The sequence below is a fragment of the Bubalus kerabau genome, chromosome 4 (genome assembly GCF_029407905.1).
Source record: "Bubalus kerabau isolate K-KA32 ecotype Philippines breed swamp buffalo chromosome 4, PCC_UOA_SB_1v2, whole genome shotgun sequence".
Taxonomy (NCBI): Eukaryota; Metazoa; Chordata; class Mammalia; order Artiodactyla; family Bovidae; genus Bubalus; species Bubalus kerabau.
This window is the reverse complement of record NC_073627.1, coordinates 163,646,754-163,783,529: the sequence shown is the minus strand read 5'-3', so window position 1 is coordinate 163,783,529 and position 136,776 is coordinate 163,646,754. Positions and strand designations below refer to the sequence as shown.

General features: G+C 47.7%; 3 protein-coding genes and 2 pseudogenes across 3 annotated transcripts; 1 reads left to right on the top strand and 4 right to left on the bottom strand.

Moving 5' to 3' along the window:
- Nucleotides 1–6,568: 6,568 nt before the first annotated feature.
- LOC129651757 (tumor necrosis factor receptor superfamily member 10B-like) lies at nucleotides 6,569–8,246 on the bottom strand. Its single transcript, XM_055580335.1, has 2 exons — nucleotides 7,652–8,246; nucleotides 6,569–7,204 (listed from the first exon to the last, which is right to left on the bottom strand). The coding sequence occupies exons 1-2, from the start codon at nucleotides 7,914–7,916 to the stop codon at nucleotides 7,014–7,016; spliced, it is 456 nt and encodes a 151-aa protein (XP_055436310.1). The 5' UTR covers nucleotides 7,917–8,246; the 3' UTR covers nucleotides 6,569–7,013.
- A 280-nt stretch (nucleotides 8,247–8,526) lies between these two features.
- Nucleotides 8,527–19,498, bottom strand: LOC129651756 (tumor necrosis factor receptor superfamily member 10A-like). The gene is made up of 4 exons (XM_055580333.1): nucleotides 19,254–19,498; nucleotides 10,573–10,672; nucleotides 9,835–9,948; nucleotides 8,527–8,819 (listed from the first exon to the last, which is right to left on the bottom strand). Exons 1-4 carry the CDS (start codon nucleotides 19,434–19,436, stop codon nucleotides 8,704–8,706), a joined length of 513 nt encoding a protein of 170 aa, XP_055436308.1. The 5' UTR covers nucleotides 19,437–19,498; the 3' UTR covers nucleotides 8,527–8,703.
- Nucleotides 19,499–52,517: 33,019 nt separating this feature from the next.
- Nucleotides 52,518–65,952, top strand: LOC129651755 (rho-related BTB domain-containing protein 2-like; annotated as a pseudogene).
- A 16,214-nt stretch (nucleotides 65,953–82,166) lies between these two features.
- On the bottom strand, nucleotides 82,167–120,520 carry LOC129651050 (liprin-alpha-1-like). Its single transcript, XM_055579776.1, is given in 21 exon segments — nucleotides 82,167–82,417; nucleotides 82,420–82,456; nucleotides 82,568–82,608; nucleotides 82,611–82,648; nucleotides 83,923–83,950; nucleotides 85,755–85,805; nucleotides 91,253–91,446; nucleotides 92,297–92,448; nucleotides 96,598–96,829; nucleotides 98,652–98,875; nucleotides 100,615–100,698; nucleotides 101,923–102,057; nucleotides 106,501–106,647; nucleotides 108,557–108,778; nucleotides 108,998–109,099; nucleotides 109,450–109,541; nucleotides 110,193–110,361; nucleotides 110,833–110,934; nucleotides 113,326–113,420; nucleotides 114,249–114,393; nucleotides 120,392–120,520. Coding segments are annotated over 21 exon segments (2,670 nt in total).
- Nucleotides 120,521–125,061: 4,541 nt separating this feature from the next.
- LOC129651754 (2-hydroxyacyl-CoA lyase 2-like) lies at nucleotides 125,062–126,965 on the bottom strand (annotated as a pseudogene).
- Between the last annotated feature and the right edge of the window lie 9,811 nt (nucleotides 126,966–136,776).

The window sequence follows — 136,776 nt, the reverse complement described above, 5'->3', positions numbered from 1 at the left end:
ACATGCCTCTTTTTATATAAAATTACATCTTTAATTTGGTCACAAATTCATAAAATTGTATATTTCATAACAGTTTGATAGTTTTTATACTTTTTATAACATTCCACATTTGTCAAAATGTATAAAACTATATATAAAATTATAATATTTGTATATAACATCACATATTTAATTTAGTCACAGTCATAAAATTGCATATTTATATAAAATTGCAAAATGTTTATGTAACTGCCATGTAATTTGGTCACAAATTCATCCAATTGCTTATTTATATAAAATTATAAAATTTGTATATAACATTGCATATTTAATTTGGCCACAAATTCTTTAAATTGCATGTTTATAGAAAATTGCAAAATTTGTATATAACACTGAATATTCAATTTGGTTCAAAATCATAAAATTGCACATTTACATAAAATTATTTGTATATGACATTGCATGTTTATTGATTTTTTTATATTTAATGAATTTTAATTATCCAATTTTTAGATGAGATATAGTATTATGGTTGTTTTTTTATTTTTTAATTTAAATTTATTTATTTTAATTAGAGGCTAATGACTTTACAATATTGTATTGGTTTTGCCATACATCAACATGAATCCACCACGGGTGTACACGTGGACATAACATATTAAAATTGGTCACAAATTCATTACTGAGGAGAAACCTGAACAGGCATCCAGTCTTCAAGTAAAACTTTAAATTGTCACATTTGCACTGGCATAAAGCAGTAATGCTTCCCGGATGGCTCAGCAGACAAAGAACTCGCCTGCAGTGCCGGAGACACAGGACACGCGGGTTCGATCCCTGGATCGGGAAGATCCCCTGGAGTAGGAAATGGCAACTCACTCCAGTATTCTTGCCTGGAGAATCGCATGGACAGAGGGGTCTGGCAGGCTTAGTTCACGGGGTCGCAAAGAGTCAGACACGACTGAGCGACTAAGCACCCACCGGGAAGCAACAAAGGAGTCAAGTTTCACGTTTCTTGAAGGTTCTCATTAGTAAAACACACAATAAACGGGTACAAATGAATACACATGACAAATACTGACAAGGCTGATACTCTAGATGGGCACTCAAGGAAGTCTTCTGAGAAAGGGACAAGTGACCTGACACTTGACTATGTATTTTCTTAAACTGTTTTACAAATGCACATGCTTTTTGTAACATATAGGTGACAGTTTCAAATTTTATTGTATCTTATTTATTTTAGCTGTGCAGACTCTTCACTGCAGCACACAGGCTCCTCTAGCTGTGATGTGCAGGCTCTACAGCACATGGGCTCAGTTGTGGAGCACATGCTTAGTTGTGGTATGTGGGATCTCAGTTCCCCAACCAGAGACTGAACCCGGGCTCCTTGCATTGGGAGTGCAGAGTCTTAACCACTGAACCACCAGGGAAGTCCCAAGAATTCATTTCTATCTCCTTCTGGGGATGAAGGCAGAGTGTCCTGCACAGAAGGGACAGCAAAGACAGGAAACACCTGACTTCCAGGAAAGGGAGGGACATCAGGGCCAGAGGGATGTAGCACCAAGACCACGGGGGTCAGCCCTTCTCAAAACACAAGTGAACTCCACACACTGTATCCATTTGTACCTACATTTTAGGCAATTCCAGTTTTGACCACACCAGTCACATCAACCTTAGGGAAGACAACATACAAGCCTTGAGATGGACTAGACCAAAAACCTCCCTGAGAATTGCTTCTGCCATTAAATTATCCTGCAGTGATTGGAATACTACAGAGAAGGGTTTAGCAGAAGGTAAAAAAAAAAAAATTTTTAATTAAAAAAAAAAAAAAACCTAATATAGCAGGCATTTTAGGTCAGTTCTCACAGTATTTAAGAATCAGCATTTCTGTGTCTTTTCTGCAGAACATCAAAGCTTACAGAGGGGCTGAGATCCTTAATCAGCCAATTCAAACACAAAAAGGCAATTCTGGGCTCAGAGCACCAGTATCAAGGGGGGCCCATCTAGTGCGGAGCAAGCCAACACTGAACATAACCTAGGAGCCCGTCCATTCTTCCTCCCAAAAACTATGGCAGATCCCTGTCCTCTCTTCCTTGAGCCCAGATGCAATGAAGGTCACTGATAAGAGCAGACATGACACAGAAACTATCTGACACTCATATCTAACCCACGTCCCATCCTAACCTCCCAGATGAGCAGGAGGAAGCCCGGGGAATGACAGCCCAGTTCACGGTCACCAGACACAGCACGGGGGTGCCACTTCCCCTCCCTCTCTGCTCACTTGTTAACATCTCCCTAGGAAAAATACAAATATTCACCCAACTATAAAGTTGACATGTTTAAAGCCTGGATCCTAAAGAAGTCGCCAGGCAATCCCAAAGTGGTCAAATTCCCCCAGCAGTGGGCTTGCTCTCCTTTATTGTTGTTGTTGTTTTGTAGGTTTTTGTTTGTTTGTTTTTGCCTCATGGCTCGTGGGATCTTACTTTTCTTTTTGGCCTCATGGCTTGTGGGATCTTACTTTCTGACCAGGGATTGAACTCAGGGCTCTCAGCACAGAGTCCTAACCACTGAACAGCTAGGGAATGCCCTCCTTTTGTATTTCTAATTGCTTTGGATTGCCAGTACTCAACCAGGTAGCCCACATAAACCTAGAAATTATATTTGCAAAATGTTTTTCTACACATATAAATATATGCACAAACATAAAAGTACCAAGACATACAAGATGTTTGCACTTTAATCATGTATATTACAAGTTACAGGGCCTCCCTGGTGGCTCAGTCGGTAAGGAGTCTGCCTGCAGTGCAGGAGACCTAGGTTCCATCCCTGGGTAGGGAAGATCCCCTGGAGAAGGAAACGGCAACCCACTGCAGTACTCTTGCCTGGAGAAACCCCATGGACAGAAGAGCCTGGTGGGCGACAGTCCATAGGGTCACAAAGAGTTGGACATGACTCAGTGACTAACACCTTCATTATAAGTTACATCATTAAATGCATACATACTAACATGAATGACAAATTTCAAACAAATACAAATAAAAATTAGAAGTCTATTAGGAGTGTGTCCTGAAATGAAAGATTGACATCCTCAAACAGTCAGGGCACAGCAGAGCCTGTCTCCCTTTCTTCATAAACATGTTAATACTTTCCTGAGTTCAGCAGGCGCTCTTGAATTGTCTCTTTTGTCAACCTTTGCCCCAGCATTTCCAAGGCATCCATAAGGGTGTTGACTGAGGTCCCCTGTCCCTTCTTGGTGACTGGCAGCATTTCACACAAGGCATCCGGAGAGACCCAGGCCTATTCTCTGGTCACAAGGATCTCATTTCATGTGAGGCCCAACTGCATCAAGAGCGAATCACAGAAATCACAAGGAAAAGATAGCTGCAAAGTCACTGAAGAATAGCTTCAGGCCTAGGTTGGGGGAAAGTCACAGAGACAGAGTTGGAACAGGCTTCCACAAAGGCCAAGGACCCTCAATTCGGGCCTAGACTTCAGGATGGGAACCTGAGGAGCTCCCCCTGCTGGTAAGCCTGCTGCTCTGCGCCCCTGACCTGCTTCCCAGCAGCAAACAAGCCACACAGGCACTGGGCATTGGACTTCGCCAGCACCCAGAGCAGTTGGGGACAGTCCAGGTCAGCAGAGAGTCCTGCCCCAAGCAGGGGATGAGGGCGCATCTGGAAGAGGAGACTGCTGTCACAGAGGGAGAAGGCATCTGTGAGAGGAGACAGAGGGTGGGACAGTGAGGGGCAACAGACCTCAGAGGAGGGCACCTGTCTTTCTCAGGAGGGTGGGGCACCTGCCTTTCTCAGGAGGGTGAGGCCCCCTGGCTGCCACCTCTGCACTGGGGACAAAGCAAAGGTCTGGAGGGAGGAAGGTCTCCGGCCTCACACCCCGCTCGGCCTCACTGCCTGACACTGCGGTACAGCTGGATGGGGACAGACTCTGAGCAAGAATTTAACCCTAAAATGGAGCAAACACCACCTGCCTCATGGACTGTGCTGCAGATTCAACGCTGTGTGTGTGAAATGCTGTGCACACCACCATCCACAGTACATAAGGAGGGCACCCGACACAAGTTTATATTCTCTAACAGTTACACTGAAAACATGAAACATAACAATACTACTTTTCATGAAATATGGTACTAACTCAAAGTATTCTAAAAAATTTCATTTCAATATGTAATATAGATAGCTAATGGGAAGTGGCTTTATAACACAGAGAGCTCAATCCGGTGCTCTGTGATAACCTAAGGGAGGTGGGATGGGGGCGTTGGAAGGAGGCTCAAGAGGGAGGGGATATATGTGTACCTATGGCTGGTTCATGTTGCTGTACAGCAGAAACAAGCACAACATTGTGAAGCAATTATCCTCCAATTAAAAGTAAGTTAAGAATTTTTTTCACTGCAATATGTAGTGTTAGCTGCTCAGTTGTGTGTCTGACTCTTTGTGACTTCATGGACTGTAGCCTCTCAGGCTCCTCTGTCCATGAGATCCTCCAGGCAAGAATACTGGAGTGGGTTGCCATTCCCTTCTCCAGGGGATCTTCCTGACCCAGGGACTGAACCCTGTTCTCTTGCATTACAGGCGAATTCTTCACCATCTGAGCCACCAGGGAAGCCCCTCAACATGTAATCAATATACAAAAAAAAACTGTTAACGAGACAAATTACAGTCCTTTTTTCTACCAACTCCTTGAACTACAGTATCGAGTTATATACTACAGTTCATCAGATTTAGCCACAGTTCAGGTGCTCCTCAGGGCTTCCCAGGTGGCACCAGTGGTAAAGAACCTGCTTGCTAATGCAGGAGATGTAAGATATGGGTTCGATACCTGGGTTGGAATGATCCCTGGAGGAGGGCATGGTAACCCACTCTAGTATTCTTGCCTGTAGAATCCCATGGACTAAGGAGCCTGACAGGCTACAGTCCATGGGGTTGCAAAGAGCCAGACATGATTAAAGAGACTTACATGCATGGACAGGGGCTCCACAGCCTCCCTGGGCCAGGAGGTGCCCTGCTGGACAGCACAACCTATCAGATGTCTCAGAGTGGGTCAACCTGGCCCTGAGCAACCAGGGAGGAGAGAGGATGGTGGAGGAGGGAAGGACAGGGAGGTGTTAGGGGCCACTGTTAGAGGACAGAGGGGTGCAGGGTGGGAAAAAGAGGAGGGGGCAGGGAGGGAATTAGAGTCCCGATGGTTCAGGGACAAGCCATCCCCTCTCTGAGTTGCCCTAACCGCTATGGAGACAGAAATTAGGACACTGTCCCTCCTCCCTCTACTCCTGATCCCCTGCCCAGGAAAAAAACACTCACTTGCAGTGGCATCTGTTGGAACCAGCAGCCATCTTCTCCTCTGAGATCCTTCAGGTGCTGCTGGTTTCTGTAAAACACAATGGAGAGCAGCCTTGGTCTTAACCGGGGGTCCTAGGTTACAGAACTGAGCCTAGTAAACCTTGTTCTGAAATTCTGGCAGATGCAGCCGTAAGCAAAACAAAACCAATGCAGGATCTTTGAAGGGAGCGGACAGAAGAGTCATTATTTTATATACGATTGTATTCTTATAAAACTCTAATGGTTCAACAATAATACGTAAATGTGAGTGTGTGGATGGTGAATGTTAAAAATTATGACAATAAATTCTATAATGAATTATGAGTTGGATAAACTCATAAGGTTATAGAACATTGTAATACAAAGATACAGCCTCAACAAGAAATGAGCAATTTACCAAAGGAAAACACACATGGAGTTGAGGTATTATAAAACTCTTAACTTAAAATGCTAACTCTTTTCATAAGAAAAATATAGAATAGCTAAAAGATCTCAATTCCTCCTAGATTAATTTATAAATTAAGGTAAAACTCAAAAACCTCAAAACTATTGAAATGATATGACCCCAAATTGTAAACGTCTCTGTATGTGTGTGTGTGTGTGTGTGTGTGTGTGTGTATGTATACATATATAATATACGTATGTTTAGTCACTCAGTCATGTCTGACTCTTTGCGACCCCATGGGCTGTAGCCTGCTGGGCTCCTCTGTCCATGGGGATTCTCCAGGCAAGAATACTGGAGTGGGTTGCCATGCCCTCCTCATACATATATATATATGTACACACACATACACATAGTGAAAATACTTCTATATGTTGACAAAGAAATTTTACTTCAAGTAGATTCAACTTAACAATACTTTTGAAATAAATGTGAAATTCCCACTATGATGAGGAATGGCTTAAAAGTATGTAACAGTCACATAGAAAATTATTATGTAGCTCTGACTCCATCACTGAGTCAGTCATGGGAGGAGTGATTACCCTTCGCCTGCCCTGTTCTAGACGAGGGATGTGGTGACAAGACAGATGAGAAGTAGCATCAGAGCTGCCAGTGGACCAGAACAGGGGTTGGGACTCCCTTCCCCTCCATGCCCTGGTCTCTTTCCAGAGCACGGGGTGGGCTCCCTTCTCTCCATGCCGCGGTCTCCCTCCATCACCACCTCCCCAGAGAAGAGGAGACCTGACCCACTGCCTCTCCCTGTCTCTACCACAGTCCCAAGCAAGCAGAAGGGCCAGAGCCCCACACTCACCAACAGGCAGTCTGCTTGCTGCATCTCGGGACTGGGCGTTGTTTCCTGCAGCTTCTTTTTCTGCCAAGGGACCAGAATGGAAAGTCAATCTCCATTGGTCAGCCTGTTGTTGTGTGCATGGTCCAGAGCCCCAGACCTTCCTGGGGGACATAAGTGCCAGAAAAGGGCCTCGAAAAAGCAAGGCACTGACCCAGGAGTCACAAACCCACAAACCCCTACAGCTTCTGAGGGGACACAGTAGGTTCTGCCTTCCCACCTACACCTGTGCTATGCCCAAGTGGGCATAGACTCAGCACATCTGGGCTCTGCTGATGGCACCCAGACTCTGGTGTGATGCTAAGGGGAACTGAGCACCCCTGCCTGACACCCCCCACACCCCAGGGCTACAGAGTGAGGGTGTCTCAAACAGTAAGGACAGGGCCAGCGCTGCCAACCAGCCTTAGGACAGCTCTCAGCAGGCCAGTCTCCCTCCTACATTCAGCCTAGAGCCCCCAGGCCAGTTGAGAGACTCAGGGACAACAGCATAGGACACACCGGGGACCGTGTCCACCCTGGGCTTTGTTGTGATGCAGTTACTGAGGGTCTGAGGCCACCAGATGCTGGAGAAACCGATCACCTTGTGCCAGCACTCATTAAAGAGACCTAGAAGAGAAGAGACATCCACTGAGTGGTGGGGAGGGCGCTCTTGCCACACCTCCCTTCCTAGGGACAGGGTGCAGGGTGGGGGCTCAGACACTGAACAAACAACCCCGGGCCTGTGACTGCAAGCGGGATATTCTGAATCTGGAGAACCCTCAGGGAGGAGAAGAGAAGGGAGAAAATGAAGTAAAATGAAACCCATGTAAAATCTCTGTGCAGTGCTACTGAACCACCCTCTTCTCCTGCCTCCTCCCACCAGACTCAGCCAGGGGGAAGAGGGGACCGTCAGCTGAGTTGGGGGCCCAATGTGATCAGTTTTGTAGGACCAGGTGAGGTGGGAGGAGGAGGGGTTTCCTGGGGAACAAGATCAGAGACAAGCCAGGAGGAACAGGAGGATTGGGGAGATGGAGGAGGGAGCCAGCACCTCCTCCTTCCCTTCTAGAACCTCACCTGTAAAGTAGCACCATACACATCCGATTAGGACAGCGGCAATTACAGATACAAGTTTAATCACCAGCCTTGAAGGGCCTGATGAGGGAGAGGGAGTGATGGTTGGTCTCTGGCTCATGGTTGCTAGCTCTCCAGGAACTGGGGCCTCCCCATGGGGCAGAGTACTTGATTCTTGGTCCACACACTTGATGTTGCTCCAGGGGGTACATTTCATGACCATGACCTTCCCATCAGGGCACCTGGGTACAGACACAGGGGGACCCATCAGGGACAGCTGGCTGGATGAGGAGAAAGAGGGGGCAGCCTCCCGTCCTGGGTCCCCTGACAAGACAGTGGAGGGGAGACAGGCTCTTGCTGTCTGCAGGGGAGGGTCCCCTCACTCCCCATCCCTGGGCGGGAGAACGATCCAGGATTGTGTACTGCGGCTCCCGGGCTCCTACTGAGTGTTCAGAGCTGCCCTTCAGGAGCTGGGCTTCCTCTGCAAGGCCTGCCTGGCTTCCCTGGGCTGCATGGGAAGCTCTGTGGGGGGTGGGGAGGGGGGGGCCTCATCCAGGTCAAGGGTCACAAGTTTGACTCATCCTCCAGTTAAATTGGAATATAAGGCCCTCTCATCCACCTGTTGACTCTTCCTACCAATCTCAGCCAATACTGGAGCATCAGAGGATAGTGAATTACTATTGGCCACCGAGTCCCCAAATAGGAAAGATTCAGGTGCTACTGGGGAACAAGGGGCTGGGTGTGAGGCCTGTCGAGTTGGCTCCGGTTTTATAGGAACCTTGAAGGAACACACACGTGGCCTCCTCATGACTTCTGTCTGCTGTCAGCACTTCGGTCTTTCTAGGCCCCTCCCGAGGAGACGTGGGAAGGGGCCACTGGGAAAGCCGTGCAGGACAAACAGTGGTGGTAGGGAGCACTGCTGCAGGCTCAGGAGACCCCACAGGCACAAGGGAGCTCTGGGAGGTGGGAGGGGCTTCACGGAAGCAGGAGAGAGAAATGGGTACAAGGAAACTCGGGTCTCCTGTGGGTTGGAAGCCCCCCTAGGCTCCTGTGTCTCACCCGGTGCTGCATTTTTGACAGAATTCAGGTGCATCTTCTCCACGGAAAGTGCCAGGTTTGCACTGACACTCAGTGTCCTTGGTCGGGGTGCAGCCATTTTTTTCTTCTTCTCCTAGAGACCAAAGATAAGGTTTTGAGGGTGTGTTTCCCTCGTATGTCTCTCAACCCTTCTTCACCACCCAGATGTCCATCCACTCAGTTGAAGAAGTAATTCGGAGGGCTTGCTGGGTGGTCCAGTGGCTAAGAATCCGCCTGTTAAATTAAAGCAGGGGACACAGGTTCCATCCCTGGTCTGGGAAGACCCCACATGTTGCGGGGCAGCTAAGCCCGTGTGCCACAACTACTGATCCTGTGCTCTAGGGCCTGTGCACCACGATGAGAAGCAACAAGGAGCAGCCCCCTCACCACAGCTAGAGAAAGCCCTTGTTCCGCAACAAAGACCCAGAACAGCCAAAAATAAATGAGTTAATCTTTTTTTTTTCTTAAATAATTTTGGGGTCATTTTCTGTGGCAACACACATACACCATCCATAGAACAGCCACTCTTCACGTGTCACCAACAGAGGCATACAAAAGGCACTGTGCATCATTACAGATTGCATCAGGGTTGGGAAGAAAAATGTTTTAGATCACAAATGAGGAGCAAGAAGTGGGCTGGGGTGAGGTGTAATCTGAGACGCTGTGGATGGAGAGGAACCCTTGGGTGATGTCCCAACGGGTGATGCCTGCTGGAGAGGCAGAGGGACCTCAGGTCATGAAGGCTGAGAGAGGCTGAGACCCCAGAGCAGAGGGCATGACGCACTCAGGAGCCTGGCCCAGGATCAGACACATCACACAGCTCAAACCCAGCCCTGCCCCACTCCCCCAGGCCTTCTGCACTCTTACCATCCAGCCCCCTCCACCAGGGGACACGTTATTCTCCTCTTTCCAGCTGATGTTCTGAAAGACTTCCCTACCAGTTGGCATGCGTTATGCAAATAACTTCTGTTTTCATTATTCTACTGACCTAAGACAGGGTGAAGACTTAGCTGGGCTGGAAATCAGGTCTCTGACTCCTCGTCCCATTTAAATCCCATCTCATCACCCAGCACTCTAACTGCAGGCATGCGGGACCACAGGCTCTGTACCTGATTTGCAAGTCGTGCAAGGTAAGCAAGAAGGGAGGGTGTTTGAATGACTGGTGTAGTCTATCCCATCGGTGCATGGGGCACAACCTCCAATGGCTTCTTCCATATAGAATCCTGGGAAGGAAGGGAAAAGCTGGTGAGAAAATCCCCGCAGGATTCCCTGAGGCTGGCAGTGTGGCTGCGGAGGCCTCTTTTGGCCATCTGTGGAATCCACAAGGGGAACTCTCCTCAACCGGGCTCTCATCTTTTGATTCTTCATCTACCACATACCCTAGACCAGCACTGCCAACAGAAATATATTACAAGCCACACATCCAAGTCACACTCATAGCTGGCACATTAAACAGTAAAAAGAAAGGTCAGGGGCTTCCCTGGTGGCTCAGTGGTAAAGAATCTGCCTGCCTATGCAGAATACATGGGCTCGATCCCTGGTCTGGGAAGATCCCACCTGCTGCAGAGCAGCTAAGCCCACGTGTCACAAATACTGAGCCTGCACTCTACAGCTCAGGAGCCACAACTACTGAGCACACAGGCTGCAACTACTGCAGCCCGTGCACCCGAGAGCCTGTGCTCTGCAGCAGGAGAAGCCCCCCAGGGAGAAGCTCAAGTACCGCAACTGGAGAGCAGGCCCCACTCTCCACAACTAGAGAGAGCCCGTGCAGCAACAAAGCCTCCGCACAGCCAAAAATAAATATACAGACATGAAGACAAGGGTTGGAGACCAGTCTTAGAATCTACCTGGTGGACATAACTTCTGCTGGGGGCTCCGTTCCAGTGCGGCTGATGACTGCTGGTGAATTTCATCCTTCCTTACAGACATGGCTGAAGCAGGTTTGACCTATGGAGACAAAGCAGGGACAGGCATGAGTGGCTTCCACACTCTCACCCCTTCTAGGATCCACCCCCCATTTCCTTGACCACTACCTGCAAATGAAACAGAACTGGGACCTTTCTTCCCAGCTCTAAACTCTCATTCATATTTGTTCTTTGGCCTTTTGTGCCAGCAAGTAATGTACATTTAATTTTCCCCTGTATTCCTTCCTCTTAAAATATGTTTATTCCAGAAAGTAGGTGCTCAGATACGTCCAACTCTTTGCAACCCCATGGACTGTAGCCCATCAGGCTCCTCTGTCCATGGGATTCTCCCAGCAGGAATTTTGGAGTGAGCTGCCATTTCCTCCTCCAGGGGATCTTCCCGACCCAGGGATCAAACTTCAGTCTCTTGCATCTCCTGTGTTGGCAGGCTGGTTCTTTACCACTAGCACCACCTGGGAAGCCCAGAAAGTATGGGCAAGGAAAATTTTTTTTATAAGAAGACAGAAACCATAAAGATCCCCTTGATTAGAGAAAGCATCCATTATTTTGTGTCTTGACTTCTATTTGACCATATGTGTGAATATTCTTAGGCTCTCTCTTTCTTTCTCACATGTGCGTGCACACACACACACACATTTTCACAAATGAGGGTTCTGTCATGCATACAATTTTTCATAATCAGGATATAGAATCACATATTGAGTAATGGATTTGTGGCTTTAATCCAACAAGCGGTCCCCAAAAGGAAGCTGTCAGTGTTCCACAAAATACCAGAATCACATGGAGAAAGAAGAAATAGCAATACAGGGCTTTTAGCCAAGTCTCTGTGCTAAAACAGAGAAGGCAATGGCACCCCACTCCAGTACTCTTGCCTGGAAAATCCCATGGATGGAGGAGCCTGGTGGGCTGCAGTCCAGGGGGTCGCTAACAGTCAGACACGACTGAGCGAGTTCACTTTCACTTTTCGCTTTCATGCATTGGAGAAGGAAATGGCAACCCATTCCAGTGTTCTTGCCTGGAGAACCCTAGGGACGGGGGAGCCTGATGGGCTGCCGTCTATGGGGTCGCACAGAGTCGGACACGACTGAAGCGACTTAGCAGCAGCAGTTAGCAGCTGTGCTAAAAATGACACAATGGGGCCAGTCTGAAATCACTGGAGCCTGAGGCTTCCACCAGGATTAATGTGTTGATGATAGTGTTCTGATGTTCAGGATTGTATTGTCATTTGGGGGAAGACTGTCCTCATTTGTGGGAAATATACATTCAAGTGTCCAGTCATGGGATCTGTCATGTCAGCAGCTATGTTTCAGATGATACAGGAAACAAAGGGTTTTGTATAGTTTTGTAACTTAATCTGGGAGTGATTTAAAGTAGAAAGTGACATGAAGAGGAAAAAAAAGAAAGAAAAACAAAGTTGAAGTGGAAACAGCTTATGTTGAGCCCAGTTCAACTGCCTGGATCTAAACAAGATAAAATGCCACCTGTTAAGTATTTGGGGACAGCTAAGCTCATATGTGTCCCCTAATCATCCCTTCCCCAGTCTGGGCCTCCTCCGAGTCACCCCAAATTGGTGGACTCTCCTTTCCCGGCCCTAACAATCCTATGCCTTCCTTTCTTCCCTGGTTCTCCTCTCACAGACTCTCTCCCTCATTGTTTTGTTACGAACAGTTTCAAACATCCAACAAAGTTCTAAGATTCATTCACTAAACTCTTACATGCTCAGCACCTAAGTTCTGTAACTTAGGTGTATCACATATTTCTTTCTCTAACCATCCCCCTCTGGCCATTCTAAGTGTCTTATTTTTATGATGAAATTCATATCTGTAACTCTTAATACATCAACATTATGTCAGTAACTCGAGCTCAATATTTCTTTACAGTTTACTTCAATGTTAAGATTTCCAGATTATTGTACCCAGCAAGGATCTCATTCAAGTATGAAGGAGAAATCAAAAGCGTTTCAGACAAGCAAAAGCTGAGAGAATTCTGCACCACCAAACCAGCTCTCCAACAAATACTAAAGGATATTCTCTAGACAGGAAGCACAAAAATGGTGTATAAATTCGAACCCAAAACAATAAAGGAAATGGCAACGGGGTCATACTTATCAGTAATTATCTTAAATGTAAATGGGTTGAATGCCCCAACCAAAAGACAAAGACTGGCTGAATGGATACAAAAACAAGACCCCTACATATGTTGTCTACAAGAGACCCACCTCAAAACAGGGGACACATACAGACTGAAAGTGAAGGGCTGGAAAAAGATTTTCCATGCAAATAGGGACCAAAAGAAAGCAGGAGTAGCAATACTCATATCAGATAAAATAGACTTTAAAACAAAGACTGTGAAAAGAGACAAAGATGGTCACTACATAATGATCAAAGGATCAATCCAAGAAGAAGATATAACAATTATAAATATATATGCACCCAACACGGGAGCACCGCAGTATGTAAGACAAATGCTAACAAGTATGAAAGAAGAAATTAACAATAACACAATAATAGTGGGAGACTTTAATACCCCACTCACACCAATGGATAGATCAACTAAACAGAAAATTAACAAGGAAACACAAACTTTAAATGATACAACAGACCAGTTAGACCTAATTGATATCTATAGGACATTTCATCCCAAAACAATGAATTTCACCTTCTTCTCAAGCGCACATGGAACCTTCTCCAGGATAGATCACATCCTGGGCCATAAAGCTAGCCTTGGTAAATTCAAAAAAATAGAAATCATTCCAAGCATCTTTTCTGACCACAATGCAGTAAGATTAGATCTCAATTACAGGAGAAAAACTATTAAAAAATCCAACATATGGAGGCTGAACAACACGCTGCTGAATAACCAACAAATCACAGAAGAAATCAAAAAAGAAATCAAAATTTGCATAGAAACGAATGAAAATGAAAACACAACAACCCAAAACCTGTGGGACACGGTAAAAGCAGTCCTAAGGGGAAAGTTCATAGCAATACAGGCACACCTCAAGAAACAAGAAAAAAGTCAAATAAATAACCTAACTCTACACCTAAAGCAACTAGAAAAGGAAGAAATGAAGAACCCCAGGGTTAGTAGATGGAAAGAAATCTTAAAACTTAGAGCAGAAATAAATGCAAAAGAAACAAAAGAGACCATAGCAAAAATCAACAAAACCAAAAGCTGGTTCTTTGAAAGGATAAATAAAATTGACAAACCATTAGCCAGACTCATCAAGAAACAAAGGGAGAAAAATCAAATCAATAAAATTAGAAATGAAAATGGAGAGATCACAACAGACAACACAGAAATACAAAGGATCATAAGAGACTACTATCAACAATTATATGCCAATAAAATAGACAACGAGGAAGAAATGGACAAATTCTTAGAAAAGTACAACTTTCCAAAACTCGACCAGGAAGAAATAGAAAATCTTAACAGACCCATCACAAACACGGAAATTGAAACTGTAATCAAAAATCTTCCAGCAAACAAAAGCCCAGGTCCAGATGGCTTCACAGCTGAATTCTACCAAAAATTTAGAGAAGAGCTAACACCTATCCTGCTCAAACTCTTCCAGAAAATTGCAGAGGATGGTAAACTTCCAAACTCATTCTATGAGGCCACCATCACCCTAATACCAAAACCTGACAAAGATCCCACAAAAAAAGAAAACTACAGGCCAATATCACTGATGAACATAGATGCAAAAATCCTTAACAAAATTCTAGCAATCAGAATCCAACAACACATTAAAAAGATCATACACCATGACCAAGTGGGCTTTATCCCAGGGATGCAAGGATTCTTCAATATCCGCAAATCAATCAATGTGCAAGGATTCTTCAATATCCGCAAATCAATCAATGTAATACACCACATTAACAAATTGAAAAATAAAAACCATATGATTATCTCAATAGATGCAGAGAAAGCCTTTGACAAAATTCAACATTCATTTATGATCAAAACTCTCCAGAAAGCAGGAATAGAAGGAACATACCTCAACATAATCAAAGCTATATATGACAAACCCACAGCAAACATTATCCTCAATGGTGAAAAATTGAAAGCATTTCCTCTAAAGTCAGGAACAAGACAAGGGTGCCCACTTTCACCATTACTATTCAACATAGTTTTGGAAGTTTTAGCCACAGCAATCAGAACAGAAAAAGAAATAAAAGGAATCCAAATTGGAAAAGAAAAAATAAAGCTCTCACTATTTGCAGATGACATGATCCTCTACATAGAAAACCCTAAAGACTCCACCAGAAAATTACTAGAACTAATCAATGACTATAGTAAAGTTGCAGGATATAAAATCAACACACAGAAATCCCTTGCATTCCTATACACTAATAATGAGAAAACAGAAAGAGAAATTAAGGAAACAATTCCATTCACCATTGCAACGGAAAGAATAAAATACTTAGGAATATATCCACCTAAAGAAACTAAAGACCTATATATAGAAAACTATAAAACACTGGTGAAAGAAATCAAAGAGGACACTAACAGATGGAGAAATATACCATGTTCATGGATTGGAAGAATCAATACAGTGAAAATGAGTATACTACCCAAAGCAATCTATAGATTCAATGCAATCCCTATCAAGCTACCAACAGCATTCTTCACAGAGCTAGAACAAATAATTTCACAATTTGTATGGAAAAACAAAAAAGCTCGAATAGCCAAAGCGATCTTGAGAAAGAAGAATGGAACTGGAGGAATCAACCTACCTGACTTCAGGCTCTACTACAAAGCCACAGTTATCAAGACAGTATGGTACTGGCACAAAGACAGAAATATAGATCAATGGAACAAAATAGAAAGCCCAGAGATAAATCCACGCACATATGGACACCTTATCTTTGACAAAGGAGGCAAGAATATACAATGGATTAAAGACAATCTCTTTAACAAGTGGTGCTGGGAACTCTGGTCAACCACTTGTAAAAGAATGAAACTAGAACACTTTCTAACACCATACACAAAAATAAACTCAAAATGGATTAAAGATCTCAACGTAAGACCAGAAACTATAAAACTCCTAGAGGGGAACATAGGCAAAACACTCTCTGACATACATCACAGCAGGATCCTCTATGACCCACCTCCCAGAATATTGGAAATAAAAGCAAAAATAAATAAATGGGACCTAATTAACCTTAAAAGCTTCTGCACATCAAAGGAAACTATTAGCAAGGTGAAAAGACAGCCTTCAGAATGGGAGAAAATAATAGCAAATGAAGCAACTGACAAACAACTCATCTCAAAAATATACAAGCAACTCCTACAGCTCAACTCCAGAAAAATAAATGACCCAATCAAAAAATGGGCCGAAGAACTAAATAGACATTTCTCCAAAGAAGGCATACAGATGGCTAACAAACACATGAAAAGATGCTCCACATCACTCATTATCAGAGAAATGCAAATCAAAACCACTATGAGGTACCATTTCACACCAGTCAGAATGGCTGCGATCCAAAAGTCTACAAGTAATAAATGCTGGAGAGGGTGTGGAGAAAAGGGAACCCTCTTACACTGTTGGTGGGAATGCAAACTAGTACAGCCACTATGGAGAACAGTGTGGAGATTCCTTAAGAAACTGGAAATAGACCTGCCTTATGACACAGCAATCCCACTGCTGGGCATACACACTGAGGAAACCAGAAGGGAAAGAGACACATGTACCCCAATGTTCATCGCAGCACTGTTTATAATAGCCAGGACATGGAAGCAACCTAGATGTCCATCAGCAGATGAATGGATAAGAAAGCTGTGGTACATATACACAATGGAGTATTACTCAGCCATTAAAAAGAATACATTTGAATCAGTTCTAATGAGGTGGATGAAACTGGAGCCTATTATACAGAGTGAAGTAAGCCAGAAAGAAAAACACCAATACAGTATACTAACGCATATATATGGAATTTAGAAAGATGGTAACAATAACCCTGTGTACGAGACAGCAAAAGAGACACTGATATATAGAACAGTCTTATGGACTCTGTGAGAGAGGGAGAGGGTGGGAAGATTTGGGAGAATGGCATTGAAACATGTAAAATATCATGTATGAAACGAGTTGCCAGTCCAGGTTCGATGCACGATACTGGATGCTTGGGGCTGGTGCACTGGGACGACCCAGAGGGATGGAATGGGGAGGGAGGAGGGAGGAGGGTTCAGGACAGGGAACACATGTATACCTGTGGCAGATTCATTTTGATATTTGACAAAACTAATACAGTTATGTAAAGTTTAAAAAGAAAAAAAAAAAAAAAAGATTTCCAAAGAAAGACATGCACAATCTTAAGGGTACCATTCAAAGAGTTTTTTTTTGTTTTTTTTTTAATGCATACACTTGGGAAATCCAAATCGTCTATCTAGATCATGGAAATTAGCTTGCTTCAACACATTCCCTCATGCCCCTTCCTCAGTTATCCTAGTCTCTAATGTGACTCCAAGAGGGAGTGGCCTTCATCATATGGAGGAAGGTCCTTTCTACCCTGATAAAATGAGACTTTTTTCTGACAGTAAAGAATCTGCCTGCAATGCAGGAGACCCAGGTTCAATCCCTGCGTCAGGAAGATGCCCTGGAGAAGGGAATGGCAATCCACTCCAGTATTCTTGCCTAGAGAATTCCATGGACAGAGGAGCCTGGCAGGCTACAGTCCATGGGGTTGCAAATTGTTGGGACACGATTGAGCAACTAACACTTTCCCCTTTTCATTACAGGGGGTTAAGTGTCAGTTCAAATTCTTTTTCTGCATCTGTTAAGCTGTTCATACAGCTTTTCTCCTTTACACTGGTTTGTGTGTGTGTGTTTTAAATTTTTAATTAGAGGATAGTTACTTTATGTGATGGTTTCTGCCATAGTTTTTAAAGATCTAGAATTTAGTTAACTATTTGCTTTGTAAAGGAATTTTGCCTCTGTTTTTAGGAAGGGTATTTAAAAGTATTTTTTCTTCTTTTCAAATGTTTCTGTTAGGTTTAGGTATTAGGGTTATGTTGGCCTTAGAAGAACTAGTGAAGAACTCCTGTTGTCCGAAAGAATTTGTGTAAAGATTTTTGTTAGCTCTTTTATTGTCTGAATTTTTGTGCCCTCCCCTATGTCCTAACCTGGGGTCTCCTGGTTATCCACTCCCAGTCTCAGCAATCTCATGGATCCTTGAAACACTCTACTGGAATGGAAGAATCAAAACCATGACACTATGGTGCCCCATCTTTACTTCTTAGACTGGGAAAGTGTTAAAGTTCAGTGTGCAAGTGCGTGCGTGCGTTAGTCGCTCAGTCGTCTCCGACTCTTTGCGATCCCATGGACAGTAGCCCACCAGGCTTCTCTGTCTGTGGAATTCTCCAGGCAAGAGTACTGGAGTGGATTGCCATTCCCCTCTCAATAGGAACTTCCCAACCCAGGGATTGAACCCTGGTCTCCTGCATCACAGGCAGATCCTTTACTGTTTGAGCTCAGTGTGCAAGGGTGCAGGGAAATAGGGCACCCTTGTGGACTCCTGGTGTGACTTAAAATGGTCCAGTCTTCTTTGGGAGAACAGTTTGTCATTATCTAGGCAAAAGTGTAAAATCATCTAACCCACTGACCCAGCAATTCCACTTCTAAGGAGTTACCCAACAGACAATGCACATGGCTACACTGGATACTTGACAGGCACCCAGACCCATTCATCAAGTAGTGTTCAACATGAGTCCTACCTATTACAAACCGATACTTTAAAAACGAATTCTATACTTCTTGTGAATACAAAATGCTATTTCTTTCCAGATTTTTGGTACTAATTTGTTCAATGAAAGATGCCTATTTTCACGATTTCTGTAACTTTGTTAGACCCTTAATTTTTTTTTTTTCCTTTGACCCTCTAAGCAGCTTTGAAAAGAGCCTCAAATAATGCAAGAAAGCGGTGCCAAGTGTGCACATTTTTCCCCATGGTGAGTTTCTTAAAAATGCACACTCAGGGACGGGAAAGCCTGGTGGGCTGCCGTCTATGGGGTCGCACAGAGTTGGACAGGAGTGAAGCGACTTAGCAGCAGCAGCAGCGCTGAACCACACCCAGAGCCTCCAACTCCCCTCTGAAAGAAAGTGGTGAGACTCTGACCCAAGCTGAGTTGATCGGTGGTTTCTATTCATAAAGTGTAAGGAGCTGGAAGCAATTTTGAAGTTGTTCTCCTTTCAGAGAAAAGGAAATGTTAAGGGTGCTTAAGGCAGTGGAGGGGGGAAGATGGAGCCTACACTTAATGATTTACAAAGGACACGTTTTAGAAGATACATGCAGTGCAAAATAGCAAAAGAGAGAGAAAAGAGTGAGGAGAGTCGGCAGAGGGAAAAGGGAAGAGAAAGGAAAGAAATGACGATCTGATGCTCGCTGGGCCTGGGGCCAATCCAGAGGTCAGGTTCTCCAAGGAGCCAGATCTTCCAGGCAGCAAGTAGACGCCAGGGGTCCTTACTCTAGCGCCCCCCACCAACACGCCGCGTATTGGACTTGGCCGGGCGGGTCCTACCAGGATTTGCCCAGCCAGGCGCGCCCGGGCCTTTTCCGGGCCACCAAGAGCGCCTTTTGGAGCCGGGACTCGCGGCGGGAACTCACCAACAGCAAGACACCGAAGACGGTGAAGATGAGAGCCCAGGGGCCCCGGAGTCCAGGCCTGGGGCCCTGGGTGCACCCTGCCCGGGAGCTCGAGGCGGCCGCTGCCCTCTGTCCCCGCTGCACGGTGCGGTCGGGGAGCGTTCGCTGTCCAGGTTGCCGCGGGGTGACAGCCTCCAGAGCCATCAGAAATGAAAGTGTGTTTCGTGGGGCGCGAGATTAACCCTGCGAGCTGCGCGGAGGGGAGCTCTGCTGTTTAATCTGAGCGTGCCTCTACTTTTATACCACCCCGCCCTGGGATCGCGTCACCCGCGGTAGCGAATGAGCCAGTGCTTGCTGATATAATCATTACCACTTCCAACCAATCACGCGTGGCTCAGGAGAGGAGCCCGGGCTTTACCAAAAGGGGCATTTCCGCCAGCGAACAGCATGTGACCCGGTTTTTCATTCAGCGCCAGGCAGGTCCGTGCCTTTGGGAGGCGGGGGCAGGGCACCTCCCACGTGCCGGAGAGACTCAGAATCTGCGTTCCAGCCAGGTCCTAATGCCCCACGGGTTGAAAAAAGGAATGAACCACCTGTCTTCTAACTACTGCCTTCTGCCCACTCCCAGCTTCTGCTCCTCCCCGCCCCGCCCTTCATTGACCAGGGCCCCAAGGAGGCCAGAGAACATGGACAGCCAAGAAGGAGATCCAAGAGGTGCCCTGTACTGTACTGTAGGGGAGTGATGGGTCAACTAAGAAATCTTGAATTGTTAGAAAAATGAGTAGGTTGCCAGACTCACTTGCACTTTCTGAGATTTAAGTACTTAGGAAATGAGACAAACCTGGTGAACCTTTTTGCCCTGGGCCTATCTCATATAAATAGTGTTAATAATCACTTTACTACAGAATTATAAGTAAGTATTTATTTAAAGGCAAAGAATTGTTGTTTAGTTGCTAAGTCATGGCCAACTCTTTTGCGAGCCCATGGACTGTGGCCCGCCAGGCTCCTCTGTCCATGGGATTTCCCATGTAAGAATACTGGAGTGGGTTGCCATTCTCTTCTCCAGGGGATCTTCCCGACCCAAGGATGGAACTCAAGTCTCCTGCGTTGGCAGGTGGATTCTTTACCACTGAGTCACCAGGGAAGCCCCCAAAGGCAAAGGATACACACCATATTTTCCTGTTGTGAACTCTACTTTTCAAAGATCTGAAGTATCATTAACACGGTTTATAAGTTTACTTTTGTCACTTTTATTTTATAAACCTGAAGTTCTACCCAACAGAACATTTTGGAGTCTGGTGAATAACTCCCGGCCCCAATATAAGTGGCACCCAGGAGAAAGAAGGTGGCCTGGCTGTGACTATGTAGTTGAAACACTTTATTTGCAGATGAATACATCCACCAAGTCCTATTTTATGTTAACAACTCTGAATGTCTCTGATTTCACAAACTGGGCTCACCATTCACATTGAGGCAATGCAGCACTTCTTATCATCAGGCTCAGAGAAGGGTCCAAGTCACCCTGGACTGTCCCATCTCTCTAGTTTGCCAGGATCAACAAGTTACCAAATCAGGATTTCCCTGGTGCTTCAGTGGTTAATAATCTGCCTTCCAATGCAGGGATCTCCAGTTTGATCCCTGATGCTGCTAAGTCGCTTCAGTCGTGTCCAACTCTGTGTGACCCCATAGATGGCAGCCCACTAGGCTCCCCCCGTCCCTTGGATTCTCCAGGCAAGAACACTGGAGTGGGTTGCCATTTCCTTCTCCAATGCATGAAAGTGAAAACTGAAAGTGAAGTCGCTCAGTCGTGTCCAACTCTTTGCGACCCCATGGACTGCAGCCTACCAGGCTCCTCCGTCCATGGGATTTTCTAGGCAAGAGTACTGGAGTGGGGTGCCATCGCCTTCCCCGAAAATCCCACATGCCTCAAGCTACTGAGCTGGCACACCCCCAACTACTGAGTCCTGCCCTCCACAACTAGAGAGTGCATGCACTACAAGGAAAGAAACCCACAGGATGGAAGGAAGATCCCCCCTGCTGAAACAAAGACCCAAGGCAGACAAATCAATACATACTGGCATTTAAATAAAATCTATTTTTAAAAAGGTAGCATACTGCCTTTGATGGTACCTAAAAAGGTAGCATTCACTCCTCAGGGTTCCCAGTATCTTCTTCTACTCTTCCTCTCACCTCCCAGAGGGTCTCTGATATGTGTGAGCTCTTCCCATGGACTCCATACTGCTGTTCCCGAGCCCAAGTCTGTCCCCCATACTTCACTGGTGCTGGGCTCTCTATCCTACGAGGGTGTGAGTACTTACGACAGCAAGGCAAGTACAAATAGTTTGCTTTTTAAAAAAAGGTTCCATCAAAGTCTGTTACAGCACCTTTCAGATTTAGTCATGCAACATAAAAGAGAAAGGAACCCTTATTATGAAAACCTCTCCCACTGAAAGGAATAATCTACTCACAGGTGAGCCTGGTTCCAAAAGGAGTTAAATCCCTCTCTGCCTTTGCTTTCTGGACAGGAAGCACCACAGGCCTGCTTCCTGTCAGAATGTCGCAGACTGGAAACAAGGGTATTTGTCTTGGGCTGCTGGGCAGCCCTGGGAGGTGTTCTCGAAGTTGACCCCCTCAGAAGCCTGGTGGGGGCCCAGGGTGGGGAAGAGCTTTTGTATGTGTTGTTTGTCACAGCAGTGCCCCCCAGCCAGACCCTGTATTGGATTGTTTTTTTCTTTTTTTTAATTGTGGACCAGAATACCAACATATCCACTAAGAGCTCTGAGTTCTGATCATCCAGAGTCAATAAATCCCTGTGTGACTTGAGGAAAGTTTCGGGTTTTGTTTGGAAAAAATTTTTTAATTAATTAATTTATTTCTGGCTGTGCCAGGTCTTCATTGCTGCGCACTGGCTGTTCTCTAGTTGCGGAGAGCAGGGGCTACTCTCCGGTCCTGGTGGGCAGGCTTCTTATTGCCGAGGCTTCTCTGGTTGTGGAGTACAGGCTCTAGAGCGCAGGCTTCAGAAGTTGTGGTGCAGAAGCTTAGTTGCCTCAAATCATATGGAATCTTCTCGGAGCAGGGATCGAATCCCTGTCCCTGCTTTGCCAAGCAGACTCTTAACCCCTGGACCACCAGGGAAGTCAGAGAAAGATTTTTGTTTGTTTCATTTTATTTTTTGGCTGCCTTATGGCATGTGGGAACTTAGCTCCATGAACAGGGAGCAAACTTGTGCCCCTGCAGTGGAAGCACAGAGTCCTAACCACTGGACACCGGGGAATCCCCGTGTTTTGTTTTTAATTTAAAAATTAAAAAAAAAAAATGTACACTTTGTCCCCTGACCCCTGAGGCCTGAGGCAGGTCTTTTGGTAACAGTCCAACTAGGGGAGAGGGGAGTCTAAGCTGGTCCTGGGGAGGGGAGCTGCCAGAGAGAACCCAAGGCAGATTGGATGCAACTGATGACTCGGGCGGGTGGAGGTCCTGTGAACCCCCAGCCTCATCACCTACCATGACACTGAGAACCAAGAGGAAGCAAGAGACATTTTAACCAGCCCCCCAAAACCCTCCCCTGTCCCGGTGCTAAAGCCTGCAGCCATGCACTCTCTTGAGTCTGTTAACTCTCAGTTTACATCCAGTCCTTTTTCCTTTTCTTTTTGCCTTTTGATCCTCTTCACCCATTTCTCCCACCCCACCCTGCTGCCTCCTACTTCTGGCAGCTATCAATTTGTTCCCTGTATCTCTGAGCTTGATTTTTCTTTAAGATTTCACATATAATAGAGATTATATTGTAGTTGCTTTCTCTGTCCTGTTTATTTCACTTAGCATAATGCCCCAAGGCCCATCCATGTTGTCACAGATGTGTCTTCTTCAATGTCCTCTTTTCAATATGCATATCTTTCACCTCCTTGGTTAAATCTATTCCTAGAAATTTTATTCTTTTTGATGCAACTGTAAATGACATTATTTCCTTAATTTCTCTTTCTGCTGGTTTATTATTAACATAAAGAAATACAATAGGTTTTTTCATGCTGATTTTGTATCCTGTAGCTTTATTGAATTCATTTATTCTAAGAGTTTTTGATGGAGTCTTGAGGGTTTTCTATAGATAATATCATGTATCTGAGAATAGTGACAGTTTTACTTCTTGGTTTCCTATTTGGATGCCTCTTTTCCTTGCCTAATTCCTCTGGCTAGGACTTGCAGTACTATGTGGATAAAAGTTGTCAGTGGGGCATCCTTGTCTTTTTCCTGATCTTAGGGGAAAAGTTTTCAGATTTCCTGTGAATTATGCCACTCAGAGCACTTCCAGATAAGGAAGACACCTCTAGATCAGCAAAGGGTACTTCTTATTGCCCTTTTGTTACAATCAAAAAACGTCAAACAAGATTCAAATACCACTAGGCTTCTCTCAGAGCTCTCTTGTGAAGGAGTTATGCTTTCAAAAGCCCAGTCACATGTGGGATCCTCCCCTTTTGAGGAAGGACACAAGAAGACACCAGAATGCATGCGCTTTGCAGGGAGAAGTCATTGTAACCGCCATTACTCTTTCTCCTGGGGAAGTTGAGAATGGTATGGGTGACGTCATGTGTCACCCCATCACCTTTTTGGGGCATCTTTTCATGGGCGATTTCTCCCTGTCCTTAGCTGCAGTCAAGAGCCAAACAGGACAGTGCTGGAGAGAGATTGCTCATAGGAACCTTTATGTATTATCTGAGTGTTGCCATAATGGTATGTTTATTTTCTATAACCGTTAGTGTTAGTTGCAATCTTGCTCAACTCTTTGCGACCCTATGGACTATAGCCTGCAAGGCTCCTCTGTCTATGGGATTTCCCAGTCAAGAATACTGGAGTGGGTTGCCTTTCCCTCCTCCAGGGGATCTTCCTGACGCAGGCATTGAACCCAGGTCTCCTGCATTGCAGACAGATTTTTTTTACCATCTAAGCCACCAGGGAAGCCAGGAAATGCAGGTCCCTGCTTTCCGCTACAGACCAGGGCATACAGGATGGGGGTGAGCTTTGTCTGGACCACTTCCCTTCCACGGGGTCTTCCCTCCCTATGGTGATGACATTCCCCCTCTGAGGATCTCATGCTCCCTCTGAAGGTGTGAACACTCTGCCAGGGTCTGCCCTCATTCACCTGCAGAATTCTGAAGAGCTCTGTACAGACCTGCCCCTGTCCCGGCCCAAACATAAAACCCTCTGACTTCTCAACTCCAGTCCTGGGCCTGACTTTTCTGCATCATGGGGCAGAACAAGTACATGGAATCAAGTGTGAGCAACCCTGACATCATAGCTCCCCCAATCTCCAGACCGAAATGAACAAACTGTTGGTAAGAACCAAAACAGTGCGTGGGTATTTGTGTGTGTGTGTGTGTGTGTGTAGAAAAAAATACCACTCTAGGTTAACCCAGATATTCTATTTCTTCTAGGAAGCCTCATGTTCTAGTAAGAAGATGATCAAGAATCTAATATAATCTATTTTCAAATATATTCACAAGTTCTTGGCTCTCAGGATGCTGGTGATTGAGGTTTTTGGGAGAAAGGGTGGTTGAAGGGCTCCAACATAACAACAGATACATGCCATCTTGGGAATGCACTTCTCTTCTCACGGTTATCTTCCTGTCAGAGACAGCCCCACAGGAGATGTAGTGTCCATGTTGGGGTGGGGAGATTGGGGAAAAAGTGAAATGTCAGGAAAAAAGGTACAGAGCTGGAGGATGGGAGTTTCCTACTGTGAGCTGTCACAGGACATCTGGTGCTGGTTTGGAGGAAAGCGGGGATAAATGAGCAGGAGCAGACTGTGGAGCAGAGGACAGATGGCACTGGAGGACTGTGGGGGATTAAAACAGCAGGTTGTGCTCCCATGGCTTCAGGGTGAGGCAGAGGGGCCAATGGGCAGGGGCAGAAGGGCAGCCCCTGGGAGTGGATACAGCTCTGTACTCAGCACCTTGGCTTTGGGAAGGGGACAGAAACCTGACTGTGGAGCCTCCCAGCAACTCAAAAGGGAGAACAGCTAGGCCCTAAGGTCCACGAGAGGAAAAAAAAAAAAACAAAAAAAACGGGTCTCTGTGAGGTTGCAGGGCTGAGTCACCAGGCCTACTGAGAAGGATACAGAAAGGCCAGTGGGGACAGAAAGAGAAGGTGGCCCCGGAGTGGCAGGAGGCTCACAAGTGAGGGGCCACAGAAGGACCCCAGCAAGCAAGATACCTTCCTGACAGCTGTCACAGCCAGTCTGCACCTCCAGGAGCCTAGCAGGCCCAGGTGCAACCCAGAGACACCACTGGGGCAGGCTGTGGGGAGTCAGGCCCGGCTGGGGCCCCTTTCCCAGGGGAAGGGCAGGGAGGAGATGGACGGAGGAGAGGCTGAATTCCAGCCTCCAAGAAACCTGGTGCCTGGAAATCTTGAGTCAGAGCAGGAGACACACCCATGCAGGCATAAAGAGGGGAAGGAAGGAGTGAATCACCCAGCAAGAACATACACCCCTGCCCCTGTGCCACTCACAGCTTCTCCAGAGGAGACTGCAAGGAGGGGGAGGAAAGTACACACATGCTTCTTTTTATATAAAGTTATGTATTTAGGTCATGGATTCATGAATACATGAGTCTCTTCTAGCTAGTGGATAATTAGCTATTTCTTGTATTGTTTGATAATATCAACAAACTCTTCAAAGGGATCTCCAATTGTTTCCCTTTCTAGGAGAAGAGATAAACCAGGGACTCGGTGCTTTCTTTAGGAAATGCACATGCAGAGGCTATCTGTCCTGTGTTCTTTTCCTTTCTTCTACCGGTCAATTGCACAGTTAAACACGTGTAGTGTGGATTTTTCACTTCAGCTATTTGACTTTTCAGCCCTACAATTTTGTGTTGATTCCTTTTCATAGTTTCTATTTTTACAGACCATTCCCTGCAGTAATCCGCACTCCTTAAGTATCTGCTCCAGCTTTGATAACTGTATGCAGCTGAGTAGCCATCACCCAGTCAAGACACAGAACACTCCCAGCACCCCACACAGTCTCTTCTGCCCCAGTAGTCCTTTCCCACCCACCCCATCAGGACAGGCACTCCATCCCAGGATATATGTGACTCAAATGAGGACTATATATGAGGGCACTTAGGAAAACGGAAGTAATAGTTATTCAACAAGTGCGGAGATGCTTTGCACCGTTATCAGTAGTCTAAATAAGGAAATGAAAGCATGCGATAGTCTCCAGGGAAGGTGAAAAGATAAAATTAAGTACCAATTTTGATTTTTTGAAACCATCTCAAAACAGGAGGCTGCATCCACAATGATAAGAATTTCTACATGAAACTAGGATCCAACCTCATTCTTTTCTTAAAACTTAATTTAGGACTTCCCTGGGAGCACAATGGATAAGAATCTGCCTGCCAATGCAGGGGACACAGGCTCGATCTCTGGTGCAGGAAGATCTCATACGCTGTGGAACGACTAAGCCCATGCACCACAACTACTGAGCCAGAGCTCTAGAGCCCTCGAACTGCAACTAATGAGCCCAAGTGCTGGAACTACTGAGGCTGCGTGCCCGGTGCCCATGCTCCCTAATAAGAGAAGCCACTGCAATGAGAAACCTGGGCACTGCACTGAAGAGCAGCCCCTGCTCACTGCAACTAGAACAAGCCCGCGTGCGGCAATGAAGACCTACCGCAGCCAAAAATATAAATAAATAAATGGATCATATGAAATTTTTTTTCACAGTTAAGAAAATAAAACAAAGAAAGACCCACAGCATCAGATCAAAGCTACTGAATTCTAGGAACCAAAGCTGGATGCACCTGTGCCCAAGTGTGTGTGTAGCTGGGTTACAGTAAAAATACACTTGTATATTTACAAATACAAAATATGCTTCGTGGGTTGACTCAGATTCTACTCTCTAGAAAGTCACCTACTAACGTCATCAGAAAACATATATGGTTTTATTTTCAAATATATTCAATGTAATAATTTTGAAAAAAATCAGAAATGTTTAGTTTTAGGAGGATTATTACTAAATATTATAACCACCACACAGTGGAATACATGCAGCCTTTATTCAATCATTCAACAACCATAGGAGCACCCGCTCTGTGCTGCCTGCTTTAGGTTTCAGGAATATATTGACAGCTAGTGAAAACAAGACAGGTGATAAATAACATAACATCTCTTAGAGCAACCAGTCTACCACAGCTGGCTCCCTTCCCCTCCATGAACCTGATCTCCCTCCTTTACCACTTCCTCTTGGGGCACAAGATGGGACCAGAACGGCCTTTTCCTGTTTCTACTGCAGTCCTGGGCAAGCAGAAGGGCCAGGGCCCCACAAGGTCCACCACACGCTCATCAGCATGGACTCTGTTGCTTTTCTAGCTTTAGTTTCATTACTTTCTGTTCTAATCTGTACTATTTCCTTCCTCTGTTTACTTTACCTTTAGTATGTTCTTCATTTTCTAGTGTGTCACTCAATAGTATTAGGTTATTGATTTGAGATTTTTCTTCTTCCTGAATGCAGTCATTTATAGGCATAAATTTCTTTCTAAGTTTTCAGCTGCTTTAGCTATATCCCATAAGTGTTGGTATACGGTATCTTCAATTTCATTCATCTTAAAAGATTTTACAATTTCTTTTTTGATATCTTCTTTGACTAATTGGTTATTTGAAAGTGTGTTGTTTAAATTTTATCATAGCTGTGAAGTTCCCCAATTCCTTCCTGTTTGTGATTTCTAATTTCATTCCATTGTGGTGGGAGGGTATGTGTTCTATTATGGCTCTCCTTTTAAATATATTGATATTTGTTTTATGAGCTAGTATATGGTTTATTCTGGAGAATGTTCCATGCACACTTGAGAAGAATGTATTTTGTTATTGACTGGAGTATTCAATAGATGTCTGTTGGTCTAATTGTTTTATAATGTTGTTCAAGTCGACTATTTTCCCGTTGATCTTCTTTCGGTTTATTATGAATCCTTACAGATTAAGGAAATTACATTTCTAAGTGTGATTTGTGTTCTGAGTACTTTTTTTCTAGTTTGTTTTTATCTTTGTCATGATTTCTTCCCTTTGGCTTTCTTCTTAATTTTTATATAGCTTTGGGCAAGTTTTATAATTTGTTTTCATCCTGAAGAAGTTCTTCCCCTCTCCAAAGTGGTAAGACATTTTTTCTCATATTTTTGCAGTACTCTTCTGGTTTCATATATTACAATTCATTCATTGATCCACCTACTTTTAATTATCCAATAAGAAGAGCATAAGGAAGAAACATCATTCTTTTTCAGAAGGCATCCTAGTTGCTGTATCATCATTATTGAAGAGTGAATTTTTTATCATTAATAGGAAGTGTCATCACCATAACACATTATTAAGGAAAGGTTTTAAAGGTTGGGTTTTTTTAAGAGCATCTTAATTATTAATAAATATGAATTACATGAGAGAGACAGATCCTGCAAGGAAGACTGAGGTCATCTGAAGGAGGAGAGCCCGGGAGGTGAAGGTCAAGCCTAGGGACATGGGGTCCCGGGTTGTGACAGCTCTTCCACGTCTTCAGCTCAGTTCCAGATCACAGAGCCCCTTCCTGTGGGTCACTGTTTGACTCGCTACAGGTCGGACCCATTTTTCCTCTTGTCTTCCCGCCAGGGCCCAATGGCATGAGCTTTGTTTGAAGGCTCTTCCCTCATCACTGTATTTTTTCTGTGCCTCTTTGTGTCTCTTAATGACTAGGAGCTCCTTGAGAACCAGAATTAGGACTTCCTTCTCTAAGTTCTAGAGGCCCAGGTGGTGCTGTTCAATAGAGTAATCACCAGGTCCTTATGGGAATGGAGCACTTCAAACAGCTTCTCTGAATCAAGATGTGTTGCAAGTGAAAAATACATTCTGAATTTCAAAGACAGTATTTAAGAAAAAAAGCCCAGGAATGTTTTATATTGATTGTTGTTGTTTAGTCACTAAGTCATGTCCAACTGTTTGCGACCCCATGGACTGTAGCCTGCCAGGATCCTCTATCCATGGGATTCTCCAGGCAAGAATACTGGAGTGGGTAGCCACTGCCTTCTCCAGGGGATCAGGGGATCATTCCCTTCTCAGGGGATTTTCCCGACCCAGGGGTGAAACCTGGGTCTCCCGTGTGGCAGACAGATTCTTTACCATCTGAGCCACCAGGGAAACTCCTGAGCTTCCCTGTACCCCATTTTCTCCCCTCTTCCTATAGAGCCCCAACCGCCCCCAGGCTTTCCCATGCTGGTGGGGTCTTCTGGGGCTGCAGAGGCCCCTCCTTATCCGACTGTGTGGCCCCACACTGCCCCTTGCAGTGTCCATCCCCACACCTCTTCAACACATTTCCCCTTAGGCCAAGCTAGCTTCTCCACTGGGCACAGCAGGCTGCAGGTTAGAGCCCATGATCCCATCAGTGGCCCACGAAAAATTTTTCGGTATATTTGTAGAATCTAGAGAAATGGTACAGATGAACCTATTGCAGGGCAGGAGGAGAGACACAAATGTATAGGACACACATCTGGACATGGGATGGGGGTGGAGGTGGGGGAGGGAGGGATGGGATGAACTGGGAGATTGGGATTGACATATATACACCGCCACGTGTAAAATAAATAACTAGTGGGAACCTGCTGCATAGCACAGGGAATTCACCTTCATTCTCTGTGATGACCTAGAGGATTGGGGAGGTCCAAGAGGGAGGGCTATGTGTATACATATAGCTGATTCATTTCATTGTACAGCAGAAAATAATACAATATTGTAAAGCAATTATACTCCAATTTTTAAAAAAAAATCTTGAAATCATACAAAACTATTTGCATAGAGTTCAGTCTCAGTTATATTCATCTTTATACCTATTGAGTCCTAAATATAATCTTTAATTGTTTTTGTAAGCAAGAAGGGGCCTAGAAAGACCAAAGGTGCTGACAGCAGACAGAAGTCATAATGAGGCCACGAGTGTGCTCCTTCAAGGTTCCCATAAAACCCTGAGCCAACTTGACTGGCCTCACACCCAGCCCTGTTCCCCAGTAACACCTGAATCTTTCCTATTTAGGGACTTGAAGGTCAATAGTAATTCGCTGTCCTCTGACACTCCAGTGTTGGCTGAGGTTGGCAGGAAGAGTCAACAGGTGGAGGACGAGAGGGCCTCGTATTTAAAGCTTGACTGAAGCATGAAGCTCAGCTTGTGCCCACACCCTTGTGACCCTTGACCTAGATGAGGCCTCCCCTCACAGGACTCCTCCTGCAGCCCAGGGAGGCCAGGGTGGGCCTTGCAGAGGCCCTGCAAGGACAGCTCTGAACACTCAGCAGGAGCCCGGGGGCTGCAGGGCACAAGCCTGGATCCTTTTCCCGCCCAATGAGGGGGAGTGAAGGGATCATGACCTGCAGACAGCAGGAGCCTGTCCCCTCTCCTCTGTCTTGTCAGAAGACCTGGGACAGGAGGTTGCCCCTTCCTTCTCCTCATCCAGCCAGCTGTCCCTGATGGGTCCTCTACGTCATCCCTGTGTCTGTACCCAGGTGCCCTGAGGAAGCTCATGGCCATGGCCTATACCCCCTGGAGCAATGTCAAGTGTGTGGACCAAGAATCAGGTACCCTGGCCCATGAGGAGACTCCCTCTCCCTCCTCAAGCAGTTCACACACACATACACACACTCACACACACACTTTTACAAATAAGCATTATACATAGTGCAAACAAACAAAAAATCAGATTACAGGATCAAATGTTAAGGAACTATCCTCAGGTTTTAAAAGACATTGATCTTTTGTGTATTAACTATAGGTTTTGTTTTGTGAAGCCCAAGAATACTGAAGTGGGTAGCCTGTCCATTCTCCAGGGGAACCTCCCAACCCAGGAATTGAATCGGAGTCTCCTGCATTGCAGGGGAGTCTTTACCAGCTGAGCTACCCAGGAAGCCCCACATATGACAACTTATATCTATAACAGTCTATTTTAAGTTGATAACAAGTGTGACCCCATTCTAAAGCTCATCATTTTTAGTCTCCTACGCCCAACATTGTACATTTTTGATGTCACTTTTCACATCTTTTCATCTTGAATATTCCTTTGTTAATTATTGTAATCATAGTTATTTTTACTGCTTTTGTCTTTAAGCTTCATATTAGCTTTATAAGTAATCAAACCAGTACTGTTACTAAATATTTACCTTCCAGTGAAATTTATTCTTTCTTATCTGTTCTTGTTATTATTTAATGGCTTTTATTTTCAGCTTAAAAAAATTCTTTTAACATCTGTTTTAAGGCCAGTTTAGTGATTAACTCCTTTAGCTTTTGTTTGGTAACCATAACCATAATGTGCTCAGTCATGTCCGACTTTTTGGAGCCCACCAGGCTCCTCTGCCCGTGGAATTTTCCAGGCGAGAATACTGGAGTGAGTTGCCATGTCCTCCTCCAGAGGATCTTCCCCACCCAGGGATGGAACCTGCATCTCCCGAGTCTCCTGAATTGGCAGGCGAGTTCTTTACCACTCCTGACCATTCTTTAGGGCCAGCTGTCTGGAAAACTGTTTCTCTCTCTTAGATTAATGAATAATCACTTTGCCATGTAGAGTATTACTGGTTAGAGGTTTTTTTCCTTTTAGCATTTTGAATATATTGTGCCACTTCCTTCTGACTTGCAATTTTTGTGCTGAAAAGTCTGTTGATAGCCTTATGGGGGTTCCCTTGTATGTAATAAGTTGTTTTTCTCTTGCTGTTTTTAATATTCTCTCCATTATCTTTAACTTTTGACATTTTAATTATAATGTGTCTTAGTAAGGATCTCTTTAAGGCAGCAGCAGCAGTAGCAGCAATGATCTCTTTAAGGCCCTTATTTGGAACTTTCTGAGCTTCCTGTATCTAGATGTCTGATTCCTTCCCCACATTAGGTAAGTTTTCAGCCATTATTTAATCAAATAAGTTTTCTGCCCCTTTCTAGTTCTCCTTTGGAGCCCTATAATGCAGTATTGCCCTATAATGTCCTTTAATGTTGTCCCATAAGTTCCTGAAGCTATCTTCACTTGATTTCATTCTTTTTCTTCTCTGATGTTCTGATTGGGCAAGTTCCACTGCTTTGTCTTTTTTTAAAACATTTTGAAAAATATATATTTGTCTATTTGGTTGCATCAGGTCTTAGTTTTGTGACGTGGCTCTTTTGTTGCAGTGCATGGACTCTCAGGTTGTGGTGTGTGAGCTCAGTAGTCGCAGCGTGTGCTTAGTTGCACCGTGGCATATGGGACCTCAGTTCCCTGACCAGGGATTGAACCTACATCTTCTGCATTGCTTTCTGGTAGCTCAGCTGGTAAAGAATCCACTTGCAGTGCAGGGGACCTCAGTTCAATTCCTGGGTCGGGAAGATCTGCTAGAGAAGGGATAGGCTACCCACTCCAGTAATCTTGGGCTTTCCTGATGGCTCATCTGGTAAAGGATCCGCCTGCAATGCGGGAGACCTGGTTTGATCCTTGGGTTGAGAGAAACCCCTGGAGAAGGGAACAGCTATCCATTCCAGCATTCTGGCCTGGAGAATTTCATGGACTGTATAGTCCAGTTCAGTTCAGTCACTCAGTTGTGTTCAACTCTTTGCGATCCCATGTATTGCAACACGCCAGGCCTCCCTGTCCATCACCAACTCCCGTTCACTCAAACTCATGTCCATGGAGTCAGTGATGCCATCTCATCCCCTTCTCCTCCTGCCCCCAATACCTCCCAGCATCAGAGTCTTTTCCAATGAGTCAAATCTTCGCATGAGGTGGCCAAAGACCTGGAGATTCAGCTTTAGCATCAGTCCTTCCAAAGAACATCCAGGACTGATCTCCTTCAGAATGGACTGGTTGGATCTCCTTGCAGTCCATGGGACTCTTAAGAGTCTTCTCCGACACCACAGTTCGAAGGCATCAATTCTCTGGCGCTCAACTTTCTTCACAGTCCAACTCTCACATCCGTACATGACCACTGGAAAAACCATAGCCTTGACTAGACGGACTTTGTTGGCTAAGTAATGTCTCCGCTTTTCAATATGCTACCTAGGTTGGTCATAACTTTCCTTCCAAGGAGTGTCTTTTAATTTCATGGCTGCAATCACCATCTGCAGTGATTTTGGAGCCCCAAAAAATAAAGTCTGACACTGTTTCCCCATCTATTTCCCATGAAGTGATGGGACCAGATGCCATGATCTTCGCTTTCTGAATGTTGAGCTTTAAGCCAACTTTTTCACTCTCCTCTTTCACTTTCATCAAGAGGCTTCTTAGTTCCTCTTCACTTTCTGCCATAAGGGTGGTGTCATCTGCATATCTGAGGTTATTGATGTTTCTCCCGGCAATCTTGATTCCAGCTTGTGCTTCTTCCAGCCCAGGGTTTCTCATGATGTACTCTGCATAGAAGTTAAATAAGCAGGGTGACAATATACAGCCGTGACGTACTCCTTTTCCTATTTGGAACCAGTCTGTTGTTCCATGTCCAGTTCTAACTGTTGCTTCCTGACCTGCATACAGTTTCTCAAGAGGCAGGTCAGGTGGTCTGGTAGTCCCAACTCTTTCAGAATTTTCCACAGTTTATCGTGATCCACAGAGTCCAAGGGGTCGCAAATAGTCAGACAGGACTGAGTGAATTTCACTTTCACTTTCCCCTGCACTGTAAGCTGGAGTCTTAACCACTGGGCCACCAGGGAAGTTTCCACTGCTTTGTCTTTGAGATGACTGATCCTTTCTTTACTTTACCTAGTCTGCTGCTGAACCCTTCTATTGTTTTTCAGGTCAGTTATTGTATGTTTCAGCTCTGTGGCTTCTATTTGACAGTTTCTTATATTTCCCATCTCTTTGTTGAAGTTCTCACTGTGTTCATCCATTCTTCTCCCCAGTTCAGCAAGCTTCTTTATGACCATTACTTTGAACTCTTTATCAACTAAATTATTTATCTCCATTTCATTAAGGCTTCTTCCTAAGGCTTTATCTCATTTAGTGACTTGGAACAGGTTTCTCTGTTTCTTCATTTTGCTTGACTCTCTGTGTTTCTTTCTATACAGTAGATGAAACCCCCTCTCTCCCAGTCTTGAAGGAGTTGCCTTGTGTAAGAAATGAATTTTTCATTCAGCCTGCTCTTAGTCATCTCTCAAACTCTTGGGATTGTTGAAGCAGCCTACTATATTTTTTAAGAGTTCCCAGTAGTTGAGCACATGCCAAGACCTGTCCTATTGCAACGGAGCAGGACACTATGGTCCTTGCCCCTCCCCCCACTATGTCCTTTGCCTGCCTCTTGTCTATGGAAAACTTCAGTCCAAGAATAAGTTTCATCAAAGAAGTGAGAAATGCAGAAACTAAAGAAAATAATCAAAGGAGACCAAACAATAATAATGTAGTCATTAAGCTTAGTCAAGGATCTTTCTTTCTTTCTCAAGGGCTACAGATAATATTCTGAGCCATATCCTGTGAGCTGTCTTTTTTTTTTTTTTTAATTAATTTAATTGGAGGCTAACTACAATATTGTAGTGGTTTTTGCCATACATTGACATGAATCAGCCGTGGGTGTACATGTGTTCCTCATCCTGAACCCCCTCTCACCTCCTTCCCCATCCCATCTCTCGGGGTCATCCCAGTGCACCGGCCCTGAGCACCCTGTCTCATGCATCGAACCGAGACTGGAGATCTAGTTAACTATGATAATATACATGTTTCAATGCTATTCTCTCAAATCATCCCACCCTCATCTTCTCCCACAGAGTCCAAAAGTCTGTTCTTTATATCTGTGTCTCTTTTGCTGTCTCCCATACAGGTTATCGTTACCATCTTTCTAAATTCCGTATACATGTATTAGTATACTGTACTGGTGTTTTTCTTTCTGACTTACTTCACTCTGTATAATAGGCTCCAGTTTCATCCACCTCATTAGAACTGATTCAAATGCACTCTTTTTAATAGCTGAGTAAGATTCCATTGTGTATATGTACCACAGCTTTCTTATCCATTCATCTGCTGATGGACATCTAGGTTGCTTCCGTGACCTAGCTATTGTAAACAGTGCTGCGATGAACATTCGAGTACACATGTTTATTTCAATTCTGGTTTCCTTGGTGTGTATGCCCAGCAGTGGGTTGCTGGGTCATATGGCAGTTCGATTTCCAGTTTTTAAAGGAATCTCCACCCTGTTCTCCATAGTGGCTGTACTAGTTTGCATTCCCACCAACAGTGTAAGAGGGTTCCCTTTTCTCCACACCCTCTCCAGCATTTACTGTTTGTGGACTTTTTGATAGCAGCCATTGTGATCCATGTGAGATGGTATCTCACTGTGGTTTTGATTTGCATTTCTCTGATAATGAGTGATGTTGAGCATCTTCATGGTGAGCTGTCTTACAGATACTGAAACCCCAAGTGGGGAAGTTAACTACATGATGACCAGACTGTACCCAGGATATGAGCTGCCACAATTCCAAGAACTGGCCTCAGAGAAATGGAAACAAATGGACCCTGGAACTGGACCTAAAACAATTAAGATGATGTTGGTCAGACCACCGATGATCAATTTGAAGATGACTATCAGAGCTGACTCTGCTGTTTCTGTATGTGGCTCCCTCCTCACTTCTGTCTATAAAAGCTCTTGCCCACAGGTTGCCGGTGGGGGCGGGGAGTCGGCCTTCAGAGAGATGTTCACCACTCTCGCCCCCCAGTTGTCCGCATCTGAAATAAAGCAAACTTTCCTTACCACCAACCTGGACTGTTTATTGGCTTTTGGGCAGAGAGCAGCCAGACCTACACACACACTTGCAGTAACACTATCCCAAAGAGGAAGATCTCAGTGCCTAGATTCAGGTTGACTGGAAGTCAGCCACATACACACACAAAGAAATTTACAGGCCAATATTCTTGATGAACACAAATGCAAAAGTCATCAACAAAATATTAGAAAGCTGAATTCAACAATACATTAAAAGGACCATACAACATAATCAGTGGGATTTATTCTAAGGATGCAAACTATGGTTCAAAATTTACAAATAAAAAAAAAATCACAGTCAATGTGATATACCACATTAGTAAAATGAAGAACAAAAGTCATATGATCATCTCAATGGGTACAAAAAAAGCATTTGACAAATTCAATATTGATTTATGATAAAACTCTCAACAAAGCAGACATAGAGTAAATACACCTCAACAAATAAAACCCTATGTGACAAGGCCACAGCAAACACCATATTCCATAGTGAAAAGCTGAAATTATCTCCTCTAAGATCAGGAACAAGATAAAGACACTCAACAAGATAAAAGACACTTTTGTCATCTTTATTTAACATAGTATTAGAAGTCCCAGCCAGAGCGATTAGGTAAGAAAAAGAAATAAAAAGCATCCAACTTGGAAAGGAGGAACTAAAAGTGTCACATTTTGCAGGTGACATGATATTATGTATAGAAAATGCTAAACACTCCATTGAAAAAAAACCTCTTAAGACTAATAAATGAAGCCAGTATAGTTACAGGATATAAACATCAATATGAAAACATATGGTGCATTTCTTTACATGAATAACAAACCAGCAGAAAGAGAAATAAGAAAACAATCTAATTTACAGTGGCATCAAAAAAATAAAATTCCTATGAAGAAGTTGAATAAATTTAGCCAAGGAGGTCAAAGACCTGTACATTGAAAACTGCACAAATAAATGGAAAAATAGTCCATGCTTATGGATTTGAATAATCAATATTTGTAAATGTCCATATACCCATAGAAATCTATAGATTCGATGCAATTTTTATCAAAATTTCAATGGCACTTTTCACAGAAATAGGGCAAAGAATTAAACTTTTTACAGAACCATAAAAGACTCTGAAGAGCCAAAGTAATTTTTTAGAAAAGATGAGGAAGGCTGGTGGCATCTTGCTTCTTGATTTCAAACTATGCAAGTGAAAGTGTTAGTCGCTCAGTTGTGTCCAGCTTTGCGATCCCATGGACTCTAGCCAGCCAGGCTCCCCTGTCCATGGAATTTTCCAGGCAAGAATAATTGAGTGGGTACCCATTCCCTTCTCCAAGGGATCTTCCCAACCCAGGGATCAACTCTGGGTCTCCCCCACTGCAGGCAGATTCTTTACCATCTGAGTCACCAGGGAAGCCCTGTATTGGAAAGGGAGAGTCTTAACCACTGGACCACCAGGGAAGTTCCTTAATGAAGGATTTTTGCGTGTATAATAGATGTTAGTCAGTATTTTTTTTTTTTTGGTAATGTCATTGTAAGTTTTAGATACCAGGGTTGTGCTGGCTTTATAAAACAGTGAAGAACTGTTGCCTGTTCATATTTTCTGAAAGAATTGGTATAAGACTGATATTATTTTTTCTATGAATATTTATAGAATTCCTCAATGAAACTACATGGGCCTGCAGTTTTCATTGCTGTAAGATTTTAAGTGATGAATTCTAATTCATAAAAAGATATAGGATTAATCAGATTTTCTTTTCATCTTGTATCTGTTTTGCTAAGTAGTATTCTCAAGGAATTTGTCCATTTTATTCAAGTTGTCAAATTTATTTGACATTAAATTATTCCTAAGTTCCCCTTATTGTCCTTTCTATGGCTGCAGAGTTTGTTATAATATCTTATCATTAATTGTTGATACTGGTATTTTTTGTTTTTTTGGCCTTTTTTCTTTTAAAATTTGGTTTGTTAATTTTGTTAATCATTTCAGAGAATCAACACTTGGTTTGTCAATTCCTTTCATTATTTGTATTCTATTTCATTGATTTCTACTCATATTATTATTTTTTCCCTTTTCTTCTGAGTTTAATTTACACTTATTTTATGGTGATTTAAAAATGTGAATCTTCAGGTCGCTTTTTTTTCTTTACTTTAAAAAAATTTTACTCCCCACTTCTCCCAACCCCCTATTCTTTTTAATAGAACATCTTTAATTGGAAGAGCTTCCCAGGTGGCACCAGTGGTAAAGAACCCACCTGCCAATGCAAGAGACTTAAAGAGATGTGGGTTCAGTCCCTGGGTCGGGAAGATTCCCAGGGGGAGGACACAACAACCCACTCCATTCTTGCCTGGAGAATCCCTTGGACAGAGGAGCATGGCGAGCTACAGTCCATAGGGTTACAAAGGCTAGGACACAACTGAAGTGACTTAGCATGCACTCACACTTTAATTCCGAGAAGGTGATGGCACCCCACTCCAGTACTCTTGCCTGGAAAATCCCATGGACTGAGGAGCCTGGTAGGCTGCAGTCCATGGGGTCACTAAAGAGTCGGACACGACTGAGTGACTTCACTTTCACTTTTCACTTTCATGCATTGGAGAAGGAAATGGCAACCCACTCCAGGGTTCTTGCCTGGAGAATCCCAGGGATGGGGGAGCCTGGTGGGCTGCCGTCTATGGGGTCACACAGAGTCGGACATGACTGAAGCGACTTAGCAGCAGCAGCAGCGGTAGCACACTTTAATTGAAAACTGCAGTTTAAGCACTGTGTTAGCAGCTTTTCACAAGTTTCCACTTAGTATGTATTCATTACTATTTGTTTTTAAATTCAAAAAAAATATTCTTTTGATTTCATCTAAGAACCATAATGATTTGAAGGATGTCGCTTAATATTCAAATTTTGGAGTCCTTTTCTAGAGATCATTCTTGACTAGCAATGTAATTTCATTAAAGTCAGAGAATAGAGTTTATATGATTTCATTGCTTTTAAACTTATTTAGACTTTTTAAATTGTCTAGAATGTGGTTTATCTTAGTGGAAGTACCACATTTCATCAAAAAAGAATGAGTCTTCATTAGATGTTGCAAGCGTGCTCTCTGAATGTCAATTAAATCAAGATGGTTGATTTTTCTTTTTCTTTTTTTTTTAATTTGGTCTCTCTGTGCAGTTTTGAGGATGTTAGTTCCTCAACCAATGAACCTGTTGTGCCCTCCATAAGACAGCAGAGTCCTAACCACTGAACGGTCAGGGGAATTCCCGTTATGGTTAACAGCGTTACTTTTGCTGTTGTTTAGTGGCTAAGTTGTGAGAGACTCTAAGACCCCCTGGACTGTAGCCTGCCAGGCTCCTCTATGGGATATTACAGCAAGCATGCTGGAGTGGGTTGCCATTTCCTCCTCCAGAGGATCTTCCCCAGCCTAGGGATCTAACCTGTGTCTCCTGCATTGGCAGACAGATTCTTTACCGCTGAACCACTGGGGAAGCCCGATAATGTTACTACCCTTTTTCATTTTCATTAAAGGGTGATATGATAGTCCTTTGATTTCATCCATTTTTGCTTTATGTATTTTTAAAGCTCTTTTATTAGGCACAATATATTTATGGTTAAGATGTCTTCCTGATGAATTGACACTTGTAACACTACAAATATACGTTTAAAAAATCTTTGGTAACATCAGATGAAAACTTGAAATAGTCTTCTATGGACCTGGGCAATCCTTCAGCATTGACATTCAGTTATCTCTATTCTGTCCCCAGCTTGCCGGTCACATTTCCCACCACCCAGATCAATACCCTCCATGCCCCTCAGAGCAGGACATAACACTAACATTAGTGCAGGCATCTTAGAACCCACACCACCCACGCATTCAGGGGGAGTCCTGTCTGCAGCCTGCTGAGTAGCCCTGTGCAGGGGCTGTGGGGCACTGGGGACAAGGCGAGGTCCTTGCTTTCCTCAGGGCAGTTCTGGCCACAGGAACCTGAGGCAAAGACAGCGATTCCCGTAAAGTCACCAAGGTGAAAAGAGCCTGGAAGGGCTGCAAGGCAGATGGGACAAGACTCCCAGTGGCAGAGAACAGGTGTGGACATGGAGGGAAAAGTCCCACAGTGCCAGGATCACAGACAAGAACGAAGTCAAAGTAACGGGAGTGGGGGTGGGGGGTGGGGCTGGGATGGACGAGGAGCAGGCTTCCTGGTGTGTAATGTCCATTTCGGGCTGTTTGAGAGACAAACACTGGGGTGCACCAGGTGCGGTGGAGATGTGAGACTTTGCCACTCACAGACTTGTGGTGTGTGTGTGTGGAGAGTGGGTTGGGGGTGTGAGAGAGAGAGAGAGAGGAGGGAGACAGGAGGGCTGCGGTGGAGCAGCAGCGTGGGACAAAAGAGAGTGGGAAACGAGAGAACTTCCCTGGCGGTCCAGTGGTTAGGGTGCCGCACTTTCACTGCGGGGGTCAAGGCTGGATCCTAGGTTGGGAACTAAGATTCCTGCAGCCTTTGAGCCTTGGCCAATTGAAAGAAAGGAACTGAGAACGGAGGATGGGTCGTGGAAGTGTCTTCAGTTCGGCTCAGCAATTTGTCCACAGCTACCAAGCTGGTGAAGTTAGAGCTGAGTCCCGAGTGGGGATTTCCTTTCGTGCTTCTTACCACTTACTTCCCGCAAGTGATGCAATACTGTTAGCTGGGTTTGCAGAGTCTAGTTGGACCTTGCTGTGTTCCCATGTGACTTCCCGGAGCTGACGTAACTGTTTTAGGGTCGAGCTTGATTTTCACTATCCCTTGATAGGTCACCCAAAACAACACTACTCTTTCCTCCCTGGGGACAAATGGGCCCTAAAAGCTGCACCGTTTCGTTTTTTTGTTTGTTTTGTTTTGGTTTTTTTTGAACAAAAGATTCTTTAAATTCTATAGTGCTTTACAATTTTCAAGCGATTCACACACAGGATTTCATATAATCTCACAATAACTCTTCTTTTCCCCTCATCCCTATCTTGCCCCTCCCTGCTTCCCTCTCCTCACTGGTAACCACCAGGTTTTCTCTGTATCCCTGAGTCTGCTTCTTTTTTGTGTGTTACTCACTAGTTTGTTGTAATTTTTCTATTGCACGTGCAAGTGTAAGTAACGTGTAAGTAACATCATACAGGGTTTCTCTTTTACTCTAAACCTCATCAGCTGTGACAAAGCCATAGTGTCAGACTTGTTCTCAAGGTCTTCCTGTGCTCTGAGACCTGTTTCTTCTAAGATTGGTGTGGCTGTGGGGTTGTTTTTACAAGTAAAAAGACAGCTAGGTTAACAGTAGACCCTTCCGCCTGGAGTTCAGGGCAGCCATTAAATAGTTTTTTCAGGATGCATGCCACACCTGCTTCAGACTCAAAACAGAAATCAAAAGAACATCTTCAGACCCTTTCCTCCTAAACTAGACAGAGCCCCTGAGGCTAGTCGCCTGATTACTGGGGATTTACCCTGTAAGCCCTGTGGGTTGCTGCGGAAGAAAGTGGAAGGAATTTGCAAAATGACTGACAGCAGCCCAGAAGGGGTGCTGAATGCAAGGGAGGGTGGGAAAGCTACTTTTCTGTACAAATCGAGGGGAAGAATAGATGCGATGAGCATATTCTAGAATCTCAACAAAAAAGGGGAGGGGAGAGGAAAAAGAAGAAGGGACACGGGAGGGAGGAGAGGGGAAGGAAGGGGAGCGGAGAAGCTTGCAAAAGAGTTTTCCATTCTTTTTCCTTTGGAATTTACTTCTGGGACAGCCAGACAAGCCTAGGACCGGGACGGAGAACACAGGCTCTTCTCCCTCTGGGCCCGGGTCGGTCCCGCCAGGCCCTGAACCTGCTCCTTCCCCGCATGCAGCCCACGGTAGATCTCGCTCGGACATGCCCCGGCCGCAGCTGACCCGGGCATGCACACCGCCGGGTCTTTTCCCGCCGCCATTTACCGGCCACCCGGCGCGCGTTCCGGAGTGGTACCCGCGGTGGTACTCACCCACAACACGACACCCATGACGAAGACGAGGTACCCGAACCGAAGTTTGGGGCCACCGGGGCGCCCTGCACCGGCGCTCGAGGAGGCCGGTGCCTTCCGTCCCCGCTGCCGCTTGCGGTCGGGCAGCGTTCGCTGTCGAGGTCCCCGCAGGTTGATGGCAGGCACAGTCATGAGGAATCTTCACGGTCGTCCGTGGAACTTGGAAACCCGCCTCTGATGGCCAGACGTCGGAGCTCCTCTGTATGCCGCCGCGGAGCTCCTCTGTATGCCGCCGCGGAGCTCCTCTGTATACCGCCGCTCCCGCGCACTGTACTCACGCTTTCAGAGAAAGCAGGCAGAGGTGGCCCCGCCTTGTCTTACTCAGGATGTGCAGGAAAAATAAGAATCTCCGTCTCTCTCTCTAGACGGCAAGTTGAACGCAGCCTGTGCGTGCTCAGTCGCTCAGTCGTGTTCCACACTTTGCTGACCCCATGGACTGCGGCCCACCAGCCTTCTCTGTCCATGGGCTTTCCTAGACAAGAATACTGGAGTAGGTTGCCATTTCCTCCTCCAGGGATCTTCCCGATCCAGGGATGGAACTCTCCTGTCCTGCATCTCTTGCATTGGCAGACGGATTCTTTACCAGGGAGCCACCTGGGAAGGCCGAAGCACGCAGAGTTGGCATTAAAGGTTCTTCTTGAACCGGATCCCTTCTCAGGGGCAACGACCCTCCTGAGCTACCTCTGGTCCTCTGACTACCGCTCTCAGCTTCTGCTCCTCCCAGGCTCATTGACAGTGTGGGTGCAAGGGAGGGGTATCACTGTCTCCAGAGTCACATGGCAGCTCTGTCCCAGGGGAAAGTTGTTGAATCAGAGGTTTGCTCTTAGCATCTTAGTAGCCAGGTGCCTGACTGGAGTAGATACTCAATGAACAGGTGGGTGGACAGAATGAAGGTCACAGAGACGGCCATCGGTGGGTCTGAATTCAGGTCACAAATAGGCTTCGGATGTCCTCCATCACTACCTGTGCGTTGCAGTAATGCCAGGGTCAACGTCTGCCTTTCACACGCAGGACTTCATACGATCTCCTCTCGACCCTACTGCTCTTGCAGTCAGGCAAGCTAGAGGAATCCACTCCATTCAGCCTTTCTTGGAAATTTTTCTTCCCCGTAGATTCTTTAAAGCCTTTGGGAAACAGAACTGCTGGACGCTAATTGGCATATGAAACCAAACGGGCCAGGAGGAGGAGGTCCCCACGTGGGTCAGGCGCGTCCAGCTGTCCCGAAACATCTGCGCTCTGCTGGACTTAGGCTGTGGGGAGTCCAGTATTGGGTAAGCGGCTCAAGCCTAGGTCCTACAAGGCTAGGGCGACTGTGGGCTGGGGACTGGGCAGGGGAGACACGAACCGGGAGCCTCCAGCTCCACCCTTTTGTATCCGTTTTGTGAGGCCGGTGTGGTAGGAATTAAAATTCCTTTTTCCTCCATATGTTTATCCAGCGGTTCCAATACCATTTATTGAAAACACTTTCTTTTCCCATTGAATAATATTTCTGCCTTTGTTGAAATTCAATTGACCATCTGTATGTTCCATTTCTGGACTCTATATTGTGTTCCATGGGTCTATTCATTTTCTGTCCTGTGCCAATACCACGTTACTTGATTGTGTGTGTGTGTGTGCTCAGTCGTGGTCCACTCTTAGCGACCCCATGGACTGGAGTCCGCCAGACTCCTCTGGCTGTGGAATTTCCCAGGCAAGAATACGGGAGTGGGTTGCCATTTGCTTCTCTAAAAGATTTTCTGACACAGGGATGGAGCCGCGTCTCCTGCTGCTCCTGCACTGGCAGGCGGATTCTTCACCAGTAAGCCTCCTGGGAAGCCTGTTGCCTTGATTACCATAGCTTTATAGTGAGTGTTGAAATCAGGTAGTTTAAGTCCTCCAATTGTTCTCTTTTTCCTCTGAAATTGTTTGCGTTTCGATATGTTTTATATAAAATAATTTAAAAAGTCCTGCTGGGATTTTAATCCATATTGCATTGAAAGTGATGATTGACAAGAATTAACATTTTAACAATATTGAGTCTTGCAATCAATGAGATGGTTTTATATTAGACCTTTCTTACTTAATCTTGACAACATTTGGAAGCTTTCTGTGTACAGATTGTATACATCTTTTGTAAATGCATTCCCAAATGTTTTTGATGTTACTTTCAGTGCAATGGTTGAGATTATTGGTTTTTCTTTTCAGTCCATGGGTCCCAAAGAGTGGGACGTGACTGACTGAGCATGTTTTAGACAGCTTATAATTTCAGCTTGCTTTTTTCCAGTTGGAGAATCTTAGCCTTATAAATGACATGTTTATTCTAGTTACATTCATTGTTGTAGCTTTATTCGGAATATATGATTTGCCACAATTTTTTCATTTTGCCTTTGTTTTTTTTAACAATATTTTCACTGGGTATAAATGAGTAATGAGTCAACAGGTTTCTTTCACCACTTTAATTCTTAGCTCCATTGTTTACGTCAGGTCATTCATTGGTCTTTTGAATGCAAAAAAAAAATTTTTTATGCACAAAATTTTCTCTTTGTTACTATGATGTGCCCAGGTGGTGTTTTCTTTATATTTATCTTTCTTTGGGGCTTTCTAAGCTTTTTGAATTTGTAAATTGGTGTTTTGTACTACAGTTGAGAAAATTACGGCCATTTTTTTTCTCATTTGTTCAGTTATTTCTTTTCAGTCTTCGATCCCAAACATATTCCATGGTGTTGTCCCGAAGGTCACCAAGACTCTGTTCCTTGTTTTCTTTCAGTTTTTTTTTAACCTCTGCTCTTCAGATTGAATGCTCTTTAGATCTATCAAATCTCTCTTCAAGTTCACTCATTATGTCTTCTGCAGTGTTCAAACTCTGTTAATAACATTCAAGTGAATTTTTAATTTCAGATAATGGGATTTTCAGTTCTAAAATTTCCTTTTGGTTCTTGTTTTATAGTTATCACTTCTGTGCTGAGATATCCTAACTTTGTTCATTTTAATACTTTTCTACAGGCCAAACATATATTTTAAAGCTCCCCAAAAGAGATTCTATTATGAATTAGAGGTGAGAACCAGTAAAAAGATATAAACTTTACCCGGAAGGAAGAGATATGTAATGGGAAGTATCGGTAGCAGAAAATGTTAAAATCCCTCTGTCCATGGGATTCTCCGAACAAACATACTGGAGTGGGTTGCCATTTCCTTCTGTAGGGGATCTTCCCAACCCAGGGACTGAACCTGGGTCTCCTGCATTGCAGGCAGATTCTTTACTGTCTGAACCACCAGGAAAGTCGACAGAGAAGGTATTATACTTTATTGACAAAGAAGTCTAAAGGGAAACCCAAAGACAACAGAGAATAGATAAACAAGCACAACAAGGGAATTTTAGTCTCTGACAGCAACCGCTATCACAAAAATAAATAAAACCTCACCCTAAACACCTACTTAGCTCAGTTCCCTTACCAGTTACATTATGTCTAACTTTAAGCAGAAAATTATATGGCATCCTAAAAGACCAAAGCCAAAAACACTCATTGAGGTTTAAGAGATAGAGCCAGCACCAGAATGAGACACAGATATGGTGGAGATGTTGGAATTATCACATCGGGAATTTAAAACAACTAGGCATAATATGCTAATGATTCTAATAGAAAAGTGGGCAGCATGCAAGAACAGATAGGAAATGTAAGCAGGGAGATGGACACTTCAGGAAAAAAATTAAAAAGAAATTCTAGTAACAAAAACCCCCACAATGTAACAGAAAAAAAGGATGCTTTTCATGCGCTCATGAATAGAATCAGCGGAAGGGGAAGCATCAGTGAGCTTGAATCAATGTCAACAGAAACTTAGAAGCCTAAGTACAAAGGGGAAAACAAGAATTAAAAGAGCAGAACAGAATATTCAAGAACTGTGGGACAATTTAAAAAGGAAGTAACATAAACATAAGGGGAATACCAGAAAGAAAAGGAAAAGAGAAGAAAAAGAAGTATTCGAGGAAATAATGACTTCACATTTTCAAAAATAAATGATAGACATCAAACCACATATGTAGGAAACAAGCAGAACGCCAAGCAGGAAAAATGTTAAAAAAAAATTTATGCATAGGCATCTCATACCCAAGCTACAAAATACCAAAGAAAAAAAAGAGAATCTTAAAAGAGGCCTGAGGCTGAAGAGGGAGGGGATATATGCATATATATAGATAGCTGATTCAAGATGTTGTACAGCAGAAACTAACAACATCGTAAAGCAATTATACTCCAATTAAAATATTTTTTTAATTATATGGTTTCATGATTGATTGTGAATAAACTGAATTTCAATTCTAAAAAAGAAAAATCCTGAAGGAAAAAGCATTTTTCCTGCAGAGGATGAAGAATAAGAATTGTAAAAAAAAAAAAAAAAACCAAGAAGAAAGTGAGGTAAAATACTTAAAGTGTGAAAGGAAAGAAAATCCCACCAACCCAGGGTTCTTTGTGGAAGAAAATTGTTCTTCAGAAGTAAAAGAGAAGTAACAACTTTCTCAGACAAACAAAAATTGAGGAAACTTGGGCCTTGCAAGATATGCTTTTAGGAAGGTGTTTTGTTTTGTTTTTTTCCAGAAAGAAAGGAAATGATAGAGGTCAAACACTAAGATTTGCATAAAGAAAATAGCTTTAGAGAAGGAATAAAATAAGACAAATTTTTTAAAAAGGCAAATTAAAATCTTGTACTTATTTTTTTGAAAGAAGGTCTATATATTCAACAGTTCTTTATTGAACACCGACTATGAACCAGTAACTCTTTAGACTCTGGACAGCCAGAATGTCATCCTGGAGCTTATCCACTAGTAAATATATCCACAAACCACTTTCTGATTCTTCAGTGAAAACTATATTAATTATATTGCTATGAAGTTTGACTATTTAATCCAGATTAGAGACAAATGACATTCTAAGATTACTTATTCTCGTTTGGTCCAACAAAAACTCTGGAGTGAAGTCACTCAGGTGTGTATGACTCTCTGTGACCCCATGGACTGTAGCCCACCAGGCTCCTCTGTCCATGGAATTCTCCAGGCAAGAATACTGGAGTGGGTAGCCGTTCCCGTATCCAGGGAATCTTCCCAACCCAGGAATCAAACCCAGGTCTCCTACATTGCAGGTGTCTTTACCGTCTGAGCCACAGAGAAGCCCATTTGATGCCACAGATAATAATTTGTTCCAAATGATACTAGCCAAAAGGTATGTAGTGATGATAACTTCTTGATAAGTGAAATGAATGAAAGCAGTATTATGAAGGATGGGAGGGAGGGATTGGGATGGCATTGCTGTTGAGTACCTGTACTGCCTGTGAAGTGATAGTGTTATTAGAAAAAGGACTTGGATTAGTTTTATTTTTAAGTTCTTGTCATTTGTGTATGTGGCTGCACTGTCTTAGTTGCAGCAGGTGGGCTCAGTAGTTTTGGTGCACAGGTTTGGTTGCCCTTTGTAAACCAAAGGACAGCTACTTAGAAAGTACAAAAAGAAAAAGAAGAAGTAAAACTTATATGCCAACAGAGGTTAAAAATGAAATCACATAAAGTGTTCAATTAAACCCACAGAAGCCAGAAAAAGTGGAAGTCAATACAAGAAACAAACAACAAGGCAATGAATACAGAACAGTAACAAATATTTTAGATTTATAACTCAACTATATACATAATAATTAAAACATCAGTGGTCGAAATACCCCAACTGAAAGGCAGGGACTGTCAAAGTGGATAAAAACAAACAACACTCAACTGCATGATGTTTGGGGGAAAAAAAGGCAATGGAGATACAGACAAGCAGTAAAAGTGTAGAGAAAAATATGCTAACACTAAAACTAGAAAGGTGGGATGCTTATATTAATTTCAGACAAAGCAGACTTCAGAGTAAGGAAAATTATCAGGATTACAGAGTGGCAACATGCAATGAAAAAAAAAAGTCAATTCTGCATAATTTTTCCAAAGACATAACAATCTTTAATGTGAATGCACCTAACAACAGAGTGTCAAAATATACATGAAGCAAAAATTGATAGAAAGGCAAGGAGAAATAAAAGAATCCTCTATTATAGCTAAAGACTTCGATAGCCTCCATCAGTAACAGATAGATCCATCAAGCAGAAAATCAGTAAGATCCTAGTTGAGCTCAACAACACCATCAGTCAACTGCATCTGTGACATCTATAGTCTACTTCATCCAAAACCAACAGAATACATGTTCTTTTCAAGCTGACATGGAATATTCACCAAGATAGATCACATCTGGGCCATAAAACACTCCTTACCAAGTTTTAAAGAATAAAAATCTTACAATGTCTGCTCTCAAACCACAATGGAATAAAACTATAGAAATCGATAACAGAAACAACTGGAAAATCCTAAAATATTGGAAATTAAATAATAATTTCTCAATCACACATGGTCACATGAAAAAGGATTTAGAGAAATGGAATATTTTGAACTAAATGGAAGTAAAAATAAAATGTATTAAACTTTGTGGGCTGCAGCACAAGCAGTGCATGGAGGCAACTTTGTAGCAATGAATGCACATGTGAGAAAGGAAGGAAGATCTAAAATCAACAGTCTAAGATTTCATCTTAGAAAACTAGCAAAAAGAAGAGCAAGTTAAATTCAAAGGAAGAGAAAGAAAAGAACAAATAAAAACCAGAGCAAAAATCAACACAACTGAAAACAGGAAATCAATAAAGAATATCAACCAGACCAAAGCTGGATGTTTGAAAAGATCAGTAAAAGTGAGAAATCTCCCATGAGGTTCATGGGATAGAGAGAAGTGGGGAGAGGTGGTGGAGAGAGAGAGAGAAATGACAAATTTCAAGGAAGAAGCAGAGACCATAACAACTAATCCCAGGGATGTTGACAGAATAATCAAGTAATATTATGAACTACTACTATGTCTATGAATTTGATAACCCTGATAAAATGGGCCAAATCCGTTTGGTAGAACTTAAGAAAAATAGACAATCTGAATAGGCCTATATCTGTTAAAGAAATCAAATCAGTAATGAATAAAATACCCAAACAGAAAGTACCAGGCCCAGATGGGTTCACTGGTGAGTTCTACCAAACATTTAAAGAAGAAATTTTACCAATTTTCCACAGTCTCTTCCAGAAAATAGAAGCAGAGGGAATACTTCCTAACTCGTTCTATGAGGCCTGCATTACCCTAATATCAAAACGAAAGACATGACAAGAAAAGACAACTACAGACTAATATCTTTCAAATGTCCATGCAAAAATCCTCAACAAAACATTAGCACATCTAATCAAGCATAAGAAGAATTATATACCATGACCAAGTGGGATTTATCCCAGGTATGCAAGACTGGTTTAATATAGGAAAATCATTCAGCGTAATCCACCACATCAACAAGCAAAAGAAGAAAATGGTTTGCTCATATCAAAAGATGCAGAAAAGCATTTTTGAGGAGAGTATGTAGGGACTTCCTTCATACTGTTAAGATGCTGAAACTTTGAAATCCTGATTTTGCCCACATCTTCCTGGATGCTACTTCCCTGTGGCTTTGACGGTAAAATATCTGCCAGCAACGAGGGAAACACAGTTTTGATCCCCAGGTCAGGAAGAACCCCTGGAGGAGGGCATGGCAAACGAATCCAGTATTCTTGCTGGGAAATGCCACGGACAGAGGAGCCTGGTGGGCTACAGACCATGGGGGTCACAAAGTGTCGGATACAACTGAGACTAACACTCCCAGATCCTACTGTACTTGAATGGTTAATAAAACCACACTTCAGTTCAGTTCAGTTGCTCAGTCGTGTCCAACTCTCTGCGACCCCATGAATCACAGCACGCCAGGCCTCCCTGTCCATCACCAACTCCCGGAGTTCACCCAAACTCCCGTCCATCGAGTCGGTGATGCCATCCAGCCATCTCATCCTCTGTTGTCCCCTTCTCCTCCTGCCCCCAATCCCTCCCAGCATCAGAGTCTTTTCCAATGAGTCAACTCTTCGCATGAGGTGGCCAAAGTACTGGAGTTTCAGCTTTAGCATCATTCCTTCCAAAGAACACCAAAAAAAAGTTTCTCCTAAACCCTGTTTCAAATTGCTAGTGTCCCCCTCCTCCCTGTGGGAAGCAACAGGATTTTTTTTAATCTTCACTATGAGAACCTGGCAGAGCTCCTGGAAGTAAAACTCCTCACTTCAAGGGATTCCTTCTAAGACTGGCCTTCTTGGTGTTTTTAATTTTCAGACTTATCCACACATATAGTTTTTTGATACCTTGATGCTGGTTTCAAAGGAGGATTTCTCTTGCAGGTGTCTGCTCTAGCAAGTGTGATTCTCTGTAGCATATCTGTTTCCCCAGTTTTGGTGATAGAAGTTTGCCCTTTGACCTCAGTTCTCTGATGGGTCTAAGAGTTGCTCATTTATTGCTTTTTCAGACCTTTGTTAGGACACAATGATGGCTTCCAAGTTACTTTTATGCTGGACTGAAAATATAGAACAATTTGGATGGAAAGAGTGGAAGCGAAGACAGTGAGATGACAAAGTGATACATTTGGACTTGCCTGGTGATCCAGTGGTTAAGAATCTGCCTTCCAATGCAGGGGATATGGGTTTCATCCCTGATCAAAGAACTAAGATCCCACATGTGACTAAGCCTCAACTACTGAGCCCAGGTGCCACAACAAAAGATCCTGCATGCCACAGCTCAGACCCAACGCTGCCAAATAAGTAAATATTAAAAAAATAAACGGGGATCAATTCTTTGGAGTGAAATTGAACAGAATCACAAATGGTCACTGAGTCATTCTAAAGAGTTGTGGCTGTTAATAGGTAGGGAGCAACAGCCTCTGTGGTCTGGGCGCTTTGAAGAAAGAAAAGGGATTTCCCACACCTGTTCTTTGCTCAAACTCCTCCGTCTGAACATGGAGGCAATTAAATTTAGAGGTATTTCAGCCCCAAACAGCTAAGAAACAAACAGTCATTCGAACAGATCAAAGATTCAACTATTGTATTAATACATTGTATTCAGGTAAATATTGTTATGCAATAAAGGATAACAATTTGATTAAATTGTTTCTTTATTCAGAGTTTGGTCAATTAAATTCATTCATTTATTCATTCAACAAAGTCCTCCGGATATGCCAGGCACTGTGCTAGAAACACACATAATTAACAACACAGTCCGTAACAGGAGGGCACTTCAGCTAGTCAGAGATACAGGCACAAAAACAGAAACTTAGAAAACAACATGGGGGACTTCGCTGGTGGTACAGTGGATAAGAATCCACCTGCCAATGCAGGGGACATGAGTTTGATCCCTGGTCTGGGAAGATCCTAAGTGCCTCTAAGCAACTAAACCCGTGTGCCACAACTACTTAGCGTACACTCTAGAGCCCAGGAGCTGCAACTACTGAAGCCCATGCCCCTAGAGCCTGTGCCCTGCAACAGAGATGCCACCTAACCGCAGTGAGACGCTCATGCACTGCAACGCAGAGTAGCCCCCACTTGCTATAATGACAGAAAACCTCCCACCCGCCCAACAACAGAGATCTAGTGCAGCCAATAATAATAAAGTAAATGAAAGCAAACAATCTGGCACAATAAATGATAGGAACACAAGATTACAGAAGGATAAGGAGCGACACCTAATCCAGCCTAGAGCAGGAAGGAAGGAAGAGGAAAGAAAGAGATTGGGAAAGTCTACCGTAATACAGCAGTGCCTGAACAGAATATTAACAAGCCTGCCTTCTCCCTCTGTAAACCTCACAGTTCAGTTCAGTTCGGTTCAGTTGCTCAGTTGTGTCTGACTCTTTGTGACCCCATGAACTTCAGCACACCAGGCCTCCCTGTCCATCACCAACTGCTGGAGTCCACCCAAACCCATGTCCATTGAGTCGGTGATGCCATCCAACCATCTCATCCTCTGTTGTCCCCTTCTCCTCCTGCCCTCAATCTTTCCAAGCATCAGGGTCTTTTCAGATGAGTCAGTTCTTCACATCAGGTGGCCAAAGTATTGGAGTTTCAGCTTCAATATCAGTCCTTCCAATGAACACCCAGGATTGATCTCCTTTAGGATAGATTGGTTGGATCCCCTTGCAGTTCATGGGACTCTCAAGAGTCTTCTCCAACACCACAGTTCAAAGCATCAATTCTTCGGCGCTCAGCTTTCTTTATAGTCCAACTCACACATCCATACATGACCACTGGAATAACCATAGCCTTGACTAGATGGACCTTTGTTGGCAAAGTAATGTCTCTGCTTTTTAATACACTGTCTAGGTTGGTCATAACTTTCCTTCCAAGGAGTAAGCATCTTTTAGTAAATCTCACAAGCTAAGAATAATGTATTTTCCTTCTCATTACTCTTTTTGCCAAGTCCTAATGGCTGTAAATCATAGGAATGAGAACTAGAAATAAATGGGGAATGCAACAGGGTATGCATATTTATACAACAATGATGAGGCATTGTCAATAAGCAGGAGAAATGACATGGGGCATTGTGCATCATAGAGGCATTGCAGTGTTTGAAATATCTGCAATGTTTGTACTTTATGGCTGAAGTTAGGCTGCTTCAGTATCTGGCCAAAAACATATTGGGGCATCAGTATAGAAATATCACAGCCATGACACACTGCTGTTTAGGTGATACTCTGTTCTTCAGACTCCCCAGAACCAGAGGATTTCTGCAATCACACATTTACAGGAGATACTACATTTAAAATCAGAAAGCAGGAGCTAGGGAAAAAACTCAAGATCATAATGTAGAAACCTTTACTTCACAGAGGAGGAATCTGAGAGGAAACCTGCCTCTCTGAGTGCCTGCAGCTCTTTACCAATAGACATGAAACCAGAATGCAGGTCTAGGTGATTTCTTTCTTTCTTTTTTAATGGAATAATATCTAAGTGTCGAGCTATGTGCTGGGTACAAAATATGAAATTTATACTCACTGATACTTCTCTACTGTCCTCCACCCAACCTCCTGCCACAATATCATACAATCTCATTCATAAATATTTTTTCCACAAAAGAAACACTATGTGTTTTAGGGATACAGAATTTTTCTAAGTTATAAAATACATCACCATATACTGTGGGGAAGGGGTGTAGACATGAGCTGGAATGGGACCTGAAGAAGAAATAAAATTAAGACAAAGCTGGAGAAGGAGAGCAGATGATAAATGAGCTGCCTAGGCAGACACCTCTCTTCCCTGGAGAGTGGGGACCAGCCCCCGAGCAGACTCCGCCTTGGGATCTCTCTCTGGCATTCCCCAACCAGAAGCCCTGCTGCTGGAGGATGGAGACACCAGGAGGAAGACCAGAGATTCACCCAGTGGAGCTGTGCCTCTCAGCCTGAAGGGACTCCGGTTTCCTCGGGCCCATGTGGAGCCTGTGCCCGGAAAGCTACCCACTCATTTGTCCTCCTCTCTGCTCAAATGCTCAGAGAGGGGGCAGCCCCGGCAGAGAAGAGCTGCTGGCCCTGGCCCTCAGGGGCTGGTGTGCGAAGTTGTCTTGACTGCTTCTCTTCTCTCCCTCAGGTCCCAATTAATGGATTCTGACATGGATTATGAAAGGCCAAACGTAGAGACCATCAAGTGTGTGGTGGTGGGGGACAATGCTGTGGGCAAGACCAGGCTTATCTGTGCCTGGGCCTGCAATGCCACCCTCACCCAGTACCAGTTGCTTGCTACCCACGTGCCCACGGTTTGGGCCATTGACCAGTATCAGGTATGCCAAGAGGTAAGGTTGCAAGTCTATGGCCTCACTCATCTGGGCTTCTTCCCCAGGGATCTCTCCAGAGGGGCCTTATGCTGAGCTCACGGAAGCCCTTTAAAGGTTGAGTAGAGGCAGCTGAAGAGCACAGATCCTTGGGAGAGGCCTGAAGGGAGCCCACTCCAGGGGAGGAGTCCCCAGCCTTTTGTGTTTGTCTGAGCAGAAGCCTGGGGCATCTTGTGTAACATAGACCCCAGTAATGGGAAGCCCTGGAGCTGGGAAAGGGGTGGTGCTTTGGAGAGATGAGAGCTGCCAGGAGAAAAGAAACTGCTGGCTAATGATACCCAAAGACCCAAGGCTGGGAAACATCTGATGGCAGGTACAGCTGGGAACAAGGATGGGCTCCTTGGGAGATCGCATCACTCTCGTGACTGTCTGCCCTCTGGAGTCTCTTCTGTCCTGGCCAGCTCTTGTTAGGGGACTCAGGTGTTCTAGGACACACAGAGGGAGACACTAGTTGTCCCTTCAGCCCCCATGCTGTGGGACCCAGGAGTGAGCTAACCCCACCCCAAGTTGGCATGCAGGGTCCCCAGGAACCATTGCCTTCGCTTCCCCCCCTCCTCCCTGTCCCACCCCCCCTCCCACCCCCACCAGATGCTAGAATGTTCCCGAGACGTGGTGGACAATGTGAGCGTGTCTCTCCACCTCTGGGATACCTTCGGAGACCACCACAAAGACCAGCACTTTGCTTATGGGAGGTAGGGAAGGCCCCCGCTGCCTGCAGGGAGCCAAGTGGGTGGGGTTTTTCCCCGAGGTATGAGGACACTCTGTGAAACTGAGTTAAAGGAATTTCACTCTGTGAAACTGGGAGGAAGGAGTGGAGAAAACAGCCTTGGGAGACCCTTGACGGGAAGGCAGCCCGGGCTGGGCAGGGAGCCGGCTTTGCAATCAGGAGGCCAGGTTTCAGTTCTCCCCTGTTAACCAGTAACGCTGGGACTTTGAGCAATTAGGAAGGCTGTTCTGAGATGAGTTTTCTCAGATGAGATGGTAAAAGTGGTCATGTCTAAATCTCAAGAGAGCTGTGAGGTCAACCCAAGAGTCTTTGAAAGCTCTCAAGTGCTAACTTGGGGGTATAGAAATAGGAGGTGCTATGATTAAATGTTTTGGGGAAGATCATGTGAGCCGATCCATATGACATTTGTGGGATTGCAGTGTAGGGGTGCCGTTGGGTATGTGTTCTCCCTTGTTCCAGCAGCAGGGAACCTATCACTAGCTTTTTTTGCCTATAACCTCACTCTCTCCCACCCCCAGATCTGATGTGGTGGTTCTGTGCTTCTCCGTTGCCAACCCCAACTCCCTCCACCATGTCAAGACCACGTGGTACCCAGAAATCAAGAACTTCTGCCCCCGAGCACCTGTCATCTTGGTGGGCTGCCAGCTGGACCTGCGTTACGCTGACCTGGATGCTGTCAATAGGGCCAGGAGACCCTGGCTAGGTAGGGAGTCCTGGTGCCTAGGGAGGGAAAGGTGGCAGATGGGGAAGGGGAAGAGGGGGTGGAGGGAGGTTGTGTGTCTCTCAACTCCCTGCTCAGCCCTGAGAGAATGCACAGAGCCTCACTTCTCTCCCTCCATTTGAAGGAGATTCACATAGGGGGCCAGTTAGAATGATCTTTCTTTCATCCATCCATCCATCCATCCATCCATCTATTACACACTGAGTGGGCAATACTGGGCTAAGCATCATGAGGAGAGAAGGAGAAGGACAGGTAATCTTTGTATGAAAGGAGCTTATAATTTTGCTGGGAGACGAACTGGATAGGTGAATATGTTAAAAACCAGCATGCTAATTGCCAGAGAGGCAGTCAGCCCTCCCACTACTCTGAGCCGGGGAGATCACCCAGGCCTGCCATAGAGGCCTACCTACCATGGAGGGCTTCCTGGAAGAAGAAGGGCTTAGAAGTCAGCCTTGAAAGAATGGTAGGATCTGGCCAAACAGAGGAGAAAGGGAGTGGAAATGAGCAGGGCAGGAACGGGGCTTAGACCCAGATCCTCAGCAGGGACGCCCCCAGTCAGGTGAAAAAGACACAGGATCGGGGGAATGCATCTCCCTGCCCCCCAGCCCTCCACCACCGACATGAATTTGGCTTCCCTTCTTGAACGTGCCAGGCCCATGAAGCCCAATGAGATCCTTCCCCCAGAGAAGGGCTGAGAGATGGCCAAGGAGCTCGGTATCCCCTACTACGAGACAAGTGTGGGCGCAGTTCGGTATCAAGAATGTCTTCGACAACGCCATCCGGGCAGCGCTTATTTCCCGCCGGCACCTGCAGTTCTGGAAGTCCCACCTCCGCAATGTGCAGCAGCCCCTGCTACAGGCACCTTTCCTGCCCCCCAGGCCGCCGCCCCTGCTCATTGTGGTGCCCGACCCCGCCTCCAGCAGCGAGGAGTGCCCCGCCCACCTCCTGGAGGACCCGCTGTGTGCAGATATCATCCTTGTGCTTCAGGAGCGGGTGCGCATCTTCGCCCACAAGATCTACCTCTCCACATCCTCCTCCAAGTTCTACGACCTGTTCCTCATGGACCTGAGTGAGGGGGAGCTGGGGGACCCTCAGAGTCAGGGGGTCCCCGCTCAGAGGACCACCGGGGTCACCCTGATCAACACCACCACCACCACCATGGCCGGGACTTCCTGCTCCGGGCAGCGAGCTTTGACGTGTGTGAGAGCGTGGAGGAGGGCGGGGGCTCTGGGCCTGTTGGGCTCCTGGCATCCACTAGCGACGGGATCTTACGGGGCAATGGGACAGGGTACCTGCCTGGGCGGGGTCGAGTGCTGTCTTCCTGGAGCCGAGCCTTTGTGAGCATCCAGGAAGAGATGACAGAAGACCCACTGACTTATAAATCCCGGCTGATGGTGGTGGTGAAAATGGACAACTCCATCCAGCCAGGGCCGTTCCAGACTGTTCTCAAGTACCTGTACACAGGGGAGCTGGACGAGAATGAGCGAGACCTCATGCACATCGCCCACATCGCTGAGCTGCTTGAGGTCTTTGATCTGCACTTGATGGTGGCCAACATCCTCAACAACGAGGCCTTCATGAACCAGGAGATCACCAAGGCCTTCCATGTCCGCCGGACCAACCGGGTTAAGGAGTGCTTGGCCAAAGGCACCTTCTCAGGTATGAAACAGGCTTAGGAGCTGGTGTCCCAAAGGCAGGGGACTTCCCTCCAGGCTCTTTCTGCAGAATCTGGGTTGGTCCGAATAGCATTCTGAGTCATCTCAGCCACTGATGTCCTGGAGATACTGCGGCTCTGCTCCTGAAACCTAGAGCCCCCAGCTTGAGATTGTGGTCATGTGGTGCTCACAGAGTGTGGCTTCAGGAGGAAGCAGTCATCTTGGAGCAGTGTCGACCCATGGGGCTGGTTGTCCCATATTCTTTCACCCCATCCTCACGTGATGCATCTTCTCTGACTCAACAGATGTGACCTTCATCCTGGATGATGGCACCATCAGCGCCCACAAGCCCCTGTTGATTTCTAGCTGTGACTAGATGGCTGCCATGTTTGGGGGGCCACTTGTGGAGAGTTCCACCAGGGAGGTAAGGCTAGGATGGAAACGGCTGGGAGGGAGAGAGGTTTACTCCCTTTCCAGCTGAGGCATCTGTTACTTCACAGTACTTCCTTCAGCCTTGACTCTGTACAAACCACCAAGTGATGGGCCCAAGAGAAGTTTATGAGATGGCTCCTATAGTCATGGACTTTGCAGTATACCAAGATGGACAATTATGGTCACATCCTAGCTCTATAGTTGAGAAAAAACTTTTTTCTTCAAGCAGTAAGAACAGATTTTTATTCAGAAACTATTGCAATAGGGGAAGAGAGACCTCAGTATAGAAGTGGTTTTAATTCTTAATTGAGCATGATCAAGTGGGGTTTATAGTCAAGGTGTAGGGTGGGAGTCAGAGGGTAGAAAATTACTAAGAGGAAACATCAGGAGTCAGTGGGAGTTCTAGCCAAATCAAGACTGGAGTTCAAGTCTGATCTCCTTTCTGCCCTTCTCTGAACTCTGACACTGACTGTCCATCCCTCAGCCTTGTAGTTAACAGTGTCCTCCTTTGTGAATCTACTTAAAGTTCCAAGGGTCCACACCAAGTTTCTCCAGCTGATCTGAGGTTTCCCTTGAGTATGGGGATGAGGTCTTTTATTTCTGCTGAGTACCCTTCTCAGCTCTGGTCCCTTAGCCAGTGCTCAGCAAGCACTTGAATGAAAAGCTGAACAAAGAATGTTAGAGCATAGCATCCTATAACCCTGAGAAGGGATTTCCTAAGATTTCTGGGTCTGGAAGATCCTTTGGAGGAGGGAAGGGCACCCTTTTCCAGTATTCTTACCTGGAGATTCCCGTGGACAGAGGAGCCTGGCGGGCTACAGTCCATAGGGTCACACAGAGTCGGACATGACTTAAGCGACTTAGCACACACTGGAAAGGGAGTCCTTCTGGGAGGTGAAGAGGAGAGTTCGAGGTTTGAGTTGCCTCTGCTCCCTGAAGCATGAGTGGGTTGAGATGTGCAAAGTGTGAGATGGGAACTCTTCAGAGCCACAGAAGCATCTGTAAAGTTCCAGCCAATTCCCAGTGCAGCCTGGAGAGGCTGGCGGCTGATGAGAAAGCAGTTTTTGTGTTGGTCCCACTCTGGAGAGATCCCAGAGGCCCAGAGCTGTAGCTTTGAGCAGCCCAGAGAGACCAGCTGGTGTTCGCTCCATTCATCCACATCCCATTTGCACTGCTCCCCGAAGGATAGAGTGGGGCTGGGTGCAGGTGACCAGAAGGACTCCTTCATGGTTCCTCCAAACCAGAAAGATGCTAACGCGAGTCCAGGTCCTTTTAAAAGCTGTTGGAGCCCTGCTCACAGGTGCTCAGCAGATGGGTTCATTGCAGGCTGTTGGTGTGGGAGATTAGCCTTTAGGGAAGGAGGGGTTCTGAGCAGGTCCAGGGACCGCAGAGGGGTGGCAGCCTGTCTATGGGAGACCAACTGTCCAGGCCAGAGCCTTCTGAGTTCTTCGGAACTGCTGTTCTTTCCCTAAAGCTGGACCTTGCTGCAGCCTGCTCCATTCCTTCCCATCCACAGGTGGTATTTCCTTAGACAAGCAAAAGCTGCATGCGGGCTGTGCTGGAGTACCTGTACACTGGCATGTTCACCTCCAGCCCTGACCTGGACGACATGAAACTCATCATCCTGGCCAACCGCCTCTGCCTGCCGCACTTGGTCACTCTCACAGGTAGCTAAGCCCAGGGGAAGAGCCTCCAGGGAGGAGGAGGAGGAGTCAGGGGATCCCCTGGGAGTCATGATTTCTTCTCTCACCTGTCTCCTCCTAGGGGACAGGCCACCAGCACCAAGGGGATATGTTAACATAGCGTGAGATACATCAGTGCATATTGGGGTTGCGGTGAGGACGTGGATGTAAAGAGATGTGTGAGAGGGATGCTTGGTGGGGTCACCTTATAGGTCTCTCTAGAGGTTATTGCGGTGCAGCACGTGGGCACCAGTAGATGCCAGGGCTCGAGGTTCTCAGCTTGGCCACACTCAGGCAAGCTTAAGAAGCCAAAAAGAACAGAACACCATTCCTCATTCCTACCCTTGCATCTCCTCCTTCTGCCTTTCGTTTTTCTTCCCCTTTCTCATTTCCTTCTTCTCTTCCACCTTCCCTTTCTCTTTCTTCTTCTAGAAACACAGTAAACATTGACCTTATTGTTGGTCACTCCTAATTCTTTGATTCCTGGAAGATCCTGTGAGCTAGAGCTCAGGTTTCAGGATGGACCAACCCCAGAGGCTTAGGTGGAGCAGGGACTGCGGCAGGAGGGAGACCAAGGAGCAGCGCTTGGGGTGCCAGGGCAGGAGGAGAGATGGTGCAGTGCAGATGAGAAGCCGTCTGGAGCCCTTGGTGCCCGCCGACAGGTGGAGCTCCTGAGCTGGAGTCAGCATGTGCGTTCCATTGATGTTGGTGTTGGTACCTGTACTGGCATTGATGTCCAGGTTAATGTCCTTGGGTGGGTCGGCGGCAGAGAGCAAAGCCTCAGATACTGAGCTGAGGTTCAGGGAAGGACCTGGTGTTAGACCTGCTGTGGCCCTTGGCAGATGATCAAGATTGGGACTTGGCTATGAGGGAAGCAGCGATCCTATGATGATAAATGAGTTGAAAAGTGGCGCCTGGTCCCTGGAAGAGGTGGAAATGATAGACCAGAATCAAATATTAAGAGCTGAGCCTGCAGAGGCAGGGCAGGGGACACCGAGGGCTTTAGGGCAGGGAGTAAGAGGTTTCTAGAGATTTCAACTGCAGAATTCCCTGGTGGTCTGGTGGTTAAGGCTGCACTTCCACTGAAGGGGGCACGGGTTCGATCCCTGGTAAGAGAACTAAGATCCCGCATGCTGAGTGATGCCACCAATAAGTAAATAAAAAATAAATAAGATCACAGCTGCAACAATTTGAAAAAGTGGTACAGCATTCCCAGAACACAGAAAACAGTCTAAACTCTTAGACTAAATAACTTTTGAAAGACTTGCTGCAAAGAAATGGCCCAAATGAAAAAAAAATGTATTCAGGTGTTTCTTTAAGTTTGTTTCATCATAGCAAGCAATCAGAAACAAGTCAAACAGGCACACTGGTTAAGCACACGTGGATGGATTTTGCAAGGTAGCCATTAAAAATGTTACCTCTCACTGCTGCATGGAAAGGCTTATAGAAAATAACATTGAATGGCCTTTCCTTTGAATTGCTTCATAATCGCTAAAAATCATCTTTAAAAAATACGTTTCTATGTACCTTGTCAAGGAACAGTGGAAAATGCCAAATGTTGTATAATAAGTGACATGTTTTGTGATATAAGCTTACTATGAAGTTATTAGTTTAAGCTTAATTTTTAAAATGTTAAATATTGCACAAAACATGTAATATGTGTTCATCTTAATAAATTATTACAAACCAAAGTGGCCCTTGCTCGCCACACCGAAGCCCCAGTCTGTCCCTCTCAACCATAGGCCCTCCCCACCCCAGAGTAACCGTTCTGCCTAATGCGCTAAGATTTGATGAGCGCTTTTCCTTACTCTTCTTCATAGTTATGTCATCCAAGTGTGCATCCTGAAACACTATAGCATGATTTTATTTTTTGTATATCTTTTAAGGTTTTTTTTAATCTGTAAGTACCTTGTCTGTTAAAAACAAAAACAGAAATTTCCCTTGCGATATGTTGGAAAAACCCTCTGATCCAGGGAACCTAGATTTATTTACTGATCGCCTTTCTGTATCCACCATGTTTCCTTCCTATCAACTGGCCTTCAGGTCTAGAGGCTAGATTAGATCCAGTCTTCTTTTGGTGAGACTACATTTTGTAGGCTGTTTCTGCTTTTCATCAAGAAACATAGATCATCTGCTTTTCTCTCTTTTTGTGGTGTTAGCAGCCTTTGAGTTTTATTGCCTGGATCCATTTATTTATTAAGTGTTGTGAAATGGTAATATTCCAGGTCTTTTTTTTTTTCTTTTTTAATCTGTTAGAATACTTTCCAAAGGAGGGAAACTTTCCCTCACCTATAGTTTGATTTCCCAGTAGAATAGTTCATGTAGGAAAGGCAGGTGAATATGTGGCATTTTAATTTACCAGTTGTTTTTCTTTTCTCTCATATTCATGTACTTATTTGGCTGCAGTGGAGTCTTAGTGGTGGCATGAAGGATCTTTAGTTGTGGCATGTGGGATCTAGCTCCCTTACCAGGGGTTGAACCTGGGTCCCCTGCATTGGAAGTGTAGAGTTTTAGCCACTGGGCCATCAGGGAAGTCCCTGTTTACCAGTTTTCAAGACACACATTTGTTTCCTATCATCCTTTGAGAGTGACCAGTTGATTTTTTGTTATTAATATTACATGTGATTATGAATTTTTGGACTTGAACATACTCTATTGGTTTTTAGTTCAGGTCACTTGCTCAGTCGTGTTCGACTCTTTGTGACCCCATGGACTGCAACATGCCAGGCATCCCTGTCCATCACCAACTCCTGAAGCCTACTCAAACTCATGTCCATCACGTCAGTGATGCCATCCACCCATCTCATCCTCTGTCGTCCCCTTCTCCTGCCTTCAATCTTTCCCAGCATCAGGATCTTTTCAAATGAGTGGGTTCTTCACATCAAGTGGCCAAAGTATTGGAGTCTCAGGTTCAGCATCCGTCCTTCCAATGAATATTCAGGACTGATTTCCTTTAAGATTGACTGGTTGGATCTCCTTGCAGTCCAGGGGACTCTCAAGAGTCTTCTCTAACACCACAATTCAAAAGCATCAATTCTTTAGCACTCAGCCTTCTTTATAGTCCAACTCTCACATCCATACATGACTACTGGAAAAACCATAGCTTTGACTAGATGGACTTTTGTTGGTAGAGTAATGTCTCTGCTTTTTAATATGCTGTCTAGGTTGGTCATAGCTTTTCTTTCAAGGAGCAAGCATCTTTTAATTTCACGGCATCAGTCACCATCTGCAGTGATTTTGGAGCCCCCCAAAATAAAGTCTCTCAGTATTTCCATTGTTTCCCCATCTATTTGCCATGAAGTCATGGGACCGGATGCCATGATCTTAGTTTTCTGAATGTTGAGTTTTAAGCCAACTTTTTCACTCTCCTCTTTCACTTTCATCAAGAGGTTCTTTAGTTCTTTGCTTTCTGCCATAAAGATGGTGTCCTCTGCATATCTGAGGTTACTGATGTTTCTCCCGGCAATCTTGATTCCAGCTATCGGTTTTAAATCATTGCAATTAGCTTTATGGAAACTCAGATACTCTGCTGTTCCTTTAACCTGTAGAAGTCTTCTCGAGTTGGCTGCAGAGTCTCTAGAGGAGCTTTCGATGCTCTGGAATGACAAGATGTGCCAGGTTCATTGTGTACATTTCCTGCCCCATACCCGGTATCAGCCATTTCTCTAAGAAGTCTTGGCTTCCTGTAGTTGGAAATGGGATTTCAAGGCTACAGTATTTGCATTAGCAATGCTTTTGCTATTGGGATGGCTGTTGTTTCTAGGTCTTTTTCCATGGACTCAGCTGAGACATATTACTTTTAAAGATAAAATACTTTATCAGTTTATACTGCTACAGTTAAAATTCAGAACTCAAAGTGTTTACTTCTTCCCTAGAAAGGTCTTAACATGAAATGCAAGGTTAGTACACAATTTGTTACAAAATTTAAATTAAAATGAACAACTTGATTTAATCCTTAGTTCTAATCGATAGTTCTCAGCAAATTTGAGATTTAATACCCCCTCCCATCAGTATCAATGGCTGATTCTCAGGGGTGGGGGCTTTCACCCCACCTGTATAACTCCTTGCTGCAACATATGTAGCTTAAAAAACTTCATAGGTTATTCTAGTCTCCGCCTTCACTTCCCACCTCCTCTCCAGTGGGAAAGTCTTGCTCCAATCCTGGTTTTCTCACTGGTAGGAGCCGACTTAAATCTCCTGTGGCCTTTCCTGGCCTGTTGAGACTTGCCCTGGACCTCTCTTTGCCCTGCTGTGGGCCCCTGCTGGGGTCGGGGCGGGGATAAACAAGTGCCTGTCCACTCCTGTGGTTCTTCAGCCCATTCCTGGCTGTGTGTGTGTCACAGAGCAGTACATAGTGACTGGGCTGATGGAAGCAACTCAGATGATGGTGGACATCGACGGGGACGTCCTTGTGTTCCTGGAACTGGCTCAGGTAGGATGGCAGGGAAGGAATCTCTCCAACATTCTCAGCTCTGGGCTCTGCCTGTTGGCAGCAAATGGGGAGGGTTCTGGAGGTGATGGGTAGGAAGGAAACCCATTGACAGACTTGGTTCCCCCAGTGGGCAGACCCATCTTATCTTGCAGGCCAGAGGATTCACCCCAACATGCCAAGAGAAGAGGCTGGCTGTGGCAGGAAGGGACGGAGACTTCAGGCAACCGTTGGGCCGGAGAGGGAAACCAGAGCCCTGTATAGACGTGGTTGCTGCCTGCTGGGGTCATTTAAGGCACACTGGGGACTCTCCATCTAAGATGGACTTCCTTCCTCCATTTTCCCAAGTGATAGTGTCAGTTGCTCAGTCATGTCTGGCTCTCTGCGACCCCGTGCACTTTAGCCTGCCAGGCTCCTCTGTCTATGGGATTCTCCAGGCAAGAATACTGAAGTGGGTTGCCATTTCCTCCTCAAGGGGATCCTGCTGACCCAGGGATTGAACCCAGGTGTCCTGCATTGTGGGCAGATTCTTTACTGTCTGAGCCACCCAAAACAGGCAAGCAAAATCTCCCCTATGAATCCTCAGGGTGCCAAACATTCTAAAGATTAGTTTATGAAGTTAAAATATGGCAGATATGCCTGGGAGGCCAGCTCTCTAAGCCCGGTTGTCAGCACCTTAATGCAGGCTGCTCTGGTCCAGCATGGAGGATGAGGGGTCAGATCTGAGGAGGGCAGACCCAGTAAGAGGCTACCTCATAGGACTGTGGGTTTCTGGGGCTGCTGGGGGCAGGTCACGGGTGAGGTGGTGGTGGTGGTGGGGCCAAGGAGCAAATCCATGTCATTCCGTCATGGTTTTGTGTGGCCTTGCCTCTCGAGGTGGGTTCTTTGTGACTCAGGGCCTTGGCCCACCTGCGCCAAAGCTCTGGCTCTGAAGGCCAAAGTAGACATCTGTGTGCAGACCTTGGCCCAGAGGTCCCAGCACAGACATGCTCCTGTCTGTTCCCAGTTCCACTGTGCGTACCAGTCGGCTGACTGGTGTCTTCACCACATCTGCACCAACTACAACAATGTGTGTCGCAAGTTCCCCCGAGACATGAAGGCCATGTCCCCAGGTGAGCATCCCCAGCGGCATTTGTCATCTCCCTCTCCTTGGGTCCAAGCCTCTGACCCAGGGCGCCCAGAGGCTGCCAAAGACCCCTGTGGGTGGGGAGTAGCCTGCAAACATGCACCCAGCCCAGCGGAGGGGGTCCTGGAAAAAGCACTGGTGTGGAGGGCGGCCCCCCCACCCCAGCCCACCAGAGACCTTGGGCAATTCACTCTGCCCCTCTGAGCTCCTGCTTTTCACAGGTACAGTCAGACTAGAGGTGGTATTTTTAGATGTTTGTGGACCAAACTCCACATTAAGAAAAACATTTTTGTTTGTTTGTTAATTTTTACAATGTTGGTTGGTTTCTGCCAAACAACAATGCAAATCAGCCATAATTATACATATATCCCCTGCCTCTTGAGCCTCCCTCCCATCCCCACATCCCACCCCTCTAGGTTATCAAGAATTACATTGTATCTTGTGACCTAGTACACATATTGAAAAATTTATCAGTTGTTTTTAATACTGTTCACGACTCATGACATTAATTTCATAACCTAGGAATGGGCACAAGTCACAGCTTGGACAACACAGATCTGGGCATCCTCTGGGGTCCCTGCAGCTTGGTCTCTGCTTAATTGATGTCTCAGGTCCTGGGGCCTGACAGGAATCCAGGGGTCCAGGATTCATGGGATCCAGGGAGAGGTGTGGCTGGCCTCCCCCAGTTTCTTCACTGGGCACCGTCTGCTCTGCTGTGACCCTACTCCCCACTAGTGCTCTACCAGGTCTCCCACTCCTGCTCTCTCCTCGTCACCCTTCTAGCATTTTCTTTCTAAAGCACAGCTCCAACTGCCTCACTTCCCTGGTCCCAAACTTTTGTGGAGCCCCCACACCTTCTAGAAGAAGTCCAAACCCCTCAGCCTAGCCTTCCCTCCCATCTGACCTCCTGCATACCCCCACCCCCACACCTCCCCTCTCAGAACCTCATCTCTGCCAGCTGCACCTGCTGTTGGCCCAGCCAGGCTGAGCATCTTCTTGCCCACAGCTCTTCTCACCATTTCTCCCTCATCTGTTGTTGCAGCCTGCTTTATTCTCCAAGCCTTGATAGGATCTTCCCTCTGCCTTTGAAGAAAAATGCAAGTGGAAATGCCTTTCCCCAGTGTGGACTGTCGGCTCCACTCCCTGGGCAACTGACTCTCTTTGGGGGCTCAGTGAAGGCAGGGCTTCCGCTTCTGGTCCCCAGGGGTTGGCATGTGGGCCTAGGAGGACCAGAGGCATGTTCCATGGCAGCGGGGCAGGGTTGGGAGTCCCTCTGCCCCTCCTCCTGCGTCTTCCTCACCCAGCTCTACTGCCGTTCTGCCCCAGAAAACCAGCAGTATTTCGAGAAACACCGGTGGCCACCAGTCTGGTACCTGAAGGAGGAAGACCACTACCAGCGGGCCTGGAAGGAGCGTGAGAAGGAGGACTATCTGCACCTGAAGCGGCAGCCCAAGCGGCGCTGGCTGTTCTGGAATAGTCCGTCCTTTGCGTCCTCTTCGGCCGCCTCCTCGGCGTCCCCATCCTCCTCCTCGGCTGTGGTCTGAGATGCTGCCACCCTCTTCTGACCCTGCTGCTGTTGTCCCCACTTGTCTTTGCCCCTCTGCTCCTCTGCATCACCCCTTCCACCTCCCAGGGACAGAGGACTCGCATAACCAGGACCCTTTGCGTGGAGCTGCCCTCACCAGCCAACATAACTCAGCACAGAGAGGAGGGAGCCTGGCCTCGTGGACCAGAGCAGTGGCCCTGTGCAGAGGTCCTGATTCCATGGCTGGCCGGGAGACAACTCTTGGAGGCGGGCATCGGGGAGAGAGCTGAGGACTGTGGCATCTTGTCTGTGGGTCGCAGAACCCTAGCATCAAAGGGGAAACTCTCCTGCTGGGAAGCTGTGTGTCCTGGTCTGCGCAGGCGGCCCCCTCCCAGGGAGCAGCAGTGGGCAGGCAGGGTCCTACCTCTGTTGGCCCCACGTCTCCATTTATGGACTTGAAGGGTTATAGAGGCTTTGTGGGCCTTTCCACGTGGAGCCTACTCAAACCCTCACTGGAAAAGTCAGGGTAGAAATTAAGCCTTCAGAGCCCAACTCCAGGCTTCCACCTCTGTGGTGCAGCTGCCAGAAGCCGCAAGCAGAAGGCTTGCCCTCTGCCAGCATTGCTTCCGGGGCTGTGGGCAACCAGGCCTGAGAAGGTGGCAGAGGTTTTTCAGAGCTTCAGCCCTGGAAGCAGTGCTTCTTGGTGCAATGAGAAACTTCTCTTTCCCCCATCCTTTACCGCTCAGGTTTGGAGATGGAAACAAAAGGAAACACTGGAACAGGGGGAGAGAAAGTAGAGGGTGATGGGACCTGAGTACAGCAATCCCATGCTCCTTTGGGCTCCTCCCCCCGCTGCTGGCCAGCACAGCTTCTAATGGGGAGAGGGTAAATTTTGCAAAATATGCAGACAATGAACAAAATCACTACCGACAAAAACATTGTGGCCTCTGTCCCCTCAAAAGAAGAAAAGCAGAAAAAGACACTGGATGGCTCTCATTCTTATAAAGCCAAGCAGGGGACCCCATGTGGATGAGGCAATGGTCGAGGTGGGAGAATTGACTCCGATGCTTTTCAGGAAAGCAGTGTCACCGGCTGTGACCGAGGACGTCCTGGCCCCACTGACTGACTCTGGAGGGCACGGTGCAGGCCTTCAGCATGCTGGGGATGAGGTTGCAGGGGCGGGGAGGGTGGGCTCGGGAATCACCATGGTGTTGGACCCATCGTGAGAATCAGTCTGTTGTCAACTTCAGCAGGTAACTCCATAGGATATGACCGTGTTGAAGGGGTGGGATGCGGTAGGGGTCAAAGGTCAGGGCAAAGGGCACTGACATGGAGGATAGGAGTCTTTGTAAAGAAGGATCATAATGAAGTACGTGACCTTACCCAGTGCTGGTTGGTGATAACAGGGAAGAATGGGGGAATTGAACAGGAGCAAAACCAAGGTCAGTCCAGAGAAGAGGAGGGAGGAGACTGGAGGATGGTGGAGGATTAAGACAGTATCTTGCAGCCCCATGGGGGAAAGCTGGGCCACAACTGACCCTGTCCCCCTTTTCTGATTCTGATTTGTATCTCACTCCACACACCCTTGTTAGAGTCAGAACACAGGGTCCCTCTGATGAAGGTGGAGCCAGAGAGACTGAGCTCCTGTCCTCAGCACTCAGGAGTCATCTCATCTAAGAAAGATGCTTTAGGGAGAGGAACTGGGTTTTGGTCCCAGGGCCCGGTGTGGGGGGCTCCACCTCCAATAATCTGGCATAGAGCAAACCCCCCCAAAATGGAACCTCTGCATCAATTTTGTGGTGCCAAGACCTAGAGATTTGAGGTCAAGGCCTTGTCAAGAGAAGGAGCAGGAGGTGGCCGGTCAAGTGGGTCTTGAATGACTGTGACCCTTGGTGTCTGAGCCCTAGACCTCAAGGCCATGGCTGCCTCCCCTCCAAGTTCTCCAGGTGGCAGGCTTGGAAACCAGACATGTGCTGCCCTCTACTGGCTGGTCAGCTCACTTCTGCTGAGCTCAGGCTGAAGCTGAGGTGAAAGGGACAGAAGGGGAGCCTCCGAGGTGGGGTGTGCTGCTCTGCACCAGCCCCTTCACTCTGGAAAGGGTGTAGGAGGGGCCTTGGGGGCCTCTCAAGAACTCTAGGGGGATGGGAGAGCCAGGACCTGAAATCCAACGGCAGGGGAATTAGGTCTCCATGAGCTTGCAGGCCTGAGTCGTCTGGCCCAAAGATGAGGATGCAGAAAGGCCAGCAGGGACAGAAAGGAAAGGTGGCTCAGGAGTGGCAGGAGGCTCACAAGTGAGAGGCCACAGCAGGATCCCGGCAGGCAGGGTCTCGGCACCCCTTCCCAATAGCTCCGTCAGAGCCAGTCCATACCTCCAGGAGCCCAGCAAGCCCAGGTGGGACTCAAGAGATACCACCTGGGGAGGCTGTGAGGGACCTCGGCCAGCCCAGTCAGGGGAAGGGCAGGGAGGAGAGGGATGGAGGAGGGGCTGAATTCCAGTCCCCCAGGAACCTGGTGCCCAGAAATCTTGAGTCAGAGCGGGAGACACATTCATACAGGGCAAGCTTGAGCCTGAGGCATAAAAGCAAGAAGGAAGGAGGAAGAACACACACACCTGCACCCGTATCACTCAGAACTCTAGAGGAGAATGGGAGGATGGGGGAGAAAAACACACACATGCCTCTTTTTATATAAAATTGCATATTTAATTTGGTCATGAATTCATAAACACATGAGGATTTTGTACCTAATGGCCTTTCTTGTACTGTTTGATATTTCCAACAAACTCTTCTAAAATAAGAACTTCCAACGGAGAGAAGAGTAAAAAGATAAACCACCACTAGTGAAAAAATTAAGTGCCTATCTTGGGTCAGGTGCTCTTTGGATTGGATATAAAACAAGGCAACTTCATGCTCTCACCAAGCTTACCTTAAATAAACATGATGAACACTGACAAGGCTAATACTTTAGGTGGGCACTAAGGAAGTCCTCTGAGAAAGGGATAAGTGACCTGACACTTGATTGAGAAGAATTCATTTCTATCTCCCTCTGAAGATGAAGGCAGAGTGTCCTCCACAAAAGGAACAACAAAAGCAAGAAACACGTGACTTCCGGGGAACAGAGGGGCAGTAGGGCAGGACCTCTGAAAGGGAAGAGGAAAGGGCTATTGCACCAAGGCCACTGAGGTAGGACCCCTACCAAACTCCACTGGAGCACCATACCCTGAATGTCCCTAAATACTCAGCCAATTCTAGTTTGGGTCCAGCCATGCCAGTCTTGGGCACACAAAGTTTTGAGATGGAAAAGATAAACTGAGGAGTACTACTTTCATAACATCATCCTGCCATGACTGGAATACTATAGAGATAGGTGTGCTGGAAGGAGGGCTGAAGTGCTTACAAAGTATTTTTTACAGTAAGAGGAAGTGATCTGCCCTCCCTGAGCTGAGGGTGCTGCAGTGCATCTTCCACACTAAGAGTACTCAAGCAAGGAGACCTCCCACCAAGAACTGGGAGGGCAAATGGAGGAGGAGCCAGAGAAGGGGAGGAGACACCAGGAGAGGCCCGCTTGCATGTGTTTATTCTGAAAACCAGATCACAATACAGACAGGGCAAGATGGCAGAGCAGAAAGACCCTGAGCTTGGGTCCTCTCACGGGCAGCCCAAATTACAACTATTTGCAGAGCAAGCACTGATAAAAAAGACAGGAACCCACCAGCATAGATCTTCTACAACTAAAGACATAAAGCAGGAACCACACTGAGATGGTTGGAGTGGGCAGACTCACACTATCATCAAGTACCATACTCCTGGGTGGACAACCCACAAAGTAGGGAATTATATTGCAGGGTTTTTCCACCGGAGAGTTCTGAGCCCCAGGTGGGCTCTCCAGCCCAGGGATCCTGCATCAGCAAGATGAACCCCCAGAGCCTTTGGCTTTGAAGGCAAGCAGGGTCCTAATTTTGCGTGTCCCACAGGACTGGAGGAAACAGACACTTCAGTCTTCAAGAGCACACACATGCACTGGGACCTAGGGCAAAAGTGGTCACTTGATGGAAAGCTGGGTTAGAGCTGCCCGTTGGTCTTAAAGAGTGTCCCAGAGGGGCAGTGGGTGGGTGTGGCTCAGGCTGTGGGTATAGACACTGGTAACAGCTGTACTTTTCACACTGTCCATGGGATTCTCATGGCAAGAATACTGGAGTGGGTTGCCATTTCCTTTTCCAGTGAACCATGTTTTGTCAGAACTCTTCACCGTGACCCACCCATCTTGGGTGGCACTGCATAGCATAGCTCATAGCTTCATTGAATTATGCAAGCCCCTTTGCCATGACAAGACTGTGATCCATAAAGGGGATTGACAGAGGAGCCTGGCAGGCTAGTCTATGGGGTCACAAAGAGTTGGACACAACTTAGCGACTGAACAGTAACAGCCATACTTGGAAACTTCTTCTGTTGGTGGACACGGGTGCTTATAGGCACTATTGTGGGATCTTCCCCCTAGCTCATTAGCCCCAGTAGCTAATGAGTTGGGTGGGGTTGATCAGCCCCACCCAACAGCCTGTAGGCACCACTGCTGGGATGTGGTTATTGTTGTTTAGTTGCTAAGTCATGTTTAACGCTTGCTGCTACTGCTAAGTCGCTTCAGTAGTGTCCGACTATGTGCGACCTCATAGACTGCAGCCCACCAGGCTCCCCCGTCTTTGGGATTCTCCAGGCAAGAACACTGGAGTGGGTTGCCATTTCTTTCTCCAATGCATGAAAGTGAAAAGTGAAAGTGAAGTCGCTCAGTCGTGTCTGACTTTTCGCGACCCCATGGACTTCAGCGCACAAGACTCCTCCATCCATGGGATTTTCCAGGCAAGAGTACTGGAGTGGGGTGCCATGTCTAACACTTTGCAGCATGCGAATGGACTGTAGCATGCCAGGCTTCTGTGTCCTTCACTATCTCCCAGAATTTGTTCAAATTCATGTCCACTGAGTCAATGATGCCATCCAACCATTTCACTCTCTGTTGCCCTCTTCTCCTCCTGCACTCAATCTTTCCTAGCATTAGGGTCTTTTCCAATAAGTCAGCTCTTGCATCGGGTGGCCAAAGTATTGGAGCTTCAGCTTCAGCATCAGTCCTTCCAATGAATATTCAGGGTTGATTTACTTTAGGATTGACTGGTTTGATCTCCTTGCTGCCCAAGAGACTCTCAAGAGTCTTCTCCAGCACCACAGTTCAAAAGCCTCAATTCTCAGCCTTCTTTTTGGTTGAACTCACATCTATTCATGACTACTGGAAAAATTATAGCTTTGACGATACAGACCTTTGTCGGAAAGTAATGACTCTGCTTTTTAACACACTGTCTAGGTTTGTCACAGCTTTTCTTCCAAACTGCAAGTGTCTTTTAATTTCATGATTGCAGTCACTGTCCACAGTGCTGGGATGCTTCAGGCCAAACAATTAACAGTCCCACCCATCATCAGACAGCTGAGTAAAGACAGTCCTGAGCCCACCGCCACCTCTAGGCATGCCTCTAGACATGGCACTGCCCACCAGTGGGCCAAGACCCAGCTTCCCCCGCCAGTGGGCAGGTAAGGGCCCTGCCCTCCAGGAAACCTTCACTAGCCTCCGGACAGCCTCAGCCACCAAGGGGCAGAATGCAAGAAAACCACAGTCCTGCAGACTGTGGATGCAACCTGTACACAGCAGGTGACACCCTGTCCTAGGACCAACTGGGCCCCAACCCTGCCTGTTAGCAGGCCAATACAAGCTTCAGGACATGCCAGATTCGATCCCCAACTGTGTCAGGAACTACCCCCTACCCCCACCCTGCCCCAGTGATCTGACCCCAACTCGGGATACCTGGGCCCTGTAGCCAGACTCCAGGGCATGGCTCTGCCTGCCAGTCTTCTGGCACTAACCCCAGAACCTGGCTTCACCCACCAGTGGGTGGGCAACAGCCCTGGCGTTCTCTGGACCCTGGCCATGCCCACCAGTGAGCCAGCACTAGCTCCAGGTCCCATGGGGCTCTGCAGCCAGCTTCCTTGGGACCAGGCACCACTAATGAACCGCTGGCAGCCTCCACACAGGGTAGGCCCCAGCAACCAGGCCTGTGACACCGCCTACAGAGCCCACCCCCAACAACAGAGGGAACACCCCCTAGAGCAGGGCTCCCCAACCTCCAGGATCTAATGCCTGATGATCTGAGGTGGAGCTGATGTCATAATAGCCAAAATAAAGTGCATAGAATTGCCAATAAGATATTGAAGAGAAGTAGTAAAACAGCGCATCCTGGTCTTATTCTCGATCTTACAGGAAAAGCTTTTTGTCTCACTACTGGATAAACTCGTTGAAAAAGCCCTTTGATTTTTTTTTTTTTTTTTGATGATTACTTTTTCCTTCTAAAACCCACGAACAATATTAAGCAAAATGAAGAGGCCAAGCCTCAGAGAAACGTGGTTCGGTATTTTAAGAAGTATGAATATATATTTGGTCCCTCAGAGGACTTACAGAACAAGGGAGTTTGACCACAGCTTAGTTTGCCACTTCAAGTAGAGCTGTATTGGAGAATCCCAGAAGTTTTAAAAGCAGATAAGTTTTCTGGACTCTTGGAATCTCTTACCAAAACTTCGAGATCAGCTTCGAGAAGTCTTACAATAAGTAGGAATGACTTGTCAATATTACAAAACTTATTTCCTAGCTTCCCTTTTATTCTGGTGAGAAAACCAATAGCCAGGTCAAGATTCTAAAGTAATGGAAAAGTATGTTTAGTCACTGGAAAATTCTTTCAGGGACAATATAAGCATATGTATCGTACAAAGCAACCAATTATCTGTTTCTTTCTTGGGAAAGGTAATAATATGAACAGACTTGTTCACAAAGGAAAAATCGATCAACGTTTTAAAAAGACTGCTGCTGCTAAGTCGCTTCAGTAGTGTCCGACTCTGTGCAACCCCATAGATGGCAGCCCACCAGGCTCCTCCGTCCATGGGATTCTCTAGGCAAGAATACTGGAGTGGGTTGCCATTTCCTTCTCCAATGCATGAAAGTGAAAAGTCAAAGTGAAGTTGCTCAGTCGTGTCTGACTCTTAGTGACCTCATGGACTGCAGCCTACCAGGCTCCTCCATCCACGGGATTTTCCAGGCAAGAGTACTGGAGTGGGGTGCCATTTAAAAAGACAGCTGATATGAATTCCTTGTGGCAGAGTGGAGATGCACAAAAGGAGGGAAAAGCCCAAGAACTTTTGCTTTGGTTCAAGGGACGAATTGAAAATAATTGTTTGTGCAAGGATATAGATCAGTGGGAAAAAATTACAATACCCATCATACCTGCTTTTTTGGATCAACTTAGAAGTGGTAGAAGCATAGAAAAAATAATCTTTTTATAATACCTGGGGTTTTCCACTGGAGACCCACAGGCTTCTGACAGGTTATGTGAAAGTCTAATCTTCTCCCTCCAGTTATGTGGACACAATAGCACTTAATTTTTTTTAGACCCAAGATCTATCCTTTAATTTGACAGATTTATAGATACAGCCTCTGACTTTTTGCCCCTGTATGTGCAATATTTATATTTCTTCCTAAGCATGCTATGAGTCCCATACGGACTGTGGTGAAAAAGGAAGGAATGAGAGATGTGGAAGCTATCAAATGTCTTCCTTGGTTTGGACAACACCACTGAAGGCAAACTAAGGGGGAGTTATGGATGGAATTGAGCTTCCCTGGTGGCTCAGACAGTAAAGAATCTGCCTGAAGGGCAGGGGACCCGGGTTTGATTCCTGGGTTGGGAAGATCCCCTGGAGGAGGAAATGGCAACCCATTCCAGTATTCATGACTGGGAAATCCCATGGACAGAGGAGCCTGGTGGGCTACAGTCCATGGGGTCACAAAGAGTTGGACATGAATTAGCGACTAAAACAACAAGCTCTTCCCTTTTCCTATCCTGACACCTTGACAAGCCCACATTGTACATGAAAAGGAAAGGCACAAGAACCTTTCCTGTGATGTGAATGGAAATTAAACCACAATACTGTGGTGCCCCATTTTTACTTCTTAGACTAGCAAAGGATTTAAGTTCAATGTGGCGAGGGTGTAGGGAGACAGGGAAACTTGTTTACTCTTCAGTTCAGTTCACTTGCTCACTCGTGTCCAACTCTTTGCGACCCCATGAACCACAGCATGCCAGGCTTCTCTGTCCATCACCAACTCCCAGAGTTTACTCAAACTCATGTCCACTGAGTCAGTGATGCCATCCAACCATCTCATTCTCTGTCATCCCCTTCTCCTCCTGCCCTCAATCTTTCCCAGCATCAGGGTCTTTGCAAATGAGTCAGCTCTTCACATCAGGTGGCCGAAGTATTGGAGTTTCAGCTTCAGCATCAGTCCTTCCAATGAACACTCAGGACTGATCTCCTTTAGGATGGAGTGGTTGGATCTCCTTGCAGTCCAAGGGACTCTCAAGAGTCTTCTCCAACTCCACAGTTTAAAAGCATCAATTCTTCAGTGCTCAGCTTTCTTTATAATCCAACTCTCACATCCGTACATGACTACTGGAAATACAATAGCCTTAACTAGATGGACCTTTGTTGACAAAGTAACATCTCTGCTTTTTAATATGCTGTCTAGTTTGGTCATAACTTTCCTTCCAAGAAGTAAGCGTCTTTTAATTTTCATGGCTGCAGTCACCATCTGCAGTGATTTTGGAGTAAAAAAAAATAAAGTCTTTCACTGTTTCCACTGTTTCCCCATCTATTTGCCATGAAGTGATGGGACCAGATGCCATGATCTTAGTTTTCTGAATGTTTACTCTTAGCGTGAGTTAAAATGGTCTAGCCTTTTTTTCTTTTTTTTGAGGGCTTTATCATTATCTGAGCAAAAGTATAAAATTCTCTAACCCACTGACACAACAATTTCACTTCGAAGCATTTACCCAGTAGACAATACACATACATGTATGACTCATACAAGTATATGCTACCCACTCCAGTACTCTTGCCTAGGAAATCTCATGGACAGAGGAGCCTGGTGGGCTACAGTCCATGGAGTCACAAAGAGTTGGACATGACTGAGCGACTAACACACACACATACACACACACAGACAACAGCTATTATCTCTCCTACTCACTTGACACCAGCAGGTATTGTTGTTGCTGTTGTTCAGTCGCTCAGCCGTGGGCAACTCTTTGTGACCCCGTGTACTGCAGCACACCAGGCTTGTCTGTCCTTCAGTATCTCCTGGAGTTTCCTCAGACTCATGCCCGTTGAGTCGATGATGTCATCCAACTGTGCATTACCTTCTATTTTATTTTCGTTTTGTAGACTGCTTGTATTCTGACCAGACAATTCTGTCAATATAATAGCTTTCTCATTCTCCCTTCCCATTTTTTACTTCCGAAGTCTTTTTCTTTTCCATACTGTGTCTTACATGTGTTGTCTAACACAGAGTTTGTTCAGTGGTCATCGATCTTGATTTTATGGAGACATTTTTCATTTCCTGGGTCTATTTAAGCTTCCCATATGGCTATTATTAGGCCTCCCAGGCTGAGTCAGCTGGGGGCTGTGTCTGCCGTGCAGAGAGGACAGTAGACTGGAGCAGGTGTGCTGCGTCTGCAGTGAAGTGGGTGCGAGTTTCCCAGGCTGGGTAACTTGAGATGTCTGCCTTTACTCTGTGCTGAGGTATCAGCTGGGGTCGGGTTCCTCTGTAATTCCACTCCGTCCCCCTTGTGCCCAGATCAGACTCAACCCAGAATGACAGGGCTTTTCACTCGTAGCCCAGCGCCTGCTTGAGAGAGGGGCGACCCCACGACCAGAGTGTCATCCCTGCTTCCTGCAGTGCTCTGCCTGGTGCTGACTGTCTAATAAGAAATAGAGTCTCGTCAGTGTAAGACCAAGGCCAATCTGGGGGAGAAAGCTGTTTTGATCAGAAAGTTGGGAGAATCGCTAAGCTTTCACTCTGGCCACATTTTTGGAAGAGTTTGCTCTGACTTCTTAGTGATGAAGAGTCATGCTGGGGGATCCTTTGGGTGCTGCTGCCTCCATGTTCCCTTGTTGATGTTTTCCGGGTGAGACCCCTGAAGCTGCAGATGGGTGGTCTCTGCCACAGGTTTTTGGAGGTCGCGGTGCTCTGGATTGGCTGTTAACTGTGGGCATTGGATCCAGCCTGGGAGGGAGAGAAAGTAACAGCTCCAGACTGGAAAGTAAAACCTGCTTTGCTCCCCGGCTGTGGAAGAACGCGCTCCCTGAGCTGCCTGCAGAGTTGTCAGAAGTGGCGATGACCCTGTGGGGGTTGGACCCTAAGCTGCCGCTGAAGTTCCAGATAAACAAGTGGGAGAGGAGTTGGTAGTGGGCCGGCAGGCCCCTTGCTTTATTGTAGGAGGGAGCCAAGGTGGGGGTGACCCCCTAAGTAGGAACTAGGCTTTGAACGAGCCGCCTCCTCGCCTGGCATTGGGTCATGCGTCAGTCATCTGTCCTGTGTCCTCAGTGTGCACAGAGAGGTCCATGACCACTCTCCATTCTGCTGAGGGAGCCTGGTGCCTTCCTCTAAGGGTCGGGCCTGGGCAACTAGAGCAGCACGGGGCCACTCAGGGTTCGGGGTGTAAATATTTTTAGCTTCCTGGCCACCACAGGGTCTCGGGTGGCTCCTGAACTAGCTGTAGTGTCTTGACACAAAGTTAGGCATCGATTATCTGTAAACGAACAACTGTTCAGAAACATATGTATGTTCCAGAAAGCTTTATTTACAAAGAATCTCGATGCTGGAGGTGGGCATGGGCCATGGCTTGCTGACCACACAGCGCAAAGCTCGGGGTGGACTGCTCAGTCAGCATGTGGGCTTGGGAAGTCACCAGACCCACTTCCCTGACTGGGGTCTGATGAGGCGGTGGCAGGCCCCACTGCACACCTGGGCGGGCTGGCTGTATGGCAGGTGTTGACCCTGAACGTGGGGTGTGCCTGAAGCATGTCATCCATGTTCCAGTTTGTGCCCTGATTCCTGGGTCACGTGCTTTGACAGTGTCCCACCTGAAGAGGGTGATCACTGCCAGCAGTCTTCCTGGAAGTGGGCTTAGGAGTCGTTGGCAGGCTGCTGGCTCTGTGGTTCTGGTTGGGGGCTGGCCTCCTGTTTCTTCATGCTCAGGCACCTCAGAAGGCTCTCTATGGCTGGGGTTCTTGGGAGACTTCTGGGGAGCCTGGTGTGGAGAGGGTTCAGGAACACCTGACTAGGGGGCCCTGGTGTTGCGATGCCTCCTGGAGTTACCTCCCTCTGGGCCGGCTTCCACGTTGAGTGATTTTGTTTGCATCACCCACACTGAGCAGAAGTGCAGGCTGCCTCAGGGTTGGGGGGCGGGTCCAGTGTGGCAATGCTGGTGGCGTCTGATGCTTCACTTTTGCCCCTGTTCCAGTCAGCTGTCGGCCATGAATACCAGTCAAAGCTCTCCAAGCACTGCTTTCAGGTTGACTCCGTCTGGGGATTTGGAGGCAAATTTGGTGTCCAGATGGACAGGTGAGTGAAATAGGTGAGTGAAGCGTTGTGAGCAGACAAGAATCGGGGTAGTGGCTTACCCTTGGGGATCAGGAAGGGGGCTCCTGGGTGCTGGCTGTGTGCAAGTGCTTCATTACCAAAAAGGTATCGTTTGTGCCTGTCTCTGGCACATGTGTGAAGCTCCCACAAGATGGTTTGAAGACATCAGGAGAGGGCAGTGCTGGAACCCACCCCTGCTTCAATCTACCTCCGCATTCTCACCAACCATGTAATCCCACCATGGAATTATCCATGACATGGCTTCTGTCTACACGGGGTATCCTGTGTTGAGCTTGCTGCCAAACCCTACACAAGGGTGAGAGACCAACGGCAGGGCGGTTAGGACAGATGTCAGGCAGCTTCCGGGGTCTTCTCTTGCAGAGGTCGTAAAAGAGCCTTGGTCAGAGACCTGCTTCTCAGGTACAACACCAGTCTCAGACACCAAAACTCACTCTTTATCAAGCAAAGAGTTGGCATATGTTTTAAGTAGGGTATCCAGTAAACTAAGAGGTCTATGCTAGTGGGATCTTAGAGCAGAGAAAACTGTGCCAGAACCTTGAGTCCGTGAAAGAGAACAAGTTGACATGGATGAACTGACCACCCAGAGCCACCATAAGAAGTATATTAGTTAGCTTGCACTGTGTAACAAACAACCTCAGATCCTAGTGGCTTAAAATAACGTGTATTGATTATCTCAGGTTCTTTCGGTGGGGTCAGAAATTCAGAAATGGCTTAGCTGTGCGATTCTGGCTTGGGAGTCCCTCATGAGGTTATCGTCAAGATGTCATGGAGGGCTGCAGGTTTCTGAAGGTCGTTCTGGGGCTGGAAGATCAGCCTGCAAGATGGCACACTCACAGGGCTGTTGGCCGAGCCTCAGCTCCTCCCCACATGGACCTCTCCTCAGGCTGCTTGAGCGTCCTCACAGCATGGCGGCTGGCTTCGCCCAGGGCAGAAAGTCCGAGAGAGAGTGAGGAAGAGTCTGAAATGCCTCTGACGGCCCTCTTTTCAGTAGTTACATGCTGTCATTTCTACCTTATTCTATTCATTAGAAGCGAGTCACTAAGCTCAGTCCATACTTAAGGGGAGGGAGATTGGGTTCCCTTCTGAGCAGAGGAACACCCCAAAACTTGAGGACATAATTTAAAACCACCTCAGCAAAACCCCAGGGACAGCAGTATTCTGGGAACTTCTTTCGGCTTAGACTTTGTGACGGACTACGGGATGGTACCAACTGTCGCTAGCCCCCCTCCCTCCTCCCCAGTCAGAAAGTGGCCTCAGCTGGCTGTGTCTACAGGGCCTAAGACCTCTGGGTGTCGGCCACCGTGTCCTCACTCTGGAGATCACACTCATTCTCCTCTAAGCATCGCACACCTGGAACCCAGCATCCTGGGCAACCCAGGGAGCATACCACATCCTCTCCCACAAGTTGGCTCCAGCACCAGTTTTTAAATATTTACTAATTTGGCCATGCTGGGTCTTAGCACCAGTTTTTAAATAGTTACTTATTTGGCCACGCTGGGTCTTAGCTGCATCGCGCTGGATCTTTTAGTTGCAGCACGTGGGATCTTTAGTCGTGGCACGTGGGATCTAATTCCCTGAGCAGGGATCAATCCCAGGCCCTTTGCATTGGGAGCATGGGGTCTTAGCCACTGGAGCATCAGGGAAATCCCAGTAGCATCATTTTTTGAAGCAATAAGACAAATGGAGCCTTCGATTTGATAAAGTCTCAGCCAATTCTGATAAAGAGTGCCTGGTCACATTTCTGAGTTTTGGGCAACTCGGCAGGATGTCAAAAAATTGGGCCCAATCACACATACAGGCTCATTCTATGATTTCCAGGACACAACCGTAAATAACAGTTCATGTTCAACAGGCCCAAAGAGAACAGCCATTGTGGGTTATCTACTGTTGCACAGTGAACCACCCAGAACTTAGTGGCTGCAAACAGCCACACATTCTCTCTCATCAGGCTGTGGGTCAGGGGGCTGATGGGGGCCTGATGTGTGGTCGATCTCCAGTGGGGACACTCCTGCGTCCACAGTCGGCTGGTGGGTTAGCTGAGGTTGGCTGCTCAAGGGTAGCCATGGTTCATGATGGACAAGCTGGCTGTTGGCAGGGATAATGATGGGAGTCTTGTCCTCCAGCAGGCTGGCCTGGGCTAGTTCACAGGGAAGTGGCCAGAGAGCAATGCTCTCAAGGCCCTGGAAGCTTGTCACTTTGCCTCTTTCTGTTGGCCAAGCCAAGTCACAAGGCCAGCCCAGAAGCTGTAGAAATATGCCATGCCTCTTTACAGGAAATGTTGCGAAGTAATGTGGCAAAGGGGGCAGTTACAGGCCAGGGCAGGAGAATCATGGCCTCCTACAATCCACTCCATGTGTGGTCTTCTTGACTTGAAGCTGAAGAAGAGATTGGATAGAACACAACATCTTCCCGCTGTTGTTATTGTTGTTCTGTTGCTAAGTCGTGTCTTACTCTTTGCAACCCCATGAACTGCAGCACCCCAGGCTTCCCTGTCCTTCACTATCTCCTGGAGTTTGCTCAAACTCATGTCCATTGAGTCTGTGATGCAACCTGACCATCTCATCCTCTGTCTCCCACTTCACTGGATAGAACTGAACATCTTCCTGCTAAAAACTCTTTAAAAGCAAAAAAGACAGCTTTGAAACAGAGTTAGAAACATCTATTTCAAGCCAAGGGCCAAAATCGCACTGAATAGTGATGTGTTACTAGTGGTCTCATTAAAGTCAGGGACAAGTCAAGGATGTTGTGATCACCTCTGCAAATTATCAATGCTCTGAAAGTTCTAGAATGTGCTATCAGACAAGAAAAGTCAATAATAATTGTAGTTGCTGAAAGAGGGAAATAGAATAGCCACTGATTGAAGATGATATGATGGCCTACCTGAAAAACCCGAAAGTATCAGCTGAAACATGGTGATAATAGAACAGCTCTGTCAGGGAGTCAGATGCTAACAACTCTCCAGAGTTATTGTTGGCAAAAGAATCAGTGTACCTGCTGGAAACTGCAGCAGAGAAAGGATGCAATCCAAAAAAGCAAGGTGCTGGGAGAAATAGAAATACCCTATGATTAAACTTAAGAGGAATAAAATACCAATATTCACAAAAACGTCAAGTTCTACTGAGGAACGAAGGATGGAAGGAAAGGATTGGGGGAAGGAGGGAGGAAGTTTGTATAGATGGATGGATGGATAAATGAACAGATAAATGGATAAATGAACAGATGATTGGATGGATTAATGAGTTGATGGATGGATGGATGGATGGGTGGTTGGATAGATGGGTGGATTGATAGACAGATGGAAGATGGATGGATGAGTGGATGAATGGATTAGTGAGTAGATAGATGGCTGGACAGATGACTGGCTGACTGGATGGACAGGTGGATACATGGATGGGTGGATGGATGGATGGATGAATTACTGAGTGGATGGATGGATGGATTAGTGAGTGGATGGATAGATGAACAGATGGCTGGCTGGCTGGAAGGGTGGATGAACGGAGGATGGAATGAATAAAGCAGATGTTTACACTCCAATTCTAGAAACATACTCTACAAAATTGAGTAGGAGCTGGGCAATAATTGTTTTCCCCAGAACAGTGACAAGTGTTTGGAAACGGCCTAAGTGCTCATCAGTGAGCGGGGAGGTACAATCTGTGGATACCCCACAAGGAACAGCCCTCCCCCTCCTTCCTGCCACCTTCCCCATCCCCAGGAGCTCATCAGGATTCTTCGCATGCCCCACCCCCAACCCCATCCTCACGGGGGTGCTGCTTGAGTTCACCACCTGTTAAACTCAACTCATAAGAAGCTCCCTTTACTGAGATACTTTAATAAAACCTCCGGGGAACCCTCAGCACCTTCATTTCTAAAAAGGTGGCTCTGGTGAACCCTCGGGCACAGAGAGCAGAGCAGACACGCTAGGAACAAGCGCATCAGCGCGGGGTGATTGACCACCCTCACGCTCACACTTAGAAACAAGGAAGACAAACGGACGAGAAAGCCTTCACGCTTTTTGTGTAAAATAACCATGAGCCTGAGTCAGGCTCCACCTGCTCCTCAGGGCAGGTACCTCTGGGAGGTCACGTCTCCTCACCAGGGTTCCTCTCCAGAGTGGACACACCAAGCGTGGGGACTGAGCTGTGTCCTGAGTCTGCACTCGAGAAATGAGGAGCTGGCCGGCCCTGATCTCCTGGCAACAATCCACGTTTCCACCAGATTCGTTTTCATTTTTCCAACTAGGAGGACCCTCTTACAGGACTTTCAAGGTCTTCCCACGTGGAGGAAACTTGGATGAGCACGATACGACTTGGTGTGACTTGGCGGATGTACGGACTCTTAAACCCTGAGAGCCCAGGGTCTACAGCTCCTGAAAAGGAATCTGCTGAAGAGGACAGGCCTGACAAGTCAAATGAGGGAAAAACAATGCAGCCTGGGGGCTAAGCCTTTTCTCTTTCACTTTCTTGACATTTATATTTACATTTCTTTTAATACATTTTCAAAAACTTCCTTTTTTTTTTTTTTTTTTTTTACAATTTTCACATTTGCAGAAGTCCCTTTTTCATGTTTTCAAAAGCTCCCATTTCTCTATTACACTGCCGCTGCAGCCCATCTGTTACAAAGATGATCTGTCTGAAGTATTGAATCATCTATCTTAACAACACAACTGCCGCAAATGAAAAGCTGTCATGGTTTTGAATGCTAGAACCTTATTTAAGCTGGAACAGTGGACATCTGTATAGAGAACCCCGGAAGCGACACAAACGGGGCGCGAACTCTCCCTACGGAAGGAGGGAGGTGCACCGTTCTGGACGTGGGAGGGGCGGAGGGGCCGGTCAGGGACATGATCTCCTGGATCGCCAGGCGCAGCTTCAGCCGTTGCAGCGGGTTGCTGATGCTGATCTCACGATGGATCTCCGTGTCCAACAGGGCAGGCATGATGACGCCGCTCTTCACGTTGGCTCACAAGCAGCCACGTACCAGGCTGGCATCCCGACTCAGAACTGGGACGGGAGACAGGAGGCAAGAGGTTATGCATGGCTGTGGAGGGACTGACACACAGGGCCCAGGACGGGGGTGCGGGTGCGGGTGGGGGTGGGGGGGCGCATACACACCTCCAGCCAGACCACAACACTTGGCCCGTCCCACTGTGCGAAGGCACGCCTTGTCTCCAGGCTTCCTCCAGCAACTCATGCCTACAAGTAATGAAACATTCAAAATTCAAGAATCACTACTACACACGGGTATAAAACAAGTTAACCTAAGTATTTATTCTCTTTATAAATTTGCAAAAGTGAAATAGTATGCATCCCATCATTTTCCTTTAATCTTCTAAGCCATCTACTTAATGAGAGTTCAGACATATTACAAAGAACCCTGAGTCATGAAATGCTGAATGAGTCCCCGCAATTCCTTATAGAATCACATCCTTCCCGATGAAAGAGTTATTGCCAACCTTAAAGGATTCAGAAGTCTGCACATCCAAGGGAGGAGGGTAGTCAAGGAAAAACATCCACTCTTCCCTTTCTAAACAGTGAGGACAGATACATAGAAGAAGAAACCACACCGGGTTCTGAGCAGAGGAACCTGTCCCTGAGAGAGCTTCAGGGATGCACAGCATTTCACAACAGACGCACAAACAGCAGCGCAGACTTTCAACACAGAGCACTCTAACACAGCAAGCAAGGAGAGGGGTGGATGGGGGCTGTTTCTATCCTACACTGCTGTTCAGCTAATTAGCCATGTGCTAAATTAAGATACTGGTCATTCTTTTTTGACTAGGCCCCTGCGTGGCTTGTGGGACCCTAGTTCTCCAACCAGGAATCAAACCCCAGGCCCCATGCAGTGGAAGTGCAGAGTCCTAGCTATTGGACTGCTAGGGAATTCCCTAAAGATACACAGTGGCTTTTCAATACACTCAAATGTCATTAGACTTTACTTAAGATTGTGAAGTCTATGTATGGTTAAAGCTCGAAATGGTTCACATCAAATTTCAAGTAACTGTTCCTTTAAGTCAACCTTAAGTTTCCTAGAATAGTAAATATTCTGTTTTCTAGGAATAATTATACCAGAAAACACAACAGGTATCTTAATAGCTCAAGAAGTGAAAGTGAAAGTGAATTCACTCAGTCCTGCCCAACTTTTTGCAACCCCATGGACTGTAGCCTAGCAGGCTCCTCCACCCATGGAATTTTCCAGGCAAGAGTACTAGAGTGGGTTAGTTACCATTTCCTTCTCCAGGGGATCTTGGATCTCCCAGGGATCAAACCCAGGTTTGCCACATCGGTGAAGGCAGATGCTTTACCGTCTGAGCTACCAGGGAAGCCCCTTAATAGCTCAGGGAGAGTTTTTAAAAAAGGCAAACTTTTTAAATTCCCATATCCCAGGGGAACAAGGCATGTATCACGTGCCTGGAGTTTGCGTCCCAACCACAACCACCATCCAGAAGCAAATGGAAGACTCGCTTGGCTTCTGCTGGGGTTTATTTCCTTCCTCGGCTATAGGATATTGCATCACTCTGCTGTCACCGGCTCACTCTCAGCTGAAACCTAGCTTTACAGAGACAGCTTCAGAGACGAGCCTGGGGGGCTACCTGCTCTGTGGAACGCTGTGGTGACCCTGCTCGGGCCACCCTGCGGGGCTACTTAGCTCAGACCTCCTCTGCCCCCTCGAGGGTCAAATTTGAGACCCCAAGTACAATTCGTTAAAACACTTGCTTAGCAGTCAACTGACGTGGCATGCTTCCTTGCCTTAAAGTTAGAGTCACAGGAGAAAGACATTCGGAAATACCGTGAATTCTATGGGGAACAGACACGCCCGAGAGAAAGCCACACCATCTGTGGATGACAACGGGCACTTTAAAGCCGGACATGAGCACCACGGTCAAGCTGTCTTTCCTAACAAGATGGCTGTGTGAGCTTCTTCCCATCAAATGCTACACACGTGGCACCACCCAGACAACAGGTGTGGCCTTGTTTTCAGAGACTGACCGTCCACACAGCCCAGCACCTCCTACGAGGGTTCGCTGGGCTCCCCTTCACCAACACCATGCCCCACTCCTGCAGCGCTGCTCAGCTCAGAGCCTGGAGCTGGGGACGAGCCCCACGGGGAGGCTTCAGGACACACACAGCTCAGCACACCTGCTGACTCGGCTTCCCCTGGAGCTGGCGCGTGACAGTGTCCACCAAGGGGAAGAGGAAAGACAGCATTTAGAGCAGGAGGTACGTGATGCCTGAGGGGAGTCCCCGCACGCCCGGGACACTGCGATGACCAACAGGGATGCGGACAGTCCCGCGGCCTCGGCCTCCCTTCCTCACGGAGCGTGTCCAGCACCTGGTGAGCCCGCAGTGCTCTCCCTGCGAGTTTCCACACAACGTGAAAATCTGAGATTCACCAACCCTCAAAAATGCTCTGAAAGTGGATGCGTTGGCTGTGTACATTTAGCAATTAAAAGAATAACTTTGAGACAAATTGGGCTTAATAGAAAGAAAATAGTTTTGAGAAACAAACTGATTCTCACATCTATAATGCCAAAAATGTTAAACTATATTCAAGTGATTTTTTTTCTGGAATACTAAAACATTTTTTCACGTTTCATAGATAAGGCATTTTCCCTGAGTCAATGTTGTCTCTGGTTGACTGACAGAACTAAGATTATCCTCTGTGGTCAGAAAATCTTCGTACTTTGAATTGTTCCCTATGAAGCCACCAGAACCTCCTAGAGTTTGCCACGTGTAGCAACAGAGCAAAGAACAACCCACTTGTGCATGTGCGCACACACACACAGAGTTAGACATCCACCTTAACACCAGATCCAGAGAAACCTGCCTACCAGAAAACACACACACGCACACACACACCCCTAGACACAGGCACCAAATCCACTGGGATTCCTTTAAAATTATCCTACCATCACTTTCAAGAGGCACAGGGCTCCTGAAACTGACGACGAGGCGCACAGGCTCCTTACTTGCGGGCGTCCCTCAGGTCCCCGTGGCTGGCCGTGCACAGCACCCCGTCTGCAGCCGGTCCAGCCGAAGGGACCGCAGAGAGGTGGGGGTCGAGGTTTCACATTTGATGGTGGTCTTGTCATCTCGTACCTCTTCCCGTAAAGCTGGCAGCTGAGGGAATGAGGTAAGTGTAAAACTGGGTAACAATAGACTGTGTCGAATATGTGAATCTGGAGCTCTGTGAATCTGGAGGTCTCAGGAGAGACTGGCAGCTAGCTGGTCACGTGGAGTAGCTGTCCCCATGATGGCGTTTCTGTCATCGAATGTGCCGGTGCTGCTCTAGTGTGACCACCCCGCCCCCCCAGGTGGCAGGGACCCCCACGTGACAGCCCCCAGGCTCGCTCTCTCCGCCTCATCCACCCTCTAAAAGTTTCCCCAGACCCTCAGTAGGAGTGGGCGCTGCTGCGGGTGTGAGTGTGAGTGTCCTTGTGCCCCATGTGACGTTCCACGACTACCCGCAGTCTGTGTTTGCACGCTTCCTCCCGCACTCTTGGGACCAGGAAGCGTGGCGGGAACGCAGAGGCTGGATTCTGCTACAGTCAGGACTTACTCCTGCTGAGTTTCGGGGTGAGCACAGGCTGGCCTGGTCCCGCAAGGGCATGGAGGCGACACCCTAGGACTGGAGGGTCAGCGGGTCTCCGGAGGTCAGCCCGGGAGAGCCCTCAGCAGCAGAGAACATGACCTTGGCACCTGGCTGCCGCCGGAGTAGTCAGAGCACGGCCCGAGTCTCCCTCGCGTCCATGCACACGGGTGTCCCTCCCACAGCAGCAGTGCTGCTGGCCACGCCCTGCGTGCACGTTCTCAGAGGGAACAGGGCCCAGAGCATCAGGGTTCACGAGGCTGCCCTGCCCTGGGCCTCTCCGTCCGGAGGCCAGTGTTTAACACTGAAGTGCACCAGCATTTGGGGGTCGGCTGCCGCTGAGGGGCCACCGTCCCTTGCAGGTGCTGCTCTGGGTGGTCCTCTGGTGGGTCCAGCCCGGGAGCCCAGCCCTGCTCCAGCCGCTCTGAGAGCACGAGGCTGTCTGCTCTGTCCTGTTCACGGCTCAGCTGGAAAGCTGGATTGAGTTTTAAGTTTTTTTACCAGCAGCTTTTAGCTATATGTCAGAATAAAGTCAGCCACAGAGTTCTCTCCTTGATCTGCTTGGTCCTTCGTGTTTCTCTGGATTCTCAAAGCAGCTGAAGCCCAGAATGGGGTGGGGGTGGGGTGTCTGAAGGGGCAGGGGCTCCGGCACCAGCCGCCGTCCCTGGACTGACTCGTCTGTTTGTTTCCAGTTTACCTGCACTAATTCTGCAGGCGATTATACAGCGTCCAGAATACGACAAAGACTACATTTTGAACTCAATGCAATCTTTAATCTGTGAATACTTGTTATATGGACCCTAAGATATTTTATTACAGAGTTTTTAATTAGTGAAAAATTCATGAATACCACAGAGAAAATATTTTAAAATTTAATGTTTCTTATATTTATGTAAACTTATGACTTCATTTATATACTTACTTTTTCTTGTATATCCGGGCTATGAATCTCCTTTCAGATCAGTTCATGTTCTGATACCTGATTTTAGTCTTTCAAATGAATGTACTGTAATGCTTGTCTGTATAAATCCTATGAACAAATATAGGGCTTTTGTAAATGATGCATTTATTGTAATTATTCTTGTTTAATTTTTAAATGTTAAACCATGAGAGAAGGGGTTTTACTGCGATTGTAAAATCATCATGACGCGGTGTGCATTATCCTTCCAGAATGTAACCAAGCTGTCCAACAATCACTCTGAAATGAGCGAACTTAATTTCAACCAATTGTTGTATTTTAACGACTGACTTAAACTGTACTTTTTTTTCTAGGAAGACATGCTTTTTGTCTGCAGTGTGAAGCGATTTCAAAGTACTGGGTGTTAAATGTGAGCTTCTAATGAAATTTGGGCTGAAAGGATGACTAGAAGAAGACTATGAAAATCTCTCCTGTAACCTAGTCTCTGTGGACCTGGATCCCTCGCCTCCAGTGAGACTCTTCGAGGACCAACCGCGGTGCCCTGCACCCGCTGCGGAGCCATCGAGCTGAACACTGAGGGCGCCACATCCCAGACAGACAGACAGCAGAGTGCAGCTCTGACAAAGGCCTTATTTTTCTTACGTAAATCATCTTTTTACATCTGTTTGTAAACATGTTTAAAGAATGGACCTAGGGGTACATTTTTAGATTTTGATGACATAGCCATTTTGGATAGTTTAAGTAGCAAAGGTAACTTTTACTTTTTCGGCAGCACATTAAAGAAGCTAGTAAGAGATGCGTTCAGATGATGCTGCCTTATGCAGCTGATATCTCGGTAGACAGAGACAGCATGTCTCTCTACATGTGGGTTCTGCCTTTAATTTCCTTGTACAATTCATTGTTACCATTCTGTTTTTCTATTAATCTTTTGTGATCTTCCTGAATATGTGACAAAGTATGTCCAGTCTACTTTTGAACTATTTTTATCACAGTATTATTTATTGCTTTCTTTCAATAAAGTCAGAGCTTCCCTGGTGGCTCAGAGGATGAAGCGTCTGCCTGCAATGCTGGAGACCCGTGTTCGATCCCTGGGTTGGGAAGATCCCCTAAAGAAGGAAATGGCAACCCACTCCAGCATTCTTGTCTGGAGAATCCCATGGACAGAGGAGCCTGGCGGGCTACAGTCCACGGGGTGGCAAAGAGTCGGACACGACTGAGCGACTTCACTGCACTCACTGCTTCAATAAAGTACTGGAGCAAAATTTCCCGCTGCCAATAGAGAGTGCCGAGGGTAAGCTGCACTCTCAATGAGAACAGACCAGAGCTGGTAATGGGAGCCCGTGTCATCACACGGACATTCTGTTAAGAGAAACGGATGGATACAATGGAAAGGCTAGAAGGCGGAAGTATAGGTGTCCCCAAAGGACGACCGACTAGGTGTTCGTACCCTTGGCTCCGGAGACAAGAGGCTTCATCACTTCAGCATCTGTGGGGACAGGGCCCCTCTGCTGCTGAGGCGTGGGCAGCGGGCCGAGGGTGGGAACAAAGTGCAGGTGTCAAGGCTCACCGTGGATCCCAGGGCGGGGTGGCCGAGGGCAACCCTGACGCGGACCCGAATGATGCACTAGGGAGTGTGCGTGTGCATGCTTGTGTGTGGGAGCTTTTTATGTTATTTTAGTCAACAGTCTTTATTATTCATATATCCATAGAAACAAGAATGTAGCAAAGGGAGGTGGGAGGGAGATTCAAGAGGGAGGGGATATATGTACACCTATGGCTAATTCATGTTGATGTATGGCAGAAATCAAATCGATATTGCACAGCAATTATGCTTCAGAAAAAAAGAACATAGCAAGGTGGTCAGGAAAGTATGAAAAAACATTTCTCATATTTATAATCACAACTCTGTGTACATCTGGGAGCAGGCTGCCCACCATCATCACACCTCCCACCAGCATCAGACGTTTGCCCCCAGCATCAGGCCCTAGTCCAGGATCAGGACCTCCCCCAGCATCAGGCCTTAGTCCAGCATCAGGCCCTCCTCCAGCATCAGGCCCTAGTCCAGCATCAGACCTTCCCCCAGCATCAGACCCTAGTCCCGCATCAGGCCCTCCCCCAATATCAGGCCCTAGTCCAGCATCAGGCACTCCCCCAGCATCAGGCCCTTCCCCAGCATCATGCGTGGCAGCCCCACTTGTCTGACACTCCTGAGCACACTTAGGCAGCCCCAGAGCAGCAGGACGATAGCTCTTGCAGGAGGTGCATCTTTAGGAATCACCTGCGGAACAACAGTAGCAGCTGGGGCCTGTTTCAGGCCAAGGAGAGGCAAAGAAGAGGCACTTGTGCCGGAAGCAGCGGTGGGTGTGGGCACGTTTCAAAGCTCTGCTTCCTCCCCGAGGGGGCTTTGCTCTCCAGCTCTCTCACGTGGTCACTCGAGGGCCCCAGGGCTGTGTCCTTCCAGATTCACAGTCTCCTCGATATCTCAAGCCCAAGTCCTGAGTTGAGTCCCGGTCTGGTGTGGCAGAGGGCTGGGAACACACAAGCTCAAGGGCTGAAAGGATCCCAGGGGAACAGTCGGGCCCCAGCGGGTGGCAGAGCAGGGGATGAGGGTGGCCGCCCACAGAGGGCCCCGCAGCAGCACTGGAAGGAGAGCAGGGATGCCTTAGCTCACTCGGGGACGTTGCCCGGCCTCAGTGCCCAGATGTTACCACCAGCAGCTCTGGGGACGCAGAAAGCTCACTCGGGCCGTGTGAGTGGGCTCTGCTGACCATGGCCTCGGTTTTCATTCCGGTTCCATTCCGGTTCCAACTGTCCCTCCAAGGGCTCCTCTTCCGAAGGGCGCATTTTCTTGATGTGGGTGAACGCATCCCTGCTTGTTTCTGTCAGCACTGTTGTCGGTCATCGTGTGTTTTCCTCTTTACAATCTGTGCTTGCTGCTCTTCTAACTTAGGAGCAGCCCTTATTTTCTGCATTTCCTAGTTGTCAGCGTTCACTGGGGCTTTCCAGGTGGTTCTAGTGGTAAAGATCCTGCCTGCCACTGCAAGAGATAACAAGAGATGGGGTTTGATTCCCCTGGAGGAGGGCATGGCAACCCACTCGTCTTCTTGCCTGGAGAATCCCATAGACAGAGGAGCTAGTGGGCTACAGTCCCTGGGGTCACAGAGAGTCAGACACGACTGAAGCAGTTCAGCACACACTCAGGTTTTAGTTCAGTCGCTCAGTTGTGTCCGACTCTTTGCCACTCCGCGGACTGCAGCACTCCAGGCTTTCCTGTAATTTACTATCTCCTGGAGTTTGCTCAAACTCATGTCCATCGAATCAGTGATGCCATAGAACCATCTCATTCCTGTTGCATCCACCAGAGAGGTGGCTGGGGCTCGGCAAAGTGCATGGTCACACTGCATGGGTGTGAACCTGCCCTCACCACTCCCTAACCGCATGACCATCACTGTCTCCTCCTCTGTAAATAGGGAGGTGGCAGCACCTGTTTGGTAAGGGGCACACACAGCATCTGGTATATAATCAATGCACCATCCATCTCAGCGTTATATTTATTAATAATAAGGATAGCATTTAATAATCTGCTTTTTCTCTCTTCTCACTTAACTGTGCTCCAGACCATATCTGTTTTACTTACCCCTATACATCCCACACCCAGCACAAACAAGACACTCAACAAATCTCTGGCTGAAGAGGCAGGAACATACCCTGTCCTTCAGGAGATGAAGCCGAGTGAGATGGGGGCCTGATAACACTGTGTGATGAGGAGATGCCAGGAGGACCTGTGTGGCTGTGGGATGGAGTAGGGGGCATGGGCAGAACCCATGATGAGCTCCTGGGGATGGGGAAAGTGGCAGGAAGAAGAGGGTGCTGTTCCTTGTGGGGTGTCCACAGATTTTACCTCACCCCTCACTGATGAGCCCTTAGGCCGTTTCCAAACACTTGTCACTGTTCTGCAGGAAACACTCATTGCCCAGCTCCTACTCAATCCATTTCGTAGAGTATGTTTCTAGCACTGCAGTATAAACATCTGCAATATTCATTCCGTGCTCTGTTCATCCACCCATCTGGCTAGCCATCTGTTCATCCATCCATCCACTCACTAATCCATCCATCCTTTAACTCTTAATTCTTCCATCCATCCACACATCCATTCATCAACTGATCCAATCATCTCGGACCCTAAAGAAGACAGACGCCTCCTCTGCTCCTCCCAGGAGGACACCCAGCGTGAGTGACAGGAGCCTCGTGGGGACAGTGGGGGAGACACAGAAGAGACACGCATGCAGACCCTCCTCCCTCTGAACGGTGAGGCACCCACCTGGTCCTAGCGCCTCCTTGCCGGGGTGTCCAGGCCGGCCCTTCTCCTTCTTGCCAAACAAACGACCGATGGAGGACTTGATGCCCTTCTTCTTTGGGGCTTTCTGCAGTGAGTCCTGGCTGCTGCTGGGGTTGCCCCCGGGGCTGTCTTGAGAGCCTGTCGAGCTTTGGGGAGAGAAAACAACCTTTAACCGGTGCCCTTGTGCAAACACACACCCCTCCACAAGACCTACTGATAGAACTGGCCACCCAGCAACACCCGTGCCTCAACCTCACAGCAGACAGTGGAGTCTGCTTCACCAGCCACACTCCACACGAGCAATGCAGGCTTCCGGCCACAAACAACGGCCCTGGGAAGCTGAGATTCTCTGCCTGGAGCTCTCCCCTGAGGAGGGCTTCACTCCAGACGAGCTGGTGCAGAGGGCCCTCCAACCCTCCCTCAGGGTCGCTGCTTGGCAGGTGACGACCCTCCCAGAGAAGGCGAGCTCCCCTGCTCTGGGCAGTTCCCCCCGCCTCTCACAGGGTGACCATCCCCGGCCGTGGCAGGAGAGTGACGGTCACCGTGCGCAGGGCTGCAGGTCAGGTGACCACATGTGCCCTCCATCGAGTGCTGCCTGGCTCACGACGGGAGCTCAGCAGGTGGGGGTCTGAATGAGGACAGGGTCAGTCACAGGAGGTGACAGACAGTCTCCTGAGAGGAGACCCCTGAGAAAAAGGGAGGGACCCTCAAGAACAAATCCGAGAGGCACGGAGCCATAAGCATCAGGAACGCGTCCCAGACGGGGCAGACCTCTAGCAAGAGCAGGAAGAAATCTCCCACAGGAGTCAACACATAGAGACGGATGTTTTTTAAAATCACTGAGGTCACTGAACTCTTCTACCCCGGCACCTGAAGTTCACCACTAAACACAGGCACCGAATCCAGTGGGATTCCTTTACAATCATCCTTGCAACTCTTTGAAGACAAGAGGCGCAGGGCTCCTGAGACTAACGACGAGGCGCACAGGCCCCTTACTTGCGGGCGTCCCTGATGTCCTCGTAGCTGGCTCTGTGCTGTGACCCCCTGTCCAGCCGGTCTAGCCGAAGGAACCGCAGCAAGGCGGGGGTCGAGGCTTCACATTTGATGGCGGTCTTGTCATCTTGTACCTCTTCTGGTATAGGTGGCAGCTGAGGGAGTGAGGTAAGTGTAAAACTGGCTAACGATAGACTGTGTCAAAAAAGGCTATCACACAGGCTTTACATTATAACCAGAAACTTATTTGAAAACATATTAGCGATGCTATCCGCCAAGTACAAAAAAATGTGTTGTTCTAGCTTAATGCCATCTTAAAGGACTGTCTTGTTCAAGAGAAGCAGGGCCATGGGGCAGCGAGAGCACCCTACTGAGTGCAGAGATCCTGGCCAGGAGCCTCCCTGCAGCCAGGCTCCGCCCTCCTTTGCATCCAGCGACCCGATGGCCCCGACAGGCAGGACAGCGGAGCCATGCCAGCACTGTGAACCCTGCATGGCATGAACTGCCCTGATGAAAGGACTGTGTTCATCGCCAGATGCTGCTCAGGAGCACTACTAGCAAGAGTAAGAAACCTCTCAGCAAAGCCGTCCAGACCTTTCTGTTTGAAGGAGAAAAGGAAACAGCTTGTACCACCACCCAAGATCATGTTTAGTGATGATGCAGGTTACTGAACCCATGACAGCAAGTGAAGTACAGAAAAGGTACCTAACCCCTCCATGCGAGCACCATGTGTCTGGCTTGTATTTCTCAGTAACATACAGACTGGGGGCTACACACTGAAGTACTTGCAGTTTGAGTGTAGTTCGCTCACTGTGGTTTACATAAAGTAAACTGCTGCTGCTAAGTCACTTCAGTCGTGTCCGACTCTGTGTGACCCCATAGACGGCAGCCCACCAGGCTCCCCCGTCCCTGGGATTCTCCAGGCAAGAACACTGGAGTGGGTTGCCATTTCCTTCTGCAATGCATGAAAGTGAAAAGTGAAAGTGAAATCGCTCAGTCGTGTCCGGCTCGTAGCGACCCCATGGACTGCAGCCTACCAGGCTCCTCCGTCCTAGGTCTTCACTAAGAACTGATTGGTTTCAACCTAGAGGGGTGGGATGGGGAGGGAGATGGGAGGGAGGTTCAAAAGGGAAGGGATGTATCTGTACCTATGGATGGTTCATGTTGAGGTTTGACAGAAAAGAACAAAGTTCTGTAAAGCAATTACCCTTCAATTAAAAAATAAACTAATTAAAAAAAATGATCTCGCCTGGACTCCCAGCTTTTCCGCTGGTCCTGGGTCTGAAGACAGGAAAGACAGTGGTGGCAACAGTGTGGGGAACAGATTAACCCCTTCGGGGTCCAGACAGGTCTCACTTATACAGTTGCTACTGGGTGTGCGAGCCTGGGCACGGTGCCCGGCCTCTCGAAGCCTCAGTGTCCATGTCTGCTGAATGGGGATAACAGCAGCCTGGACCTCACCTGGGTGTCTGCGGGATTACATGACAGACTCGGAAAGCATTTGACACGGTGCCTGGCGCACAGAGTCACCTGCACACTGCTACCCACCATCATTAAATTGGCTTCCTCCAAATCTAACATCTATGGCTCTGAGTCAGTCATTTGTTTTTAAAAAACTCTAAGCGGAGATTCCATGGTAGTCCAGACATTAGGACTTGGCATTTTCACTGTCGGGACACCAGTCTGATCCCTGGTTGGGGAACTACGATCCCATAAGCTGTGCAGCATGGCCAAAAAAATAAGTAAAGAAAATTTTAAAAGTAATAAATAATACTATATCTACTATAAATAAGCATGAGATGATTAGAAGGCAAACAAGTGGGATATAGGCAAACTGTTACAATGGTCCCAACGAATGACCTATTTCCAACAGAACCATCAACATATTTTAAGTGGTGGGTGAGTTTCATTACTTCCATTAAAATGTCAATTCTTCACCAGTACATAACCACACAGTGTTCATTCACGTAAAATGATAAGGACTCTCTAATACTTCACAGAGAAACAAAGGCATGCTAAATTACTAAATAGTTTACCTCTATCAACTAGGCTGATAGATGCATGCAAAGAAAGGAAGAGAAACCAGATTTATTGTGACTTTGAAACTAAAACTTCAAGAATCAGCATAGACAAACACAGTATAGCAAAAATGATGGCAAACATAGAAGTGAGATGACGATTTAGAGAACGTGTAACTGGAAACAGAACATTTTTTTTGACCACAGAAATTAAATAAGCTATTCAAGATTTACTAAACACTATAAATTATTACTCAGGAAGATACAATTCTATTACAACATCATGATTTATTAAAGCACAGCATTCTCTACAATAAAGGGCCTTAACAGTTGTCTCTTCTCAGCCAAACTTCTCTATACGTTAGTTTCTCTTAATAAAAAAGATGTTATACTTTAAAATAGTGATTTAACTGATGAGGAAGTTACCATAATACCTATTTTAACACTGAACAAATCTAACCACCTATTGGATATTAATGTAAAATGCTTACCTAGAATTTGATTTAAAATTTCTCAAAATAAATTGATTAAAGCAGGTGCCCTGTGAAAATATGTAAGAATGGAAGCTAGCATAATAGCAGGTGCAGTCTTTACATTTTATTCACCAGAGAAGATAGTTTTTTAAAGAGTCTAGTAGAGACATTAACTGTGCAAAAGCTGATGAGATTTATAGTCTTAAATACAAGCACCAACATAGAAAGGATATTGTGTCAAAAGTCCATTAATTCTACACTTAAGAAGATCATTTCTATAGGTAAGGATAATCTCATTTATGAATTACACATGATATGTAGTTGAGGATCCATCTACATTATGCTTGTAACTGCATAGTGATAGGCTAATTCAAACTTACTGCTCTGGGGGAAAAACACCATTTAATGAGACATGAAGACAAAGCACAAACCCGACTAAGTGCACCCACAGCACTGCTATGACCTGAACAGGTGGGAGGACGGGGAAGGGGAGATGGATGGGTGAACTACAGCCTCGGGGGCGAGGGGGGGCAGTGGTGGGAAGCTGCGCTCTGAATTGACAACCACTAAGCAGACAACAGGATGAGCCAGGAAATCAAAACCAATGATGAAAGCAGACGCACCGTCAGAGAACTCCAACAACAGGACAAAATATACACAACTGTTCTTTTACAAATACTCGGAAGGAAATCAAGCATGAAACCACAGAGAAATCGTCAAAGAATTTTAAATATCAACGAATTAGCCAATGATGCAAATTAGAAAAACAGTGTCTCCAAAGACCACACAATGGACTAGTTACCACTTCACATGCCGCTACAATGATTCACACTTAATTTAATGATATGCTGACTAACAATGCAGCTAACATGAAGTGGGTGGAACACCAAAAAAGGGACAATACAAGTGCAGTGACAAAGCAGAGTGTTGTGAACCTGATTTCATGGGTAAACAGCGATGCACTCACAAAACCTAAGCAAGCAGGGAAGAAAGCTGGGACACGTGCTTCAGAGCCGCACACTCTGTCACCAAAAGCCCTAGGTCGTCATCCCGTTTTCAGACTCGGAAGAGTGAAGAAGCCCGACCTCTTCCCTGGGGCCCTGGGGCACTGGGCTTTTAACCTGGTTTCACACGCAGAGCTGGCCTGAGCGCACGGCCAGGCCCATCAGCAAGCAGACCAGTTTAGATTCCTGGTTTGGTTCCCGCCGCACGCCCTGCACCCTGCAGCCAGGCATCCCCAGTGGGAAATGTGCTGCCCGGTTTCCACACGCCGTGAGAGCTGCCTACGGTTACTCTCACGAAGCGGTCTGCTCCCTGAGAACAGCAACTTCCTGCAGCTGCTGTGCCCAGCACAGGCCAGGCCCAGCGTTACAGAGGCAGGCTCTGGCTGAGTTCATGATGACGTGCTAAGCCGGTGGTCCAAATATCAAGACTAATTTGTCGCTGTGCGATTATGGAATGATCTTGCTCAGTTGTGTCCAACTCTTGGCGACCCCATGGACAGTGGCCTACCAGGCTCCGTGGTCCATGGGATTTTCCAGGCAAGGATACTGGAGTGGGCTGCCATTTCCTTCTCCAGGGGATCTTCCCAACCCAGGGATCATACCCGGGTCTCCTGCATTGCAGACAGATGCTTTACCGTCTGAGCCACTAGGGAAGCCCGATGAAAGACTAGGCAGTTTTAAAAATCTTAGACCTCTGAGCGTAGCAAATGTACCTGATTTTCTTCTGGGTAAAAAGAGAAAAAACAAACAAAGAAAAGAAAAATAGTGTGCTCGGGGAGGGACGCGGCATGGAGGAGGCCGACACATACCAGAGTCATGATGCCCTGCTTGTCTACCTTCCGTGCAGGGCTGTGCCGCCTCCTTCGGGGCTTGGAGCGCCCTCTGATGCGCGTGCAGGAGCCGGCATGCGAGGAGGCGGGATTCAGGTTGAGGGAATTCAAGGATTTCAAACGACGAAGGTTGCTTGAGCTCCCCTTGCCCACCCTGCTCTCAATCCCCTTGGCCCGCTGCTCTGTGTTCTCCTTCTTTTCTTGGATCAACCTAAAATAGAATAAAAGCATTACCTGCCTTTGTCAGCAGAGGAATGTGTCTGGACAACAAATTTGGGCTTGCATTCTGTGTCACGATTAGCAAATTCCAGGAACAGTTGCTCAATTAACATCTCAGCAAAAAGGTTCAACTCTCCCTCTTTGGAATATTCTCAAACTTAGAATAACTTATCATTGAGTCTTACAAAGTGGCCCCCGATCATTCACGTTTGATTTGACTTATTTACTCTATCTAACATTCTGATGGGGTCTGGGTGGTGACTCTCTCTGTGTCAGAAGACACCTGAATTGACAACCTTTACCTTCCCTGCTCTCAGGGCAGAGATGCACGTCAGTGCTTCAGGTCTTTTCCATTGGGAATCGGGAACTCTGTATAACCAAAACAGCGATTCACGAGTAAGCTGGAGTTTCTAATCACGAGTCTCCAGACCAGATGAAGGGCTGAGTTGATCTTTTAATTTTTTTTTAAGGTTGTATATGTACAAACGCATCACTTGATGAAGTTCTCCATCAGCTTTGTGTGAGTTTCTGGATTCATGTCAATGTGCTGTATTAACCTAGAATTTAGTTACTGCTCTTCTCCCCTAATGTGTCGTGGATGATTTTATATACAGGTTAAATGCATGATTATGCAAATGGTTTCCAAATTAAAATACAAGATCCTTACAGGTAGTAAACTCTCAAGTTTCACTTCTACTTACACATCTTGAAAGTTTTTCATTGTTGACAAGTTGATGGACAGAATTTACCATTTACATCATGTCAACTTGTTGCATAAGGAAAGAATCACTTTTACCTGACCACCTGCTGTAAAAACAAAAATATTAATATATAACCGTTCCAAATTTCCTACAGGGATGGGGAAAGACAGTCTTTCTGAGCTTGTCTGTGGCTCAAACACGGCCCATAAGGCAGTCTGTCTCGGCATCAAAAGTGCAGGCGGCACCATCTGCGTTTGCTGGCTGTGCCGTTCACCCCTGCCTTTTGCCCGAGCCCCCGCACTCGACCGGCAGGAACGGGCACCTCGGCCAGGGCTGACGGGACAAGAACAATCTGAGCAGCAGCTCTGCCAGGTCCTGTGCAGGGTCACCGGCCTGCGGCCACTCTGAACGTGGACTCGGGACGGGAGGCACAGGTGCGTGGGTGTGGCACCAGGCAGGCCTCGGGGCCGCCAGCCACACGGCTGCACCCAGACCCCAAGGCCCCCTGCTCACCACAAGGCGGGCCTTTGGGTTCTATCCTGTTTTGTAAACTGTTAGAACTGCCAAGACTGTGTCTAAAGAAAACATTTTAAATATACTGATGAGATGAGAAAAACTCAAACACATGTCCTGAGAGTAACATACAGTAACATATCACTATCTTACAACAAGCCAATCTTCACACTGTATTAAGTTAAAAAGGAAATGCAGATCTGAGTGGGAATTTGCCAACCCCAGAACCCCAGCTTTTCTGTTCCAGGTTGCTTTTCACCAGAACGTGGGAGGCTCCGAGGGACACACGAGGGCGAACCCTCAGTGCCGGAGGATGCACGGGCCGCAGGAGACACCGCCTCGGCACCTCACCCACCTTGGGGCCCAGAGCTGAGAGGGGGACACCCCACAACACCCGCCCCCGCAGAGTGCCGACACCACACTGTGGACAGAATGCCCTGGCTGACTGAGCTCTATAATCAAGGGCAAGCTCAGAACTGAAACTTCTTGAAGCAGACCTGAAGTCCGTTTTCTTACTAAGGAACACTCAGACTTCTCTAAGCAGAAGACAGCTCCTCAGAGGAACCGAGTTTCCGGGGAGTTGGGCTCAGGCGCACCCACCGGATCTCTTCGTTGATCTTGTCCAGCTGCTCCTGAATCATCATGGCCAGAGTCTCGGCATCGGCCTGCCCGCTGGGCGACAGCAGAGAGGCCGAGCTGAAGAGGGTGACCCCGTCACCCTCGCCGTCAGACGCGCCCTCGTCACTCTCGAACGCCTGGGCCACGTTGGCTAGCACGCTGGCTTGCTGCCCGTGCTCCCGGTCCTGATCCTTCAGGGGCTGCACCTAGGCACGACAGGACCACGTCTCGTCAGCGACATTCTGGGCAGCTCAAGTCTATCAGGAACTGAACACAATTTTACATGGAAGCCCTGACTTTGGACACATGGGCCATGCTTATGAGACACTGCCATCTCTTAAGCGAGCAGTACTGAAGAAACAGGCAGGAGGAGACTCCAGTTCCTAGATGGCCTGGTGACACTCAGGTCTTAGTGTGGACGGAAGGCAATCCTATGAGGTTATTCACAAGGGTGGGCTGATGGAGTCAGAGACAAAAACCGAAAAGTAAAAAAATACATCCATGCTTCCATCAGCCACGCTGAAGGAAAATTAGAAAAAAATCCTTCAGCTCCGCAGCCGCTGGGTCCCCCCTCAGAGGTTATCACTGGTACTAGTTCACCGGGGAGTGCCGTCCTCGCAGGTTCCCAGCCCTCTGTTTCCCATGCTGGTCTGAACACACACAGACAGGAGCGAGCAGGGGCAGCCAGGGGACGGGAGGGCCAGCACCCCCGTGGCTCTCCTCTCAGGGCACAGGCCCTCGGGCTGTTCTGGGGATGGCCCCTCACACCGCGAGGTCGGCTCTGTCATCTGAGACGCACGGGAGAGTGCCTGCTGGGCCCCATGCCACCCTCCCGCTCTCACACCTCACACCCTTCTCTCCACAAGTCTCTTCCCCCCTGCCCCACTCTCTCCCAGGTCCTGCCTTGATTTCCCAGATATGACCTCAAAGCAACCAAGGGGCAGCCTCGAGGTGCTGGCTTGCCGGCTCCCTGTCCCCCATGGGCAGTACCTTCGCCCTCTGTCTGTGTCACGACCCCTCCCCAGGGCTGGGCCACCCCTTTTTGAGCCCATGGAAATAAAACCTGTCACAGCTTCCCCAATAAGGCATCGGCATTCAAATATTTTTAAAGCAAAACAAAAATTGACTTTGAATTGGCTTAGTCATAAACAGCATCCCAATCGCAACAGCCTCTGAATAGCAGTTCTGAAAGTAAGGAAGTGCACCCCCGATCAGGAGACCTTGTCCTCTCTGCCTAAGCAGGGAGGGAGCCTCACTGCAGGTCTCATGATGGGAGTCAGAACCACAGCCCCCCGGGAGCCCGCGTGTGAGGCTCTGCAGTCAGGCCCAAGAACACAGGTATGGTGGGGACAGTACTGACACTTGAGGCTGGACCTGGGATCCCCACTCCATTTCCTGAATGGTCTGCATCACCGTGTGGCCAACCCTTCTGGGAAACCTCTCTCAGGACTCTCTGATGCGAGCCCCCACCATCGCCCTTTCCTGACAGGCCTTCTGTCACAGCAGAACTATGGTTCTCCTCCTGCCTAGGAGCAGCCATCCTACACACACACACACCATGTCTGGACCAGCAGTTGGGCATGTGGGACTCCAGCGCCATGTCCGAGGCAAGCACCTCCACAGCTGGGCACCATAGGCCTCAGGCTGTCACCCTTAGGTTTGTCTGAGGGGCACTAGTAAGGTCCAACTGTATCCCGAGCAGCTCCCCGGCCTGGCTGGTCAGAGCAACAAGCAGCCTCTTTGAACGTGGGGACCCCCTGGCCCCTGCCCACCACCTACGGGTGACCACATCTGGCCCTGCTCCCAAGGTTGGGTGCCTGGACCAGCAGACAGGGCTATACACACACACTCGACGGCAGAGACCTGAGCGGCAGAGACAGCAGAACTGGCCCCCGCCCAAGCCACGTCTCTGGCCCGGACGCGGCCTCCCCATCAGCACACGCACCCACAGCAGCTCCTTCTTGTTCTCCTCCAGTTGGGCCTCCATCTGGCGCAGCCTCTCCTTGATGTTACGGTGTCTCTCTTCCACCTGTCGGCCAAGAACAGCGTCAGCTCCACTCGCAACAACCCTGTCCTGATGACACGCGGGCTGTGACCGCAGGGGTGGCAAGCGGGCTATGCTCTGTGCAGACCACTGGCTCCGGGTTCGCGGGGGGCACGCCCGCTCGCCTGCTCACGCAGCCAGCGCAGCTTCGCGTGTGACACGTGGCTGACGGAGGGTGATGGTGACCGGCTCGTGAGAGGAGACGTGCTCGCCCCCGCCCCGGGCCCCGCACCCGCGGCCGCTGCACAGCCTCCTCAGACTGCCTGTGGCGAGCCAGCGCGGGCAGGGCAGTGGCAAGCACGGGACGCACAAGAGCACACATTCTACCTTCCTAAGCTGGGAGGTCAGTTCCAACAGTTTAGCCTCCTTAGTGACAGAGCTTCCGGAAGACCAAAGTTCAGACTACAAGGCCGACCGGGGACAGACAGCAGAGATGTCAGGGGAGAGAAGAAACCAACCCTTGAGAGGAAGATCACAGGCAGAAGGGTGCCCCCTTGGCGGCTGTTAGTGACCCTGCTCTGGGAGGGTTTGGGAGCACCCGGCACCACCGGCCTCCCGCGAATGGCAAGCCCCTCAGCCGCTCACTGAGCTCTGGGCAACGCTCCGGACAGCCGCACCAGCACAGGCCCACCTCTCCATGCCCAGCCAGTACCCACCAGCAGTGTGGGGCAACACCTTTCCCACCAGAAGGACGGGGTGGCTGGCGGGCTGTGGGGAACATGCCCCCAGCAGCGCCACGGGTCCGGGACGCGGCCTCTCACCCGTGGGCTCCCGGGGACTGCAAGCTGGGAGTGGGGCCCCGGGTCTGCACCGTGCCCCGCTGTGACTTACTCAACAATGTATGAATCAAGACTTAAAACTGTGTTCATTACAGAGCTATTTTGGCCATCTCTTAAACGAGAATGGGATTTTTCTAGCTCTCTATCCTGCTAGGCTTTGAGGTGCTGACTGAACTCTGAGCAGCAGTGACTCGGAGCTGAAGCGTCCTGGGGACACTCAGAACACAGGACAAAACTGGAGGGAAATTAACGGAGGGATGACACGGGAGCCGGGACTGTCTGACACTCAGGGCGTGCTCCCATCTCAGCCGGGCAGCACGCTCCCCGCGGCTGCGCTCCTTTGTGGACTGAGCAGCACGGGGAGGGGCACGGTGGGACAGCATGGAACAGGCCCTCCCCGCGCCAGCCCCGCAAGGACCCAGAGCAGCACCTTGGAGAGCGCGGCCACCCGCTGAGCCAGCTCAGCCTCCACTTCTGGCAGCGTCTCCGCCCTGGGCAGCGTCTGCTGCAGCTTCTGCTCCTCCAGCTCCAGGTGCTCCTGCAAAGGTCGGTTTTTATCCTCCTCCTACAAAGGGAGAGCAGAGCATCCAAACAGGCCAAGTGGTGTAGCCGCTGCCGTTTTTAGTAAGCTGAGACAAAACCTAAATGCACGTGTCTACTGGATTAGTTCTGTTTCGGAAGCTGCGTCACGGGAATTTTTCTCTCTGTTCCTGGGCTTGGTCTCAGTGGGCAGAACACCTCCTGCCAGAGTATTTGCTTTTCCTAAACGTCCCCATGAATAGTATGAAAAGGCAAAATGATAGGATACTGAAAGAGAAACTCCCCAGGTCAGAAGGTGCCCAATATGCTACTAGAGATCAGTGGAGAAATAACTCCAGAAAGAATGAAGGGGTGGAGCCAAAGCCACAAGAATATCCAGCTGTGGATGTGACTGGTGATAGAAGCAAGTTCTGATGCTGTAAAGAGCAATATTGCATAGGAACCTGGAATGTCAGGTCCATGAATCAAGGCAAATTGGAAGTGGTCAAACAAGAGATGGCAAGAGTGAATGTCGACATTCTAGGAATCAGCGAACTGAAAAGGACTGGAATGGGTGAATTTAACTCAGATGACCATTATATCTACTACTGCGGGCAAGAATCCCTCAGAAGAAATGGAGTGGCCATCATGGTCAACAAAAGAGTCCGAAATGCAGTACTTGGATGCAATCTCACAAACGACAGAATGATTTCTGTTCGTTTCCAAGGCAAACCATTCAGTATCACAGTAATCCAAGTCTATGCCCCAACCAGTAACGCTGAAGAAGATGAAGTTGAACGGTTCTATGAAAACCTACAAGACCTTTTAGAACTAACACCCAAAAAAGATGTCCTTTTCATTACAGGGGACTGGAATGCAAAAGTAGGAAGTCAAGAAACACCTGGAGTAACAGGCAAATTTGGCCTTGGAATACGGAATGAAGCAGGGCAAAGACTAATAGAGTTTTGCCAAGAAAATGCACTGGTCATAACAAACACCCTCTTCCAACAACACAGGAGAAGACTCTACACATGGACATCACCAGATGGTCAACACCAAAATCAGACTGATTATATTCTTTGCAGCCAAAGATGAAGAAGCTCTATACAGTCAGCAAAAACAAGACCAGGAGCTGACTGTGGCTCAGACCATGAACTCCTTATTGCCAAATTCAGACTTAAATTGAAGAAAGTAGGGAAAACCACTAGACCATTCAGGTATGACCTAAATCAAATCCCTTATGATTATACAGTGGAAGTGAGAAATAGATTTAAGGGCCTAGATCTGATAGACAGAGTGCCTGATGAGCTATGGAATGAGGTTCGTGACATTGTACAGGAGACAGGGATCAAGACCATCTCCATGGAAAAGAAATGCAAAAAAGCAAAATGGCTGTCTGGGGAGGCCTTACAAATAGCTGTGAAAAGGAGAGAAGCGAAAAGCAAAGGAGAAAAGGAAAGATATAAACATCTGAATGCAGAGTTCCAAAGAATAGCAAGAAGAGATAAGAAAGCCTTCTTCAGCGATCAAGGCAAAGAAATAGAGGAAAACAACAGAATGGGAAAGACTAGTGGTCTCTTCAAGAAAATCAGAGATACCAAAGGAACATTGCATGCAAAGATGGGCTCGATAAAGGACAGAAATGGTATGGACCTAACAGAAGCAGAAGATATTAAGAAGAGATGACAAGAATACACAGAACTGTACAAAAACGATCTTCATGACCCAGATAATCACGATGGTGTGATCACTGACCTAGAGCTAGACATCCTGGAATGTGAAGTCAAGTGGGCCTGAGAAAGCATCACTACGAACAAAGCTAGTGGAGGTGCTGGAATTCCAGTTGAGCTATTCCAAATCCTGAAAGATGATGCTGTGAAAGTGCTGCACTCAATATGCCAGCAAATTTGGAAAACTCAGCAGTGGCCACAGAACTGGAAAAGGTCAGTTTTCATTCCAATCCCAAAGAAAGGCAATGCCAAAGAAAGCTCAAACTACTGCACAATTGTACTCATCTCACATGCTAGTAAAGTAATGCTTAAAATTCCCTAAGCCAGGCTTCAGCAATATGTGAACCGTGAACTTCCTGATGTTCAAGCTGGTTTTAGAAAAGGCAGAGGAACCAGAGATCAAATTGTCAACATCCGATGGATCATGGAAAAAGCAAGAGAGTTCCAGGAAAACATCTATTTCTGCTCTTTTAACTATGCCAAAGGCTTTGACTGTGTGGATCACAATAAACTGTGGAAAATTCTGAAAGAGATGGGAATACCAGACCACCTGATCTGCCTCTTCAGAAATTTGTATGCAGGTCAGGAAGCAACAGTTAGAACTGGACATGGAACAACAGACTGGTTCCAAATAGGAAAAGGAGTACATCAAGGCTGTATACTGTCACCCTGTTTATTTAACTTATATGCAGAGTACATCATGAGAAACGCTGGACTGGAAGAAACACAAGCTGGAATCAAGATTGCCGGGAGAAATATCAATAACCTCAGATATGCAGATGACACCACCCTTATGGCAGAAAGTGAAGAGGAACTAAAAAGCCTCTTGATGAAGGTGAAAGTGGAGAGTGAAAAAGTTGGCTTAAAGCTCAACATTCAGAAAATGAAGATCATGGCATCTGGTCCCATCACTTCATGGCAGATAGATGGGGAAACAGTGGAAACAGTGTCAGACTTTATTTTTCTGGGCTCCAAAATCACTGCAGATGGTGACTGCAGCCATGAAATTAAAAGACGCTTACTCCTTGGAAGGAAAGTTATGACCAACTAGATAGCATATTCAAAAGCAGAGACATTACTTTGCCAACAAAGGTCCGTCTAGTCAAGGCTATGGTTTTTCCTGTGGTCATGTATGGATGTGACTTGGACTGTGAAGAAAGCTGAGCGCCAAAGAATTGATGCTTTTGAACTGTGGTGTTGGAGAAGACTCTTGAGAGTCCCTTGGACTGCAAAGAGATCCAACCAGTCCATTCTAAAGGAGATTAGCCCTGGGACTTCTTTGGAAGGAATGATGCTAAAGCTGAAATTCCAGTACTTTGGCCACCTCACGCGGAGAGCTGACTCATTGGAAAAGACTCTGATGCTGGGAGGGACTGGGGGCAAGAGGAGAAGGGGACGACAGAGGATGAGATGGCTGGATGGCATCACTGACTCGATGGACATGAGTCTGAGTGAACTCTGGGAATTGGTGATGGACAGGGAGGCCTGGCGTGCTGCGATTCATGGGGTCGCAAAGAGTTGGACACGACTGAGCACTGATCTGATCTGATCTGATCTGAAACGTCCACAAAGAAGTCTTAAAAAAAAAAAAAGTTCTTATATATTAAAGAAGATCAGTTTTCTGTAGAAGCATATTCATTCTTATTGACAAGTTAAGGGAATAAGGGTTCAGTACTGACCCTTCTTAAAACATCACCAGAATCATCATTTGAAGGGAACCCTACCGACCGCAGATGGCCACGGGCTTGTAAGCCACAACACGGCTTTCATCTTCTCTGAAATACAGACCTGATCAGAGTGTGCCTGGTGAAATGCCAGTCAACTAATATTTGTAAATGCACGATTATTCTTTTAACAGATCTTCTTACTCTGAAAAACTTTCAATGTAGAACATTTAGATTCTTGTTTGAAAAAGAAAAAAAATTAAGTTATCTATACACTCGGGTTCCTGAGAGGTTAGCATTTGCTTCTAAGCAGTTTTCTTATGCTTTCTGTGTGGGTATTACTCTATGTACACACATAAACAATATGATATGCTTTAAAACCCTCGGAAAACAACAGCATATGGTACATAGTATTTTCTTATCTGCCTTTTACAGCCATTATTTTGTATATCGTAATGCTCTTAATTAGCATTTCGCATCATAAATTTCAATGGCTTTCTAGGATTTTATTTTTGTGGTGGGGCCAATGATACACTTTGTCACACACCAGACTGACTCACTTTGTTTTGGAGAAGCCAGATTTGGTTTTCCTGGGTAAGTCCTGATTATCTGAGACCACACGGGAACAGGAGCGAGTAAAGCTCACCAAACCATAGGAAGTACACACCCTAATCAGACTGGAGCTCTAACCCTGCCTTTTGTCACAGAGACCCCAGTTCCCAACAGGCAGCCAGCTGCCCTGAAGTTCCCTGCTGCTCTCTGCTCTTTCAGGAAAAATGCTAACAAGCCAACAGATTCAAGTCAAGTAAAACAAAAGAGTCAGGAGTGGAATTCCACAAAATGGTTAAACCAAATCCCAAACCATTCAAACCTGTAAGTTGCAGTCACCCTCAGTTTTTAAACATTGTATTTCTTTTCAGTACAGTTGATTTATCATGATGTACATCCACACTTTCGAGCACAGTATTTTCGGGTCATAAGAACTTTACACTGGGACTTGATTTCCAACATGGGAGTCACATGAAAAGGTCTTTACCTTCCTTCCTCAGTATTCACTACTATAAAAGTCAGACACAGGTCAGTAAAGGCCATTACCTGTCGATGCAGAGAATCCTTATTTGTGATTTCATTTTCAGGTTTATCATCAAGGTCATGCACAGAGGAGGCTTTGCGCTGTGCGGCGAGGTAGCGTTTCTCAAGTGTAGTGATTCTCTTCTCCATGTCCTCCTTCTGGGCCATGGCCTACACCGGGCATTACAGAGGAGAAAAGTAAGTCATTATCATGGAATACTCCAGCACACTTAAGAGTAAAAAAGCTGGACTAAATCCTAAGTTTCAAATCAAACACAAAATTAGCATCCTCAAAAGTAAACTCCTAGACATGGCAGTTTTCTTAGACGTGAGCAAAATCGCGCATACCTCAAATGTCACATTTGCCACAATGGCACCCATCTGTCTTAATGTCTGTCTGGCCACTCGATTTACCAAGCTTCTTTTCTACATAATAAACCCAAACAGCAAACAAAAAGTACACTAAACTACCCTGTCATTGCAAGAATTCCAGGAGGGAAGGGATCTGGCATGAAACGAGGACCTCTGTCTCCTACACCATACAGGCGTGCTTGACCCAGAACAGGGAGGGACCTTCAACAGATCCAACAGGGAGCTCTGAGGTTCATTTCCTCAGGTAAAGTTGGAAAAATCTCATGCAATTTCCTCAAAATTAAAGTAAGAATATCAATGAGTGGAAACACAAGTCAAAGTGTAACACAACTGGAAGCAGCCTTCTCAAGCCTAGTTCTTCTAAAGCAGAGTTACACCACATGTGTGAAACGCTCACACCAGGACCAGAACTTGCTGCCGGTGCAGCTCCTGTCCGCCAGCTCAAACTCCATTTCAGGTCCCTCCGTAGTCACTAAGTAACCAATGTAGTCCTGACATTAAAAGTGAAAGGTTCTAAAAACGCTTTTTCCAGAATTCTCTACATATTAAACTCTGCCACCTAATCTCCTCCTATTGCCAAAGAGTAATGTGAACAGGTTATACAAAGATGTGCAAATATTTCTGGTTTGAGTTCTCACACAGAATTACTCACACCAAGCTACTAAACAAGTCCACCTGCTGGAAAACATGTTGGAGGGGTTCTCTCTGAGACGGTCTCACGGTGGAGGGGTGGGGCAGGGTGGGCTGTCTGCCTGTGTACAAAGGAAAGCTGAGGAGGAGGCCTGAGCCCCCAACACTCTTCTGTTTTCACAATGACTGTTAGGTAGTTTCTCATAAATCATGATACCCGCAGACATGACCACCAGAAGCATCATGATTCTACATGGTTACACAGCACGGGCCTGAGGATCTGAGGGTGAGCAAATGCCACTCGTCTTGTCTGACTGCCGTATCACTGTCACACATCCCTTCAAGGAGCGGAACCTCAGAAACTAGAGAAGATGGCCAGGCAAGCTGCCTCAGCAGAGCCCACACAGCATGCTCCCATCTCTCCGAGAGAACGGGCTCCACAGACGTCACCAGGCTCGCCTGAGTGAATCAGAAGGAAATTTCAGCATCATCGGGAATACATTCAACAGGCAGGTAGGGGGATGAACTGGGAGACTGGGGTTGACACATATACACTACTGATACTATGCATAAAGTCAACAATGAGTAAGGACCTACTGTACAGCACAGGGAACTCTACTCAGTGCTCTGTGGTGAAGTTAATGGGTAGGAAATCTAAAAAAGGAGATGTGTGTGTGTGTGTATATATATGTGTATATTTATGATTGATTCACTTTGCTGTACAGCAGAAATTGACACAGCAGTGTAAAGCAACTATACTCAAATCAATGAATGAATGGATGAATGAACTTTTTAAAAAGGAACACACTAGGCCCCCTAGAACTTGTAGAAATGAGCAGCCCACACCCAGGGTGCAGCACAGCGCTAGGGCTACCCTTATGTTGGTCCACTGCCAACGGACCGCCTGGACCAGGCCTCTTCTACCCCGAGACCTCGACGCAGAGGTGGGGAGGCAGCCAGTTGCGGTCTCGCCAGAGCTCTGCTCTTGCTCACGCAGCCATCCCCAGGCTGAGACCACCGGGAGAACAAGGGACCCACATTCCACCTCAGGACAACAGACACGTCCACCGTCACTCACTTCGCGGAGGTCCCGCTCTAGTTTCACGTTTACTTCCTCGGATTTGAGGAGATCCTTCCTGGCCGTGTCCAGGTCCTCCTCCATCTCTGTCACCTGGGCAGAGAGGGCTGCCAGAAGCTCCTTCATCTGGCTCAGGAGCTCCTTCATCTGGCTCTCCCGCAATTGGTTGTTTATGATTTCCTGGAGCTGGATCACCCGAGCCAGAGAGCCGTCGCGGGTTCTCTAAGGGGGAAAGGAAGCCTTAGACAGCCTTGTTTTGGGAGGCAGGGAACACAGCACTTCCGGGCAACCGGTGAGGTCAAAACTGCCTTCTGTGCTCTGGAGCTCACACGACTGCCACAGTCTCACAGAACTACATGGTGCTTTGGTGAGAGGTCCCAACAGCCCTGCACAGACTGGATGGTAAGACGAGAACCAGATCGAGTGGGACCGGGGACTTGCCTTTCCATCGGCGCTTGGCATGTTTTCTTGCTTGGGATTTACATCAAGCACCCCGTCCATCAGTATCTTTTCCGGGTTTTTCTTCTCTTTAAGAATCATCAGCTAAAACCAAAAGTTTGAATCAGAATAAAGAAATAAGTCAAGACAGCAAAACTCCATTTGGAAAAACTCAACTCAAAACTGAAATACAGCATAAAAAGAAAATACATGGTGATGCTATCCATCCCAAAGAGAACCAGGTGATTAGAGTCAGAATTTTGTCTTCTACTGGACAAAGGGGGTACTTAAGAGATCCTGCAGCTCTGAGCCACAAGTCTAGGTTACTAGTCATTAAAATAACCCAAGTGGGAGGGTCCTCAATCAGAAAGATAAATAACATCTGATGTCCACTACAGCCTTCATACTTCTTTTAAATGAAAGGATACAAATGACAAACCCTTCACGGAAATTACACGATGACTGATCAAACTTATCTCTTTATGTGTGGCACCTAATTCTTCTTCTAACAAACTACACCTTTCAAGTGCTCCTCGTAATCGCTCTCAACTGAAATAAAAGGGGCCGAGTCACTGTGTGTTGAAGTGTGTATATATGTTAGTGCACATCTTAGTGTACACTCACCCTAATTTAACACGGCTACTGTAACAGAAGACATTCAATACATCTCATTGATCTTAACGTCAAGAAAATCTGCTTATTAACAGCTTTAAATTCTAAGTTAGAGAGGGAAAAAAAAGTTCCTAAAATAATCCTATTACCTAGTTTTTAATTGCAAATTGATATACAGAATATAATAAATCTTGAGACATTTATGCCAACTAATACTTTTTACCTGGGGCTTCCCAGGTGGATCAGTGGTAAAGAATCCGCCTGCCAATGCAAGAGGGCAGGTTCTATCCTTGGGTCGGGAAGATCCCCTGGAGTAGAAGATGGCCACCCACTCCAGTATTCTTGCCTGGGAAGTCCCAGGGAGAGAGGAGCATGGTGGGCTACAGTCCACAGGGTCGCAAAGACTTGGACATGAATGAGCATGTACACAGGCAACACTTTTTAACCATATAACATTCTGACTTCTTACAGAAAAAATGTATTTACAAGAATTCAAGAAGCTCAAAAGTCAACCAGTTACATAAATACATGCATCATCCACCTAACAAGGCAGCAAGTGTCCAAATCCAGGACGGCCGGGTGGCGGGTACCTTCTCGTCCAGGGCCTTGTGGTACTCAAACAGTGATTTCAGGGCCGTGAGCACCTCCACCTCGCTTCTCATGCCGGCCGGGGACTGCGCCTTCTGCTTGCCCATCTTCCTCCGGAGGGACGGCACATAGCGTGAAACCAGGCATTCCAGGTGCTCCAGCAGCAGCTGCAGGGCGGGGCCAAAGGAACACCTTCAACCTCATACTTGAATTCAGGGCCGATAACTCCTCTCAGCCTCATGCTAACACCGAAACCATGCTAAGGCAAGTCGCAATCCCGCCAGTTCAGTCGAAAGTTAGAGTGGACTTCCCCAGTGGCCTAGTAGTTAAGACTCCACACTGCTGCAGGGGTCCTGAGTTTTAATCCCTGGTCGGGGAACTAAGACCTCACACACACTGTAGCATGGACAAAAATGTAAGTTAAGAGAACTCCCCCCTCAAATGTACTAAAATTATATTAGCTCTCATCATCAATTTGAAGCAAAGTATGAGAACCCCGATCTGATCCACCCCGGTCTGCTCAGTGGGAAGATGTGAAAAATGACTTGAAAACCAGACAGAGTTTAAAGACAGCAACACGGAACCCAGTGGTGACCCCCGTGGGGCAACTGTCCACACGTGAGAATCCCCCTACTGACCCTGGTGTTGTCCCTTTCAGCTCTCATCTCGGCAATCTCTTTTCCTCTTGCTAGAAGCTGCTCTTGGCATGCACTGACTTCTTCCGTAGGTGATGCCAACTCCTAGAAAACAGTTAAATGAGTAAGTAACTAAATGCAAACACAAATTAAAAAGAGAGCGAGACTGAAGACTGACCCTGTCAAGTCTCTCCAGCCTCCACACAGAGGGTCTCCCTGCCCCTCCAGAGAAGAGGGGTCCGCTGACCCCAAGACCACACAGACCACCACAACTCAGACCAGCCTTTAGCCTCCACCTCGATCTGGCAGGCACGCGGCAGGGGAGAACCTGGAATCCAAGCCTGCCTTCTCAAGACCCAGGGAAGTCTGAGAAACTTTCCTAAACATAAACCTAACAACAAACTGGACAAAGAGGTTCTTAAACGACACACAGACCAGTGACCTAGAACCACTGGGGACAGGGCAGAAGAAAGGGAAGATCTACAAGGCCACCAGGCTTTGGAGTGTTCCTCTGGGAAAAAGGCTGATGGCACCCCACAGCCATCTGTTAGCCTGACCCCACTGAAGTCACACAGTCATTCAATAAACTGGTTAAAGGGTTAAATTCATGTTTTATGTATTTTATCACAATTTTCGTGCACACGGTGCCATCTACGTGGTGAACTTGCTCAAACTGAACCACACGGCATCTTTCATTCTTCTATTTTTCTTCACACACATAAAAAAATCCTGGGCTGCATATCCCCTACTACACACTGAGCATTCAGCACCTAGAACACTGCCCAACACTTGTAAGAGGCATGTAGTAGACATGTGAACTATGAGGGTGTATGTTATACATGTAAGCAGTAGGTAGCCATCATTAAAATACTGGACACACTGTTCTGTGCTTTGTAAGATGGGAGACGATAAGGGGCTTAGCCTTTCTGCTTCAAGGACTGACTCTATAGCTCAATCCACGTGCCCCAGTGACTCCTCCAGCCAGCGTTTCCCTTCAGAAGGTGGGGCCCCCAGCCATCCTCCACGCAGCACCTGCACAACCACTTACAAGGTCAACCTGCTGGGGTCGATCTTGCCCAGAAGACCAAAACGCCCTGGCTGGCAGCGACCCCCGGCAGGGCCCACAACCATGCTAACAAAATGAAACACAGCCCCAATGCTTCACTGGGTAAGGGACAATCCCACGGGCCCAGCCCCCAGCTGTTCTCACGTCAGTCCACTCCGCTTCCAGAACTTGGGCCGAGGCCGAGGTCTTCCTTGTCTTGGCTTTTGCCTTGGGGTTGCAGCGCTGGAAAAGTGCCCATAGGCGGGCCCTTCTGCGACCCATCCTCGCGTATGGGGGCAGTCCCCCACTCGGGGGCAACTGCTGTTTCACGGTTAGATAGCTCAGCACTGGAGCTATCACCACCGATCTCACACTACGGCCACCGCTATTCACACTACAACCACTGCTCTCACACTCACCACTCTCAGACACCACTCTCACACACCACTCTCACACACACCACTCTCACACACCGCTCTCACACCCCGCTCTCACACACCACTCTCACACACACTGCTCTCACACTATGACCATCAGCACTGCTGTCTCTAGAAGAAATGGCATGAAGGCTCTGCCTCCAGCATGTCTCCCAGGAGCCCAGAACCTGAAACCCACTCAGTCACAAGGGGCTCCATGGTAACAGGGGGGCTGGGCTCAGGCCCATCATCAGGGGTGCACAGAGGGGGGAGGGGCTGCCAAAAAGACGTCAGGGGAGTGTGGTGTGTGGGAGAAGGAAAGCCATGCCCACAGCTCAGGCCCACCGTCAAACATAACCCTGCAAGGATACTGGTTCACAGTCGAACCAAATAGTATAAACTGCTTCAGAAACCACCAGCACTAGGAATGAGCATGTCTTCTAAGTGGGCTTCTGCCTCCTTCACCCCCCAAACAAGTCTCCAGTGAGGCTACTGAAAGGGCACCCCTGAACTCAAGGGTGCCCCCAGAACCCACTCAGGTGAGGAGGACTCACCGCGCTAGCTGCCCCTCACTCTCACCCTGAGCTCGGTCCTCCCTGACTGACTCCCTCACTCGAGCTCAGCAAGGGCTTGACCAACCTCGCTCCAGGCACTTAAAATGAACCCACAGTGGATACAGGAGTTCCGTCAATCTGCTGTGAACTCGCCCTCTTAACTTCGACCCTGGGATGCCAGACAACTCTGCCCTGTGGTGGCTGCACGGTGGAGGTTCAGGGGTGTCCCTGCCTCGAGCCGTGACAGCCCGCGCCTCCCAGACCCAGCCAGGTGCTGCCCCTACCTCCGCGCCCGAGTCTCCCACCCCCTCTCCTGGCCCCACTCCCAGCCTCGCGGCTCTCCACTCACCAGGGCACAGGCCACACTGCTCCTGGCTCAGCCGGGACCTCAGCTCTCAGTTGAGGACCTCGGTCCCCAGGGTGCTTGGGACCCTCTATCCACCCATCTCAGCAATTACAGACTCTGGGAGGGACAGAGTACAGTTTGGGGTCCCGCCCGCAGTTCACCCTGAACACATTCTCTTTTTTTTCGCTTTATCTGCTGGAGTTCTCGGAGATGTCTTTTTAAAACCTCAACTGTTGCTTTCAAAAAGACTGTAAAATCACTGTGCTCAACTTTAAGAATAAAATCTTCATTTTCAACCTTAAAGTCAAACTGGAGGGAAGACTAAAAGCAGTCATTTTTTCAAACTGAAAAAGGAAACACGCATGTGACCACGTCACAGAATACAGTTCACGCAACCCTTGCCTCCTCAGCCTTCTCCTGGACCACAAGCAGCCCGTCATCACAAGGCCTGCCCTGGGCCGTCAGGGGCAGGGGAAGAGGGCAGACCGGCTCCTCTGTCCCCAGGCCGCATGGGCCGCTTGCTCCACCTTCTTCCCAAGTTGAAGTGGCACTGACACAGCCCAGGGAAGCTGGGGATTCTGATCAAAAACACAACCGTGGGTACTAAGCATGGACCTCTGGTTCTTGTTTTCCCCGGTATCAAAGATGATCAATATAATTACTGTGCATTTTACATGTGGCTTCAGATGAGAGAAGACACCCAGGGCGTCCCCACTTCCAGTTACAGACACAGGCAGCTTGTGGGTCAGCCTACCAAGAGCTAGAGAAGCTAAATACACTTTAAAAAGAGGTCCTTAGGCAGCCACAATCCAAGATTTCAAACAAAAGCCCAGTGAGGGAGCTGGACACTGAGAGGGCCACTCCTTCCCTCGCGGCATCTGAACAAAGCTGACTCTTGGAAGAAAAGGCAGGGGAAAAGTCAAGCAGAGGGTACTGGCTAACACAGCTCTGGATGGTTCCTTGGGCTGGGAAGACAAAAATTCGAGCTCAGGCCTGACAAGTCAGTCCGGATGTTAGAGACTAAGCTCCCCAAGAAAAGGGAGGCACAGAAAACGTACCCAACACTCTGCCCAAACCGGCTGAGCACTGAGTATCAATCACCTCGTGATGCTCGGGAGACAGATGGTGGGCCTCAGGACTGGCCGAGAAGAGGCCATGGGAGGCATCCCAGGCTTCCAGATGGACATGCTGGAGGGCTCCTCCCTGCGGTCAGGGGGAAGGTGGGTGAAGGCTGCTGAGACTCAGCTTACAAGGACACCCCAGCCTCAAGTCACTCAGGCCCTGAGTGAACAGACGTCTCTGTCCCCACTAGAGGTCTGCCTCAGAGGAACCTCTGGGGAAGACAGCATCACCAGAAACTCTAGGGTTTTCCATAGATAATGTCCAACATGCAACCAAAACAAGCAAAAAGGGTGTAACAACAAACAGGACCAAGAGAAAAAGAACTGAAACCGATCCAGAGGTATCAGATGTGTATCAGCATATCAGAGGTATGCTAGAGGTATCAGATGCAAACTTCACCAGTTCAAAAATATACTTGACAAAAGGAAAAATTTCTGAGAATCAAACCCGATTCTAGAACTTTCAAATAACAGTGACTGAATTTAAGAACCCAGTCTCTGGGCTTAACATCAAATTGGACGTAGCTGAAGAGAGGATCAGTGAACTGAAGAACAGATAGGTTAAAATATATATATATATATATATATGAGGGAAAAAAGTATAGAATATAGCGAAGGAGCCTGTTGTTAAACCACATTGTTAAAATGTGGCCCCTCATGGTAGAGAAAAGACAGAAAGGGGAATAAGAAATGCCTCCAGGGGCTGAAACTAAAGAGCCTCTTAATGAAAGTGAAAGAGGAGAGTGAAAAAGCTGGCATAAAACTCAACACTCAAAAAATGAAGATCAGGCATCCAGCCCCATCCGCTGCTGCTGCAAGTGGCTTCAGTCGTGCCCGACTCTGTGCGACCCATAGATGGCAGCCCACCAGGCTCCCCATCTCTGGGACTCTCCAGGCAAGAACACTGGAGTGGGTTGCCATTTCCTCCTCCAGTGCATGAAAGTGAAAAGTGAGAGTGAAGTCGTTCAGTCGTGTCCGACTCTTAGCGACCCCATGGACTGTAGCCCACCAGGCTCCTCCATCCATGGGATTTTCCAGGCAAGAGTACTGGAGTGGGGTGCCATTGTTTTCTCCTAGATCCATCACTTCATGGCAAATAAATGGGGAAACAATGGAAACAGTGACAGTCTTTATTTTCTTGCGCTCCAAAATTACTGCAGATGGTGAAATTAAAAGACGCTTGCTCCTTGGAAGGAAAGCTATCACAAACCTAGACAGCATATTAGAAAGCAGAGACATTACTTTGCTGACAAAGGTTCATTTAGTCAAACCTATGGTTTTTCCAGTAGTCATGTATGGATGTGAGAGTTGGCCCATGAAGAAGGCTGAAGGCCAAAGAATCGATGCTTCTGAACTGTGGTGTTGGAGAAAACTCTTGAGAGCCCCGTGGACTGCAAGGAGATCCAACCAGCCAATTCTAAAACAAATCAGTCCTGAATATTCATTGGAAAGACTGATGATGAAGCTCCAATACTTTGGCCACCTGACGCGAAGAACCGACTCATTGGAAAAGATCCTGATGTTGGGGAAGACCGAAGGCAGGAGGAGAAGGGGACGACAGAGGATGAGATGGTTGGATGGCATCACCAACTCGATGGATATGAGTTTGAGCAAGCTCCAGGTATTGGTGATGGACAGAGAAGCCTGGTGTGCTGCAGTCTGTGGGGTTGCAGTGGGTCAGACACCGAGCGACTGAACTGACTGACAGGGACAGTGGCAAGAGTTGGTTCAAGAATCAGAGCATTGACTCAAAAATGAAAACTACACATTGGTTTCAGCAGCTCTGTGGGTGTCTAAGGGAAGAAGAAAATGTTCAAGCGCTCAGAGGAAAAAAGGAGTGGCTTTTAATGGCACAGCAACACTGAAAGCTGACTTTTCAAGTCAAAGGAAGTCAGAAGATAATGGACTGGCATCTGTAAAATGCTGAATAAGAAATACCCACCAACCTGGAATTCTATACTCAACAAAAACACTCTTCGAAAGTGAAAGCAAAATGAAGACTTTTAGGGCAAATGGAAATGAGACAACTCATCACCCACAGGCATGAACTAAAAAAATATCAAGGCAGTGCTTTGGGAGAAAGAAAAGTAGTCTCTGACTGAAATATAAAAAACAAGGAAAGACCAACAATGAGGGAACTGTGAGGGTAAATATTAACTCTACAATGATGATAACGCCAAAAATATATCTAAAATTTTAAAGGATAGCAGTGACAAGGAGGAAACAGTCGTGTCAGGGAGGCAGTAAAAGTGCTAAGTTAGACTTCAATGTAAAACACGCGCTGTGTGTGCGAATGTGCCCCCAACAACCTGACAGAGGAGCACAGAACCAGAGAAACACCTCACACTTCTAAAGGACGGCAAGAGAAAGGAGCACAGACTAGGTGGGGCGAACAGAAGACACACAGTCACATGGCATCTACAGACTGAAATATCAACACTATAAATAGAGCAAATATTCTCATTAAAGGATAAAAAGTGTCAAACTGAGGAAAATGAAAACTATACACTATTCACAGAGGTACATGTTAAGATGGAAGACCACAGACAGGTGAAAGTAAAAGATACCCAGGCCAACAAGGACAGAAAACTGACGTGGCAATATCACCGTCAAATAGCGTCTAAAGTAAGAGGCATTACTAGTGATAGAGAGGAGCATCTCATACTAATACAAGTTCAGTCTACCAAGAAGATGAGGATTCTAAATTTGAATGTACCTAATAACATAACCTCAAAATATCAATACATAAAAACTGACAGAAATAGAAAAGGAGTGACAGCCAAGTTCATAATTGCAGTGGGAGACATTAAAGGCACATATCCCATGCAGCTGGGCTCCCCGGTACGTAGTCACCTGCAGCCACGAAGTACCTGAAATGCGACTGGCTCGACAATGAGATGTGCTGCAAGCATGAAACACACACTGGATTTGAAAGGCTTAGCATGAAAAAATGAATGTAAAATATTTCATTAGGTTTTATTATGTTGATTACACAGTGAAATAATCATATGTTGAGAGTGTAAAAATAAAATATATTACAGGTAATTTCGCCTACTTCTGCTTTATTCAACATGGCTACTGAAATCTGAATTACGATTGAGAAACCTGATCTAACTGATAGGCACGTAACACTGCATTCCTACTGATACATATTATTTTCAAGAGCCCAAGGACATATAACAAAATGAATATGTATTGGGTCCTTAGGAAAGCTCGAATTATTTCAAAGCACTGAACGAATGCAGGGTATACTTACGGATTGCAATGGGCTGATGGTTTATGTGCCCTCAAATTTCACCCTGCACGTGGTGATGATCCTAGGAGGCAGGGACTCTGGGAGGGGTCAGGTGAGGAGGGAATGGGCTCCCGTGCTGCGAGGACAGGGAGAAGCAGCAGGCAGTCTAGGAACCAGGAAACAGGCCTCACCAGACGTGGCACCTGCTGGTGATCTTGGGACTCTGCAGCCTCCAGGACTATAAGAAACAACTTTCTGTTTATCAGCTAGTCTATGGTATTTATAACCGTAGCCCCAAAAGACTAAGACGGGGCTCTTCATGGAATTCATAGAGATCAAAAAAGGGTCACTAGAAAAACCTCCCCAAACATTGGGAACATAAATGACATACTTCTTGTAGAATTTCATGAATAATCTTTAAAAACACAATGTAAATTAGAAAATACTTTTACATAAAAGATAATGAAAATTTGGCTTATTCAAGCTTGTGGGACCCAGCGAACTGTGTTTAGATGGTAACTTAAAGCCTTAAACACATATACTGGAAAAGAAGGAAGGCTAAAATCAATTGAGCCTCTCCCTCAAGAAACCAGAAAAAAAAGCATAGCCAACGAAACACAAGGCAGATGGAAGAAAAAGGAGTAGAAAATAAGGAAACATAAAGCAAATATGAAATTTTTTAAAAAACAAAGCCAAAAGTTGGCTCTTTGAAAGGACTGATAAAACTGATAAGCCCCTAGACAGACTGATTAAGAAAAAGCGACAAAGCACAAATCACCAGTATCAAGGATTTTTAAAAGGGGAGACAACACATCTTGCAGATAAGAAAGATATCATGAACCACAGTTCACTTACTAATAGGAGAGTCTGCTGCCTAGCAAAGGGGAAATGCTTTACCTAAATATACCCAAGAAGACATACAAAATCAGAACATTTTATTTGCATGAAAAAAAATAAATCTGAAATTAAAAGCCTCCCCACAATGAAACCAACTGGTTTTGCCAATCAATTCTTCCAAAAATCTAGGGACAAAAACAGCAAGCTCACAGGAACTCTCAGGGTAAACAAGGAACACTCTCCACCTTGTTTTATAAGACTAGCATACTGCTACTGCTGCTAAGTCACTTCAGTCGTGTCCGACTCTGTGTGACCACATAGCCGGCAGCCCACCAGGCTCCCCCGTCCCTGGGATTCTCCAGGCAAGAACACTGGAGTGGGTTGCCATTTCCATCTCCAATGCAGGAAAGTGAAAAGTGAAAGTGAAGTCGATCAGTCCTGTCGGACTCTTAGCGATCCCATGGACTGCAGCCTACCAGGCTCCTCCGTCCATGAGATTTTCCAGGCAAGAGTACTGGAGTGGGGTGTCATTGCCTTCTCCATGGATTATAAGAACTTTAAACATACACAAACACACAGAGTTAACTGTGTGAGGCGATGCATATGTTGGGCAATCATTCCATGATGTCTATGGGCATCAAGTCATCACAATGTAGACCTGAAATACACAAAAACTGTATCTGTCAGTGACTCCTTAGTGAAGCTAGGGTTCTAAAATCAGGGCCTGGCACCTTATAGCTGGCAGGTGTGGGAACTCGGGTTCATGTGCAGGCTGTACACACTCTTAATCACAGGTGAGACCTGAAGCAACCAAGCCACTCTCCATTTTTCTTTTTCTGTTTTTCTTTGTTCCCCTTGCCATTTGTATTTAACAGATTCCCAGTATGGAGTGAGCAGCGTCAATGCAGCAATAATGTTCCCCATCTAAGGCAGGAGCCTGTAACACCAGCAGACTTCCCAATCGCCCCGAGAGTAACTGGGGTGCTGCATCACACAAAAAAGCAAAGAAACACAACATTTCCCGAGACAGAGCTGCCCAATGGCAGTGGGGACTATGGTCCACCAGATGTCCCAAGGGGACCCCCAGGGGCTAGGAGCCCACGCTGGGGCCCCCAGCTTGAGGCCACACTTGCCTTTCCACCATTCTGAAGGTCCTGGCAGAAGAAAGCCAGGCCATGGAAGGGGGATGGTGTGGCCGGGCCGTGGGACTCAGGGCAGGACTGACTTGGGTCTGTGCTGGGCTCCACATCCAGTCACCACCACCCTTGGAGTGTACAAAGTTCTTGGGACCATTGTAGGTTTCTGGCAAAAAGCAATGGAGCCAAAGTCACTTAGGATGGTTTTTAAGGAAAAAACCTCACTGAAGATTCACTCAGTGCCAGCCTCGCCCCTACTGAGATGCACACTCCTGGTGGGGAGTCTGGGTGGGGAGTCTGGAGGCCACAGAACCGCAGGGGCCTCGAGCCTTGGCGTGGGCATGGGGAGGGCCAAGAGGCTCGGGGAGGGGACAGGGTCAGGGCCCTTGCAATGGACCGCCACCAAATGCTGGACAAAGACAAGAAATAACAAACCCCACACCTTAAAGTTCCTAAAGAGCCAAGAAGGCCCAGAAGAGTGACCAGGACTGTGCCGTCCGAGGTGGGGGAGGGGAGGGGGAAGGCTTGCCCATGGCAGACTGGATGGGGTTCAACCTCTGCTCCCAGCTCAACTCACCGGAACAGCGACCTCACCACAGTCATTCCCAGCACTTTCCTTTTAGAAGGAAGAAGGGAATCACAGGACAAGCAAAAACTTGCCCGAGGGGGATTCCTGGTGGCCGAGGATGCCAAGGCTCCCTCTTCGTCCCCACGGCTGCCTGAGCCGGCGTGTTGTGTGTCACGGTCACCCGTTTCTGCTGAAGGGCAGCCACCTAGGTTGTTGGAAGGTTGGCCTCAGTGAGGCCGAGCCTGGGGTCCCTAGCTGCCCCCAGAGGGCTCCTGGGCAGCACACCTCTCCAGCCCAGCCTGACCCCACAGCTGCCGCCCACCACAGAGGGCCCTGTCACTGCCATCAGGGAACTATGGGTGCCAAGTCTCAGGCCCGAGGGTGGTGTGGGAGCCTCCATGGCATCCTGTGTGTACACCCGTCCCCGGCTCATGGTCCAGCAGGAGCTGTGGGGAGCGTGTGTGCACGGCAGGTACACACAGGACGGCTCCCGAGCACCGCCGGGCCAGGAAGCCACGGAGCCCCAGTGGGAGGCCTGGGCCGGACTTCTGACCACCACAGGGGCCTGGTCAACTTCCCCCCTGTGCCCTCGGCTTCCTCAGCTCCAATGATAATACCACCACTCGGAGGGCCTCTGATGCCAGGGCTCCTCTGTTCTCCCCAGACGTGTTCAAGGCACGTGATGCCTGGTCAGTCCCTAATGACCGGGTGCATTCTTGGCAGCCCTGGGTCCTGCCTGCTCTTCCTGTTGGCACTGGGGTCCCACATGGGTGTGAGCTGGAATGCTGGTTCCAGGCTGGGTCTGTCTGCTTAGGTGACTGACGGGCCCCCCAAGAGGGAGAGTGTCTGGCACGGGGTTGGCTTCACCCCCTCCTTCTCCTGATCGGCGCCAGGACCACCCTCCTTCCAGTTTCCGGAGTTGGAAGACAGGGGCCCTTTCTGGGTCACCTGAACGTGTCATCTCACGGGAGCCTTGATTGATGATATTTGCTGAGTGATCCATGGGGCCGGGGGGACAGTCCTGCTGAGCTCCTACTGTGTGCTGGCCAAGGATGTTCCTGCGGTCCTTCCCCAACCTCTGGCAGCATCCTCGAGTTCATTTTAATACTCATGGAAGAGGGGGCAGGCTGGGACTGCCACTGGCGGCTGACCCTGACTTGCTCACGCCTGCCCTCCACCTGGACAGCTCCCGAAGGCAACAGCAAAGTGCTCAGTCCCTGGGCAAGGGTCTGCAGGGAGGCATTTCTGCACCGTGGTTCCTGCTGACCATGTCTGCACCCCCCGGGAGGAGCGGTCACATGGGGTGCTGGCATAAGCATGCCTTCTACACATCCTGGACATGGTACCCTCGACTGTCTCCAGTAAACCAGGACCCAGAACGCGGTCTCTGAGGGAGCTGGGGCTGCAGGACTGGCTAGGGCGGACTTACCCCTCAGCTTCGGCATAGGGTCTGGCTCTCAAGGCCTGGCTTGTTGAAGGAATAAAAGACATGTATTCATTCACAGTTCTGCTTTGATGATTGGTGGGTAGGTTACTCAGATCCACCCTCTCATGGAAAACAACAACAACAAAAAGTGTCACGCCTTTAAGTTGCTGAAGACCTGAGAAGACCCAGAGGGGCAACTGCCAAGAGGAAGAGTCTAACAGAAGACCCCTCCCTCCCCATGGAGCTGGACTCCCAGGAGATGACACTTTCAGGTGACCCAGAAACCACCTCCCTCCTCCAGCCGCGGGAATTACAAGGAAGGTGGTTCTGGTGCTGAGCAGGAGAAGGAGCGGGTGAGGACCCCAGGGGGTTCAGGCATGTCACCTTGGTTCAAGGTGATCCTATCCATAACACCCTCAGATGAGTGGAGAATGCAAGTGCCAAGTCTTTCTGGATAAAGACACCTTCTTCCCAGGCTTGGGAACTGCCCCACGGGTTATGGAAGGGTGGTGGCCATTGTGGAAGAGCATCAGGCACACCAGGATGAAAGACAGCTGCAGGAGAACCAGCAGAAGTGACCCCTCAGCTTTGGGATTCTGAGAGGATTTGATGGATAATAAATCTAATCAATCAGCTAAGCTCACCTCATTTAGAGAAATAAACCTCAAGATAGAAAGGTCCTGCACAGGACAGGAAACCATTAAAGAAAATCACACAGCCAACTTGGAAGAGAACCAAACAGAACGCGCAGAAATAAAGAAGTGTCACAACGAGGAGCGAAAATACAACAGACACGTTTGAAGACACTTGACCTCTTCAGGAAAAGGAGACACGTGGCCACACAGCAGGGGCATTCTGATAACGTATGCAGCCCCCTGCCCAACCCCTTGCTCTCCAGGAAGAAAAACCAACCCTGATCTGTAGCTGCATCATTTGCCAATTTCCGTGGTGTAAATACTCCTGCCGTGGCCTGTTTCATGTACCAAAGGGTTAACACCCAGCTGGCAGAATTCCCCATGAGCCAGAAAGAGCTGACTCTGGCACACAATGACCTAGAGACATGGGAGGACGTCAGAACCACAACCAGAGAGGCACAGATTTCAGCCTGACTACCTGGGACCCGGAAGAGCCATCCTTAGGAACTTTAAAGACAAGACTCTTAAAACATGTCCAGAATTCACTTTATAACTTTGCCATTTCCTTCTCCAGTTTATAACAAGTACGCTTCCACAAAACCAAGAGAGGCCCAAAGGAAGCCAGGTGGGGTGTATAAAAGCCTCAGCACTTAAGACTCAAGAGACATAAAAACGTTATGGCCAAAGAAATGAATGTGTAATGGTGGAATTATGAATAGAGATATGAATAGCTTCGGGACTAGACAATGGCCCCTGAAACCTCAATGTAGGAGAGGCTCATGGCATAGGCACTAAGCCTGGGGGTAGGAGTGAGATGGGGGCTGAAGACCACATTTTGTTGTTTTTCAGTCACTAAGTCACATCCAACTTTTGAGACCCCATGGACTGCAACACACCAGGCTTCCCTGTCCTTCACCACCTCCCAGAGCTCACTCAAACTCATGTCCATGGACTCAGTGATGCCATCCAACCATCTCATCCTCTGAAACCCCCTTTTCCTCCTGCCCTCGATCTTTCCCAGCATCAGGGTCTTCCAATGAGTCAGCTCTTCACACCAGTGGGCCAAAGTATTGGAGCTTCAGGTTCAGCATCAGTCCTTCCAATGAATATTCAGGGTTGATTTCCTTTAGGATTGACTGGTTTGATGTCCTTGCAGTCCAAGGGACTCTCAAGAGTCTTCTCCAACAACAGAGCTCAAAAGCATCAATTATTTGGTGCTCAGCCCTCTCTGTAGTCCAGTTCTCACGGTTCAGGGAAAAGAGTCTTGACACGAGGACCCAGCACCCAGGTTCAAGTGCTGGCTCTGCCCCTGTCGGGCCCAGTGGCCTTGATCTCCTTGCCCCACCTCTCAGAGCCTCAGTGCCTTCCCTCGGTAAAGGGATCTGACCCCTGTACCACAGGCCAGGTCAGGATGCCCACAGAAGGTGGGGTGGGGATGCGGCTTTGCATCCAGGCTGACAAGTCCCTGAGAACATCTGTTGCTGCATTATCCTTACATACGGAGTTGTTGAAATTAGACTTGAGGTGCCTCCAAGTCGAGAACCCCCACCCCAATGTCCAGGCTATGAGGAGGGACCCCTGCCCCCCAACTCCATGCTTATCACCACACTTAGCCAAGTCTGGGAACTGTCTCGGACACCAGCTCATGCCCACTAGGCCTCAGCTGGAAACTGCAAGAAACATCCCCCTCTCCCCTGTTCCATGTCCATGGCAACCCTTCCCACTCCCAGCAGATGAAACCCCTCCATTGTAAGATGGAAAAACCAAGGTCCCAAGTGGGGAAGCCACTTGCCTGAGGCTGCTCAGCCCCGAGGAAGTGGCCAGGCTGGGTCTGGACCCACACACGTGGCCTCAGAGGGGCTGTGCAGGGTCTGAGCCTCCCTGGGAGCTCAGGTACCCTCACCGCCTGACCAGCCATCCTGGAGTCTGGTGTGGAGGCGGCTCCCATCCTCCAGCAGGTAGTTGCTCGTTTGCTTTTCAAAAAACAATATCCACGAAGACGGGAAACAGATACCGCCACGGCCCACACCAGCTCTGGGGAGCAATGAGGAGAAACTACAGCGTGCCAGCCCTGGGGTGCCGTGGCGAGCCCTGAACTGCAGCTTGAAAGTAAACTGACCGTGTAGGGTTCACGTGTCTGCGGCCTTAACAATTCTGCCAAATCTAGAGTCAAGTTCAACATCAGGGAGGTGTGGACCTCGGTCACCCCCAGTACACAGCCCCAGTACACAGCTGGGAGTTTCCTGTGTGGCCTTTTCGGCAATTACCAGTGGACATAAAAATGCCCTGGCTTTGAGTTTGCGCTTGAAAAATGCTGATGGGTTTCAGTTACAAGGAAACATGTTGGCCCACAAGCTGCTCCTTTTTTTTTTTTTTTTTTTTTTGAGTACTTGGGCCCCCATGGACCAGACGTGGTTGATTCAGTGTGTGAGAAAGGAAGCTGCAATACTTTGGCCACCTGATGCAAAAGAGCCAATTCATTGGAAAAGACCCTGTTGCTGGGAAAGATGCAAGGCAAAAGGAGAAGAAGGCAGCAGAGGATGAGGTGGTTAGATAGCATCACCGACTTAATGGACATGAATTTGAGCAAACTATGGGAGTTAGTGGAGGGATGGAGGAGCCTGGCGTGCTGCAGTCCATGAAGTCATGAAGAGATGGACACGACGTAGCGACTGAACAAGTGAGGAGGGCAGAAAGGACACAGGTGAGCTCACAAATAGGCCCAAGGACTCCCCAGGGCTGTCAGAGCCTCTCTTAGCTCTGACTCCTTCCAGCCCCTCCCTGTCCTCAGGGAAGACTGCAGGGTCACTGGGCCTCATGGCTTAGGCCCAGGGCAGGAAAGGATGAAACTCCAAGCCAGCTAGGCACAGTCCAGGGGTGGGAAGAGAGCCAAGAGCACTGACCCACGAGGCCCTACATGGCAATGGAGCCATCCCGGAGTCCGTGCTCCCGACGAGGATGCTGACCACAGCCGGGGGGCTCTCTTGGCACCGCTGCTGGGTGTCACGCACCCTGACCACCTGATCCTCACTCTTGCGTGAGAGCAGCAAGCCCTGGGCCCCCAGTCCCTGAGCTGCCTTGTGATAATCAGTGTAAGCCAGGCTAAAGGCCACATTGCTGCCCAGAGAGGGCACCTGCTCCCTGGAAATCTGGGTCCAGCCAGCATCATTTCCTATCAAGGCCATCACTGGGATCTTGTGTCCAACGAAGGTGTCAAATTCGATTAGGCTATAGCCAAACGCTCCATCCCCAAACAGGCACCAGACCTCAGCATCCGGCCGACACAGTTTGGCCCCAAGTGCAAATCCGGCACCAACCCCCAGAGTCCCGAAGGCCCCAGGATCAAGCCAACACAAGGGCCCACGGGGCTGCACCAGGTAGGCAGCTGTGCCCACAAAGTCCCCGCCATCGACCACCAGGATGGGGTTGTCAGGCGGAGTGTCCTCCACCAGCTGCAGGACCCGCACCGGGTTAAGATGCTGGGCTACAGGCATCACTGCCTTCTCCCGAAAGTTCTGCTCCTTCTGTTGGTCAGTTTGCCAAAGCTCCTCTGCCCAGTCTGAGGCCCACATCCGACCCTGGAGGCCCTCCACCAGCTTCACCACGAGGAGCCCACATCTCCCTGCACAGCCTCTTGGGGCTTCCAGAAAATGTCTCAGTTGATCAGCATCTCCTTCCGGTCACGGTTGACAACAATGAGTTTGCTGCTGCAGCTGAGGACACGTGCACAACAGGCGGAAGTCACACACTGCTCCTGCCAGGACAACCACGTCTGCCTTCAGGGCGGCCCTGTGGTTCTGCCGGAAGTGGAGGGGGTGGCTGCGGCCCAGCAGTCCCTGTGCCATCCCCGCCAGGAAGCAAGGGATGCCCAGGGTCTCCACGGCAACCCGAAGTTTGTCTGAGGATGTCGAAGGCAGCAGGGCCTGGCTCCCAATTAGCATGAGGGGCCTTTTGGCCCGACTCAAGATCTCCACATATTGCTGAACCTGCTGGGGGGAGGCCTGGGGAATGTCCAGGGGCAGAGGCCCCTCAGGCTGAGGCTCCCAAGCTCCTGCAAAGAGGTTGGCCAGGGAATTCGCTAAGTACCAGTGGACCGCTCGACTCATGAGGCCCTTGGGCGGCTTACCTGGCACCATCTCCTTCTGAACGAGGAAGTAGGGGTACAGCACGTCCAGAGACAGTTCCACAAACACCGGGTCGGCGGTGCCCGACTGTGCAGTGGCCATCTCGGTGCTCAGGGTGGGGATGATATCCCGCACTCTCCACACAGAAGCACAAAACTTGCAGAGTGGCCTGAACAGGGCTATCTGATCAACTGCCTGGAGTGCACCCTGATTCGGCAGCAGGGTGCTGGCCCCACCACCCAGGAGCAGGACTGGGGACTGGGCTACCTGAGCATTCTTCACCGCAGTCGCTGCGTTGGTGAGGCCGGGGCCGGCCGTCACTGCTGCCACGCCCACCGTCCCGGTCAGGTGGGCTACAGCATCAGCGGCAAAGACAGCTGTGACTTCGTGGCGGGTGTCCGCCACGCGGATGCCCAACTTCTCACAGGCCACCAGCAGTGGCGAAATGTGCCCGCCGACCAGCGTGAAAAGGAAGCACACACCGTGGGCCTTCGGCACGGCTGCCACATTCTCCCCACCATGCCGGATGCTTGCCGTGTCCACCTTGTGCATCAACTGATAGAAGAGCCCCAGGCGGTGAGCGGCGCCCAGCAAGGCGGCCACCTGCGTCCCGAAGGCCAGGAGCAGGAAAGAGGAGAAGCAGCCACAAGTTGGGGTGGCAGCTGCTGCGGTCTCCATGAGCTGACACCTGCTTCTCAATGGGTCGGCGGGAAGCCCCGCCTCTCTTTGATATCAAGGACCCGAATCTTCGTCCTAGTGGTGAGACCACCCCACGACTACACCCCCAAGTCAGCGTGCCCCTTCTCCTGAAGCCGAACCCTCCGCTGCAGCGAGTGCCTGGACTTCAATCTGACTCCGGACCCCAGGCCCTGAGTCAAGGTCAGATCCTTTCAGGATGCTCCTCCTACCCCCGTGGCACTTTACCCTTCATCCATAGGAAATGGCGCTGGCTCCAGAGGAATTCCCCACAAGCTGCTCTTGTCCGTTTCCTGGGAACCCTGGCCACTAACCCCACCGCCATCGGAGGGACAGAGCAGTGGGGGATGGGCGGAAGAGGCGCTTCTGCAGAAGGCAGGCCTGGGCCGCCTGCCTCCAGGACCTTTCCCCACCATTTCCATCCTGTCTGCCCCCCAGGGGTCTCTGGTATGACACCCCTCCTGGACCTTCATGCATGAAACTGACTTCGGGGCCATCTTCTGGATCAAGGTGTCAGATCCTAATTTGACAATGAGGGCCCCTCTTGTGGGTGGGTAGGGAAGCAATTTTTAAGCTGAGTTCCTCTGGGCCCACAGTGCCTGGCAGAGGGTGGGGGGCAAGTGGATCACCTGTGGTCACAGCCAGTCAGCCAGGCTCAGCCTCCATCTGTCCTATACACAAAGTTATGAGCACATTTCTTCCAGACCCACCACTTCCCCCTCCACTGGGTCCCTGGCCCGGGCACCCAGTGTTGTGTACAGGTCTCTGTCTGGGGTACCTCTGGGGCACTGGACAGGGGATTGGGGACTTGCGTGGACAGTGTGTGGGGGGGGCTTCCTTGGGGAAGTTTCTGACAGCTCCTGGGAAACAGGCCTGCACGCTCCTTGCACCTCTAAGCATGGACCAGGGTCATCAGTTTATACACCCTGGGAGCAGGTGAGAAGCGCACTGTGGGGCACTCCTAGACCTGCTAAAAGTCAGAACCTGCATCTTGACGACCTCAGGGGCTTCTGTGCACAGCCGGGGACCCTGCACTGAGGCAGCCAGGCCAAGGCTTGGTCCCCGACAGACCACCTACCCTGCTCAGCCCTCCAACCACGCACCATGTCTCCCCCACCCATGGCTGTACTCGAGGGGTCCCGTGTGAGCTCCCCCTACTCCTGGGATAACCGCTCGTGTGTAAGGGCTCAGCTTTGTGGCAGGGTGAATGGTGCCCTCCAAAAGAGACACCCACATCCCAACTCCCCATATTTGCCAGGGGGCCTTTTTTTGGAAATGGGGTCTTTGCAGATGAAATCAAGTTAGATAAGGTTACAGTGGATTAGGTGGGCCTTATGCAGGATGATGGGTGTCTTTATAAGAAGAGGAGAGGCACACAGAGACAAGGAGGCCGTGTGAGGAGGAAGCAGAGGTTGGGGGATGTGGCCACAAACCCAGGAACACCTGGAGCCCCAGAAACTGGAAGAGTTGGGAGTGATGCTCCTCCAGAGCCCAGGTCGGGGGGCCCGGTCCTGCTGACCCTTGACTTTAGACTTCTGGCCCCCAGAACTGGGAGAGAATCAATTAGTATTGTTTTAAGCCTTCCCGCCACCCCAGTTTGTGGTCGTTGGTATCAGAAGCCCCACCTGGGACACTCAATGTTCTGTGTCCCTAAGATCCACCAATCGACCTCTACCTCATCCAGGCCAGTCTTCCCCCGGTCATCGTGGGGTGTCTTCTCAACAATAAATCTCCTGACTCGGGAGAAAGGCTCACGCTGCACACAGGGGCCCCATCTGTGTGGGGCTCGAAGCCCATGTTGCCTCGGAGCGGCTCAGCCTCACACACCTGCTGGCCCAGAGGGAGCAAAGGGGGTTACACACCTCTGAGCCCCTGTGACCTCCACACCCTGCCCAGTCATAACTGCAGACGACCGGGCCAGCAGGCATTTCAGGAGGGCAGACTTGCTTATCTGCCCCCATTCCTCTTGCTTCACTGTCCTTTTGCATCCCCCTACCCCTGCTCCTGGGCTTCCCTTGGGCCTCCCTTGGGGCTCAGCGGGTAAAGAATCTGCCTGCAATGCAGGAGACCTGGGTCCGATCCCTGCGTTGCGAAGATCCCCTGGTGAAGTGAAAGGCTACCTACTCCAGTATTCTGGCCTGGAGAATTTCATTGACTGTGTAGCCCTTTGGGTCGCCAAGAGTTAGACACGACTGAGCAACTTTCGTTTCATTCATCCCTGCTCCTGGTCCAGCCTGTCGAGCCGGCCCTCATGTTTGGGTCCGGGGGACACTGGTGACATCTGGGGACATTTTCAGTTGCATTTATGAATGCTGCAAGATATTAAATGCCAACAACGCCAAGGCTGAGAAATCCCACTTTAAGACTCTTCATCTTTTGGGGGTCATTGTTTGAGGATCCAATGGAGCCCATGGATTTCTTTCTCCCTGGGGAAGCACGCATAAGCCCCAAGTTTGTTTCACAGTGGGCAAGGTCGTGTGGCTGGGCTCTCTCCGAGGCTATCTTGTTCCCCAAACCCTCTCACTTCTTGGAATCAGAGCACACCTGGGAACGAGTCATCCCGGACATCTCTCCGCTAATCGGGCTGGTGTGGACCTGCACACACCCCGCACGCTGCCTGTGCCCAGCGGCCCCTGAATAGACTCTGGTCTCGAGCAGGGGCAGGCAACAGGCTTCCTGGGGCCTGACTCATCTCAGGGGAAAGCTCGGGGTTGCAGGGGCCATGGAAAAATCGGTAATGATCTGAAGACACCACAAGAAGATGGCTCATGCTCAGCTCCAGCTTTTCAAAATCTTGAACAATTTAGTTTATGCCACGATAACAGTTTCACCTAAAAAGGGCCCAATCAGGGACTTCCCTGGTGGTCCAGCAGTTAACACTCTGCCTTCCAATGCAGGGAGTGTGGGTACAATCCCTGGTTGGGGAACTAAGATCACCGCATGCCTTGAGATGTGGCCCCAAAGTTTTTTTTAAAAAAGGTCCAATCAACCGCTGAAAAACTTTTAAGGCAACAGAACCAAATCATCACTGAAATTTGGGGTCACTGGGAGCTTGTGATTTGTATTAATAATAAGAAATACATTTTTGGCCTTTGTCCCCCAGTCCTGGCACAGGGCTCCTAAAACTCTGGGAATTATCTAAGTGGGGAGAACAGTCAAGGTGTCTCTTGTTAGGTGAATGAGGTGACTTTTCGAAGAGTGCCTCCTTTCCAAAGAGGGGCACTGCTTGCCAGGGTAACTAAGCACATGGTTAGACGACTGAAACTTTCGGTCCCTCCCCTGCCCCCGCCCACTATGTCTGGGAAAGCCAGAAGGGCTTCTGCTTGAAGCAATCACCAACAGCCAGTGATTTAATCAATTGTGTTTGTGTGATGACTCCTCCATAAAAACCCCCAGAGTCTGGATAGCTTCTGGGTTGATGAACACATGCAAATTTGGGGAAAGTGAGGCTCAGAGAGCGTGAAGTTCCGTGCCTCCCCCACACACACCTTGTCCTGTGTATCCCCCTCCATCTGCTGTTCCTGAGTTTATTACGTTTTACAATAAGGCTGTGATCTTCCAGGCAACATGTTTCTCTGAGTTCCATGACCATTCGACAAATTAATAGAACCCAAAGTCATTAGAATCTCTGAACAGGTAGCCACTGGGTCAGAGCACAGGTGACAATCTGGGCTTGCAAATGATGGCTGGAGTCGGGGGAGGGTCTTGTAGGGCTGGGCCTTTAACCTGTGGGGTCTGGAACTACCCCCAGATAGGCAGTGTCCACACTGAGTTAAGTTGCAGGACCCCCAGCTGCTGTCACAGAAGTGCTGGGTGGTGCTGGGGAAACAACGCATGCATGTTGGAACTGGAAGAAGCCTCGTCACTGATTAGTACAACTCGATCTTTCCTGGTGGCCATAACCAATGTCTTTAAGCTTGATGTTTATTTCAAAGTCAGAAGTTTTAAAGAAGATATGTGTGGTGAAGGATTTAATTGGACTTGGAAAGGCTATTCTTTCTCCTTTGTGAGCATGGCCATTCCATTATCATATGAACAATAATGACATATGACTGAATATTCACATCACCAGTGAGAATTTCCCGAGTGCCAGACTCTAAGTTAAGTCCTTTAGGATACCCCGTGATGTACTGACTTGTTTCCCAGGTGGTTCAGCAGAAAAGAACCCACCAGCCAATGCAGGAAGTGCAGGAGACCTGGGTTCAATCCCTGGGTGGGCAAGATCCCCTGGAGGAGGAAATGGCAACCCATTTCAGTATTCTTGCCTGAAAAATTCCATAGAGGATAGAGGACCTTGGTGCTACAGTCCACAGGGCTGCAAAGAGTTGGACACGAATGAGCAACTGAACATGCACACTGTCGAGCAAATACTGTTGGTATCTCTGTTGCACAAATGGTGAAACTTCATGGCTGTTGGTGTTCAGTCATCCGATTTTGTCTGATTCTTTGCCACCCCATGGACTATACACTCCAGGGAATTCTCTAGGCCATAATACTGGAGTGGGTAGTGTTTCCCTTCTCCAGGGGATTTTTCCGACTCACCACATATTGTAAGACTAAACTTGAGAATTCTTGTTTTTTATTTCATTTCAAACAGCCTTTGGGTATCTGAAAGGACAGTGTAGGTACTTTCAAGATGTCTTCTGCAAAACAAAGCCCTTTTGGCAAATATGCTCATGATATCCAGGTAAGTGTTGCTGTTGTGTCACATCTCAGCCAGAAGGCAGATCCTAAGCTCTTCCTCTGGCAGAAACAAATTCACAAAATAAGCCAGGAAAGACAGCTGGAAAAACAAACCACACCAACAACTGGAAAAGCATTCCTCATGAGACAAAGCTAGAGAAAAACCCAACATCCTTGTGGCCCAAAAACCCTCTTGGCAATAAATATTCAGTAAGGAAGAGATGAAACATATCAAGTTCTAAGGAGAGGAAATGCCCATGGCCAGTGTAGTTTAGAGATGGCCTGACTGCTCAGATGTAGACACACACCAATGTAAACCCTTTGCAGACAGGAGTGATGGTCATCACCATAGTGTTTACTCTGGTGACAACCTGCCCTGGGCACCACATAAGACAGCAGACCTGATGCTCTTCCTCTGCCCCCACACCATTCACTCATGAAGGCAGCTCAGGCGCTATCGTGCCCTGCCTGCCTGTCTGGCTCGTCCATGAGCTGTGACCACCTCCAGGGAAGGACTCTGCCTTCTCTTCTCTCTGCACCATGAACCTGCACACAGGGGGCCTTCAGAACCTCAGGAGATTCACCACACCCCAAGTATAGCCAGAACCCTCCCCAGGCATTAAAACGGCTATGGAGTCACTTTGGCCCAAGCCCTGGTTACGGATCCCTGGAACCTACTACAGCCTCTACAGTGTGAATAATCAGGTCCTTTATGCACAGATTCCCGGCTGTGAGATCTGAGCTTTGGATTCATTGTCAGCTCTGTCCCTCCCGTGGCAGCCAGGTGGGCCGTGATATAAACAAAGGAGCTCATGAGCTGAGTTTCAAGGGAGGCATTGAAAGGACAGCGATGGATGGAACCTGTTACAAACTGAGGGAGGGTCCCTACATGTCTCAGAAGAGGCCTCTGGTGTGCAGGTGTGGAGGAGGGCCCCCACACTGCAAAGGAAAGAGAGGTACTCAGGGGCAAAGGCTCGTGGCCTCTCCTGTAGCAGCTCCAGTTGGTAGCTCGTGCACAGTGGACAGCCAATGTGGTCACATGAGTGTGACTCTTATTCCCTCACAAAGCAAGAGAAAGGGGGCAGGGTGTGGGAGTACCTGGAGGGTGTGGTGGGGTGGATGAAGGGAGGTGTCCTTCCTCTCTTCAGTGCAAATTACTTTTGTGAGTCTCAGAGTTGCCAGAAGGCAGTCAGCAAGTCAGGTCCCCACAGTATCCAGTGTGGGCTGGGTGCCTTAGCCCCTGTCAAGCCACACCATATGGCTTCCCTGAGTTCTAACAGCAGGATCTGGGGATTTTGTCTAGGTACACACTTCCTTGCTGTAGCTGTTACCTGTTACCCCCTTCTTTGAGCCCCAGTTTTGTCCTCTAGAAAAAAGACATCGATTGCTACCTTAGCAGGTTGCTACCTTAATCCTGTGAAGACTAATTAGGGTAATCCTACAATTAATAGCTCGCCTTAAGAGATATCAGTGAATAGCTGGCCTTAAGAGATACTGGGCTTCCCTGATAGCTCAGCTGGTCAAGACTCCTCCTGCCATGCAGGAGTCCCTGGTCTGATTACTGGGCTGGGAATCCTGATCCACTGCAGAAGGGACAGGCTACCCACTCCCGTATTCTGGCTTTTCTTGTGGCTCAGCTGGTAGAATCTGCCTGCAATGTGGGAGACCTGGGTTCAATCCCTGGACTGGGAAGATCCCCTGGAGAAGGGAAAGGCTACCCACGCCAGTATTCTGGCCTGGAGAATTCCATGAACTCTATAGCCTATGGGGTCACAAGAATCTTACACGAATGAGGGACTTGCACTTCACTTTCAAGACATATGACCTGAATCCAGATTAAACTGGAGTCTCCAAGTGTCATCTGGCATTTCTTCTCTGAAGCCAGCCAAAACCCACACAGTTGCATTTCCAGGGTCTCCACTTAGCCAGCTGGACAGAAAACCCAGCGTGGTTCAAACAAGCTGACAGACAAGCAGGAGAAGACTCACAGGCAGAAGGCTTCCCTCCGGTTTCAGGTGAAGCTCCGGGACCACAGCAGGAACCGGCGCTCTCAACCGCTGGGCTCAGCAGCGGCCTCATTCTCAGGCCAGCAGCTCTACCCTGAGGGGCTCAGGAAGGCCACCAACCGCCCCAGGCTGACCTCACGCCCCTCCCACTGCTGTAGCCTGACCTCACCCAGCCCCACCCCTTCTGGCAGAAGGCCAGCTCCTCTTCCCTTGATTCCAGCGTGAGGCCCGGCCCTGGGCCCCGATTGGTCATCGCACCAGTCCTGAGCCAATCACGGTGGCCAGGGGGGAGAGAACACACCGATTGGCCAGGGCCAGGTCATGTGCCCATACTCTCCAGGACACGTGTGAGCTGCTCCCGCTGTGTCCGCAGTGGAGACAATGCGATACCCCCAGAGCAGAGCTGAGAGTCCAGTCACTGTGTCCATGTGCTCAGTGTCCTGGGACGTGCCTGCTCATCCTCTCTCCACACCACTTTGTCCTCTGCAGGCACAATACTCATGACACACCTCTAACCTTCCCAAGTGCTGTTTCACGCACCCACATTCAAGGGAGCAGGTCCTCCTGTTGGAAGATAGGTTTGGAGATCCTCTCTTAACCTCTGGCCTTGTTTCTTCTTTCATGGTAGAATAATTTATTCATTCTAAAAACCCCCACAAGCACCACCACAGGCTGCTTTGCATATTCAGGATTCTTAGCTGTTGTGAGTGGAGGACATGGCCCACGGGCCTCCCAAAGGGAAAGAATTTTGTCCAAAGAAGCACCTGAGAGGCTAAATCAGTGAATCACTTTTCTGTACACCTTAAACAAACAAATTATTGTAAATCAACAATATCTCAACTTAAAGAAAAGATATTCCTTCATCAAAAATTGTTCAAAATTTTGTAAAATTTTTCTTTCAATTGTTGGTTCTTCAGTTCAGTTCAGTCACCCAGTCGTGTCCGACTCTTTGTGACCCCATGAATCACAGCACACCAGGCCTCCCTGTCCATCACCATCTCCCGGAGTTCACTCAAACTCACATCCATCGAGTCCATGATGCCATCCAGCCATCTCATCCTCTGTCATCCCATTCTCTTCCTGCCCCCAATCCCTCCCAGCATCAGGGTCTTTTCTAATGAGTCAACTCTTTGCATGAGGTGGCCAAAGTACTGGAGTTTCAGCTTTAGCATCATTCCTTCCAAAGAACACCCAGGGCTGATCTCCTTTAGAATGGACTGGTTGGATCTCCTTGCAGTCCAAGGGACTCTCAAGAGTCTTCTCCAACACCACAGTTCAAAAGCATCAATTCTTCAGCGCTCAACTTTCTTTACAGTCCAAATCTCACATCCATACACGACAACTAGAAAAACCATAGCCTTGACTAGACGAACTTGTTGGCTAAGTAACGTCTCTGCTTTTCAATATGCTATCTGCTGCTGCTGCTGCTAAGTCACTTCAGTCGTGTCTGACTCTGTGCGACCCCATAGATGGCAGCCCACCAGGCTCCCCAGTTCCTGGGATTCTCCAGGCAAGAACACTGAAGTGGGTTGCCATTTCTTTCTCCAATGCATGAACGTGAAAAGTGAAAGTGAATTTGCTCAGTCATGTCCAACTCTTAGCAACCCCAAGGACTGCAGCCTACCAGGCTCCTCCATCCATGGGATTTTCCAGGCAAGAGTACTGGAGTTGGGTGCCATTGCCTTCTCCAATATACTATCTAGGTTGGTCATAACTTTTCTTCCAAGGAGTAAGCATCTTTTAATTTCATGGCTGCAATCACCATCTGCAGTGATTTTGGAGCCCCCCAAAATAAAGTTTGACACTGTTTCCCCATCTATTTCCCATCAAGTAATGGGACCAGATGCCATGTTGGTTCTTAGTATGTGTCTAATTGGTTTGGTGGTGTTTTGTGAGGTAGGGATCCAACTTACTTTTCCATATGGATACCAAATTGTCCCAATGGGACGATTCCTTTGTCCTTTCTCCTGGAAATGTCCTTTCTGGGTTTACATATTAAGAGGCTTTTTTTTAAATGCCAAGTATCAAGAACTTCAGATTTTTTTTAATTTGTAGAGCACCCCAGAGGCATGTTTCCATTTCTGTGTCTTCTCTTTGCATTTCACCATTGCCAGTTTCTAGTATACACAAGTACCCTCAGAGGGTTCTCTGTAGTGAACCGTGTATGTTTCTGTGAGAACAGAGGATGTGAGCATGGAGGAGGGTCTGAGTCCATAGTGACCATGTAACTAGGCTCAGCAACCCCAATATTAAGTCTGGCTGAGACTTCCTAAGGCAAGGTCTGTGTTTCTTCCTCTTGGTGTCTGGATACGCAAAAGGATGTTGGTGGATTGGAACTTGAGTCTCTGGGTCCAGCAGTGTAGAGATATACGCATAGCCTGCTTTTCCATTATATTTTCCTCCTGTGGGCTCTGCTGAGATGGTGTGGAGATATTTCTGCTAAAGGCTTGAGAGGTAGTCAATCCTTCTGCTTCTCATCCCCTGCCTCATCTGTACTTCTGTCATTTTTTTTTTATATAGCTAAATTTTCAATGTTGTTAGTCCTTGTGTCATTCTGACACTCAGGCACCTGTAGTTTAATAGACCTCCAGCTCCTGAGAGCTTTTTGCCTGGTGGAGACATGGAGAACTCAGGGAGCAGCACCACATCACACTGGAGCCTGGACCAGAGAGAAGGTTCTTGCCAGGAAGGCTCCATCCCTGCTGTGGGGGGTTCGGAGTTATCACTTCTGATTGTGCATCCACCGGGCCCTCGGTGCGGGCCCCACTCTGAGATCTGGAAAGGAGGTGGCTTCCCTCATTGACACAGTACCAGTATTTTTTGTACTCGTCCTTTTCCAGTCCCGTTTGGTTCCCAGGCTCTACCCTACACCCTCACCCACCGGATCAGGAGAGCCCCGTTCTAGAGGAGTTTCATACAAGGAGAGGCTCCAGGAGACACTCTAACCCCCAGGCCTAAATAAGCATCTCCTTGGAGTTTCACAGCCCTGGAAGGAGATACTGGGTTTGTGTCCATTTTACAGTTGAATATGTTGAGCCTCAGATCATGGTGCAGTTTGCCCTGGGTCACTCTGCAGGTCAGCAGGTGAGCTGGGATTTGAACCCAGACTCTATGTCTTG

Bases quoted from the DNA above. Each gene is read 5' to 3' on its own strand.
- LOC129651757 (XM_055580335.1), bottom strand. From the start codon at position 7,916: ATGGGTCCCCCTGTGTCTGTACCCAGGTGCCCTGATGGGAAGGTCATG. The intron at 7,205-7,651 runs GTGAGGTTCTAG...CTTCTCTTCTAG, and splicing joins TGTATGGTGCTACTTTACAG to GTCTCTTTAATGAGTGCTGG.
- LOC129651756 (XM_055580333.1), bottom strand. From the start codon at position 19,436: ATGGCTCTGGAGGCTGTCACCCCGCGGCAACCTGGACAGCGAACGCTC. The intron at 9,949-10,572 runs GTAGATTCTAAG...CTTCCTTCCCAG, and splicing joins GCAGAAGTTATGTCCACCAG to GATTCTATATGGAAGAAGCC. The intron at 8,820-9,834 runs GTACAGAGCCTG...TTTGGTCTCTAG, and splicing joins TTGCACGACTTGCAAATCAG to GAGAAGAAGAAAAAAATGGC.